Source organism: Aulostomus chinensis, chromosome 3, assembly GCF_037954235.1.
Source record: "Aulostomus chinensis isolate RoL2024-O1b breed Wild chromosome 3, RoL_Achi_v1.0, whole genome shotgun sequence".
Classification (NCBI taxonomy): Eukaryota; Metazoa; Chordata; class Actinopteri; order Syngnathiformes; family Aulostomidae; genus Aulostomus; species Aulostomus chinensis.
This window is the reverse complement of record NC_141322.1, coordinates 23,640,223-23,765,222: the sequence shown is the minus strand read 5'-3', so window position 1 is coordinate 23,765,222 and position 125,000 is coordinate 23,640,223. Positions and strand designations below refer to the sequence as shown.

Sequence of the window (125,000 nt, the reverse complement as noted above, 5' to 3'; positions counted from 1 at the left end):
AGATATGAAGCTGCACCGAAATAGAAATCAAACGTGAGATGAATATTTGCGTGGGTCACAGAGCTCTTTTAAACCTGACGGTGAGAGACGCAGTCCAAGAAGACGAATCACGCAGATGTTTGATCACTGTTTGTAAAGACTAGAACATTATTTTCACTTAGGGACAGAGCAGGAGAGAAAGAGGCTTCAAATCAGCAGTTGCTCCAAATGTGCCCCCTGTTGGCATCATCCTCCTGTGTTAGAGAGTTCAGTGAGTGATGAATGTGTGTGTCTAACTGCCACTGTGTGCGTGTGAGCACGTGTGTGTGTGTGTGTGTGATCGCTCAGTATCAGTGGACACCAGACAACAAAACATAAAATCCTGTTCTAATGACACACAAACTGTCTCAATGTCAGACTCCTGGGTTCTCCTAATACACTCCTTAATAGACAATCTATGTCCCAGACGCTGCATGGGCCCATTTATACGCGTGTGTGTGTGTGTGTGTGTGTGCGTGCGCGTGTTTGTGTGTGTGTGTGTGTATGTGTGCGCTTCCGCTCCCATTAAATAGCAATATGCCTCCAGCAACTTCTGGTGACCTGCCCAGTGGGTATTGGCTGTTGTTGGGTGGTGATTGTGTGTGTGTGTCAGTTGCAACCTGCTGACAGGTAATCAGCCGAGTCAAAGCATCACACTGGGGCCTAATCACAAGGTCACACACACACACACACACACACACACACACACACACACACACACACACACACAAACACACGCACGCACGCGCGCGTGAAGGGGTTGCAGGTATTATCCAACCTGAACAACTTCATAGGTCATGATTGTATTGTTGTCTCAGTGTGTCTCAAGAGGTATAAAACTTCAAGGCAGAGGAACACACACCAGCAGCTCGCCGTCAAGTCACTTCAGTTAGGATGAGAGTGCGTGGAATACGGTGAGGTTTCCGTTTTTTTTAACCCCAGCGAGATGGTCACGTGATCACGAACTCTGTCTTTTTAGCAGCGTGACTCAACAAAGAATGACAGAACATGAAGGACCAGTGGATTAGATGTTGCAGTTATTGGAGCCAGATGACTTCATATCACTTTGACGTGTGTTTACACGACATTCCACCAAATTTGTTCACGTTGTTGTTGTTGTGTTTTTTTAGGATAAGTTTAGTATCGATGAAGTCACTCAACCAACCCCCCAACTGAAGAGACTGAATTCACACAACAGTGCTTTCCTCTGTTCATGTGCAATCACTCACCTGCAATAGAGTGCAATGACTAATAATATCTTTTATTTTATTATTCATTTATGCACATTTCTTATTCTATTTCCTCTCCTCTTCTACTATGTCTATATTGTATTTGATACGTGCATGTGACGTATTGCCCTCACGCTTCAAGTATGAGGCCCATATCTTGATATCTTGAGATAGGAGGATATATATTCTATGACATCATCGTCTTGTTGTTTTTGTTACATATCACTGTACAATGTCTGTATTTTTACAAATGTCTATTTTACTACACTATCATAAGTGTTTCTCATGCTTATTTCTTTTCTTGAATGGGAGCAACATAAAGAATATTTCTGATTCTCAGCAAATGATAAACATTCTCTCTTGTGTCAAATAAACTTATGTCATATCTACACTTGTGCAATTTAATGTTTGTTCTGTCTATTTCTCTTCAAACTATTCCATTTAATATTATCCAATGTCACTTCTTCATCTAAAATCTTAATTTCAGCTCATTTTTATTTTCGGACTCATTCATCCCGTAAAATAGGACTCTGAAACTAAATCACAACGTTCATGGGTTCAACAGTGACGCAGAAATCAAGGTGGACATGAAATCCCAAACAGGTGCTACAGCACGCAAAACAAGCGAGTGACTAAACTTCAGTTTCACAAAGTTTCTCGTGTTTCTACAACAGAAGTTGAAATGAAAGCCGATAGTAAAGTTTTTCTCGGGCAAGCAGAGACCGTCTCCTCCTTGATTGCATCCTCTCTGATGAGCAAGAGTAGATATTTTTAGATGAGGATTAATTTTATTGGGTGAGATAAGATGTGAATCGTGGGTGGAGGAGGGATGGATAAATAAGTAAATAGGACATGCCGCAAAACAGGAGGCAATGGTGGCAGTGTTGGGGTAGTTTGGCCCTGGGCAGATCCACTGATCCAGAGGAGATAGTGAGGCCTTTCATCCTGGAATGTTTTCTCCCTGAGCTGGCATAGAAAAATCAAAGAGCACCAGAATGTTTGTCCCTAACTCCAAACAGGGTGACCTTTGGGTTCGGTGCAGCGTCGCCCGGCTACTTCTGTTAGCTTATCATCTCCAACCAAATCATGGATCCAAGAAGACGAGGGCTGCTCACAGAAGAACTGTGGACACATTCACCAAAACATTTGGGGTTTTTTTTGGGTGAAATTAACATTTACATGTTTTATGTTCCCAGATTAAAGTTACAATAAAAGTTTCTCTGGATTTAAAAAGGATGTTTCAACCTTTGTTTGATAAAGTTGAAGGAAATGACGAGGTCAAAATCACAAGAAAAGCCTTCCTTGATTTCACAAGAATGTTTTTACGCTCACTCGAGGTGGTTTTTGACAAACGGTAACTGTGCAAAAACATGAGATGGGTGAACTAAATCAACTGAGGTGGCGAATCTTTCAGCTGTTTGTGCTCTCGTTGTCTTCACTGAATTTGCTGCCGCGAAGGAGCACGGGGTTAAATGGTAATAGACGGAATTAAATAGATGAAAACACATCAGCAAACATTATCTAGAACATTGGTGTTGATCATTAAAATCAGACGCTGGCGCTGATGATTTCCTGGGCTGACCAACACAAACCTGAGAGCCTCTTGTGAACACAGCTGCAAAGAGAAAACAAACCGCAGCACATCCTACTAAAAATATAACAAGGTGCGATGTTACATCCTGCCCATATGAATTCCTTAATATGCCAGCGGCATGTTTGCAATATACAGTGTGAGAATAGTTCGCACCGTGTGAAAAACAGGACAAAGAATTATGCTGCCTTGGCAGTTCAGTTCTTAAAAATCCCTCGTCGCTTCAGGAGAGTTTCCATTCGAAGAAGAAGAAAAAAGAAGGTTTCAGTTATCGGCTCCCTGCTGCAGGTTTGACACGGGTGTGAAAAAAATACTGTTTACTCAAGGCACACGAAGAAGAGGAGAGTGTGTGAATATAATGTGTGTAATATCTGACACATACTTCTTTACTTTGACATGATGCACCGATGGCTGCAGCACAAAAGAAAGACCATCCAAATTCTACTTACACTTTTCCCCCAAAATGTCTTATCTCTGTCTGATCCTCACAGAGATATCACACACACACACACACACACACACACACACACACACACACACACACACACACACACACACACACACACACACACACACACACACACACACACACGCTGTGCTTCCTGGAGAGTGGCGATTGTCAGATCTGGTTTCCTCTCCCAAATCTAGGACACTCTTCAACAATTAATTGATGAGGCAAAGACTTCCTCTTCCTCCTGAGGTTGGTTTAATGACATCTGATAAGTTCACATGATTAAGTTGACAAAAGGAAAGATATTTTTATTTTGGCTTCCCGTAAAATGAAAACTTTCAGGACTGAAGGGCACTGTCACCGAGGTGTCTCGTCCGCTCACATCCAATGAAATTAGTACTTTTTTTGTAAAAAGGATTTGTTGTATAAAAGCTTATGAGCTGCAGGGACAAATGTTGAGTAACTACGGCAAACCAAATTACCGGGGAGACCCTGTTTGATGTGTTTTGAAACCAGTTTTGTGGTAAAAATATAGAACTGAATTGAAATATAGAATAACTAGGATCAAATGACCTAGACTTGAGGCACAATTATGCAACTTAAAACGAGTTTTGGGGACACTAGAAGAACAAAGGCAAACTTGAAGCGCTTTAATTGCGGCACTTCTGAACGGCGACATTCACGGTTGCTTGTTCAGGGTGATATTCTTCCTCTTTCTGAGTACAACCAGCTCTTGTTCTACAGAGATTTTGACACTGCATCAAAAATGTTGGCGTGTTCCTGTTCAGATTGTGCATAAAGGCCCGTAGTAAACCAACAAACTAGCCTGAGGGGACCGTCCACACTATGAGCTCAAGAACTGAGCCCTCCAGCTTTAACAGATTAGAAGGTAACTGACCAATCACAACTGTTTTCTAACTAGTCTTCCACCACCAACAGTAGGTAGCGTATAGTTTCTGATGGTTCTAGTAGTTGATGATGCTGCCAACAAAACAGAGTAGTAGGAAATGGCGGTCCTTGATCCAACAAGTGGTCATTGAAGAAGCTTCTCTTTCAAGGCAAGCGCTCGGCCTTCTCATTGCGGGTTTAGACACAGACGCAACTGCTCAGCTTTTGAGGTTGTGTGCGTACGATTGAAGACTATAACGTAGAACACAATTAAAACAGCAAAAGCTATGTTGTAAAATACCCTTTGATGATGAGAGCAGGCTGTCATGGCAACGGTCACTCCTTCATCACTCATTAGAACATGCTAGTGTATCGCTATTCTTCCTTCCACTCCTCCTCCCTTTGAGTTAGGACTCCATTCCCTGAGTTCTTTCAAAGTTCAAATAAAATGCGTCTTCCTTTTAAATACTGAGTCTTTTTATCCAACCGAGACCGAAGCGAATGAGACAAGTGACGTGTGTGTGTGTGTATATATATATATATATATATATATATATATATATATATATATATATGCTAAAAAAAAAAACAGCAGTGAGTGAGAGGAGGTGGGGCCATGTGGACTGGTGGCATGTGTGTCTTCTTGCTGTCAGAGGAAAGAGAGACCGTACCGCTGCACCTTTAATTTTGACAGCACTTGCAGCAGCTGCAGTAGTGTGGAAGTATTAGCATGAGGATTAGGATTATTGTGTACACACATGTGAGCGCTCCTGGCGCGCACACACACGCGCGCTGAAGTGAAGCCTCTTACACTATGAGTGTGACATGACATGTGTCATTATGAGATAATTACAGCGTATTAGTGTGGCTTGGATGTCTAAATATGGAACATCATTACACCAGACGGACAGCTCCCCCGCTCTATATTTAGATTTTTTTTTATTGTATCAACTTCTGCAAGGTTTAATTATGACAAGTACTGTAGTGACAGAGGTACATTCATGCTGTAAGCACGCACACGCGCGCACATGCGCACGCACGCACGCACGCACGCACGCACGCACGCACGCACGCACACACACACACACACAGACACACACACACACACACACACACACACACACAGCAGATACATTTCTTATTAATTGCTGACACTGTCATTTATCCCTCCCCTCATTAAACAGACATGATTTATTGCCAGATCGCCCACCACGGGAATTGAATTTCATCATCTTTTCATTTGTGTCTCTTTGTGTTTGTACATGCCAGCATGTGTGTGCGCGTGCGCGCGCGTTTCCACAACAGCAGAGGGCAGATCAGAGGGGAGTTTTTTTAAAGCTTTGATATACGACCAACATTATGACAAAATGTTCCAGATGGCTAATACCGTGTACAATTGTGACAATTACAACACAAGAGTACTTTTTCATCGCACTCCGTCTTGCTTATGGCCTCATTCATTTCACAGAGTGATTTTACAGTCTGTTGCGCTGCTAAAACTTATCGCTCATCTGTGTTTCTTCAATGCGATGAAAAAACTCTTACCTTTAATTTAATGATGTTGCTTTTTTATTGCATGGTATTTAAAAAAAAAAAAAAACAGAAAAAGAAAATTTTTGGTTTTATCAGATACCATTAGAAGAAAACCTGTAAAATACATATCACGGGTACTTAGTGCTGAGACAACTGAGTGATTTATCAGTTATTCAACTTGGCTGATTCACGAGCGTCACTCCAGTGAGAGAATTCCCTGCTCTCTTCATCATATCAGAGCAAAAAAGAGGATTACCACACTGCTGGTCACACACTTGAAGCACCTCTGGAAATTATGAGCAACTTTTACAATTTTTGTTGCCTTCACTCACACACACTCTCACAGTACCAGCTCAACCAGCACTCCAGGTATTGAAATATCATTTGTAGCGCCATCTAGGGAGGAAATTTTACGAAACTAAGTAATGTTCAAGGATGTGTTATGTTTTTTTTTTTTCCTCCTGCTCGGACATGAAACTATTTATTAGATGTATTTTTAAAGCCCAAGTCCCAATGTGCCTCGTGTGTCATTACAACCTTGTGTGATATCGTCCGTCCCCAGGTCCTCAACCAAGGTGAGGAAAAACTTTTTTTTTTTGTTGATGCATGTTTGAGGTCATGAAAAGTGCGCGTACCAAGTTTGTACATGAGTGGCAGAACACAATTGTTTTTGAATCACTGGATTTTTATTAAGACTTCATAAAAGCACGAAATGGCCTGTGACAGGAAGTTAGTGGCAACGTACAACAGATCAGATGACAACAGACAACAGAATATATGAATGCTGTACTAAAATACTTATTGGTATATTTTGGCAAAGTGTGGTGTCTTGCCTGTCAAAAAAACAAAACGACCTCAGTTCAAACCTCAAGACGCTGTGCAAAGAAAGAACCACATTTGCGCTGTAAGACAATTTCACAAACAGAAATCTCACTTCTTCACTGATGCAGTGACTATTGACAACAGTTCCAATTTGTGAACCAGATAAACAATGTACACTGAAATCGTGGCATCAAATCAAGCTGCCTCACACCTTCCATCATTGAGCACCACAGAGACGAAAATGACAGTTCAATCAAGCAGGACGCACAACACAATCTCTTCTCGAGCACGTCAGCTCAGCTGGTATTGGAAACCTTAACGATGTCTGTAGCGATGGCTGTTACACAGTAAAACATTCTTAAATAATACGTAGAAAAGTACATATATATATATTCTTTTGTCAACAGTCTTGGAAAGTTTGAACTAATCCAAAGTGACATTTCTGTTTTTCTATTTGGTTATTTATCCGTCATAACAAAATACAGAGCAAGTAAAATCTGACATTTGTGATATGCTGGAAGAAAGAAGTCAGCAGTGAAAGGAAAAAAAATAGCATCCTCACTTACATATGGAGGAGGAAGAACTGTTTCATTGTTGTGCGATCCCATTCAAACTCCTGTAAGATTTTACTTTTCGTAGTTTATTTTTCTGTCGACTACGTGTATTTTAGACAACAGCGAACCTAGTCTGTACTCACGCTTTATTAAATCACATATTAAATGAAGTTAAAAGCATATTTCTTGCATCATCTACCATTAAAAAGTCAAGGGTAAACAACATCATTTGGCAGATCAGCCCCCCCCCCCTCACCTCAGCAAACCTCCTCCTGTACCTGGTTGAGTACACAGAAAATGACAGTCAAGGCAAATATGCACACATCTCTATGTAAAAACTGTATCTTCAAATATGTTAGTCCCATTTGTAAAGATGATTTACAGCATTAAGACTCTTCCGTGTACAATAACAATTACACACTTATCAAGTGTCATAGTTTGTGAGATCGAGAACTGCTGGTTGTTTGATTTGTCACATTTCCTCCCACGCTTCCACATAAAAGAAATCTTGTGAAGACAACTGAGAAAAATCTTTGAACATACAATAGAAAATAGGCTCTCAAGCTCTACAAAATCTGTCAAATTTTTATTTTTTACCTCGATACAGAGGGCATGTTTTTACAAGAATAGACTGATGGATGACTGCAGAAAAAGAGCACTCCCTTCCTCGCTCTGACTCCCTGTCAGCCACACTAACGGTTGCTGAAGCCTGGCATGGGGAAAGGTCTGGCGAACTCTTCGACACGGTGGCGCAGGTTGGCGATACGAGCCACAGTCTCAGGGTCTTCAAGCAGGAAGTTCTTGAAGTCCTGGAGCTTTCCTACATTACACAAAAGGGAAAAAAAGATGAAAAGGGCTTTTCATTTTTAGCTTCCTTTGAATTACAATCATTGGGCCTGATGTTTCCTCCTAAAAACATATAGTTTTGTCAATTTTGTTTGAGAAAAATTTAACATAGATTTGTATTTAGATGATTTGTGGACAGCCCCAGATCTGCTTATCGTTTCCATGCTCACCTGTTTTTTTCTTCACATCCAAGGCGATCTGGAAGCCCTCATCCATGAACTCCACAACTTGTATAAAATCAGCTTCTTTGAACTGCCTGGACGTCAGCGCTGGAGCACCTGGGACACGGAGGAACACAAAGTCTGAGGCTTCAAATACAAAGTCCTGGCCAGGAATCATTCTCTATTCAGGGGGCATGTTAAAAGTATGTTTCACACCAACATGGACCGCCGTATCCAATGAGTCGCGACAGTAAAAAACTCAACTTATGAAACAAATACGAAGGTTAAGAAGTGAAGAGAATTGCAGTGTAATTGAAATCTCTCTCTTTCAGATATTAGTAAAACGGGGCAGTGTAGATATGGAGCTCTTGAACTTCCTGGAAGATGATTAAAAAGCCAAACATGCTTAATTAATCATGATGTGCTCAGTGCTTGTGGCTTTATTGGTGGCTGACTCATTTCCATATGCACAGCTACTCTTTTACACTTGAAGTACAATACTGAGTGAAGACGACGTGAAGTGAAAAGTGAAGCTGACTAAAGAGGAAATTATTAAAAGGTGACGTTTTAGAGCTCTTACAACAAAATTAAACATGGCTCCTTACAGTAATGCTAGCTGGTACCTAGCTAGCATAGCAGACTATTAACATGGGTTTCCTTCGCCTTCTTTACATGGATAATCCTACACTTACTTTGATGAGATGACATGTACAGAACAAAGAGGGTAATGACATTTTAAAGGATAAAGTAACTTACATTTAAGATGTTTCCTTTAAAAAAATCCAATCCTAATATCTTGGAGGGAACGGACCAATTAAGGGCCCTTTTGCAGAGTAAAACCCGCCTCCAGGAGGAAGAAAACAATGGTGCACGTGGAAATCCTCCCATCTTTGTATAACATGGGGTCTTCCACAAGCATGTCCTGGCATATTGCTATGAATTAACCTGTGTTTCATGATGTGCAATACTTGACTATTTGTCATTTCATGCTTTAGTGTGAGAAATGACCTGATATGAAGAGTCACTTGTGCAAACTAAGAACAGTTTTCTAAAGAGATGAGATTCTCCTTCTGTACTGAATTGAGATATTAGCAGTTTAAGTCAGGGGGCAAACACTAAATCAATAAATAACACTACCGCTGCTGGCTGGATGCAGGTTACCCGGGTAACGCATAACATTTAGGGAGCAGCTTCTGATGTTTGGTGGCAGATTTTTCTATGATGCTGGTTCTGTTGTAAGTTAGTTCATAACTCGTCTGAGTTAAGCCGAATGCAGTGTCCTTACCTAGCCTGAGGCCACCGGGAGTCAGGGCACTCTTGTCCCCAGGGCAGGTATTCTTATTTGCTGTGACTGACACCAGCTCCAGCACCCTTTCAGCTCGAGCCCCATCAATGCCCTTAGGTCGCAGATCCACCAGGACCAGGTGGTTGTCAGTCCCATCTGAAATATTTAGCATTGTTAGTAAAATGTTCTGAGGAGTAGCAAAGTTCGAGGACTTGTAGACACAAATTTTTTTTTCTGTCGAAACTATCACTTCACCTGCACTAATTACCCGAGGCTGCGAGAGCAGGGCATTCAGACAGGACATTTGTTGCAGCAGAGTTTTCATTTGAATACATTTCATAAATGTTTAGTGCAGTCACTGGAAATACCCGAATCCTCCCGTTTAATAGGCGAGTGGCTTTCAGAGTTGATAGTGTGACCAAATAGCTTGAATAAGAAACAAAATCCTACTCTTAATCTTTCATAAAAACACGTACCAGGAAAACAGGATGTAAGCTTACATTGTACACATGAAACAAGTCTGCATTTTTGAAGGTTTTACTTTATACATCAATAAAAGAGTGAACGTAGATTCCAGCGTTGGCTCACTGCCAGGAGGGGACCACTTTCATCTGGTTTTATTTTCTTGACTGACATTGCTGCCACACATAAATTAGCCTATTTGCGCATCATGACTTGAAATGCATATCTGTTTTTCTACCCAATCATTTTCAGTCAGTCACAAGACGTTTCTCTTTACTGATGTGCGGTCCCACTGATTCCCTGTGTCAACGTGGAAATTGAAAGAAAAAGCATATTCAAATACAAGTAAGCTTACCTGAGACCAGGGTGTAGCCTTTGCTGCGTAGAGCTGCAGCCATAGCCTTGGCGTTCTTTAGGACCTGGGCAATGTAGTCCTTGAACATAGGGGACTGAGCCTGGAAGCAAATAAAAATATAGGAAAGGCTTACTTGGAAACTAATACTGCCCACTAATATTCATGGTACCTTTAACATCTCGTTTGGTATCAAGAAATTAGTCATTAGATATTTTCTAAAGCATACATTTACCATAAGTTATTCATTTTCTCTGACGAAGAACGACAAGAGCCTTTTCTTATATAAACTGTTGAACACAGATAGAGAGTGGTGAGAACCCACGACTTAATTTCAGTGTTAAAAAAAGAAGACTAACTGAGAACGTGAGGAGAAACTTCCCTGATAAGGTAAAAGTGAGAGGCAAATAACAGAGCTTGAATCCTCTTGATCTGATTAAATTTCAATTGCTGTCTAGCAGAGCATAAAAATCCAGACAGTTCATGCTTGGGAAGCAGCATAAAAGGCATCTCAGTGTAAGATTTAGTTTCACTGGAAAATCAGATAAACCAGTTATCAACTTATCAGGAAATAGCAGAGAAGGATAATAAGGCATTGCATCAATAGACATTAAGACCTTTTTCTATTAAAAAACATGTTTGTTTTGCTGACCTGTCTGAGTGCCACAGCCACACCAGCAATGGCGTGATTATGAGGCCCACCCTGCAGGGAGGGGAAGACAGAGAAGTTGACCTTGTCCTCAAGGTCGTACATGATCTCCTTCCCCTTCTTGTCCACAGAGCGAACACCTTTACGATAGAAAATGAGGCCTGCCCTGGGGGGGGAGAAAAAAAAAAAAAAAAGAATTTGTCAAGTATTTGACCAGTTTTCACCCAAAAGTTTTCATCGGGAAATTCCTCTTCCACCACTTAGGATCAGGGCATCACTCTTGGTGGAAAACCTTGTACCTTATCACGGGACAGACCCATTATGAGGAAAGTATTCCCCACTGCTTTCCCACTTTGGTTTAACAAAAATAGAGATTTGTGAGGTCTCAGGCTGACTGGTGTGACTGGTAAAGTGATCTGGGCTATAAGTTGCCTCAGACTGTTAAAGTCCATGTCACCAGCCTCGACTCCGCTGATGGATGACCTCAGAAAACAACTTTTCATTGCTAAGTTCCTGTCAAAATGTGACAGTAGGTGGAGGAGAATAGTCATTCCATTAAACTACAGCTGTAAAAAGTGACAATCGAACAGTTGTGAGGTCTTTGCCCAACAGCAACAACATGATGATGTAACAGAGATAAACAATCACATATGAATGAACTTTGGTCAAAGTCCTGCATGATGTAACGGCCGGGTTCATGACTGAGCGACTCAACACCTCTGTTGGACTTTGTACCTGGTTCCTCGGAGGGATTTGTGCGTGGTAGATGTGACCAGGTCAGCGTGCTCGAAGGGAGAGGGGATGGCTTTGGCGGCCACCAGGCCGCTGATATGAGCCATGTCAGCCAGCATGTAGGCCTTGATATCCGTACACAGCTGAGTAAGAAGAGACAACAAAATTAAAATACACTGGAACAGAACACATATTTTTTATAGCGTGGGTCTTTTACTCAAGCACCTCAGTCAAAAAAAAACACCAGGATAAATATGATTTTCTTCACCTATATTGAAAACTGTTTAGTTATAAAGCTAAATTTTGACAGCTGTTATAATTACGACTAAAATCAACAAATTGCTTGAACTTGCCTCAGTCTGTGTAACCAAAGACCTTATAATTCAATGAACTGCAGCTTGAATTTAAGATTAAAAATAATGTGATGAACAATCTAGGCTCAATATAAATGCAATTTTCACCCCAAGGTTCAGATTTGATAATTAAATTGTACATCTGTTTGCTGTATCTTTCTTTTTAAAAGAGCAGATATTTCAAATTGAGCTGGAGTAATTACACTCTTCGACAGAGCCCCGAAATATTTGAGCATAATTCAATAAATCCTTGTCTGCTCCTGCCAGCATTTGTAGAAAAAGGCAAAAACAATAAACAGCTCGCTAACATGCAAATGACTCGCTGGCGAATGATCAGAGCACTAAACAATCTTTTTAGTGCTCCAATTAATATGCTCTATCATGAAAATCTCCCTTCCTCTCATATCTTAACTGGATCAGCACATGTTTATTACTGGCTTACTGGGGTGGGGGTGGGCACACACAAGAGAGTGATGTGTGTTAGCTGATGAACACTGATGAGCTGTTGCTCCAATCTAGGTAGCACAACACTGAGGATCTGGAGAGGAGCCTGGCTGAGCAGATTCTGCCATAAAACAATGGACAGTTCCACAGAGACATGCCAGGAGGAAAATATGGCCCCACTTCAGGCTTAGTGGCAGTTACTGGCGCTTAAAAAAACCCACATAGCTCTGTAATGACGGGACACTCCATCTGATGGTACTAGTTAAAGTGGAGCTCTGCAACAAAGAGAACCAGTCATAGAGTGAATGGAGTGAAATTAGTGGGTGGGTACAACAAAACAGATAAAAGGGGACTCTTGTGCAATGTCAGAGTGAGTGAAGTGTGTGGTTAAAAGTTGCTGCTGTGTATGTGCGAGTCCATGTTCATTCCGGTCAGGTAGGCGATCGAAAAAACTCCATTCGACTTTAGCTTCAAAAATGCTCTGTATTTAAAGAAGACAGAAACGAGTGTGATCCTAGTGAGCAAGGTAGTTCTGCTCCAGGTCGATCCAAATGGTAAGGGAAGCAAATACGTGTGACTGTTCAAAGGAAGTGGCAGTCTGGGTTAAAAAAGTAATACAACCCCTCAAGCACAGAAAGGATGTGCCAACTTTTGGGGAATCTCTTTTTCCATCATTTTTCCAGTTAGAGAAGCAGACAGATACCCTTCTCTCCTCACTGTGTGCATTACGGAGCTCAAGACGCCAACCACATAGCTGAGTGCTAGTGAGAATAACTACAATAAGCGTTAACAGTGGTCCATGCTGTTTCAAAGGCAGTCTGGATTATGTATCTGACTATAACATCTCATTATTTTTAACAATTTTCACAGTGAATTTTCAGCACAAAACTCACATTTTAGGTGTCAACAGTGTGTTTGATGACTTGAGATGGCTTCCTGTTGCATTCATTCTGCTAAGCTAACTGGCAGTCAGCTGTTCTGTGTGTGTCTGGTGCAGAGAGAAGGGTATCGATCTGCTGGTCTGGCACTAAAAATGATGGACAGTAAGTGTATTTCCTGAAAAGTTAGTGTGTTTCTTTAGAAGTATGAGGAGTAAAACAGGCAGAGCGAGACAGAGGGTGTGATGACTGGGTAATTTTTGAATAGAGAGAGTTCTCTATGCACCTTCTTGATGCGGGCGTAGTCAATGAGGCGGGCATAGGCACTGGTGCCAGCAATGATGAGCTTGGGTCTGAACAGCTTGGCCGTCATCTCCATCTGGTCGTAGTCTATGAGTCCTGTTGCAGGCTGGAGAGGGAGATAGATTTGAGGAGGGAGAGAGAGAGACAGAGAGAGAGACAAGAGGAGGAGGAAAGACGAAACAAGAAAGAAGAAGTGGAGGAGAAATAACACAGGAGAGAAAGGGTCAGGAGAAAAAAATGAACATGAGAGGACAAAAAAAAGTGAGGATCAAGAGCAAACACAACACAGAGGAGAATTTTTTTTCTTCCTTTTTGAAGCTCATTTTAAGCAGCTGTATTTCAAGTACTTTGGCTAGCTTAAATGAGGAAGGAATTTATCTAAAAGAAGACATTTCAACCTATCACATCAAGGAAGAAGATGGAGCAATTGCAGTAACGTTCCTCTCCTAACCTCAATCTTCCAGGTACCTACTCAACTGGTGTCACGAAGCTGAACAGATCAGAGGCTGGTTTGGAGACATTTTGTGACCCTTTTTACAGAAATAAGTAATTTCAGAGACATGCTCGACTATCTACTGTTCAGTGAGTGTAGTTCACAAATACATTAGGGGGAGTTGGACCAAAGACTGATATGTCTTGTGCCAAAATCCCAAGCTCTATCCTTCTCCCCCTCCCTCAAAGTGGGCAGGATGGAAAAAAACAAAGTGAGAGACAGAAAGGATGGAGAATGAGGGGGACAAAGACAAGGAAACGAAGAGAGAAAAGTAGGAGGGGAAGCTTTATTTAGACAACCTGATAATCTCCCATCTCTAGAGCACATCTATGAATGCCCCCTCACTCCATCAAGCTGCTCATTGTGAAGACAGAGGCAGTGTTGCTGGCCAGCCTGTCGATTTCCCATTATCTCTCTCGCAAAGGGGTCCTGGCTGCCCATATATCAGCAGGCCTGGACATGCAGACTCTCATGGCCATCCATCAGCCACGACCAGCACTACCACACAACTGTGTCCCCAGGAAAAAAAACAAAACTTTACACTATTATATGATGCAATGATTGTATCTTTATGTTAACGCAAAGAAGTACCTGTCTATACTAATATAATAGGGCTGCGTGGGTGAAAAGATCATATGTGAACCAACAGCACATGTGCCTTGAGTTGTATTCTGAATGCCTTCCAGCACCACCTTACCTGTCTGCCCTGTCAAGGCACGGAAGCAAACAGTGTTTCCTCAAAGGAGATCCCAACATTTTTACATTTATTTTTCTACATTTATTTTGCACAAAAATCCTTTAGTTAAATGATTTACCTTGAAATATTTTCAGATAAACTAATACGTCAAGGTTACTCGTCATTCAAATGAAACCCTTTATTCTTACTGTAGCATGTCATGAAGCTTTCATCAAGGATACAAACAGTCATGTGACTGTTGGCAGTGTCTTTTCCTGTTCCAGAAGTTCAATTCTGACCATTATTAATGAAGAGTCGTACCACCACAAGTATTACTCCCAATCAACATTACATATGCGCTTTGGAAGGATGGCAATATCTTTTAGTGAAACTGCTGCTAAGTTTGACTGTTTACGATGGTAAACCAGCAGTCAGTTGGTGTCAGTGGCAGGGGTGTATACTCACGTTCAGTTTGTAGGGCATGGACTCAAAATAGATTGAGGTTGCTGAGATCCTCTTCACATCGGACATATAGCCATGAGTCAGACTGGGGAAACAAAAAATGAAAATGTAGAGAGCTGGAAGAACCCACCAGTACAGCGGACCACTGCAAACAGACTGATTTGAAATATTATACATTACACAAAAAAATGACTGACAAAATAGTAATAACGATGATCTGACCCACCATATAGAGCACATGTGCTCCTAGACATGTCATGTAATATTTTATTACTGGGGAACAGGCTGAAAGGTCATCTTACATGATCACTAAAATGATAGTCTTGGTGAAATTCCTATGTGCTGCTAATACGAGTGTGTGTACTTGTGGTAGGAGTGATTGAACGGTAAGTGAAATGTTTGTGTCAATGAATAAAAAAAAAAAAAAGGAGAATAAAAATACATATACTCTTATCGATACAGGTTAATGCTTCAGCACCAACACAAATATATTGGTTGTTTGGTTCTTGTGTCCCTGTGTGTGTGTGTGTTTGGGGGGCTGCGCTAGTCCATCTTAGATAAAAGCTGCAAAATATGAAAACTTGTTTCGTAATTTAGCCCCTGGGCTGAGTGTAAGGTAAGTGATATGGTGAAGATGAAGAACAAGAGTAACGCAGAAGTGACTACTGACTGTCCTCCATCAGGAAGATCGAGGCCCATGATGCGGTCGTGTGGGTTGAGCACTGCAGTGTAGACAGCAAAGTTAGCAGGGGAGCCAGAATATGGCTGGACGTTCACACCCCACTGAGCTGGGTCCAGGTCAAAGGCCTCCAAGGCTCGCTTCTGACACAAAAGCTCAATTTGGTCGACCACTTCTGCTCCACCATAATACCTGCATATGGAAATCAGCCACAGAGGAAAGATAAAAACACAAATTTCTATGAACAACAACAACAACAAAAAAACACACCCCTGAAATCATTTGACAGGTGCAGCATTCATGCAAATAATCCACTGGATTAAGCCGGCATTGTTTCAGTTTAACTCAATATCAATAATGTATTTCTCCTCTCGTGTATTTGAACCAACTGCAGTGTTGGTCACAAAAATTGAAAACAATCTGTCCTCTGTATCACAGCAGCTCAGGAACATCTCAGACCAAATGGTTCATCAAACCTTTTCAGTGGAATTACAGATGAGTGAGCAACAGATGGCTACTGTACAAACCACTCATTCGATGGGATCACCATTTGGTTTCATTTTATTAAAGTGTACAAAGGCAGATGAATACGATGCAGGAAACAGAAATAAAACACACATTCAGTTTGATTGATTCCAGGACTCAAAAGGCAACAAATGAGCAGAATCGCAAAACACGATTGCTTTCTGTCTGCTCCAGATAAGTGATTTATGTGAGAGAAATGATAGAAACATGGGAAAACTTAAATTATACAGCAGGAAACTATCAGTACATTCCTCCACTGTATCCCCTCAGGAATATACTTTGGCATGAGGCTGTGGAATATTTGTTGGACGGGTGACACCATGTACTATGAAAGAGTAAGCTGGCAAACACTGCTTGTATCTATATGTGTTTATGAAGTGCAAAATCCTCAAGTGCAGAATATCAACATCGATATTAATAAATAAAAAGGGGTGTGGCTAAACAAACACACTCACCTTCTGCCTGGGTAGCCTTCTGAGTATTTGTTGTTCAGACAGGAGCCCTGAGCTTCAAGAGCTGCTCGGCTGCAAAAATTCTGCGGTGAGAACACGGACCGATCAATGGCATGAGTGGACAAAAGGGACAAGGACGGCAAATTAAAGTCTGTTAAGTGAAAGTGAGAAATCCCCCTCCAGCTAAAGGCAATCGTTATAGTATTGAACCTCTTGACTTTCATGGACTAACATGCTGCACTCCACAATGCTTATCACCACGATCCTCCAGGATACAAGACAATGTAATAAACTTTTCTGCACATGTTGATATACATTTGAGTGGCCTTTCTATAATGTATTTTCCAAGAAAAGTAAATTCTAGATGGGTAGGAGTTGCAGCAAAGGAGAATTACTTCCCCCACCCCTTGTGTTTTCCTTTACATCTTTGTCCATGTACTAATAACTTTGTGAATGTTTCCATTATCAGTTATTGTGTATTACACACAAGCATTTCATTGCACTCAGAACTCTGTCCTGCGTATGTACAGTATTATCCTGTTACCTTCTTAACATCAGTTCTAGACCAATTACAATCTTATTGCTGAATCATAAACCCATTTTTGCCATTTTCTACTAACCATTACGGCTTTCTATTTATCGTAGTAATTGCCATATCACCATCTAGTACACCCTCTGCCCTCTTAGAGGAGGACACCTATCTTTAAAATCACTCCTGATGTTTCTTCAATTTCGTTCTCGGGGATTAATGTGTTGTTGCTGATTGAAAACTTGAACTTTTCCCTCCCTGTGGATATTACGCAACCAACTTAACAAAAAAAATAAATAGCACAGGAAAGGCCATCTTGACACAGACCCATTCATATTCAAGCTTTTTAACTAATTTAAAAGCAGGCCTTCTGCAGGCCGAGTGTGTAGCTTTAGTATGACAGAACTCTGCTTAGAGGATCAAGTTAACATATAATTTCAGTGTTTCAACTCTTTAGTATGAACAGACTGAAAAAAATTCTGCAAAGAGCTGGATGGAAATGCATGTACTGATGTATGTTCAAACTTTATAGTGATGTAGGTGACATCTTGTGTCCAGCTGTTAAATATGAGAAATGAAAAATATATGCATATTTATAACTGTGGAATTTTAAAATTAGGTGCTATTATGGGGTTTAATTGTAGTCATCATCCTTTTTTTAACAACAGAATAAACCCAGTCTTACACACTTATGGAGTAGAGTATATTTGTATTCTATCACATGTGCAAAGGGATCATTAAGGAAACTTGCAACTATCTGAAATGTTTTTAAACAAATCTTAAAGGGGGTTAGAGGCGCATTCACCCTTCTCCTGCAACTATGGTTATTATATCTGCCTTTTAACAAACTCTACCAGTCATCCCTAGACTGGAAATCCCAAGTGTAGTTTGGACTGTCATGGCCTCTCGACATACCACATCTAGTATCAACACATTGGCCAGTAATAAGGCTGTGAAGCAAAATCTGCATAAACATACACTCTCCCCTCTGCCACTTTAGTGGCTGTTGTGTTGTGTGTGGTTATGCTAATAATCCACCTGGGAGCTAGGGGGAGATCAAGGGCGATAACTGCTCCGGTAAAGCTGTTGCTGAGCCCGCCTATCATAGTGTAAGTTTCTCTCGCTCCCTCTTATTTATAGAGGAAAATGTCTTTCATTCAAGGAACGCTTGCTTGAGCCGTACTGAGATGTGTATTGCAGAGTGAGGTGGGGTGGAGGCAGAACGAAGATATCAGCTTTATCTCAGGCTTTGTGTTGAGAGGGGGCTGATATACTTCACTGAACAACTACTTTGGCAATGAAGAAACAGGAGGAAGGAGAAAGAACAATGTAGATAAAACTCTGTCTGCTCTTTTGAATTGTAAAAAAAATTCCATTTCACACCATCCAGCCTCGGAATGAAAACAATAAGTTATCCAAATGTTCCTGTAACAACTGAACGGTCCTTGCTTACAGCTACTACAGCACGCAACATGAGTGGTACTGTATCAGTACTGGAGATTAAAAAAAAAAATTAAAAAAATCAATGATTTAACAAGTCAAGTCAATATTTTCTTTTACAAAAATTCAGATTTTTAAGGTGACTGTGTCACTATTTGTACCTTATATCCATCAAACAGTACTATCAATCTTTGTGTTCCAGTACACCAAGGCTTTGGTCACCCCCCCCCCCCCCAAATACTTCTTGGACCCTTCTTTCTCTTTTAAAGTAATCTGAGGAGTACGCTCCACAGATATTCTACAAGTCAAGTCATTTATAGGTCTGTTTCCTCTCTGTCACAACCCATATTTACATTTCTTTTGAATTTGATCTGATCAACTAATGCCAGAAAAAATATTTTTGAAAGCTTTCGTACCTCAGATGCAATAAGCTCCAAGCCGCGGCACTGCCTGTCCTTCTCCCTTTGCAGTAGATCCCACATCTCCGGGTCGTCCTGAGCCAGACTCTCTTGGCCTGTCCATGGACGATCTTCCTCCACTATACGGGTTTTGGCGTGGGATTGCTGTCCACGTACACTGAGATGGACTGCAGCTCGATGGCACAGCGGCTGTGGGCAGAGAATTTAGGGAGTTGTAGGTATGATGGGGAAATGGAATGATTGAAAGTATGCTATCACACAAACACACGATTATGGGAGAAAACTTTATTTGCCATAGTTTGAAGTAGGTTTTTGATGACTGTTTCATATGTGGGGCAAACTGTTAAACAAACAACAATTGCTCACCAATATAAAATAGTAAAACAGCAGTATAGGTTGAAGCTGCAAGATACTGTATGTTGGAACTTTTAGCAGTAAAGAATTTTAAGGTGAGGCTCCACAGGGGAGTGTATGGCTCTGAAATTATATATTCCATTTTTTTTTCAATTTTAACATGTATCTTGGTATAATTGGAGTTGAGTGTTTGCATGATATCAATAATCAGCATGGTTGTTCAATTATGCCTCTATCAGCACTTCTACAAAAACGGAGAGACTTGAGTTTTACAGCCTCAGTGTACCGAAGCAGGCATGAAGAGAACCAATTCAGCACTTCCTGCTTATCTAATCTTGACAGGGGCTGGAGAGATCCTCTACTCCAACGTCTGATCATGTGAGGGTGCAGAGTCCATACAATTTCCCTGGCCCCCTCTTTTCTTGTACTACATACAGTAGATAATGTGCATAGATAATCCTAAAAACCTTTGTTCACACAAAAAAAGTCATGTGTTAACTGTCCTTCAGTGGAAAAGTTCCCTGAATATGTCTCAATCAACACAAGAGCACCGGGTAGAAGAACATTCAGAGGTTAAAAAATGGTTGACAGGTTGATTGCACTCAGAACAAATTAGCTTCCTCCAGTCATTTAATCAACAATTTAATGATGACACTGTGTTGAGATCAGTCCCACCACCGCCAGCCTATAGTTATCATCTGTACAGGTGTGCTGGGGTGTGAGGGACAGCCTCCCTTTAATAGCACCATTAAAAAGCAATTAACACAATACTTACGACTGGTTGAGATGCCCATATGAATAAAAACACAATTACACTGGGTGTGCAAATAAATCTTAATTTCATCAAACTGTAAATCAAACACATTCACTAAAGATGGTAAAAAAAAAAAATGCTATAAAACATTTTAATAATTGTATTTGTGAATGTTCTCAGTTATCCAGGTCATCGTAATCCTCAAAAAATGATCAAACTAGTCAACTGGACTCAATCCTCGAAGAGGATAGTTGTTGAGGATTTTAATAATTCAACATTGCTATTTTGTAACACTGACTTTTGCTACACATGCTCACAGGCAACCTGCTTCTGCTCCACCTCTTCTGCGTCTGCAGGTGGAAGACTGGACAACGGTGACACAACAGGGGAGGTGACTGGCATGTTAATGGCGGATTTCTAACGGTTCTACTCTGGCCTTCTGTCACTGGTGACAGTGGCGAAGGTGGAAAAGGGGATCTGGAAGAGATGAGGGCCTGGGTAGACAGGTTGGGCTGCCTCTCGCTGGGAAATCACATGGGTCATTAAATCTTGACGGAAACTGTCCTTCACTGTCTGCGTTTCTTCTGGGACACACCAGGGCCAGGAAAAGCAGTGGCACAGAAACTCAGCACAAGCCAAAGCTGCCATGGTTATATTGCTAGTGACAACTGACTTCGGTGCCTCTTCCTCCGCCTCCTTCTCTTTACCTTCATCCCTGCTTTCCTTTTTCTGCCCTCCTCCTGTCACCCTATGCTGCTAAGCCTACTGAGCCAAGTAGCACTCTTGGGGTGTTTTTATTAGCTCCTCTTGTCATCACTATCAGTTCCATGGCATCAAACGGGACAGCTCTGGGCTTAAACGCACCACCACCATCACAACAACAATAACAACAACAAAAACAACACCACCACCACCACAGTCCCTGTGGTCTACCTCTATGCATTCCTGCCTCATTTCCCAGCCCTGATCATTACAGAAGATTAATTAATAAACACAATATAAACTGATCCAAGAGAAGCAAGAGCTAAGACACAAGAACCAAATATGTCACGGTTGGACTATATTTAGGCAACAGATTAAGCTGTCGTTTGAAGGTGAACTTGATGAAAACTCTTGAGAGGAAAAAAGGGGCAAGCTAGGCCACATCAACCTGTGCTTGTACAGTAGAGAATAATGGAAGAGTCACAGATGCACCACGTCTGACTGTGTGACAATGATAAGGTAATTGCTGGCAGTTTGCTTTTCCTGTCAAACAACTGTACCCAAAGAACAAGAGCAGAAAGCTAGAAAAGAGAAGAAAGAAAAACACATTTCATTATTATCTTTGCCCATTTCCTGAAGCAGCTTGCGTCAATTTTACGATGACTGCTGTCCGTCACTGGTTACTGCAAACAACAATCCTCCCGGTTAAAAAAAAAAAAAAAAAGGCTAGAGGAGAAACAAGAGGAAGAAAAAAGAAGATATGTAAGGTAGCAGAAGAGTGTCAACAGGGCAGCATCCGTCAGTCTGACACCAAGTTGCCTCTTTTCCTGTCACTGACTAATAGTAGGGCTGTCTGTTACAAATTGCCCTGTGATTCAGTCTGGATGACACTAGACTGAGAAATCTGGATGGGGTGAAGAGGCGTGAAGGGAAGGAAGCACAGTCCAGGGCAACTTCACTCTATCCGGGTCTAAGGGTTGTCAGGGTAACAATCAGAGTTTAATGATGCTGGCAGCAAAGCCAATCTTCAGGAGGTTTATGCTCTAGACAGATACATTTACACTTCTTTGGTGAAGAGAAGGGTGAGAGAGCTCAACAATAAGCTTTGTTTGTAAACATGTCTTTTTTTTGTATTGCTCCTCTGTCTAGATAAAAACAGCAATTTCACAAAACGAGCAACAAATTTTAAAATATCACCTGCCACCAGCTTAATGTGGGGGATTATAGCCAGTGGCAGGTGAATTTTGGTTAACAACTGACCCATTCTGTGAGTCCGCTCTGGCTCTGCTGTCAGGTAAAAACTCTATTCAGAACACAACCTGTTGAGGGTGGTAATGTGTGTGTGCTACACCCAGTCTGCAGCCAGCAAATATCGCCAGAAGACAGCTAAGAAGTCAGCAAGAATGAAACACACTTCAAGGAGGTTTTTTTTTTTTTAGCAATGGGCCGTTACTTCGGGGGTGTAAAGACAGTGGCAAGGGGCAACACACCCAGCAGCTTTAGTTCAGGGAGTGCTGCCTCTCTCCCCAACAGACATGTATGTGCTTGCACCCATTCCCTCTATCCTACAACACAGTTGCCTTGCAACATTTATCCTGTAGTCACTTCAGCTACATTTCAGGCGCAGGCTTGCCATCACCGCTTACAAACTGAAACACGTAACTGTTGAAGTTCATCACTACCAGGCTTTGTAAAGTGATGACCACCAACTAAATTAAGGGACTACAGTATGTGGTGAATCGTGCATGAATCATTGACTTGCTTGGACAAAGAGGGGGGCCTTAATGATGCCTTAAGATCAAAATGGCCATAAATGTCATTTAATATAGGAAAACTAGGATGCTTTTATCTTCCTGCTGATATTTTTTCCGAAGCAGGGTGGCACAGCTCGTACTGTAGGTAGCGTGGCTGTCTAGCAACTGAAAGATTGCTGGTTTGATCCTCGCTTCCCCCAGTGACCATGTCGAAGTATCCTTGAGCAAGACATTGAGCCCCTAATTACTCCTGTTGGCCCTGAGACAGACCGGCAACGTGTTCAGGGTGAACCCCACCCCTCACCCAATGTCAGCTGGGGTAGGCTCCAGCCCCCCCCACGACCCTTAACAGATAAGCAGTATAGAAAATGGATGGACGGGTGGGTTTTTTTTCCCCTCTAAAGCAAGGAACATACTAAATTAAGGATACTAAATTAAGTTGAGTAATACACAAAGCAGAGGTTTTAAAATGTTGCCTGGTGAACATATGAGAGGCTGATAATATTTAGAAAACTTAAGAAAAATATTAAAACACTCGAAAAAATTACAGTTGCTCAGTGAATTTATGAGGCAGTAAACTTCATATTATTTGTCAAGTACAGCCTCCAACTTTCTCTCTCATCAATCTATTTAAATGGCAATATATCAGGGTTGGAAATTGTTTGAATTTTATTGATTCCAATAGTTTAGTGTTCTATGATAAACACATGCTTCTCTGTCCTTTACAAGTCAAGGACATCACAAACATTTCCAATCAAAAATCTTAAAAAATAAACAAACAACTCACCCAGATGTCATTTTAACCATCAAAACAGGCAAACTCAAGTGAATTATTAAGTCAAAATACATTTATTGAATCACAGGTAAACCGATGTAAACCTGCTGAGCTTTATATTATACTGTGATAGCAGTAAGTGACACCAAGAACTGTACAGATTGTAATGCTTTGGTGCCTTTGATAGTTGTTCAGACCAGACATGTAGCTGATAGCTTTGCATGCACCTTCCCTTGTTGTTTCCTGTACAAAGTAAGTTTGGACCATAAGCCATGCTATCTTTTATCAGTGCTGATGGCGCCGCTAGTACATAAACACATTGATTATGCTGTTATGTTGAGAGGTGACATGGTAGCATAACAGACAGACTTGTAGGAATTGATAACCAATCCCATCTCCATTTTTTTTTTTTAAATGGTTACCCCATAAGAGGCATTTCGGAGCTGGTTCTATGTGGAGGGTGAGTTTTGATTTGTAAGATGCTACGATACGTGTTGCTTGCATGGTGCACACAAACAGTATAAACACACCTTTCACCTGCCCGGCATGGGGCTGGTAAACAAAGCAAACTGCCCGTATACAACCTACACACAGCGGGATTATGTAAACAATGGATGCTAACAAGCTGCTAGCTGCAGGCCAGCTGCCTCTGGGCTGCAAGAGTGGGTGCAATCTTGAAGTAGGTTTTAAAAATGCACTTTCTCATATGGCGACTGAGAAACAGAGTAGTACTGAGGGAAAAATACAGTCCACGACATGTTGAACCTGTCACACTTGGTTTAAACACAACTGAAAATGAATCTACTGTATCAGCTGGTTTTAGCAGGTTTAATGCACGTTATAAAAAGCATACACACACTTTTCGGTGTAAAATTGTAGAAGCGCGACTCCACCGTGTCCTGCTACTTTCCAGACATTGGCTGTGATGCTCAGATTTACTGTTTACTAATGAAAAACAAGTTCTTGAGGGGAAACGCCATGTTAGGTCACTCAAGAAAGTTGGGGTGTTGACCCCTACTGATTTGGAGAGAAGAATAAGAATGACTAACTTCTTCATATCAGCTAGAGGTTGTGTCTTTAGGGTGGAGCAGAAAGGCCATTCTCATTGTGGTGACAACTACGCCGAAAATAATGGAACTCCAAACTACTTAGGACTATAAACATGCAAACACACTATTCTTCAGCATACTTTAATGTGAATTTCAACTGTTCAGATCATAATGCTGACATCTCCAGATTACAAAACACACTCCAGTTGTTTTCACACTCACTCTATTAATATTGGGCTGCAGCACATTGGGTGTTGATGCAACTTTTTTGGTGATATGCTAATAATATAATTTTATAAGGAACACTGAAATGCTACAGAAGTGCTAACTTGCAAATTTCCAGTTAGTTTACATTCCCACACTCAGCCATGGTCTCAAGCATTTGCTAGTTACTAAAAGAAACATGTCACTGCAGGAAAAATGACTTTTTCCTTCAGGCTGGCATGTTCGGATGACAGCTATTTCGCACTGTTAAAAGTATAAAAAAGCGTAGCAGCTTGTGTATCATCTTGTTTACCTGCTGCAGCTGGGGGACACAGTCTGGAGAGAGACAGTCAACTCCATGAGTATAGCCACGGATCCAAAAATTATAGTTTAGCTGCCATTTTTAGAGAGCAAATCTAAAACTTTGAATAGAGGTCGACTCTCACGTGCATCAATCCTGTGAGACACTCACATGCTTTTACCAAACGCCATCACATGAGTAACTAGGAAAAATGAGATCAGGATGCTTGTACAACCAATTAGCAGCAATAAGACCAATGCAAGCATGTGAATCTATTTAATGGAATACGATGGAAAAACTGAGGGACACATGAAACTACATCCTAAAAATATGCTGCATAATTTCAGCAACAAAGTCTAACAGTCACCAATATCTTTGAAATAGACTCCTTCATTAATTTTGTACAGTACACTTAAGTTCCCCTTTGACAGAATTCTCAAGAGCCCATGATACACCAACTTGGACTAAAACCTGTTTTACAGGAAGGTGAAAGTTTTCTGATTTTTATTATTACTTTTTTTTTTTACTGACTTTTTACTTAGAACTTTAAAAAAACGAGGGTAGTTCAATATTAGAGATTATTAGAGTTATTACAATAATTTCTTCGTGGCTTTGATGGAATTGTGTTACTTTTTGTTTCGTCTTTCATATATGCACATTAAAGATATTGCTCTGTAAACATCTGTTGGCTGTTGGAGGAACTGCAGTGCAGGAATGACAGTATGAGATCAAATAAGGACAAAGTCATCATTAATTAGATGATCTATGGAAGAGTTGCTGCCACGTCTTAATCAAACAATGGATGACGATACTTTTAAAGTATATTCAGCCTTATCTACTTACATAATTATCAATATGGCTGGTTAATATTTACTTGGTTAACCCAAGTACAATAGAGGATCATTTTGCACTTCGAGCCCTGTAGGGAACACAACACCACCGTTTATTGTTAATATATCTCTGTACTATGCCCTAACATAATCTGCATGTAGTTATTAACGTCACCCCTTAAGTTTGAATTCATCTAAACAATCAGTGTGCGTGGCATGATAGTACTGATTCACTGCACACTAAGTTCACCAGATGCATTTTTACAGAGAGGCACTGCGCAGTTTCATTAGTAGACAAACACAAAAAATGAACAAGTGGTGTTTCTGTGGTCCAACAAAGCACGGTGCCTCTATGTTTCCATCAGTTTCAACGTCAACTTACCTTCTGATGAAACTGAGCAGTCAGTGTTGCATCATTACGTGGCACCCGTGCACTGACAGGCAGTTAGCATGCTAGCTTATAAACCAGTTAGAAGACGATTCAAAAGTGCAAAGCTAGCGGGACGGCTGCGGGTTATTCTGGAAAAATTATCCGCTCAGAGAAAAACAGCACATGTTGCGTAAACTGGGGTAACGTTAGGTAATTCAAGCTCAGCTAGGACAGCTTCCATTGCCCAACACAGACGTTAAGCTAGCTGGCACTTCAATCATGCAGACAAGCTACCCAAATAAACAGCGTAACTCAGATACACAGGTCAGGGAGACCGTGACATAAAGCATGTACTCAGTGATATACTCACCCGTGTGAGTTGTCTCAGAGCCAACAAGGACAACATGTTTGCAGTTTTCAGGCCAGAGAGAGAGGGAGAGAGGCAGCACACGGACAGGAGGTACACAGCACCACTGACACACTCCGAGAGGCTGATAAAGTTCTTGGCAACGGCTGGTTACGCTCGTCTAGCCGAAGGGACTGACGGGAATTGAAGGCCATGTGAAGAGATTACGCAAACCTGCTTGTGCAGCTATTAATGTGAAGCCCATTTCATTTTCTTATCCATCAGTTTTTTTCATCCATGAATTCTCATATCAGCCTCACATCTGGATTATTTAAATCTATGAAAGCAGCTTTTAGAGAACCATTATTTTCTATGAAACACATACACAGTAGGGTAAGCCTTTTGTTTTGCTTTTTAGGAGTTGTCTCACGATACATGTTGATATCATGATATTATGAAGATATGGCTTAGCAAATGGAGGTATAATTAATTATTCATAATACATTGTACAAAGATGTGGGGTCAATTAAGTCAGTCACTTTAGAATCTGTCGTGTGTGTAAATGTTAGTGTGGCTTTTCTAGATAAACACGTTTGTCACTTCATCTTGAAACTAGATGAGCAGGACGTTGGTGACATTTTTGGTGTCCTGGTTCCTGTTGGAGCCCCTTTCTGTGTGGAGTTTGTATGTTCTCTTAGTATCTGCTGGGCAAGAGTAAATTCCTCTGTAAATTAAATTTTTGTACTCTTTAACCCATCTTTCACCACAAGGATAAGCGTTTTAATAATGTATTATTATTAATATTGCTATTATTTCCTTGGATTTGTTAGCAATTGTAAACAGTTTATGATCCATCCATCCATATTCTTTTGCTTATCCTGTTAAGGGTTGCGGGGGGGGGGGGGGGGGTGCTGGAGCCTATCCCAGCAGCCTTCGGGTGAGAGGCAGGGTTCATCCTGCATGGGTCACTAGTCCATCACAGGGCCAACACATGTAGACAGACAACCATTCACACTCACAGTCACACCTACGGTCAATTTAGAGTATCAATCACCCTCGTCCCCTCTTGATGTCTTTGGACTGTGGGAGGAAGCTGGAGTACCAGAGAGAACCCACACAGGAACAGGGAGAACATGCAGACTCCACACAGAAAGATCCTGTGCCCGAGCTGGAGCTCAAACCCGGAACCTTCTTGCTGTGAGGGGACAGTACCGGCCGCTGCACTACCGTGCTGCCCCATGTAAATCAATGTAATACTTTATAATATGTGCAAATGTAATATTATTTATGTGCATCCATGTGTTGTCACAGTCCTTCACAAATAAGCCAAATCATTACTTGCTTCTAAATGAAAATCCCAAAGATTAAAAAAAGCCTGCGTACAAAAATGAATTCTATACTGATGTAATTTCTACATGCTTCTTGCCAAAGCTTTCTGAAAACGTGCTACTGCTATAATATTTCTCCACAGTAGCTTTTGGGCCTATTTTCTATACATGAGGAGTACAGTATATCCAAATACTGCTCTTAGTACAAGACTAAAAAGGATATTCTCCATAAACTGTTGCATACAGTGTAACATTTGATCAAAACGGTGTGATTAGGTATGACAACTTTATTACACGTTTTTATTGAAACATATCTTTCAAACACACACAGGCATACATAAATATAATCAAAATCAGACACACTCACCCAATCACTCAGACAAGCATGCAATCCCGTGGACATTGACACACAGCAGAAAACCAGAGTAAAACAAGGCAAGTCCAGGGGATCTGAGTCGCGCTGAGTCCATCGATCCATCATCCATGTCAAGGTTTGTCCGCAGCAAATTCTGTGAAACACATGATCTTCCAGGGACCTTCATGTCATTTACCGAGACCATGATGGGAGGCAGAGTGACATGAAGATTTAATTTACATTTCGTGTGTGTATTTTTAAGTAATTCTGAGCAGAGCAAATGTTTGCAATAAGAGAAAAAAGTATGAAGGACTTTCATGAACACATCTGGAAACATTATTACAAATTGTTTTATTTTAACCCCCTCAAGATGATACATTGAATGCTATGACCAAGGTAATATTATTAGGTCACTGAGATTATAACGCTGCCACCAATAATACAGCAACCAAACTGGGCCAGGAAGCTACTCAAAAGTGTTTGCTCAGGTGCTGGAGAAGACTGTCTTTGACTGAATGATCAAACAAACAGAAATCTGTCAGTCACATTTCCCCTTCAATATAATAGTTATTTTCCTTTTCAGTTTTAGGGTGTATAGAATTTAATTCTACATGAGATACTTCCCTTGTGTTCTATTTCCGTATGTAGCAACACCCTCAGAGTCAAACATTATCATCTTTAGAGTGTTTCAGGGTCGGTTTTCATTTCAAATTCCTTACATAACAAACTTTATTTCAATATGTTTTAGAAAATTAAAATTACATATCTTCACAGAAAGCTCGGGCATGAATCCCTAATCAGACAGAAATGTAACGTAATTCATAATACTGTTAGATAACATAAATATGCTGCTCAGCGTGTCGCCTGTAATTCTGCTTCCAGCTCCAAAAGAACACATTTACTAAGTAAAAGACAGACAGTTTAAAAGATTTTAATGTGCTTTTTCTTACAGCATATTGTATGCATATCCAGCGTAGCATTTCTCATACATATAACTCTCTTATATCCAGGGACTGAAATGTAGAGCTGAGAGGATGATTAACAGTCAGTCTACCATAACATTACGGCTGCCAGACAGGGATGGCACAGCTCGCTTTGTACTTGGAGGGCATACTGATTCCAGCTGTTTTCAGCAGAAGTCTCCAACTGCAAAAAGTAATAACACTGAGAAAGAAATATCTAAAAACAATAAGCGTGCTGAGGGTGAGTACATTATTTACAGAAAAAAAATCAAATAAAAACAGAAGTTAACAGATACGACGCGGGGGGGGGGGGGGGCGTTGGGGGAGTCGGAGAAATCGTCCACGTCCTAACCATCCATGATAACTCTGATTATACTTGATTTAAATCCACAATTCACAGCAGTTTATAGGCAAAAAAGGTCCCCTGCCTCTTCAGCCTAGTCATTCTTTTCTGTCGTCATCGTTAACATTATTTTTGTCATCATCGTCTTTTTTTTGTTTGTTTGTTTGTTTGTTTCTTTTTTCTCCTCATTTCAGTTCATTCTCACTTATCCAAAGTAAGGGTGCTCACTTTGGAAGTTGTAGTCTGGACACACTTTTTGAACCAGCTTGTAATCAATGCTAAAGAAAGAGATGAAGATGCAGATGACTTTGAAGGGTTTGGCACACAGCCAGGCAGCATGGGACTGAGTGTGCTCCGTGAAGCAGGTCTGAGACGGATCGTACAGGCAAGGTTTGGGCTTCTTGGATCTGTTGGTTTTCTCATACTCCACCCGACAGTTAAAGGTCTTTACCTCTTTGGGGTCGATGGTGGATTGCTGGGTCTCCTGGAGCTGAACGTCTGGGTTGTGAGGGTGCAGCTGCTGCTGGTGAAGAACCTCAAACTCCACAACTTTTGTAGGTGGCACGATACTGACCGACACGTTCCCCAGGCTGGATGAATTATGGCGGAAGTAAACAGTGAATGTCCCATTGATGTGGTCCACGATCTTCCCTGTTACCAACAAACTGAACTTCATTGTCTGGACGTTGAAGTAGAAATCTCCCCAGCCAAAGATCTTCTTGGTCTTCATGGCAGTCTTTAGTGAGGGCTTGCGCTTTGAGCGGTAGCCTGTCTGGTCCAGGAGCAGGGACTGGTTCCGGGCTGAGTCATACGGGTTAAAGAAACTGTAGGTGGGTGGCTTAGATTTCATGGGCGTCTGATCAATGGAGGTTGAGAAGATGCGTGTCTGGTATGGAGGCTTAACCACTCCTCCTGTTGTGCCTCCACCCATGCCGTATGGAAGAGACTTCATCGCCGACCCCACCGGGCCGAGGTCTGACAAGTCCACTTGTTTCTCCAAACCTTGGACCTGGAGAAATAGAAACAGATTGAAAAGATGAGGAAAATTCTAATGACTATCTGCCAACATTGTATGGTAATTGCAACAACGACAAAAAAGCTGCCTTTTTGGATTCAAGTCACATTAAAAATCTAAAAAAATACCTCCACCTTAAATATATTGTAGAAACAATAAAAATAATAAATCAGAATATTCAAATATAATTGTTTCCTTAAAATATTACTGATAGGAAAACAGTGTTGATACAGGATGCTTTACCAAAGTGAAGGAAATTCAGTTTAAATAAAAAAGAAGTTTAATTTAAGCATGTGCCCATCATCAGCCACACACATCACCTCTGGAGGGGTTGTTAGGGCCTTACCCGCCGGCACCTAACACAAATAGTGTGCACCACACAGGGATCCCAGTGCTGGCTTATAGCTGGAGGACAGACAACTGTCAGTGGAGGGACTTGAACCAGCAACCCAAAACAGGTTTCTGATCGGCTCTTTCTTTCTTTCTTTGTAAGAAACCATGTGAAGAAATCAGACAGGCTAAATCATCCAGAATTAAAGTCCAGTCCAATCTAGCAGCTGAAATATTAAATATATATATATGTATATAATAAATAATAATTATGATTTTAAATGATATAAACGTAATTCCAGAAGTCATTTTTTTATCTGACATGACCCCCCCCCCTTTGCATCCAAGTTAGAAGCTGCTTGCTTTATCTCCAGAATTCAAGGGGAAAAAAATCATCTATTTTTGTTAACACACTTTAATTTTGTTGTCAGACTTGCTCCAGAGAGCAAAACAACTCTGCATGTAACGTAATGGATGTGAGCCTTTGTTTGTTCAGACAGTTTTCTGCCTTTAATCCACAGTCTAGGTGGTTATTTCACCGGGCTGATTGAGTAGAAATCTTCTTCTACTTTCTTTCATGTCTCATCAATCACATCACAGTCATGCTGCCACCCATATGCATATATGTACACACACGCTTTAAAACACACTCAAGCACAAACACACACACATGCACACACACACACGCACACGCACGCAAAGCCTTCAAGCTTGAAGCTGTCACGAAGTGACAGTGAGATGTATTGCAATTATTCGAAGGGGTTACAAGTGCTTCCCCAGAGAATGCATTTGGATGGAATTTAAAATTCTGCAAGTGGGTAAACAAACAAACAAAACAAAACAAAATTTCAAAGTACAACTGCACGATCAGATCTTTGTATCCACTCATACAAGGACAGCTTCTGTCTCTCTTCAGTCCTATCTGGGGCAGTAGAACCGACAGGTTTGTGCCAAAGCTCTCCTCCTCTTTCATCAGTCACAGAACCTAATAACAACTCCATATTGCTATTTGTACTGGCAATGCTGCATCAATCAGCACAGCTAATGTATTCAGTCATTCAATTAATGTATCCACTCCTGTTGGTCATTCATTCATGTGCCTGCAGAGCTGATTTCTACCAACTGATTGAGGGGAAAATAAGTCGAAGCTTATTGACCACTGGAGGAATTAATTACCAAAAAATAAATAAATAAAAAAGGGTGGTGTTGATAAATGACCATTGACAGGGATAATGTCCAACAAAAGAATTTTAAAGGACCCATCTCACTTTCGTGCCATGGCAGGAGGCCTGTAAAGTGGTCTTGCACTTTGAAGTTTGTGAATTGTGAGTTGATTTAATTGTTGACAAGTAGAAAGAAGCCACTGTTGATGGTAGGAAAAACATGAAAATAAAACCAGCAAAAAAAAAAAAAAAGCATGCAAGATGGGGACTCACTGTGAATGCGCTGTCAGCATTGCTGTCAGCTAGCTCCATGTGTAGCCATCTGTCAGTTTAACACTCTGCTGGTGCAGTCCTAATCATTTCTCTCGCTGATGGCACAGAGCTAAAACTAGCACCATCATCATAATCCTTAACTATTTTCAGCAGAAACGCCATGCTATGAACCTCAACCTCACCTTCAGGGTCAACTGTATCAGGCCCATCTGCCCAACAGTGAGTTTGTGTTGGGGTTTGAGCTCCTTGCAAGTCTTTCTGAAGGGGAAAAGCAACTGTACACAGTCAGCAACTTTAACAAATCACATTGATTGAATGGGAAAAGAAGTACGGAGAGAGGGGTTCTTTTTCTGTGGCAAGAAAGTAATAAAATGCCAACAGAAACCAATAAATAGATGCACTTTCTATTAGCATAAATATGACATTTTTTGTGCTTGACAGTAAATCCATTCAAAGGGTGAGGATTTCTAAGAAGAAATATCAGATATTTTCTCTTGACATGAAATCCATAGGCTATAGACTTTTTGCAAAACAGAGGATGTTTGCTATAAGGTCACATCAGGCTGCCGCAACCAACAAGAGATTGACGGTTAGAAAAATACAGCTTTATTCCACTCAGCCTCTATTCAGTTAGCTTACAAAAAGAGAGAAGTTACTTTCGCAGGAGTTGCTAGAGGGAGGTTGTTCCAGTGATGAAGAGTTGATAAAGGCAGGTACACACTGGTGCACACACAGAAGGCATTCACATGCTGAGCGGTGTAACTAGAACGGCTTCTAGGCTGCAGCTGAAGGGAAACTACGATGCAAAAAGGGTAATAATTCAAGATTAGACACATAATTTTGTCAGATACATCCCTCAAAATAAAACCCACACATGAATGTTACCTTAGTATAATCTTGATTTACCGGTGTGCTGTATGTTGTGCAGGACTGAATCTAATTAATAGAACAAGTAATCTTCATCAGTCTGTTTGACTGCATGTTTGTACAGCGTGGTGATCAATCAAAGCGGTGAGGGATTCAATTCAGAACCCAAAGATCAAAGTTGTAGATCAAAATGAGATTAGAGACAGATCAAAATGTTAAAGGACCAAAAACAGACATTTGTCAGAGAGGTTTTATGATGTCATACAACCCATAGCCCCGCCCTTAAAATTATGGGCACAGGGCTAACAAACTCAAATCCCAAACTAATTCTGATAAAAGCATAGATTAGCAGGTAAATCAGTTGAGCTGTAAAATTTAAAATATAATGTGTGCATTTCATCCTCTATATTCATTCACATAAATAAATGTAGTGTGTTGGGGGATCAGTGTGGTATATGACCTCCTTCATGTTTAATAGGTAATGCATAAAAATAAGCCCATCGCATCTACATTGCATAAAACAGAAATTGTATGTATGAATATTAGCATACAGTGTTATTGTAGCTGTGACAACATGCAATTCTTGGTGAAAAATGAGTTTAAAGGAAACATGGATCACTTGTTGCTAAACCAAAATGGCTAAACAACATCAAGGATTTAGCATTCTAACATCTCCTCTCTATCTATAAAAATATAAAACCGCTCTTTCAATCTTTCTTAACTTGCTGGATGTGACTCTCAGTACCTGACCTGGGGAGGATGAGTTCCCTCTTGTGGCCATTTAGGGCTAGCCACACAGTGAGACTACACATGTCAACGTTAGCATTTCCCCCATTTGGGATTGAGATTCCAGTTTGGTAGGATGCTGGGGGAAACTGTAACTGAAGATGGAATGTGTATGATGGCGGACTTATACATATGTATGATACAGGCAACTCAATAACAGAACAATCGTGGAAAAAAAAACAATCAAATTATAGAGCTTGGGAGATAGAAGGAGATGGTGAGGAAAATGTTATTAGTGGAGAAGTGAGATGAGGAGAGGACTGAGTAAGGAGATCTTGTACATTTTCTTGGAATGGAGAACATTAATCATCTTTAATTTCATTTGGTGGTTCATATGAGCAAAAAGCATCTTTAGTTTCTTAGATGAGGGCCTGTAAGTACATTCAAGAATGAAATGTAAGGATTGTTCAATGAGGAGATTATGAGAGTAGCTCAGACAGGGAGAGAGAAGGAGGAGTGACAGAAAAAGACGTTGAGACACAGGCAGATAGAGGGTTTAGAGGAAGACAGACGGTGTAGTGAGAAGCTTCACACTAACTTATTAAATTGGAAAAGTTCAGACAAGCTCTGGAATTGACTGTTGAAACCTCATATATCACATGCAACCACATTTAAGATCTCTCTTCATCATTAAGGAAGCTTTGGATCAATTTTAGCACCTGTGTCTTTGCTCTCGCTGTCTATCGGGTATCTGATCCTCTGTCTGCAGTTCGCTCACTCTCGCATTCATCTTTAACATCCACACCTCCTTGATAGCAAGAGTATTCAGTAGATATGGACCTCGATCACTGGCGCCCCATCCAACTCCCTCCCCTGCCTCCTACCCTTCCCTGAGGACTGTTGAGAAGATGAGAGCACGTTGTCAAGGAGCTCTCTCACAGGCTTGTTCCTTTGTTTAATTGGAGTTTTATTGGTGACAATCAATTCATTTCTATCTGTGCTCCTGGCTACATTGATCTGCTGTCACAGACAGGAGTCAAATGTACAGTGTCACACCCACCACACCACACACTCAGGCTGGCTACTTCTTCTACTGCTTCAGCACTGTAGTAAAGAAAGTATCACATAGAACCTCCAGGTCAAGCGTTGTCTTGTGATATCAGACATCAAAGCCCTAAGCCTACTGAAGTCTGGGGATTTCAGTTTTGCCAGGTTGTTGCTTGAACGGCAGCTAGCAAACCCACACATTTATATTTTGTTAACTTAATGGAAATGATGTTCGCATCCGAAAATTGTATCCAATCTGAAAATCTAGCTAATACCTATTATAGCCAGATAAATTAATTGTGTTTTGATAAATGATTTCTTTCATTTTTGGCTAATGAAATTAATAAAAATATCTACATTATTGTTTCCAGGACCAGAAATGCAAAAGAGTCACATAATTTAGGGCTGCATGATAATATGGTATCAGCAAATACTGATAATGCAAATGTCAAATGGACATGTGTTAAAACAGATAATACTGACATCAGTAAATCAGCTTTCAACTAAGATCAGTTGTAAAATATAGGCATACCTGATAGCAGCAAATGATCCAATCTTGTGCATCTCGAATGTAAACTAAAGTCAAGCTAACAAGGCAAAGTAGCTAGCTTGGCTAAATGATTGCTGAAAATCTGACCAATACATTTAGCAACACATTTATATGCTACTACATCATCGTAATAGTTCTTACACGTTTATACTTTATTGATGCAAAATGGTGGATTTGTTAGTTTTAAAGGAGAAAAGTGTTTCACCACAAACATCAGGCTCTTACGAGCAAGTTATCGGTAGGACAGAATTTTCAGGTGCAAGAATTCTGCTCCAACTTGAAGGGATAGACTTGTCCTGCAATGTAGTTGTTTTTTTTTTAAACCCTCTAATTATTTCCACTCAGATGTAGAAACAAAAGCTGCAATTGTCTTCAGCCTCTAGAAGAGAAATGTTTAGACTGACCAAAGGAAACGAGGAGGAGACGGTGGAGGCGCCTCCATGTTTTACTGGCAGTGACTCTATTCTGTTTTGACAACAATCATGTCCCGAAGAGAAAAAAAAAAAAAAAACCCTCTTTGCCCTCTCTCCAAAAAACTGTGAGAACTGGAAATGACATTTAATTACATAAAGCAAAAATAAAACCAGAAGGGAAAAAGATAAACCAGTAGGGGGGGAAAGGAGAGAGAGAGAGAGAGAGAGAGAGACAGAGAGAGAGAGAGAGAGAGAGAGAGAGAGAGAGAGAGAGAGAGAGAGAGAGAGAGAGAGGAGGCAGTCAAAGTGATTTCGCAGTCCAGTGGTGTGGCTGGATTATCATTAAAATGAAAGCTTCTGAGTCAGGGAGTATCAGGGAGCAAGGAAATGGAGCCCAGACAGATAACACAGTAAGGGAGAAGAAAACGAATAAGAGAACGAGTGTAGAGAAAGCAGAGAGGTCTGTAAGACAATATGAGGGGAAAGTGCAAAGAAAGAAAGAAAAGGTAAGGAGACAATATATATACAATACACACTGAGATTATGAGTGCAATAAGACAAAAATGAGAATCACTTCACCCCATAGAGAATAATCAGAGGATTCTTCAGAAGTAATATCGATAATATTGTTTCAAAAGGACCAGCTCAGCTCTGAAATTATTTTTACTTAAAGAAGGGATGGAGACTTTTTCTCATGCATCATGCAACATTTTTGAAAGTATTCTGGTTGATCATGTGAAAAAGTTTCATTTAACTTTTTTTGTCTGCCAACCTATATCAAAGCTGGATCCAGAAAGAAAGAAAAAGAAAGAAAGAAAGAAAGAAAGAATGACAGTAAGAGAGAGATGAAAGACAATACTTGCTGCCACCTGACTACATAAGAGGATTTATCACAATATTGGGTGCTGGCTTAAGTGTAATATGCTGACAATATTGCAAAATATTGCAGATGCCATAAGATGGAACTGAAGGGGAAAAGTAGAAATCCCTTGTTGTTGAATGGGATGCACACACGTGCAGTAAGAAATCCTGATGCACCACAGACACTTCTATTTTACTTTTATTCATCTGAGTTTTATGCTTTGTTATGCTTTATTGCTTTTAATGTTTCATCAACTTTGCATAAATTAAAGCAATACCTGACTCGAAAAATGAATTTTGCCTTTCAAGTACTCACAAATGGGTGTCCTGAGCTCATGAAGACATCTTTTTTCTTACTCCTGCATCACTTCTTTATGTCTCCAAAGTGAAGAAAATAACAGCCAGGTATATTTAGCTTGAAGCTAATGGTGACTAACTAGGAACAGTAAAACCGTTACAAAATCTCAGTCAACAAACTCTGAAGCACATTGTGACGCGTACTCCACATCTTTTTTGCTCATCAACCACAAACACTTTGATTGGAGCTCAAAAACAACAAACTAACACTTCATATTCCAGTAAATCATACGGTCACTAATTCATATTCACCAAGAAGTGTGGAACTTCTCAATTCAATTGGATTTCTAGACTAACATGCCCCTGGAAACAACTGGACTGCCCTACAGCCAATCAGAGGAATGGAGGCAGGGCCAGACACAGCATGCAGATTGTTCTGGTTTCTAGCCCAGATATCCGCATACAATTGAAGAGACACTGTGATTCCAGGTCCTGATACCCATGTTAAATGTCTAGCTTGGCTGTTAACACTGGAACACACATACAGACAAATTATAATTGTTGAAAGTGAGGACACAATGATTATTTCTACGCTGCAAAGAATATGAATGATGCAGGTGAAAGTGAACCTAATTTGTTTCACTTCCTCGGTCATAGGAACAAGTATAACTAAAGAAAGAACACTCTTCCTTTATATGATAATTGAAAAGCAATTATGTGAATTCCTAATGACAAAACAGTAACAGCATTTAAATTGTGGTTTTGAGAGTGTTTGTTTACAAAAGCAGAGGAATGTGCATTTATGCACCATGACACCTCTCACATGTCTTGGTGCAGCTTGCCCACCGGTAGACAAGTTAATACACACTGCAGTTTGCTTTATCTATGAAGCCATTAGAAGGTTTTGCTCTCAGGAGGCTGACTTCAGTGGCCATAGATCAAGTGTGTGCAGTAGTCCTCCCTTGTTCCTCCTATCTCACTGATTACATCAGATCAGCATGCTGGTGTGTCTTCGCCTGGGTGGCTGGGTCGGCAGGTTTCCTACAGTACATGTCTCCACTGATGCCACGGCACCTGATCAATCACACAAGGAAACTCTTGTGGGACCCGTCTGGGAGAAACGGAGGGAAAGTTGGGTGGCATCCGTGGAGTGAGCATGCCTTGTTTGCATGCAGGATGGCAGGCAATGCATCAAAAGATGACAGCTCTCCCATTCCTCCTTAAATAAGAGTGGTGAGACTCCTGCTGGCTGCACCTTAACTTTAATCATTCATCTAAATAACAGTTGCAGCAGTCTTCTATCGGAGGGGCCCACAGAGCCAGCCAGGCTGCTATGAGCGTGGGGAATATGAGAAGTGACATTACGCTGTTGGGTTTCTCATTTGTAAACGTGTAAACATATATTTGAGTCAGATTGCAAAAGCACAAAAACACTTCTCCTCATCACCCTCAACCCCCCCCCCCCCCCCACACACACACACACACCTCTTCTGTCTCTAGATTTATGTATTGGAGGAGTTTGAAATTCATCGAGGTAAGACTAAGCAAGGAAGGATCTGAGGTGGTGCAGGGCACTCAAACTGGCAGTATGAATGACATGTTGAGCAACTAAGTGACAGTGATTGATGCCCTCTGTGTTTTGCAACTTATCAAGTGCATATACACACTCTGCAAACAGATAAACAGCCAAAACATTTGAGACAAATAAAGAATAAAATAAACACAAGACACTGGGGTGGAAGACAGGAAAAAAACAAAAAAAACAACAACCCATCAACATAATGAATAGATGAGATGGAGAACAGGAGGGAGAAGAGAAGCAATGATTCCCAGTGGGTGAAACGGAGCCTCAGAGGCGTCAGCTGGGGAGGGATACAGGGACACATGGGCTTGTGACGACTCCGACAAGTCACCCAGGCGGCAAAATACAGCCCGGCTTTCTCAGATTTGTTTCCAGTGCTCATCAGTAGGAGAGCTGGATGACGGATGGACTGGCACTGGGCGCAATGTGAGCGTGTCAAAGTTACTCACCATAATAAAGACCTGCTCTTTTTCCTTCTATTCGCTTCCTTTCTTTCCAGCCACCTGCGGTTGCTCTGCTTGCAGCCCATTTCATTTCATTTCAAATGCTTTTGTTTGTGTCTTGTGCTTTCTGCTTTTCCCAACACTGGATTTATGTATGCATATTTGGTTATTGTGGCTTGTGGATTTTCATGTTTGCCTTGAAAAACATGGCAGTAAAATTTTCATCCTTTAGTTCTGTTAATGCTTTTCTTCTTTCTTCTTCCATCATCATTTTTCTTTACATTCTTCCTTAAATGTCTCCATCTTTCCAAAAGTAATGGCAATACGAAATACAATATATACAATATATACTCCCAACACTTCCCTCCATCTCTCTTCTATCCTTCATCCCCCATTGCTTCCTCTCCCTTTCTTCCATTTGTCTGTGCTTCCATCCATGACCGTGGGATGACTAGAACTGTGACCAGTTCCTGACACTTCTATCCTTCCTTAACAACTTCCTTCTCTACTTCACCTCCCTTTCCCTAAATTCTGTCTTCTTTGACCTTTCTTCCTTTCTATGACACAATGAAAATTAAAACCTTCTAGTGAAGGTTCCTATCCTTTCTCCTCCATATTTGTTTCCTTGCTTTCTTTTTTTAAGCATCCTTTCACTTCTCTAGCTGCCCAAATTTCTTCCATTTGTCCTCCACCCATTTCTCAATTTGTCTTTCCTTTTATGTCTTCCTTAGGTGTATCCCACACAAAGATACTTATTCTTTCCTTTACAACAGACCATGCTAACTTTATGGGAAATAGACTTATTTACAATCCTTTCTAGGGCCAGACAAGAAGATACCCTTGTTTTCCTCTGTGCATGCATCAGCATTGGCATTGCGTTAACCGCTAGTTGGCTGAGCGCAATGAATGGTAGCAGATGGTAAGTGTTAGCATACTTCAGCGGTACCTGTTCAGCTTCTAAAACCTGTAGGTCCTCCTCTGTGTATATTCTGGTTCAGAAAGATAAGATTCAGAGTCTTGGTTCATCCAGAAGCCATGCTATCATTCACTGTGCTAAGCTAACTAGCAGTCAGCTGGTTTCTGGAGGCCTCAGTTCCCTAATGAAGTACAGAGGAGGGAAGGGCGTCGTTTTGTCTGGCTCTGGGAGAATTGCCAATCCAAACAAAAAAGTTGCTTTGCTCCTTTAATTAGTCTGCAGCCCCCTACACCTTTCCTGCCTTTCTATTCTTTTCTCCATTCGTCCACTCACCCACCCATGACTGTTTGACCAGAGTTATGAGTAGTTTTAAGATTCCTTCCTCCTCTCATGCTTATATGTGTTCCATATTTCATCCTTGAATCCATTTGTCAATAATTTTCTCATAATTTCTTCCTTCATGGCCTCCTGTCTTCCATCATTCCACAACTCCTTTCTTTCTTTCCTCTGTTTCTTTATCTCACCATTCATCCACCCACTCATCTATAACTGCATGACTGAAAAGCTCCTGATACTTCTTTCCTGTGTTTCTTTTTGCTTGTTTCTATCCATCCTTTCTCAGCGTCCTTAAACTTATAATTTCCTGATCTTCATTTTTTCTTTATTATTTCTTTCCATGTCTCCTTCTCAGCCATCTATGTCAATGGAATGAGAAGAATATACTATTGTTAACTCCCTCCATCCCCTTATTCCTTTGTCTAACAATATTGTAACCTCATAGTTCCTCACTTTAACAAACTAACTGTTTAACTAACTGACCAACCAACCCCTAATTCTACACATGTATTGGTTCCTCCTCTCATTTTCCTTTTGCCCATCTGCCAGACACCCAACCCCAAAGTTTTCTCCGTGGATTGAGTGTCAGACGGCTTTCGCAAAGTAATAGGATGATTAGACAAAGATGAAAAGACAAAGCATTTCCATGTCTGCACCTTCCCTGCTGTGAGGGATGCTCTCTATGTGTTCCTGGCTTATTGCTGCGTGGGGCCAAGACAGGGTGAAGTTCGAACCCGTGAGGGGATAACACGGCTGTCCGGCTTAGGGCAGACTGTCTTCACCAGAGCTGATTGCAGAGTTAATTGGAGAGAAAACAGTGGGAGGTGCCATTGAATAAAACCCCTCAGAGATGCTGGCAGCAGGGCACAGCGACATCCCCCTGTTCACTTCAAGGTTATGCACACACTCAAATAAACACACACTTGCTTTGGAGGTTGAAACGACAATGTTCCTGTAGTTTTATTTGCATAGAAAGCACATTATTTGCTCTAGTATGCTGTTGTTTGGATTGCATTCATTTTTCTTTTTAGAAAAAACACATGATTGCAAGAGACAAAGATGAAGGCAGGCAATAACTAAACTTATACATCAGAGTACACAATGTATGGCAAGTTTCCTCCTCTCCTGTCTTTTGGATGCCTTTGCTCGTGTATAAATAACCCCGCTTCAAGGACACAGCACTGGGACCCCTAACTGGGATCTTTCACATCTACCATCTGGACTAAGAAAACCAGAGTGCTGACCAGCGGCCCTGCTCTCATTCTGTTCATCAGGACGAGCCGCCAGATGAGCGTGGGTATATACTGCAGATAGAAACTTAATTCCAACAACTGCTTTATGTGTATCGAGTTCATAGACAATCCTCTCTGGAGATGAAGAGCAATAATGGTATTTTGAAATGGGGGGGGGGGGGGGGGTCAGGATAGACAGAGAGAAACTGTCAGCGTGTCTACTCATCCAGAACTGTTCAAAGAGTTAATTCACACACTCCCTCTCTCTCTCTTTCCTCTTACTCACCCTACTCCAGAAACCGTGGTCTTTCATCACTCAACTTGGTTTCACACTCCAAGACCCTATATCAACTCAATATGAACAGAAATGAGAAACACAGGATTGTCTTTCCACACACAATTGTGTCCACTGTGGTTATTTGTGTCATGTTATCCTCTGGTGTAAGTAGGCCCATATCTCTCTGAGCTGCCTGTCTGAGTGAGCCTGCTATCTTTCCGTCAGCCTGAAAATATGACCGAGGACAGCACTATTCCTCTTTTTTTTCTTTCTAGCTGCACCAGATAGCATACTAGCTTTGTTTCAGCCTAGGTCACCTCACCTGCAGGGTGCTGCCCAGCGGCTGATCACTTGGTCACTGTCAACACCCAGATGTGCACAGACACACCCACGCATGGCAATTGATTGACAACCTCCTTGACTGCAGATGCCCACGAGTAAAATGATCACCTTACCAAGTTGCAGTTACATCCATACATACCCAGAGTTTATAATACACGAATTAGGAGAGAGTTAATAAAATGCATATTTTTGAGAAATGTAGATGATCAAAAGTTCACATTTATTTGACAAGCAAATTCTAAGAAAAAAATTGGAAATGTTGCAAAAAAATAAATCAGGTGCAATTCCAATCACACTAATATGGAATGAAAACCCACTCGGAGAAATACCAGTACATACTTTTGTACATATTAGTTTGTAGATGGCAATGTATGTGACATGCATGGCAGGAACAGAGAAGGACAAGAGGTTTCGGGTGTCCTTTGACCTGGTGCATTATGAGGTTCATTTGTCCAGATGAGAAATGCTAGCTTCTCCCCAGTTGAAATGCGTGTGCCACTGAAATAGCAGCACACCAAGTCCTGGCACAACCTGAGCTATAAAGGAAATGACACATAGCACTCGATTTGTTTGAGAAATGTCAAATTGGAAACACACTTCTGAATAATCAGGTGTCGACTGACCACTTTTTTGCGCTGCGTGGCATGGTTTGCACTCTGATTATGCATCCCCTAAATGTCAAAACGAGGCTGAACACGTCTTGAATGCACTGTGCACACCACCAACCGCCTGGCGCCAAATCGCTTAAATTGGGCCCGATGTTTTTAAGAGGAGAACAGAGGGCTGACAGAGAGCTCTGGCACACAGTGCAACAATAACCACCTGAAGCTCAACATCAGCAACACCCTGAGCTTGTGGTAGAGAGGAAATGACAACAGTGGCGTCTTTATGGTCCAAACTGAGCCGAACTCACAACATGAGGGCTCTCTTTAAGAAGGGACAAATGCAGACTCAGATCCGTCTTTCAGATGACTTTGCCCAAAAAGCTGATTTCGATAAAACACAAAGATGCAGCCATTATTTTTAGACAGTGCTTCACATAGACGTTGCTGGAAAGATGCTACAAATTCTAAATTGCGGATGCCTCACACACAAAAGATCTATTCAACTACTACATTTTCAAGGTGAGAGCACAAGATTAGTGTCACCATTTCTGTATCCAACCAAATGTGAAATATGGTCACACTCTCTTCCCGTCTGTTCCTGAGGTACAGCGCTGAATAATGACCAGAAATGTATTTTTGTAGTGCATTATCAAGTCAGTAAAGTTGACCTTGAACTTTTTGGATACAAAATGGTGTTGCTTCATCATGAGACAACAGTGTGAAATTTTGTCCTCATCGGGGAATGAATTCTTGAATTATTTTCAGAAACATCATTTGTGATGTCACATTGACCTTGATCTTTAACCGGCAATATGTAACCAGGTCATCCAAATGGATGTTTGTGCCAGAAGTAATGAAACTCCCTCTGGTCATTCTTGAGATATTGCCTTCATGACAATGGGACGTACTTATGAACAACCAGGAAACATATTACTTCAGACCACAGCTGTCACTGGTGCTGAGGCATGAAAAATCAACTCTACACTGCACACACACACACACACACACACACACACACACACACACACACACACACACACACACACACACACACACACACACACACGCACACACACACACACGCACACACAAGTGCGCACGCACCATCAGCTACACACATTAACACTTTGGAAAATAAAAGGGAAATAAACAAGCTGTGATAAGTTGGTTAATCAATTATTGGATAAGCAGAAAGTAATTGAAAGCAATTGTGATAAGTGATACTTGCTGAGGTTGTGCATCAACAATGATATCCTCGGTGAAGCGCTCAACCCAAAGTATTGTGTTTCAAAACATGGAAAATTATAATTTCCACATAAAGAGGACAGGATTTTCACATTTCAACAGCTTTCAGTTCTTTTCACAGTGTTGGTTCCTTCAAGTTGATACATGTAAATGTAGAAAATCTCTTGTGTTCAATATTTCTCTAAACTATGCCACCAGTTTCTCTAATAAACTATTAAAATACAATTTCTTCTACATTTTTCCTCCTTCCTCTATTGAGGAAGACTCAGTACTTTATTAGATATGGAATTGAGTAAAACTATTACAAAATTTGGAGGCTGCACTTGCCCCTCCCTTATGACCACCTCTGAGGTGCCCCTGAGCAAAGCCCTGAACCCCAACTGCTCCAGTGGAGCTGCTCAGTGGCCACTAGATCAGGCTGTGGTTGTACCTCCAGCTGTGATACTGATCAGGGGGTTCCTGTAAAACAACAGTATTATTCCCAGTGAGACACCCCCCCCCTGGAATAAATAAAGGTTAAACATTTTTCTTTGTCACTTCTGATGTCCTAGTCTGAAACAAGAGTTCATTCATGGTTTGATCTCGTTCGGCGTAGCCTCAGAGTTCGATTCATTTATTGGTTGTACCACTCATGTATGCAGCACATGCAGCTGTCATGGTACTGTAGTTTGTCCATACGGTATAAACTAAAATAGCAGCCTGTAAATTGAATGAGCACTGAGGCAGTCCCTCTGACTTATTTTCAACACTGGCTATGATGGCCAACAAGGGCAGATAAACAAAAACAGAAGTAGGATTAAAAAAATAATAGCAATATTATCTCTGTTTATTGGAGCTTCAGACTTTTTGTTGACTACTACTTCCATCAGTTCGATCAGTTAGTTAATTAAACTTTAAAAATAGATTTTTTTTTGGAAAATTAAAATTTATTTCAATAACACACCTAAATATACCTCGGCCGACACACAGTATAAAATGATACAAATGCAGGTCTGGAACACGACTGGAATACATACATGAGCAGTCTGATCATTAGGGAAGTAACACACACAGTTTAAACAGATTATGTTCTGAAATCTTTGAAATAATCCTTAATCCTTCATTGTGGGAAAACTGTGTACCAACTCAACTGTGGCAAATACGAGAAGTCTAGAAAGGTCTTTCAACTGTGATGAATGGAAGAGTTTGTGGAATATTTTCACTTCACTTTCTGCATCCTCCTCATTTGAAAAGGAATAAACATGGATTGCCTAACTCTTTGTTTCTTGTCTTGTCTCAAGTCTCTACAAAGCTGTACAGAGATCCAAAGTACTGCAATTAAAGTCTTGCCGAAATATCTTCTCGGTAACTGGCAAACTGTTATAACCAGACATGTTTGCAGGTGAAACAGAGAGAAAGACAGGAAATAATTCTGATGAGAATGTGATTGGAAAGCTGAAAAGTGGGTTAATATACTTAATAACAGGTGAGGTCCTGAATGTGAATACACTGATGGGATGAAGCTCATCTTGTGCTCCGTGTAGTTGTTAAAGCAGTTCTCTATAAAATGCCTCACACATAATCTGGAGCTGTCACAAATCACGCTTTCCTCAGAATTATTAAATTCGAGCCAGCGGGTGTGTAGCCTTGGTGTTTTTGGCAAGAGAAAGAAGGTATTGGAGGTGAGCAAACATTTTTTGCCTTAAAGGGAAGAATAAAAATATAATATCCAGAGAAAAAAATTCTGGTTGTTTTTGCATAAAATGAGTGAAATTTTTTAATTTTAATTGCAGCTAAACTTTTAAGTCAAATAAAATGAGTCAAAAATGAAAGCAGAACAATCGTACCAACAGTTTTATTTCTCAGAAACTATATAGCAAAAGATTTATGGAAAAGTAAAGTGCGACTGTGCTACAGTACGCTAGCTACATTCATATCACTGACCTGCTCTCATTCACACTGCTTGTGTTGATTTAACAGCAATAAAAAGCTCTGGACAGACCGAGACTTGTGAGTAATAGTGCAGCAGGATCTGTGGTTCAATTACCGTATGGGGCAGTTCTCCGCTGTCCCTGGGCTAGACGCTTTACTGGAATAGCTTCAGTGCACACACACACACACACACGCGCGCACAAACACACCCTTTATAAATGTGATGTCACTGATCAAAGGATATCAACACTGATATATTTCTCTCTTCTTTTCCTTTAAGATATGTCCAGCAGAAACATACTGGAAGATTGGATATTGGCACTATCTAAATGAATGTTTTCAGCCCTGGGGAGGCAAAGGCTCACTGAACCGTCTGGGTCTTTAAAAATCAAGGGACAGCTGATGAAATGCTGGGCTCAAGCAGTTTATCCACATTGAGCACAAAAACACAGGAAATGAACAGTGACCTATGAAGTCAATTCCGTCTCTTTCACAGATGTGTTTTGACGGTTAGCGAGTGAATTCATAGTTTCACTCACTCGGCAAGTCTGGATCGAAGGACCATCTCGACAAAAGATTGTTTGGCAAACAAACTTGATTTACTGAACAATGGCAGTATATTCTGTGCAGTGAAGACACAGACTGGACATGTGCTTAACGGGCAGAACGCCAATGAATCAACTTTACCCTAAATATAGTGTGGACATGTGACATGTCCAGACAAACACATTGTAGTGGGAGTCCTCTAACAGCATTTAATGGATTCACAAAGTGATATTTGTGCTTGCAAAATCCAAATATGATTTGCTTTCACCTCCTGCTGGCTCTATAGAACAGTCACACTCACATATACGTGTGCAGGGGTGCAAGGGCCTGCTCATCGTTGCTCACAGTTTTAATTCAGGCCTTAGCATGATTGCGCCGGGGGCTGAAAGTTCACCTTGATGGAGGTACGCCATCTCTGGGTTGATGTGTTTTTAAGCCGACTATGCTGGTTTGTGACACAGTTCTGTGTAGTTGCTGTCACTTTTTAACGCCTGGAGGGCCACTTTGTCACACATAGAGAAAAACAAATAAGCCAGCGATGCAAAAATAGAGATCTGTCGTGTGAGTCTGGGCTGCTTCTAGTGCAGCAGCGTCAACGCTTATATTGAAAGTCCTGTAGTTGTCCAAGCTGTTCTCATTCGTACCCAGGAAGAAACGATGCATCATATTTCCTATGTTACCAACATAATGGTTCCAGAAGCAAGACATTGGGACATTTTCAGCTGCTTTTCTGCAAAAAAACATTTTATTTATGTATCTAAATGTAGTTTTGCCTACACGATAATCTTTCCCCAAGCAAGAGGTTGTTATGCTTCAACCTACCCACATTGTTTAACTAAGGAGTTTGCACAATCAAATATGGGATAATGCATGAAAAATTGAGAATATTTTTTTTGTAAGTTATCACAAATGTTTTATGAGAATGCATTGACTAATCTGGTTTGCTTCCACTGTTAGCATTCACACAGGCTGTATAAAGTCAGTGGATCTACGTAACCCATTGGTAATGGACTCCATGTCAGAAGCCTCAAGTTTTGCATTTTTGCCATCTTCATTTTTCACAACCCGACATGAATAAATATGGATGAGAGGGTGGGGCTGAGGCAGCAGCTCACCAGAGGGGTAACCTCACAATCTCATGGCAGCCGTGTCCGTGCAAATACCTGAGTAGCTGGCCATTTTACTGTATACGGGACTTGAATAATCAGGCAAAGACAATGTTTTCAAAGGTGAAAAAAAAATGCTCATTTGGTCACGTATTTCTTGGAGCTACTGATCTAGTCGCCCCCCGCAGGCCATTAGAAACAACACAGCTTTCAAACACATCAACTTTGGTTTCGCTTGTCAGACTTGGATGGTACGTGGGTATTTCTACCCAGTTTATGCATTCACAGTAACAAAAATTATAGCTGCAACAAAAACACGAGGCCCCCCCTCCACTCGTCAAACCAACTCTGCAATGACAAAACAGAACAGACTGTCAAGCGCACACACAAACACCCACATGATGTACACACAAGATGAGTCTAAAGAGCTGGCATGTTTGCGTAGCAGATGGGTGGGTTAGGTAGGGGACTGGGGTGGGACTGGTGGGTGGGGGTGCAGGAGAGCATCAATCTGTTATTCCTAACAAGCCAGGAGACTTCGAGCCAGGGCAGGTCACAGACACAGGACATACACACACATACACACACACACGCTCATCGTCCTTAAGCATGCATCACATTCCAACTGTGGCATTCCTGCTAATTAGAACACAAATTAATGATCCAAGCTAGGGAGACAGGCTGACTCTTCCTCCCTCTAGTCAACATTTAGCCTCCCAATTGCATCTTCCTCTGCACTGGCATCTCTTTCATTTTTCCACTTTTGTCTTCTTTCCCTCTTTTGTCTCCCCTCCCCCATCCTTAATCCATACTGTCCCCTCTGAGACAGGTGAGGAAAACCACTTTGTAATAAACCAATTATGGTAAAGCTCGTCAGGTGGTTCAACCACAACAACCTCTGTTTCACTCTCAATCATTCGTCTGCCTGACATTATTATTCCGTTTGTGTTATTTTGTATTGCAGGGAAGTGAAAGTGTTTGTAAATGGTAGAACAACAGCTGGTCGTCCCCCAGACCTGCACCACTGAATGAATTGCATGTTGTATGATAGATATAGTGATAAATTTTAGGGCAAAGTCACCGAAAACAACAAAAACTCAGTGCTCCTCTGCAGTCCAGGACACCTTGGCCACAATGCATCAGTAGATGGCCGACCTTGAGTGTTAGGCACTGAGGTTAGGAGGCATCATTAGTCCCGCTTCCCGCTGCAAGGCCAAGAAAAGACATAAAGAACAATCACTCACCCGTCATCTCTATACATCTTTGCTGTCAACCCTTTTTTCTCTTTCTCCAACATTAAATTCTGTTATTTTGGGTGCTGTCAGAGAATACGTTGGATTGAATAAAAAAAAAAAGAAGAATTAGGTTTTATCTAAACTACACTCTATTTAACATATTTCTATATTTCTTTTCTTAAAAACTCAAATCAATTTAAATAATATTTCTTGCTGCTTTCTTGCACTAACTCGGGTGACTTTTTTTTTTTTTTAGTTTTATTTTTAGCATTTGGTCATCTTGCAACATGAGCATACAGAGGTACACATTATACACACCCAAAGTAGCTGTTAGATTGTTTCTACGCACCACAAGGTGAAAGAATCTGTAAGAATCTGAAGTGGAAGTATTTTGAATTACTCCAATAAATAAATGCATCCTACGTTTCTAAGGACATGATGGTTTAATACCATGTTTTTTCCTTTACAAAACCTGTGTAAAAACTCCTCCACCAGTAGCAGACACCACATTCTGTCTGTTTCTTTCTCTTCAACCCCAGATGGGGCTCACAATCAATACCTTTCACAGCTAAGCAAATCTGCAATAATAAAGGCATTACAGACAGGGAAAAATAACACCAAATCTTATTAAGTATGGGAGATGTTCTCTTCCCTTCTATGTCATCCTGACTGTTGTTGCCTAGGTGAGCAGGAAACAGCTTCATTGGTCAGATCACAGCTGCTGATTTGATCCCCAAATGTTCAGAGATGATCACCAGGCTCAGAATCAGGGTCTGTATTGTGTGTTACAGGTGGAGTTTGGAGCTTAGCATTCTGCACAACCCTCCAACCAGCCATGTATATTTCACAGGATTGTCTTTTATATTCAGTCTGCGGCTCAGTGGAGCACTCATCTTTATTTCATTTTGTGGCATTTTTAATTTTAGTGGATGTTCTTTATTTTATTTTGCAACCTCCTCCCTCTCTAATCCATCTGACCTCCTCTGCTGACTGAATCAGTAATGACATTATACACCTCGTACTCTCTCACGATTCAAACCTTAACTTCCTACTATCTGATTTCTGTCCCTACTGCACAAAGCCTAGAAAGTACAAGACAGGGAATGACTGTATGGAAACCCCCCCATGTCCATGAAAGCCATATTTTGTATTTGCTGAGGTTTGTAGATTTCTTCTGAAGAGATGTCTCCCACAACAGCAATGTAATTGAGCTAAATGGAATTTAGTTTAAAACAACCTTCATAAGTGTTCTTTCCCGGAACAAATTTTTGATCTCTATTTTACTTTTACTTAGAAACAGTCCTGACTATTATAACAAAAACTACTTGTTCCCATACATCCATTGGGGTTATAGGCAGTGTTGGGATTGTAATTCCAAAAAGTAAAGTACCTTTTTAAAAAAAAAAAAAAAAAAGGTAAAGTCTCACTTTTCTTCAATTTCCTTCCTGCTAATGCATTAAACTACTCATTATCTTGCATTTCTCTGCAAAAATTGGCTGCTGCATAAGCGGCGGTCAACAATATAAAGTAACATTATACCATTATACCTTACAAATTACAACAGTACATATCAGAACCTTCTACTTTTGAACCACTCTGCAGTATTTGTCTGCCTATCTCCTGCACCAACTCCAGCCAAGTCACATCAAGAGGTCCAGCATTGTGCACAATGTCTATGACCAGTAATGACGTAGTTCTAAGAGTCGCTGATGACTATTGATTTACAGAGTTTGTGCAATATTATTTTTTACAGGCAAAAGTAATGTGAACAAATTAATTTGTTACAGTGTCCGGGGATAACTCCAAAGGGTTTGGAGGGATTATACATTTTGTGAACCCCCTTAAAGAGAAAATCTTGAGTATGAAGACAAATGCTGGAAAATTGATACAGAGACTTTATGTAATAGCATACAACTCTGTAAAAAGACAATTTAAAGTAAAAATCCTGCCTTTAAACTGTTCCAAAGTAAAAATGCAAGTATGATCAAATTGTACTATGTGCTTAATGGAAGTATAAGTTCAGGCAAAGTGGTCCCTGTAAGAGTCCTATTAGCATATGTTATATGCCAGTACGCTTGTTCTGCATTGATATGGGTTTTCCTCTGCCTTTGAGCTCTGTTTCTTAAAAAAGCTGCGTGGGCTTTGTTGATATGTGATGATAAAACTAAATGTATGACAGAAGCAGCGGCTCAGCTCATTGAGCCTGTCCATCCTCCTCCTGCTCTCCTCTGTTCCTTCTTATGGCTACAACTTCACTGCAGACACAAATGTCTGACCTACTCCTACTTTAACTCAACAATGCTCTCCATGCACGAGGAAATCAGTCAGTAAGGAGGCTCAAGACACAGTTGCACAGCTGGAGTAAAATGTGCACAACATTGTTGATAAAAGAAGAAAGCATGTTGTAACGTCCTATGAACCCTATAACACATCTTCGTGTCTTCAGATGTCTTCTCAACGGCGAGTTTCTCGCACAAGCCTTAAGAGCAACCTCGCACCAGCCGGACGACAACAAACCACATCACATCATCTCAGTTGGTTTTAGTCTCAAGGGGACAATTGACCCAACAACACAATCTAAAAACACTCAGTAAGCTTTGCCAAAACACCCTAAAGTCAATACAGCCAGCAGCCAACTCTTTATTTACAGATTTGCTTGTGGTATTTGGTGAAGCTGTTCACAAGCCCCCAGGCCTGTCTCCATTAAGCTGGTAATTGAAAAAAGAATTGATACTGAGCAGTGTTGAAAGCGCCAGAATTCTTTACTAATCCATCAATAACCCAGCATTGACACTTTATTTTGAGTATTTGAAGAATTTTGCAAATCAATATGAATAAAATATGGTGGATCTGACTCATATGGTGTGAGATAAGATAAGATAAGATCAACTTGATTCATCCCGTACTCTGGAAATTCTGTTGTTACAGCAGCATGAGGGGAAAAAGACAGAAAATAGTGCAAGGACCCTAAATAAGATAAATAGACAAATTTTAAAAAAGAAAAAAAAATATACATACAAAGAGTACAACAATAATGAACAGGATAAGTATATACACAACGGCTAGTTTTGTATTGCACATATCTGGATGACGGAGTAACGAGAGAGTATCTGTGTTAGTTTTAAATCATCCACTGATACTTGTCAATACTTGGTTCAGTTTTTATCCACTGATGGCCTCAGCATGGCCAATAATTTCCCCTGCTTTTTCCTTACGGTACACTTACTCTTACAAATCCTCTACTGAATATGAATATAACACAGCATCTGTGTCTCACAAGGACTGACATCTCCTGATCTGGCATGACATTCACTATGATCTATAAAAAAGGGTTGAAATTATTTAGAAACAGAATGTAATCTCTACAGCACTGGAAACATGAATGAAAAAGAGACTCTGGGGTTGGATATCTCAATGAAGAACACAAATGAAAACATTAACAAAACCATTCGGCAACAGAATCTCATCTTTGCTACGAACAAAAACGGGAAATGAAAACGGGATGATATGTTCAACAGGGAACATTTGTTATCACGGATGAAAATCAATTCCTCATCCAAAACAGAAATCATTTGGAAGGGAAATGTGCATAAAGATGTTTAGGTGCAGCAGAGTGGGAGGAACACATTATTTAAACATATCAGAATTTAAAGCTTTTCATAGTCCATGTCATTTAGTTAATAGTTTAAGTGCTGTATTGATATAATATCTGATATAAAAGGCTTAAAAAAAAGATTAGGGAGAGATCTGAATTACGGAATTGAAACAAAGGGGGCTTGTGGGAAGCACTGACCTTGTGGATTAGATGTCAGAGAAAATTACCAAAAAAAAACAACCAAAAACCAAAAAACAAAACCATTTGCCATCAAAAATCATCTGCACTCTAAATCTCATTTTAATCTGTATGTAGTAGACGTGGCAATCTCCAAATAATGCACAACCAGTAACATATTGATTTGCTTGAGAAGATTCAAGAAGCTTTATTGTCACACTAGCACACGTTTACACATGGGGAGCATGAAATTTCACCCTCAAGGTCCTGTTTTTAAGCCCGATAAATATCTAAGAAAAACAATATATGAAATAAAAATAAAAGGAGGAGATCGTATGTGCAAGTAGAAACATAAACATTTGAATAAATAAAAAAAATATTAAAAAAAAAGATTTGGCAAGATGTGATAAACCTTGAGAAGATAATGAAGGAGCAAAATTTGTGGACGTGTCATTTTTGATGATACTATGAGGCGAAGTCCTTAAGTTGATCACTGGAATGACTAACCATAAATTTTGGGTGTGTGTCACTCTTGAAGGAGGATTTACTCATTCAAGGTCTACACTCAAGTCTTTTTTTATACCTATATACACCAAGGTACTGCATGAGTACATATACAGTACCGGTAGGGTTTTTTTTAATTTTTTTTTATTTTTTAAAAACCTTTTGGCATTTTACAAGGCAACAGGACAGTCAATCTCTCACAGATATCTTTTTAATCTCTATCTTTCTGTCCTTGTGTGTGCATGTGTTTGATTTATGTGGCGCAGCAGGCCATCAAGACACGATGCTGGCCCCTCAATACTCTGCTGTCTGATGTACAAAGACACAAGATCAAACTGGCCTCCTTATCTCAACTGCGAGTAAACATCCAAACACACAAAGAGAAAAAAAATTGTGAAGGAAATGAGTACATAGCAAACGAGGTGGCGCACAGAACTCCACCGAGAGCCATCTAATATTTCCTTAGAAATTAATAAAAATATCTAGACACGAGTCATAACGTTTCTAATATCTTTTATAATTAAAATAAAGATATTATGACCCACTGACTGACTATCTGGGTTTGAGTGGAGCAGTAGTCATGTCGGATCCCATCATTCAGATAGACATGAGAGGCAGGACTTGAACTAAATGGGCTCGTCTGTGGGCCTGCTGGAGGTTCCCTCTTTCACTTAAGGCCCATGGAGAAAAATACCAGTCTGTTTGCTAAGATACTTAGATTGCATGAAATAAAATTTGCCAACCGTCTGGCAGAAAAATGTCTGAAAAGTGACATTTGTGGCTGTGAAGACAAGTTAAAGAGATTTTTTGAGAACAGCTTAACACCCTCTTCCACACTCTGTGCGATGTCACCCACCCAAACCTCTGAACATTCCATTAATTAAAAGCCTCATTTTGCAGTTTTAATGAAAATAAACAGTACTTGATATAGGTTATCTGTCCCGTGATTCAGGTCTACTCCAGAGCTGCAGGTTCCTCAGTGTAAGTTGAGCTGAGCAGGCAAGAAACCTGGCCTAGCTTGTCGTGCTGCTATTGGCTTCTAAAATCTAGCTGGAATTCTCAGAAGCTGCAGATATCACAGGTAAAGTAGGAGGGGGAAAAAAGACCATTACCTAGATACCAGACTCCCAGGTAGTACAATACTGGCCACAATGAGTCCAGATCAACGAACAAAACAACTAACAAAATAAATAAATCGATTTAAATCATAAACATGCTCCATGTTACAAGAACAACCAAATATTTATACCTTGGTTTCTCACTTTGCCTTTGTAGGGAAAGAGTATTGATTTTTTTTTTTCCTTCGTGGTCCTGGACAGTTCAAATGTAAAATTGGAATAACGATTTGAAGAAAGTTACGAGTCTATTCCTTGGTGGGAAAACGGACGACATCAGCGGACAGAAGATCAAGAGATAAACGGTCATAGTTTAAAAGGCTAATTTCACAATGTTTCTCTCCAGGGTACGTTGATCTACATATGGTGAAAGGCAACAAGTGAGGTTCCTTCGATGGGACTTAGAGGCTTGTTTGAACAAATCTTTTGTGCATTGAAAAGACTGAAGCGCTACCATGTCTAAGCTGTATGCCTGCAACCAATTAGAGCTTATAACTGCTATTCTCTAAGACTCAGTGAATGACTGGTTGTCTCTTGTAATATTTAAATAGACACTAAGGACCATCTGGTCTGTTGACATCATCCATAGTTCATCAACTTTATATTGTGCTGGCTAATATAATGATTCTGCCTCTAAATTGTTAATCTTTTAACTCAGCCTGCCTGCGGTGTTGTTGTTGTTTTATTTTGGTAAATGGATGATTATTTGGTCTCTATAGGTTTGGGTTTTGTGAGTGTTTGTATAAACAACATATATGAAGGGTTATTTTTGTGAATTTCTGACAGGAGTCAGTCGAGTGAAACATTGCTAATAGAGTGACGGAGCAGAATAACAACACCGCTACTTCTACCGGACAGACAAGGGACCAATTATGAAACCAAAATATGAAATATAAATGATTCTTTTTAAAAAAAAAAAAGCAGATTGGTATTCAGTTGCAGAAAAACCCACACAGTACAATTTCAGGTGGACTTCTAAGTCAGTAAACACAAAAAATAACCATCTGTTGCAATAAAAGGAAAATGGAAAGATTTAGTTTGAAGCGAAGGGGGGGTCATCTGACTCGATCACAGAGTATCAAGCAATCACGGCCACCTCACCGCCTGAGCTGGAGTCAGTTAAACATGGATTTGCTCATACAACACATTTCACCACAGCGGACACTGCACCAACACTGCCAACACCTCTGCCCAAAGTCACGAGAAGAGGGAGAAGAGTACGATCAGCGTTCCCCCGTCGATCCTTTAGGGATTCAACTGCTCTGCTTTTGCCCTTGTTTTGTGCTGCGTTACATAGTTTGCGCTCCTCTCAGCTGAGCGTAGAAACATTCCGTTCACTGAAGTGAGATGTCCAGTATCACACTGGCGGGACGCATGGCTCTGGGTCTCCGTCTGCCTCCCCTCTGTCTGTCACCTCCAACCCCTCATTTTCTCTTCGTCTGCTTCTCTAGGTGCCACATTATGTCACTGTCACTGAATGGGCATGTTACTACATGCAGGATGGGGTTCAGTCCAAGTGTTTGTTGAGAGGAGGGTGACATCTGCTGAGCAAATCAAATGGAGGATTTTGGAAACTGGGACGTTTTTTGACTACTGCGCAAGGAGAGAAAGCAATTTTTTTGCGAGGAGATCCAGCTGTGATGACAGCTGCTGTTGCACAGATCGAATCTGAGGAGTTTCATCTACTGGCAAAATACACTGATTCATTGTTTGTTGTTAGCTAACTATAGTTCCCATGTTAAATGAAGGTTGACAAGGAAATGTTATTTTAAGCTACAGTGACACGATGCCATTGCGATTTTAAATAACATCAATCAAGACATCTCTGAATTAAGATCCTGTTTTAAATATCAGCAGGACTCTCAAGTTTCATTTTTACCATTAAATGATCTTGATTCTTGGAAACATTCACTGAGAATCCAACTTAATTTGATTTTGAATTTCATCTAAATAGGGCAGCACTGTGGTGCAGTGGTTATTACTGTCGACTCAAAGCAAGAAGGTTCTGGGTCCGAACCCCGGCTCAGGCACAGTGTCTTTCTGTGTGGAGTCTCCATGTTCTCCCTGTTCCTGTGTGGGTTCTCTCTGGTACTCCAGCTTCCTCCCACAGTCCAAAGACATCAAGAGGGGACGAGGCTGATTGATACTCTAAATTGATCGTAGGTGTGACTGTGAGTGTGAATGGTTGTCTGTCTCTATGTGTGTTGGCCCTGTGATGGACTGGTGACCCGTCCAGGGTGAACTCCGCCTCTCGCCAGAAGGCAGCTGGGATAGACTCCAATACAACACTGCGGATCTAAAGTTGATGCCAATTTAGCAAATTTATTACCATTTGAATCATCCAAGATCCGTTCAAATTACTTTAAGTGCAGTGAGTAGTAATGTGAGGAACAAGGTCCTCCATTCAGAACATGACTTTTGTTATTCATTGATTAAATGTGAAGCCAAAACAAAGCCATTTTGGTCCATAACTGCTGATGATGCCCCTCACAAACACCAGCCTTATCAGATCAGCCACTGGATTTCTATCAGTGTATTTTGATGCACATTAGAAAATGGTGATGAAACTGCACAACTTGAAAAAAAATGACACAATAAAAAGAAGAAATAATCTTTTTTGGATACATTTCGTTGCGGCAAATCTTTAAATAAAGACTGACCACGTGCTTCAACTGACAAACTTTGTCAATGTGCCTCGACAGTGTGGAACATAAATGAACATAATTCATTAAGACTTCTCTCCATATTTTTTTAATGTAATTATTCTACATATTTTTCTCACAGCCGTGCGTAATCTTACAGATGCTGTTAACTTCTGATGAAAACGCACATTGCATCGCCAAGTTTGTAAGCGCCAAGATCCAGATGAGCTGGACTCACATTTCAAATGTTCCTCTAAAATTCACTGCACGGAAACACGATGAGAGCGAACAAAACTTGTGGTCTGGCTGAGGTTATAAATAAATTAATTCCCTACCACAGCTATCAGTGGATAACTGCATGCCATTTGATAGATGATTCCCTCATTCAGAATCTGTAAAGACATCAAATGCATTAAGTGGTAAAATGCATGTTAGGGTCCTCTCACACATGCTGACATTTAAGCTCTGATGAAATTTGCCGGTGAGAAGATTTTCTGGTCTTCCCCTCGAACTGAGTTTGCTCTGCACTCGTCTCCTTCCTCTGCCCTGACCTAGACTCCCTCCCAAGCATCCTCATTTGGGCCAACTTGGACCACGTTAAAGGAGAGAAGGTAACCTCACTGCCTCTCACACACACACACACACACACACACACACACACACACACACACACACACACACACACACACACACACACACACACACACACACACACACACACCACTCCTTCTTGCTGTCAGTCTCCCCATTCCACTGCTTCTTCATTGCATGGTCTAATTAACCAAAAACCAAGCAGAGATTTTATATAATTCAGCAGTGAGAACTGCCATGTCTTGATCCAGAAATGTCCAGAGAGACACGTGATGATCAGAGCCAGAACCCACCACCAGAGGAAAAAGGAAAATATTGCAACCACCAGCATGGTCACAAGCAACCAGAGCAAGAGGAGCTGGAAGCTGAAACAAGGGAATTCTCCTCACACATTTTACATCTTCAGGGCCTACAATTTAATCAGACACACTGGCAAAGTTGTTGCGGGTCGGGCATGACCAGCATCGGAGCTGGGGATGAGGAAGCGAGAAGAGCATACGAGGGGAGAAATGGGGAGACGGAGTGAAAGATAGAAGCTCAATTGTGAAGGTTTTGACAGGCAGGTGGCAGGTGAGAGAGGTGTAAGATGAAAGACAGTGCATGAGGAAGGACAGAGAAATAGACTGGGAGATGTGCAAGGGATCCGTGACGGTTCTGCGGGGTGCTCGCTTGTATTCTCTTGAGCACTCTCCATTAAGCTTGGCTTCAGGGGAACAATCCATAGAGAAAGTTTTGACATTAGAAATCAGTCCACAGGAAACAAATTTGAACAAATAACAGCCTGTGTTGTACATGCTTTGCTTTCATCTCAGTAATGCATCTCATGTAGCTCCTGAAAGAACAAACCAAGAATGCAAACAAAGACTCCATCACTGGACATTTTGAAAACAACATCTAATCCCTGAGATTCTTGTAGATGCAGCAGATCTCTGCACAACCTTTAATTTATTATTAAGATATTGTGATTACTGATGTTCAGTTTACTTAAAGGGTCACCATTCTCGTGGATTACCTAGGTTTTTTTTTTCCTCCTCTCTGACACGGCCTCCGATAAATCCAATGTATGTAAGAATTAATGCATTACAAGCCATGGTGGAGATATTAAAAAAAATGATAAAAACTAATCCCTCCTCCACAGTCCCATCTGAGGCAGGGTCTCACGCCGACCTGACCCTGAGCGTTCTCTGCCGCCTGCGTCATGAGTTATGATATTTGGTGTCTCTCGGATTACACTTTAATATTTCATTACATGCACAAAATCCTTTTCTATATCTCCTCTAGGTGTGTCATTATTAATCACAAGAAGCTGTGAACACTCAAGGCTGCTGCTCCCCCAAGCCACACACAGACACACACACAGACACACACACACACACACACACACACACACACACACACACACACACACACACACACACACACACACGCACGCGCTCCATCAGCTACACACATTAACATTTGGGCTAAATAAAGGGAAATAAACAAGCTGAAGTGATAAGTTGGTTAATCAATTATTGGATAAGCGGAAAGTAATTGAAAGCAATTGGGATAACTGATACTTGCTGAGGTTGTGCATCAACAATGACTGGCTGAAATGCTCTGTATCAGACGGTAAAAAGATTCCTTCATAATGTTTGGATCTTTCATTTTTGCCCAATGCTATTTCACTTGTCTTTTAACTCATATCATCATGAAGAATGGGGCTGGAAACAGTATTACGTTAAGCTTTTTTTTTCTGTTATAGGTGCCAGAAATTCGAATCATGACAGGGGGAATGTAATTTATTCTTTATTCAAATAGCCAAATTTCAGATGTAGCGCCCTCATCGGAACATTCATCTGAGATCCACATGTTACAATTAGTTAATATACACAAGAGTGGATATTCACAGCAGGTCTGAATAAACAATAAAGGTTATCTGATGAGATATATGAAAGATTATGGCTGAACATTTTTAACTTTTTTTGATTAAGTGGTCAATGTAAGTTAAAGTGTTAATTTGCAGACGGATGACAATAATAAAAGGGAGCCTTAAAAAACCATTCACAGATTATTACCCGGTGCAAATAAACAGCCACACATGAACGTCGTACTTTAACAACATGCCGTATTCTTAAGAATCTGCATAAATTCAGCCCCCAGTGTGAGCTTGTGTTCATTTCAGTTCACATGCTTGTTCCTCACACCAGTCAACACACGTGAACACCAGAATACACACTGCTATATCAAATAGCAAAAGCATGTGGCACAGCGTGTGCTTTCTCCCAGGGGAGGCTGAGACGAGGCAACACGTTGACCACGGGCAGCGGCGTGATGCCAAAACTGGTGGCCCCCGCCGAGAGCTGCGCTACTCATCATGCATGTATGAAACAAACACGGTGCCCATCATCAGGAGCCAAGCATCCCTTCTGATGTGATCTATTTCCAAAGCTCGACTCTGCTCCTCGGAGCCAGGAAACAGAGAGAGAGAGAGAGAGAGACATTAACACACTGCTCACATCACAAAGATGACTGGGGACCCCTCAAAGTGGAGCAACACCAGTAGAGCAATCCAAAGTAGGGCTGACCACTTCACACCCACAATCTCCCTCTGCAGCTTTATTTATGAAGTCATGCAAAAGAGGACAACAACAAAACCCCTGAAGAGATTCAGGCAAACCAACCACTGAATGCATAACAAGATAATGATAAAATCTGCCATTTTCATTGAACAGAAGCCACAGTAAGAAAGTAAAGACTTTAGATGTTGTTTAATGACACAAATATATGCATATATCTGCATATATAAATATAATATTTACGGTCGTGCTCATTCAATCTCAACAGCTGAACATGCTCACAGGGGGGATGTCAACATGTTTAGCAGGTACTAACGTTTGCTACTTAGCACAAACAGTAAAGTACACACACATTTGGGCTAAATGTAATTTGTTTTGCATTGTATTTTGTTATTAATTCAAACTAAAAGGCACTCGAGAGCATAAAAGTATGACTAATTGAAATTAAACCTGGAGTCTGTTTAACAGAGAGTTTTCAGTGCTAGACTAATTTCGGTTTCAGATAAAGACTTGTAAGAGTTATATTGTTTTAATCCTTAAATGTTAGCCATCCTGTCCCCATGCTAACTCAGGTTTGAGAGAACGCGTATTCAGGTTTAACATCGACTGACATGATGCTTTAACTTGGGGTTGAGCATTCCTCCTGCTGCTATTCCAGAGCAGCTGGCTTAATTTAATCAAATTTGAGAACATTTACTCTGGGTTCAGCTCCAGCACAATGGAAGAAAAAAAATAAATTAAAAAACAATCATCAATCAGCTTTGAATTCACAATTCACCATGACAACAGGTAAATAAAAGGAACAGTATCCAAATGAATCCAGGTGACGTACTATGGTATGGTGATATTTATGTAAGTGAATGCACATTTATCTTCCTGACAGAGAAACAGAGAGAGAGCGAGAGAGAGAAAAAGGTTTGAATAACTTAACACAATATAGAGTCGTCTATTAATTCAACATTTATCAGAAATACATTTCCTAATGAATGACAACGTGTTTGAGTCTGACTATGGAGGCTAAAGCCTACATGCCATTTTTTCACCTTCTGAAGAGGGTCAACATGCAGTACAGGCTTGTAACTGAAGATGCACCCTTTTTTTTTGTTAGAAATATATAAAGATCAACTGACACAATTATGTGCACTTGAATACACACTGAGGATTATTACATTAAATTTCAGATATCTACTGAGACCTTAGCTCAACAGCATTCACTGCCTTAATTTCAACTACTTCAGTAAAGTTATACGCTGGCACTGAAATGCTTTTTTTTTTTTTTTAACACATTAGGACTGTGCGGACTATTTAGATAAATATATTCAAACTTTATTCTGTAGCTGAACCCAAAATCATGCTCCCTCAGAAGGACATGCAGAGATTTTATTTTGAACCGGGGGTGACTTGACGCTGTATCACATTTAAAAATGAGGGCAAAAGAACGATGACTGGCAAGCCTGACAGGCATAAGAGCGGTAGCTGTGGGTAGTCCTTGAGTGAGGAAGAAACCAGGAGTTTGATTCCGTCAGTAAAACTCTGCTAATTAATAGACCTTGATAAGGACTGAAAGAATAAAGAAATGTCTGGTTCAGTCAGAGGGAGGAGAGAAACCCTTTAGTCGCCACTAAGCGGGTTACGTCACCATGGAAACTGACCAAGAGTTAAGTTACTTCATTGGGGCTTTACACCAAGTTTCTCTTATATCTGGTTTAAAAAAAACAACCTCAGAGCTTTCACTCAACACAACTTCAGGTAGATTTCTTCAAACTTAACTCATGTGTGTTTGCAGAAGCAGGGAGCCACAGCAGGTCAGCCAATACTGACCGGCATGCTGGTTGGAAAATATATTAGCAAAATGTGACTTCACAATAAATAAAGCTTCATTCCGCTCAAGCTGCTGAGAAAATGTAGCACGCTATGGTAAAATGGCAGTAGCTCTATTTTTTTTTTTTGTGGAAAATTTAACCAAATTCATTTCAAGTCAGTGCTGCTAAATAATCAGAGAAGTCAATAGACCTGTCAGTCAAACAGGCAATAAATGTTCATTTCACCAGTTTATTTAATAACAAAAATAAACAAAAATCTAATATGAGCACTGATTGCTGCGTGCCTCTACTGCTGTGTGTATTTATGTTCTCCCCATGTGTGTGTGTGTGTGTGTGTGTGTGTGTGTGTGTTTTACACACATTTGCAGGACAAACGAAGTTAACTCAACTCTAACTGCAGAATAAAGTCCAGCTCTAAACAGTAACATGCAGAAAATAACAAACATTTGGTGTTTGTGAGTGAGTGTGAAATAGATCTGTCTCTCTCCATGGAAACAAGTTTCTGCCACTGCATATCAAAGTTTCCTCATCACTCGAGGATGAGGTGAGCAGGCGGCAACATAGACAGTCAATGTCAATGGGCTGGACCTTGATCTTTCTTGCTCAAGGGGTATTTGCTTTTTAGGACACAAGAGAAACACACTCCGCCAGACAAGTCCAGGGATCAGCCCAGGGAGCATTGGTACGTGATGTCATACTGACGTGCTTCTGTCAGTCACATGTACAGTACAGGTCTGAGTATGGGAGTGGCACAACACCGCCCGCCTCAGCTCTTTCATCCCAGTTACAGCAGAAACTACAAGTGTTTCTTTTCTTGGTCATCTATACACTTTGCGTGAGCGTCACTGTCTGAAGCATTTGGGGAATTGTAGCTTGTGTTGATGCTAATGCACACTAAAAGCTATTTCATTCAGAAAACAGCTGTGCTTCCACCACCACGCTACTGAAAAATGTAGTTCAACCAGCCACTGCCTGACACTGACCCTACGCCACTTGCAATGTTTTCGAACTGCTTCTTAATGGTTGTTGTAAAAAACCCTTGCATGGTCAGCGATGTTTTTACACACGTGGAATTTAAACAGTGGATTTGGACATTCATCTAAAATGTGACTAGCTAGTTCTAAGCAGTCAAATCAATCTCTTCAAAGCCTCTGCGTGATGAAAATTCAAACAATGTCAAGTCTAGACATTCAATAGGTTTTTTGAGGATTTAATTTCTAAACCAGACAGAGCATACCTCCAAGGCAATGTGATGTTATACGGTCCGGATCAAGTCTAAAGTCTGATCAATTGTTCCAACTTCTAACATTCTGCCAAATTTCCTCAAAATCTATGTGCAACTTTTTGAATTACCTTTCTAACTGACAGAGAGACTAATCAAAGCCAGGGATCCCAGCACCTCCTCAGTGGAGAATACAATGAAGAGGAACAAATCAGGAGTATTGATCCTTTACTCCATGGTTTCACCAAATCTCAAGACTTAAAAATAAGGATAAAACTACAGCCTAAAACACCTAAGATATGACATTCAGCAATTCCATTAGATTTTAGTCTGCGCTGCAGAAGGATTCAGATTCAGCCTCATTCCCTGCAATAACAACGTCCTCCACACAGTACAAAGGACCTAAAAATGCTTTAAAAAAAACACTCAAATTTGGGTGTGATGATGGATGAAGTTGTGACGCTCGCTTGCTCGCTCCCCTCCCCTCCCCCCCGCCCCTCTCCTCTGATCAGGACAGGGTGCAGTGATGGATGTCTGCCCTGTTGCCTGAGAACATTAATGACACGACACACCCAGTTGTAATGTCCCTTTATCGGATTCGGCTAAGTGTTCATTTTCTCCTCTTTGACATTAGGGCTGTACTACCTCTGTGGTGATTGCTGTGTAATAAATACACTCTTTGTCTATCCTGCCTCGGTCATGACAGCACAGAACAATCAGCTCTTGCGTGCTCTGCATTCCTTAATTTTACCTCTTTGTTGTATAAGTGTGCGTATGTGTATGCTTGAATATCCTGATGGCACCGTTCTCCTTGTGCCCGTCTCTGTCACATATCCCTACAGCAAACAGATTACCAGTAATATTTTCAATTTGATTTCTTTTCAGGCCTTATCGTCTCCTCTGACATTCCCTTCTCTTGCCCCCCAACTCCTCTCACAGAGCAATTTTCCACAGTCGCTCCATAAGACTTGGTGAGTCATACATAGTACTATTGCATTAATGGTAGCACATCCATTGAGGTAGGTGGGGATGCATTAAAATGCTATGTGAGTTCTGCAGTGTGCAAAGAGCTCAGTTCAAGACAGATCAGGTGTGGTTATCTTGACCTGGACCTGTATATGTGCTTCGCCTGCTCTGCCCTCGTTCTCCTTCCCTTCTCTGGGGTCGAGGAGAGACAGAGAGCACAAAGATGACACAGAAGCAACACAAAAGTGAGTCATGTGAAGAGGGAAAATGTTCCAAAGATTTGAAAAATGAAAAACATGGCATTTCAGACTACTTCCTATTTGTTTTCTATCATTGTAACCAAACACAATGATCTGCAACACCACCATCAACACGTTCTCTTCAAGCTCTGTGCTGGCAGTTACACAGAGAGCTCTGTCGGAGGCTGGACGGCGGCTCAGGCCGGGGAGCGCGAGACCCTCTCGGGGCCGAGGCAACAGCTGTGCACAGGCCTTCTTCTCCAGATCACCCTGGCAGTGAAAGCCAGGTTGCATGGTGTGATGTGGAGCCCAGTGTTGGGCTTCTCTTTGACTGGCTCTGAATGTTCACTGCAGCTTAAGAACTCATTAATACAGCAAGTCAGGGATCGTTGGTGTTTATGTTAAAGCTTATAAGGGATTCTTAAATCGTCCTTTACTGAAGTTTGGCATTTACCTGTTGAAGGCCTCCAGGGACCATGCATTTCAGTGCAGATGTATTCACTTTAGTTCTCCTTTTCCTGTGAAAGTTTTATTTAATGATGGTAAATGCAGACTTCAATCAGTGTGATTTGGTAAACTGCCTGAACAACTAAACTGTTCCAACCCAGTGTTTGGTCTTTCTCCTCATATAATGTTATTGTACAAAATATGGCAATGCGAATGAAACTAGTAAAGCATGAAGGACTCCAGTTGAACAACAAGGTGGGACATCCATGTTCAACGAGGGCTGAAAGACTAAAATCATCAGTTTGCGGTAAAACAAAGAAGTTTGGGTAAATAACTGCAATAACATAAAAAAAAAAAAATCCCACCTACAGCAAGTCAGAATCGCTTTTTGTCTTCCTAATTGTTGGCGGCTTGTGAGTAAAGCTAACGCAGAACTGGATTCTTATCGTTTTGAAGTAAGTGACAAAAACATTCCATGCTCAAGGGCAACAACAACGGAGCAGCTGCCTGAGTCAAGTTCATTGAATCAGAAATTAATTAAAGCACCTTAACAAACAAAAACCAAACAAAATAAAAGTAAAGAATAGAGGAAGATTTACTATTGTGTTTGGTGCAATTTTAACATCTTCCTAGTAACTTTGCTCTTTTAAGTTGAGTTACCATTGATTCACCATGTTAGCTGCACTATCATTATTATCAATATTATTACTATTACCATTATTCTTTTTTTAAAGTGGCCATAATTGATTTGCTAAATCATTTTAACAATGACAAACAGGTATTTGGATATTACAGTGCGGCTCTACAGCTCTCAATTATGCAGATAGGATGTTTTTCATTGATTAATGCTTCAAATTTGAGTGTGAATATAATTAATTGTTGAACTCTAACATTTTCTCTCCATCGTGTGAAATGACCAGGTTAATGTGCGCACCCTGATTTTCTCTTTTCTACACAGATGCCTAATTCAGTTCTGCCAGTAAAGGTAGAAAATCGCTCAACAAGGAACCAGGGAAACAATATTTAGCGTCTGCCGTCATGCGATAAACTGTTACTTTATGAAGGAAATTCTGTTTACAATTTTACATTAACTTATGCTCGACGGTGGAGGAGGGGGTGTATTCAAGCCGTCCGCCTCTCTGATTTCCATGTTTATCTTTCCAATATAAAAACTTCAGCCAAATGCCAATTTTATTTTGGAATTCACAACCCAGTCAAACCAAACCAAAACCAGACTCCTCTCTTAAAGCTGGGGAGGAATGTATTAAAAAAAAGAAAAGAAAAAAAAACCTTGTTATTTATTTATTTTTTACAAAATGAATGTTTCAAGAACATTCTTATATGAGTACAGCCTGTAAAAGAAGTACAAGGATGAAGGATGGATGATACTAAATACACTGAAACCCTTGCATGATTTACTCACATCAATTAGGCCGTATAACAGTTACTGACAGGCTGAATGGAGAATAAATTATGTTAATGCACTGCCTGTGCACACAGACAAAGCACTATATGTTTAATGAGTTACAGTCATTCGATTAAGAGTCACAGGCCAGATGATGTAAATATTAATTTGATGACTGAGCCTGAAAGATCAGACGAGAAGATGACATCTGAAGACACTCCAACTGAGTGGCTTTGTCTGGCTGATCCAGCATGACGAGGACTGACGCTCCTTCTAGCGCCACCATGAGGTGGTAGGTTTTTACTGCCATGTTGTCCATTGGACACAATACCATGGACATTTTTACAAGACATTCATTCATCAGTCCATCTCTTTCCTTATTGAATTTATATGATTGAGAATCAAAATGTGGAAGTTGATTTAAAATTTCACCAGATTCAATTCGAGCCTCATTCTTTTTTTTTTTTTCAAATCTCAACATTTCTTTCTTTACTTTATTAGAAAAAAAATATGCTTGAAATATGACAAAATTAAGCTGACTGGAACTTGGTCACCACATTGCTGCTCACAGCTACTCATCACAGTGCAGATTATTTCTACAATTACTTGCCAAATGGCTCAAACGAGTTTCATGATGTTTAATCGCAACATTTCTACACATATTTAATTGAGTTATGTCTAAAAAAAGAAAAAAAATTGGGTAAAATGGGACCATCTCAAATTTTGGTCCGCGTCTTTAAATAGAGCACATCTCTGTTTTGGTGTCATTTGTTTTAGCTCTTCTGAGTTCAAGACATTTAGAGCTCATCCCTTCAATTAAAGCCAAACACACTCGGCGGTGACAACATGGCGCCCTATATTTCCAGCTGTTTCCTGTCTGCCTGCAGAAGTGTGATGTGCTCCGGTATTTTGAAATGAAGGCACATCTGCTCTGCTCCAGACCGGCTAGAATGGTTAAAGTTATGTGGAGGGCGGCTGTGCTGTGATAAATGATGCGACGCGTTTGACAAATTTCTTCTATATTCTCACAAATCTGTTCCACATACATTTCTGGGCAACTTGTGATTTTTTTCGGTCTTATAAGAGCACTTGGAGGCAAATGAATTAAAAAAAAAAAAAAAAAATCACCCAAACCTTCTCTTGCTTCTCCTTGCAACGACCTCGACCTCACATAATCTGATGGTTCTTTTGACCAGAACATTCTAAAGAATAAGATGCCAAAATACATATGACCTGCCTTTCATATGGAAAAACGTATGGTTTGCTCTGCGATCAATGTGACAGATATGATAAAACCTTGATATTAATGAAGTATGGGAGCTGATGCATTACCCCTGCTGTGACGAGAGCTTCAGATGAAACACAAAGCAAAGAATGTCTAAGAGCCAAAGTGCTGCAGGCTGCATCGCTATAAAACACAGCACATTATCGGTGGCATCAACCTCAAAGTGATGATTCGCAAATTTAGAAAAAAAAAAAAAAAAAAGGAGTGTGACTATGCATTACTATGCATGAACACTTTTTATTCATGGTTGAATCTATGACCCGGGAACACCTTTGACATCCACATATCAAACATGAACAGGTGGTTCCAACAGGCTGAGAACCAAACGCCTGCAACAGGCCTCAGCAGCAGCAGCAGCAGCAGCAGCAGCAGCAGCAAACGTTTGTCCCTCTTTAAAAAGAATACATTACTCTTGCTCTGTCAACCGGACACAAGCATTGATTCAAATTGAATTTGGCAACATAATATTTCATTCGTGTGCTTGCATTCTTTACAGATTACCAGCGGGAATAGTAATACCTTATTACTTTTATTTATTAAAATGTGAAAGTGTTTTATTTAAATTGCTAAAAAATGCAAAGTTTATGGCAGAGAGCCCTCTCAAAAACGATGACAGATGCTACCTATGATACAATATACATTCTTATGAATTATATGACAGCTTGACACATTTTAATTACATGCGTCTCTCCTTAAGGCTAATGATACAATGCCTGAGGTGAAACTATTCACTGCACCGAGCAAGCGATGACTCATTTTTGAAGTAATGGCTTGCCAAAAAAGGGGTAGAGCGGGCTGTGAAAGGGTGAAAAACAAATTAAATAAAAATGGATTGTTGCTTAACCTTAAGCAAACCATGTAAAAATCCATTAAAATACTGTACGAATCCATGCCATTCTTCTTCTTCTTTTTTTTTTTAGGTTAAAGAATGCTTTGATCTCTGGGAACAATTTCAGAGGCAATAGATAGCAGTAATGTGATTGCTTCTGTCATCATGATTCAACAGATTACATGTCAAATCGGTTAGTGAATACAGAATATAATTTGCACAGATTACAGGCCAGTGCTGCTCGTTGAAACTGGGCCATTAGACCGTTAGATGGTCCACACGTGGACAGATGGATCCAGTGGGAGGAAAAAAAAAACAAACCACGAACCACCTGGTTTAATCCAAGAGGAAAACATCTGATCCTGCTCCTCTGATGGCTCTGATGTTTTTTTTTTTTTTTCCCCACAATAGTGTGAAGAAGTGCGCATTTTGGCAGGAGCGTGAGTCATGGAAACACACGAAATTACATTTTTCATTTGTAGGGAGAGAGAGGTTTGTACTGAAGTGCATGAAATATACAGTACGAGAGATGATTGCAAAGGAATATTGTATATGTATGTATGTATAATGAAATTAAGAGACTCAGTTGTTGCAATATCCCTGGGGTATATAGCTAGTTGTTTTATGGGGGGAGATAAGAGGATTTTGTCAGGTTGAGATGCCGGCTAATGCTATTGTTCCTACTGGGAGCACAAAACAGCAAAGAAGCTTTTCACACATCTTTTCTTCTTTTGTAGTGCTGTTACTGTAGATATCGTTTCAAAGTACAAGGTGGGAAAATTATAATATTGCAGCTTTCATATGCAAGGAAAGCAATTTTTTTTTTTTTATGAATGTGAAAACCCACCTACAGAAGAAGTGTTTTAAAACAGGTTCGTTTTATACATGCCATATTGGAAATAATCTGGAAAATACTTTTCATATTTCTAATACAGCCTTCAAAATAGAATTTCCTTCCTTTTTCACTTCCCATCCTCTCACCTACACTCACAATTCACACCTAATTCATTTACACGTGTACTTTAACAGGCCTCTGACAGACAGTAAATGGCTTCTACCGGTGGGTTTTACTATAAGAGCCAACCGGATTAAGATAGAGAGATGGTTAATGTTATCGTCTCCTCCTTCCAGTGACTTGTCTTTGCTTTTCTCTGCTTCCCTCCTCCTCCTTGTTTACTCAAGTTTCCTCCTGCCCTCACTTATTCACTCTCTCTTCACTTCTTAATCCCTCACGGTGCACAGGCAGCTACCGAGAATGTAACTCGTCACATAATGTCAGCCAAATTACTGCGTCATCTCTACCGCTGAATTGTTTAGAAACAAACAAGGTTCATAGCCACATTTACTCCACAACGACAACAAAATATATTAAAAAAAAAAAATCTGCAAAGGCACATTTACTGAAAAGCGTATCTGAGATAATCTAAAACCTCAATAATCCTAATATTTGAACCCGGGCTGCACTCTCATGCCAATGAGACAAAGCAGTTTCACTTTGTAGGAGAAATGATTTGCATTCAATCTTCAAAAAGAAGCGTATGTGTTATAACCTGCCAGAATCCAACCTAACCCCAATCTGCCAGCAGCCAACAGTGTTTTTAAGGATCCCACGCTAAACTACCCACCATCACCATTTGTTTTGTTTGCAAAAAAGGAAAGCCGGCTCCAGCGGACCACCAAGCAAATCTCATACCCCCCTAGCCACCCCCTCAAATCTTCACTTTTTTTTTTCCCTTGGTTTGTCTCTAAAATAACAAAGTGATGCTCCTTTGCTAATAAGATGTGCTTAACATGTCAAGGTTGGATTTTGAAAGTTGTTCAAAATAAAATAAAACAAAAAACAAACCTCAACAGGATTTGACTTGACTTTGTAAGTGGTTTGAAATCGGAGCAAATATTTCATAATGAAAAAGGGAAGACGGAGGCGAGAGGAGAGGAAGAGGAAGGGTGAGGGAAGTGAAGGAAGTCAAGAGGTGAGGAAGGGGGATGTGGTGAAAAAGTGATGTTTTTATTCTCTTTCATTTCCAGCTGAGGCCAAAGGCATACTGATGGTGTCTATCTGCTGGGACAGACAACCTACTATTGTATTCTCTGGAATTGTTTTCCACTCTATCATGTGTGGAGGTCTAGATATACATTATTACCACTATTATAAACCCACTGGGAAAACAGAGTCATGCACAAACAGCCAAGGATGATACAGCACACGCAACCATCAGCTGCTGCAGCTGAGCCGAACTGAGCGTACAAACTCTTTGCCACAGCGTTGCTGAGATAATAAAACAAGCCACAGGCGCGTTTAACTTCTGAAGAAAAATTAGAGGAAGTTGCTGGGAGCGCAAATAGATAAATAGATAAGGAGGGCTGCTTAACTGGAAGTACAGAGGAAAGACAGCAGAGTCTGCGCATTTTCAGATCGGCCAAAAGTGGAGCTGGCGGTTGTTGTTTTTTTAATATATATATAAATATGTGTAATTTATTTTTTATTTACACAAATTGAACAAATTGGCTTGCTTGTTACGACTTAAAACTTTAAATCAAGTTCCATGTTCCGCAGTTCATGGAGTCTACACACCTGCCGGAGATAGAGAGTTTAATGAAGTAGAATATCAGCAGTTGTTCTGGAGTTTATCTCATGCGAATTCTTTCAGCGCCCATTTAAACGTGTTTATTCTGCTTTCTTGGAAACTGAATGGAAAGGCAAGCGTTTCTTCCCAAACGCAGAACTCGTGATCTGTAACATCATAGAAACGTTACTTGAAATATTTTCTGGCTGATTAAAACTCACCTTCCGTAGGATCCACTGGCAGAGGACAACTACGGTCCAACCGAGAACCTGCATGTCGTCTTCCTCACAGCGGACCAGCCCGAAAAACTAAACGTGTCCTCGGCTAAACATATAAAGACGCACCGCGGACTCCAAGCAATCCCAGCTGACAAGGAAAAAAGTATCAGAAAAGCCGTTAAAAGTTGCGTGTTAGCTCGGTCAGTATCTCGGCGGTTTCAGAGGGCAAACTTTGCACGGCGGGTTCAGTTTCTCCGGTCCGCCTCATGTGGCGTATCCGCACTGCTCGCCTGCGCTCATGCTGCACGTTCGCTGGAAGTTTTGCGCGGAGATGAAGTCAGTTTGGGAGGTGGAGGCGAAGAGAGGGTCTCGGTGAGGATCACCAGCGCTTCTTGTATTTTAGGATGCTGACTGGTTGATTTAGAAGGATGAGATATCTCGCCTCTCTCTCTCTCTCTCTCTCTCTCTCTCTCTCTCTCTCTCTCTCTCTCTCTCTCTCTCCGCGTCCTTGTGCGTGCGGCGCGCAGCAGCTTGACAGTGACCACAAGCGCGTATGGAATATTTGGTCCTCTCGGTGTAGAGCTGCTGAGCTGATACTTCCCAAATAGGCTGGCAACAGGAGAGGCTGCTGCTTCTGGTTCAAGTGTGCTGAAGTCGGTCGGTGCAAACTAGTAAAGTATGCAGCTGACTACAAATATGAGTTTTGGCTGATAGATTCCATACAATCGTTGTTTCAGGCTCCTGAAACGGATTCATCTCGATGGTAAAATCTTCCTCATCATATGTCCAGATTTTCAATTGTTCCTCGTGTTCATGGAAAAGCTGGACCGAAGCCATTGTAAGGTCTCAATGTGCATCCAAAACCTGTGATGAGCATGAAAGAAAGTCTGTAATTGGACAGACAACTGATGAAGAAAATAACAAGTTCAATCATTTCAAATGTGTTTGATGTCTTTATCATTAGCAACTATTTGCCCACTACAAGCCCCGCCCCTTTTATCTACCTGGAGAGAAAGGTGAAAAAAGCAAAATGTAGCAAATTTTAGCCAAAATAAATCAATTGCTTATCAAAAATGCCTTCAATTTTTATGTAACTTGACACATACAGTACACACACATGCACACACACGCACGCGCACGTGTCATGTTATGGAAAGCAGTGAATTAGAGCATACACATTCATACACATGAGGAAATCCATAAAACTAAATCCTCATTTGTCAAATTTATTTCCAACCTTCATTTTGTCCGCAGTGGAGTACAATTTAAATCCCTCTGGACGTTGTGAGATCATCACAATCTGACACATAACTGTGTGTCTCTCACGCCACCAACACTCTCCGGTCTTAACCACCTTTATCTAAAACATTCCCAGGAAAAGCCCTGTCTAATCTTGGTGCGATCGGAGCAGACAGCCTGAGCTGGCCACATTATAAATCCTAAGAAAAACAATTTTGAAATATTAATGTTGCGTGGATATATTGGGGCAGTATGGCCCACATCTCTCCCTGATGACTGGCCCCAGCTGCTGCCTTCCTGACTGTGCCACCTTCAAAATCAACTGATCTGGGATGCACAGCGTTTGCTTGCCTGTCCAGTGGCTTCATCTGTGTGTTGATCAATGTTTGTCTGCTTGATTGTTGGCGTGTCTGTATAATGCTGTCAATCACTCACACGTATCTGACTGAATGAATGACTGATGCACGTCTTTGCTGGAATGACTGTTTGTGTATGATGAACACTGAAGTCTTCCCTCCTGGACAGGTGACTCGGTGACTAACTGACCAGTTACCAGTTTACGTTTGCTTCTCTCTTTTCTCTAACTGTGCATAAGCCATGTGTCTATTACGCTTTTATTTTTCAGATCTCCTTCAATCTAAGAGGTTTAGGAGCATGAATGCACAGATCTCTCTCCTGTGTCTATAAATCTGCCATAGTAGATTGCATCTGTCTTTTTTTTTTTTTTTTGCCCCTGAACTCAAAAATAGATCTGAGGATCCAACGCAGACAATAAAGTGCTTTTTGTCCTCCAGATCTGGGACATTCTAGCTCACCTGTAGCGCGTCGTCACAGTCAGCCTTGCAGGGACGAGACCAAATAGTGGGACTGCCAGCCAAAGTGCACATCACGCTGATGGGCTCAGAGGTAGTGAGGTGGGTCAGGCCTGTTCTGTCACAGTATTTCACAGATGGAGAGGAGTGTCTGTATAAAATGAACTGCTTTGTGGTTATGTATGACTATTCCTATCGGATATTAGCAATCTGTTATCACTCTTTCAAATGCATCTTTTTTTTGTTGCAGTCTGTCTCTTCTCAGCAGAGTGAGGATGACACAGCACTGCCTCCCCGTGAGCTAGAGAGTCACTGCACACACAGACCAAACTTCCTACGACTCAGGTTTAAACGCTGAGCACCGTTTTACCGAGGAGGAGCAGGAGTAGCCAGCTGATGAATGGACAGATGAAGAGAACAGATACTGATAACTCTTGTCACTTGTCTTGTGCACCACAATACAGTGCAGACAGGTTGTTGCCTCACTCACTTGCTTTGCTTATCTTCGTGAAACTGTTGGTACATTTGACTATTCTGATGACAGCTATATATGGAGTTACTGTCATCTGCAAATATCTAGAGGGTAAGAAAAGAGCTCTAATAACATGAAAGAAACAGATATAAGTATCGTCATGTGATCATTTTCCTAATCTGGCAAGACAACAGCTCAGACCCACAGCTCTGTTCAGGGGGGGCTCACTTTATTGCGCTACAGAAGAGACATTAATATGACGTTAAAAATATAGCTCTGGTGATATTCCATTTTTTTTCTTTAATGTAAACAAATTTAATTAAAGATCTAAACCAGAATAACTTGATAAAGCCCGATATAGCCTGGAGCACTGTTAATGAAACTGCTGTACTGTGTAAAATACTTGTGTAATGTAATCGATGAACTTGAGGTTTCTAAAGCAGCAGATATCATAGTTGCTGAATGTTCACCTGTGGTGAGTAAACCTTGGACGGTAACAACATTTGGGCTCCCGAGGATAAAACCTGGAACGGGAGGGCTGAGGCGAGAGTTTGAAGTCTGCGACTTCACAGCTAGGTGTCACTAGACCCTCCACACTGGTCCTTCAAAACTCATTTAATGAAACTAAGCTAGCAATTCATGGGTCAAGTAAATGTAACATTCAACACTACAGAACATTTGTTTACAAATTTCAGTCGAAAGGAGGAGCTGCATTCAGTCTTGGAGGTGACAGAGTCGTCTCTGGCAGTATCCACACACACACACACACACACACACACACACACACACACACACACACACACACACACACACACACACACACACACACACACACACACACACACACACAAGCAATTTATGGGCCGATTTCCTGTGCTTCTATGATGCAATCAATTATATATTGCATCATAGAAGCAAAGGAAGGCCAGGGTTTAGACAGCATTACAATAGCAATCAGCCTCTGTTTAAAAGAAGTGCGTCAGTCACGTACTGTATAATGTTTGCTTATAAACCTTCAATGGTTTGCTCTTTTGTTTTCATTTTTTAAGGGTATATATATATATATATATATATATATATATATATATATATATATATATATATATATATTCATGATTTATTTTGAGTAGCTGGAGATAAGCTGGGGACATACTATATAAAAACCTTTTCATTAAACATATTAGATACAGAATCTGCTCAATTTTTTTTAGTGAATGAAAAAGCAGGGCAAAAGAACGAACTTTTCCTGTATTATAGGGGTTAAAACATTTTATTGTGGGTATCAGAGATCATAAGAGTGAGTTACTCTTTTTTTGTTTCTGTCAATCTTATGGCTGCTGGAAATCGGAGTGTTACACCCATTGCTTCATCTTCAGTGGACCATGAAACCCTGTCTATCAAACACAGCAGGTCTCAAAGAATGTAACCATTTCCCTTTTCCATCACTGCCCTCCATTAAATCTACTGCCTGTGATTTATAGGACCACAGCACGCTCCGTCTTCCTGTTTCCCCCTTTTCTTTTCCCCTTTTTTTTTGTTCCCACTGTTGGGAGGGGTAGGTTGGTCTGAGTGCAATTTCTGATCCACATTGGAAGTGGCAGGTGAATTTCGCCCAGCTGCTCCCCTTCTCTGTTCCACTTAGCAGCGACGCTCCTGTTCCGAGTCACTCGCTTGCTGAATGGTTATAGTAAATGAATGAACATGCTCTGAGCAGGAGCAGAGTGCATCTACTTTCACAAATATCATCCTCACATCATGATTCCACTTTTTCATCCCGGATGTCAGAAGAGACTTTTCCCTTTCTGAAAACGTTCCTCGTGTTTGCAAATAAATAACAATTAGGAAGCGTAAGAAAATAGAGTGCCGTGAAAGCACATATTAGAAGCCCACACACATTTAAACATTAAGTAGCCTGAACAGACTCTTATGTTCATGCTTTTAATGAAAATAGCAAAAGAAGGAAGCGTAGGTGGAGAAGTTGTATAGACATAAATACTTTACTTCAGATAGGAGGATGATTATGTTTTTACAAAAAAAAATCCTTGCTAATATGAAACTAGGAAGTGAAAGATGTCTTTCTGAAATCTTTTAGTGTTGTGTCCTTCTTCAGCTTCTTAACATCGTCCTCTCCGTCAACAACCTCCACCACGTACGCAGTCAAAGCTGCGGCTCTTGCTGCGTCATCACTACATGTAAATACATGTTTGAGGAGGCACGCGTCAGCTACGACGATGGCCTTGAGCATCCTAATGCACGAGTGTTAACCCAACTTGAGGAAGAGTCGGACGATTGAAGCAGGGGAAGATGAGGGGTAAAATATGGAGGGACAGGGGGAGATGGAGTTGCTGATGGCTGAGGAGGATGAGGCACTACTGGGCCCAATTAGCCTATAAACTTGCTTTCAGTTTTTCACCTCAAATGTCACCTGTAAAGTATTAAGGTACCATAAAAACATCCACAAAAACATATTAATATTGTAAATGTGTGGGTGTCTGATGATACACGATTTTAAAAGAAAAACACTTGGGTGGTTAAGTACAATTGAAGAACCATTTGTTCAGAGTTGCATTTTACTATCTCAAATGTATCGACTGAATAAGGTGAAGAATTTATTGATGGGTAATACGGTGTCTGCCTTTCCAACTAAAATGAAGATATATAAAAGTAAGTGAGTGAAATGTTTCCATTAAGGTGTCGCAGGAGGAATCATGACCAGAGCGAAGACAGTTATCAGATGGTGTCTGTATGTAGAGAGAAGTCTATGAATCCAGGCAGTTGGAAGCATGGATGATGTTCAGTTCCTATTTCTAGATCCAAATTTTCAACTGTAAGTTAAAACAGTTTTCCAGCAGAACCAAAAATGTCATGTTAAGTCAAGGGTCAAAGTGGGAAACAATCTAGAAGACATTTTAGTAGCCCATTCAATGAATAAATAATATCCAACAATATCAACCGTGCATTTTTCTTCCCAGCTGGATTTTCTAACGCTGAATCCAGAATGCAACGCAGTCACTGAAACATGACAACAAACATTGAGAGGGAAAAAGTTATCCTCAATGATAGATAGATTCTTTGCCACTGCATGAGGACGTCTGCTACATATGCAATTACACTGCTCACACAGCATGCACACACAAATATATACACACACCTGCCAACACATACATTGAGGCATGGATCCTGGGGTTTCTAACTCGGAGGTTAAAGAAGACAATGACAAGAGGTCACCTGGCAGTAATGGAGCCTTTTGTGTGTGGAAATACTCATTTCCCTGTGTAGTCTCAGGGTATCACAGCAGTGATATGAAACCTAGTCATTTTGTTTTCCTTTCTATCATTTTCAGAAAGGAGAATGCGGAGAAAGGAGCCAGGGTGAGAGAGGCATCAGAGGAGAGCACGAGCATCGTGCCTGTTGCGGGTGCTAGGACTGTGCCATTGTCATTCAAATGTTTTGTTGCAGGAAGGGAATTTGAGTGGAGAATGGGAGATGAGCGCTAATGGGGAGCAAAGGGAGAAGTGGTATAATTGGATTTGATTACGTCTGTCTGCCAGTGCAGGACAGGACATAATAAGCAGCTGGAATTATTTTGACAGTGTCACAATGTGGGTGACTCTTTGTGAAGTTGTTGTGATGTGAAGAACTTTTGGGATGAGCATTGTCTCGAGTAAGATTTTATTTAGAGTGAAATGTCTGAGCCGTGTATGGAGAGGCCATAGAGACGGAAAACAGAAATCTTGTGGCCATCAGATGACAAGTCTGCTCTCTTGATTGATCTGTTGCCATGTGATGTCACTTGTTCCCTCACTAATGAGTCATTTGTGATCATTGCTTGATTCCTGATCATTAGATGTATCATCCATCCATCCATCCATCCATCCATCCACTTTCTTCCGCTCGTTCCCATTAAGGGTCGCGGGGGGTGGGGGGGTTGGGGGGTGGGGGATGGGCTGGAGCCTATCCCAGCAGCCTTCGGGCGAGAGGCGGGGTTCACCCTGGACGGGTCACCAGTCCATCGCAGGGCCAACACATAGAGACAGACAACCATTCACACTCACAGTCACACCTACGGTCAATTTAGAGTATCAATCAGCCTCGTCCCCTCTTAATGTCTTTGGACTGTGGGAGGAAGCTGGAGTACCAGAGAGAACCCACACAGGGAGAACATGGAGACTCCACACAGAAAGATCCCGTGCCCGAGCCGGGACTCAAACCCGGAACCTTCTTGCTGTGAGGCCACAGTGCTAACAACTGCACCACCGTGCAGCCTAGATGTATCTTGTTCCTACAATTTGATTTATTTGTGACCACAAGATAACTAATACATTTAGATTGATTCACGGTCACAAGATATAACTTGTTCCTGGACCTCATGGTCTTGCCCTCGACCCAAACTTTGATTGATTTATGACCACAAAAAAACTTGTTATCACATTGTGATTGAGTTGCGGTCACAAGACACAAGTTGCTTCTAAGCTGTTCTTCCTTGGGATGAAATTTGATCCCATTGTTTGATTAACTAGTAGTCACATGAACGGCTCTTATGCTTTGATTGATTCCCAGCTCTGAGATGTAACTTGTTCCCATGCGTTGATTGATTAGTGGCCGCACTTTGATTGGTTTGTGTTCCCGGTTTGTGTAATGCACGCTCTGATTAATCAGTAAATTGATCAAACAAATTGAGAATGACTTTTATCTAATGGCCACACAGAAAAGGCCACTCTGGGGCTCTGTAGTCTTTATTGTTTTGTTTTTCTTTCAAGAATTATCCTGTGGTCCTCATATTTTCTCCCAACGTAGGGGCAAGAAAGTTGACCCCAATATTCACCTGTATGTTGTTCTAGTAGGTGATTAAAAAAAAGCCCCAAGATGAATATGAATCATGAGGCCTGAACTACAGGAAAGACTTGAATACAAGCTGGGAGCTGATCGATTCTAGCCTGCAGGCATGGGTGTGTGTGTGTGTGTGGGGGGTCTCTCATGTTGAGAGGTCCTAAACACTCCGTGACCTCAGGTTACATCGCTGATGTGTCCAAATCAGATGATGCACAACATCAAACTTACCTTACAACATGCAATAATCCATCACTCCAGCCACATCAAGGTTATGGACCTGACATATAATATGTGTAAATAAATCTAAAAATCTCTTTGAAGACATAATCAAATTCCCCTGTGTGGTTACACACACACACAGACACACAGACACAGACACACACACACACACACACTCAGCCCTGTGTGTGTGTGTGTGGTGTGTGTGTGTGTGTGTGTGTGTGTGTGTGTGTGTGTGTGTGTGTGTGTGTGTGTGTGTAAGTCGCTATAGATTTCAGATTTGATTTTAACGCTTTTAGGTGACTCACAGAACACATAGGTTTTTGTTTGATGCTGCAGATGCTCCCAGGAACCTCCAGAAGCACTTACCCCACATTCACACATACAGTCACACTTGTATCATTACATTCTCAAAAAACATAATCAACTCTCCCTAGAAAGTTTCAAATAATACAATGAAAGTGGATGATATTCATTCTGGTAGAAATGCTCCCCCCAAAAATTGCCCACTTCATATTTCTTGCCTCTTTTCATCAGAGATAATCTGTTCTTCAAGCATCCCACCCAAGAGCTCAATCAGTGTACATCAGGCCAATTTCACTCGATCACTTGTGTGTGATCACAACACACAAAATATTTGGTGGGCATTAGATGTGGAACACAATATAGATACTTTATTATATTGCAATACTTCCTCTTGTGATACATTATCAATATAGAATCGATATTTGTGTCAAGGCATTCCCTCTGTCTTGATTTGGAGCGAGCAAATTGACCAGTGTGCAGTATGTGTGGGTGTGTGTCCTTAGAACCGACACCACAATACAGTGAATAAATGCAAAATTATGGCTTTTTGGAATATTAGGTGTATTTTTTTTCTTCTTCTGCCACACAGATATTTTGGTGAATCATAGAAGTAATAGTTTTTTTCAACATACCAATTTTTACATAATTACTGTAGCAAGGTAGTATCGTTGTTGTAGGCGAGTATAATTGTAACTTTAGTGCTAAACAACAAGGGTCAAAAACTGTAGTGTTTGTGTTATTTTGACACGTTTTCATTACATGGTCAAATGCAGTATGAGGCGTTTTAATCTCCTTTGTTCAGCTCCGCGTCCTGATGGAACGATTCACAGTAAGAGAACCTCTATCCTCGGAGCAGTACCGTGCACACATTCACAAAACACAGCAGGCAAAAAACACAAGTAACAGCAGTTGCAGTCTTCTGAATCCTTTTGCATATCTGTTGTTCAGGTGTTGTTATATTGGTAACCACTGGCAATAAAAGCAACTTTAAGCAACAACGGTTAAAAATTTCCAAAAATAATCTGGCAGCCAGGAAGCAGAGAGGGCCTGTCGGCACTCCGCAACTCCCCATCTGTCACAGTCACACGCACACAAACACACACACACACACTGTAACATCTGCTCCCATCTCCTCCACCCCGCCTTATTAAGATTCATATCCCTGAAAGGTGACTTCTTAGTCGGGCACAGTGACAAGCCCCCACCCCTCGCCACCCTGCCACATAAACTGCCTGAAGGTAAAGGCACAGTGACAGGTAGCTCTTCACTCCCGAGGGACCTGGGCAGGGGTGCAGTGTGTGTGCATGCATGCATTCGTGCGTGTGTGTGTGTGTGTGTGTGTGTGTCAAGTTCAGGGTGGTATAGGTGATGAGGAGCAGGATTATCAAGTCAAAGATGCCCCCTGTAGATAAGAAGTCTCTTGGGAAGAGTGCCTGTCTAGAAGCGCTGGGGACTGAAGCCTCTCCTCCCTTCTCTCATCCTCTGCCTGTGTGGCTCCAGCTCTCCTTTCCTCTTCTCTCCAGGTTTATCTACCTCTCACCTACTATGGCCTGTCATTCTTTATCCTCTGACACTCATTTTCGTGGTGGTCCTCCTAATTCCAAGAATTCCCTCTACTGTATATTCCAACAAATAAATCCAGCCACATGAACCACCATCCTGTACTACTTCCTGTTCTACTTAAGTTGCACCATTTTGTAAGAGGTGAAAAAGTTTTTTCTTTGGTTTTTGCTGCAGGAGTTGACCGCTGTTGTGTTTGCTTGATTCTATATCAGATATATTTACATTAAATCCTTTATCACATAACTTTCCATGATTATCAGATTAGAGGCAACAATGGCGTATGTTGCCTTTGGCCTGTACATGGAGTATACTCGGTCTCCTCATATCATATACAAGTGGTATTATAGTAGTGACTGAACCAAAGAACTGCCTGAAAACATCACTGTCTACAGAAATCAGGCGTGGGCTCATTCGATCTCACTAGATCTCAAAAGACTCGGAGCCGGCCCACCATACACACACACACACACACACACATACAGCCACATGTCCTTACATAACCAGAGCTGCTATCAGAATGGTTCAGATGTGACTTAAATCTGCTATTTATTCACGTTTTTTTTAATTCCTTATTTTTCCTTTTTTGGATGCTATAACTATTTGTGCAAGTGTATGTGTGTATATAGTGCTTATTTATATGAATTTATTATTTCAGTAGTAGTAGTAGTCGTAACAGCGTTAGTAATAAATGTCCTAGTATACTGTAATATATATGTATTCTTTTGTCATCCAGCTTTGAGAAAAGAGGAACAATAATGAGAAAATGGGTTTGAGAGATTACTTGTGTGTTTTCAAATATGGAAAAGTGTACACTTATTCGTTCAGTTTTCTTTTACAAAGAAAGCAAGTATTGAGAATAAATTGGTCAGTTAACTGTGGTACTCCAGTTGTTTACAACAGTCATAATTCATGTTCATTTCTCATAGTTTTTTTTCTCTTTAAAACATTTGACAAAACCAAGCCTGGACAGTCCATTGGGTGCCAGACTAAGAAAAACTATTAAATAAAATAGAATAAAATAAAAACGGAGTGGTGTTATTTAGATAATAAAATTCTCCATTCAGATTCATTGCTGCATCTTTGTTAAAGCTAAACTTACAAACAGATTTTGTGTGTGTGTGTGTGTGTGTGTGTGGGGGGGGGGGACTAAATACAGGACCAACCTGAGCTATATAACAAGATTACTTTGGAGGAATATAACCCACCATTGCAGGAACCAATTCCCCATTTCCTGGGGACCTTAGAACAAGTGAAAGGTGCCCAGGGAGCTGATGTTGTAGGGGACATTGAGAGAACAGGATGGACAAGCGAAAGGACTTAAGCTAAGGTTCTGGTTGGTGGCACCCATCAGGTGAGGTGTTTAATAAGGCAGCCCAAGCAGGCAAGCAAGGCTAATACCTTCACACCAGGATGATTAGTGTGAACTTCCCCTAGGCTGCTGGCTCCAGGCAGGTCTTGTGGAACTTATGACTCTTCAAACAGGAAGTTACTCAAAGACACTCTTTTAGTGTTTTATTTTAATGTTTTTAATAAATATATTTCTTATACACTTCATCTTTTTTATTTAATTTTGATGCGGTTGAATGGATGCTGGATTTTTCCCCCCCAAAATACAAAAACAAAGATAAATGCATTAATTATAGCAGCATAGAAACTTTAACTGGTATATTATGCTTGCGAGCCTTGCAGAAGCACACCTTTCTAAGTCAACAGGAAAGGCAAAGACAGTGAAAGCTTGCTCACAATATAGTAATAGTTCTTTGATTCTTTTTTTTTTTGCTGCAAGAAAATATAAGACACTTCATGGCCAGATGAAGAAGTGATTACGAGGCAACTCATGAACAGCTGCAGAGGATCCACTGTTGTTGATGGAATAGTTGGTTTTACTACTACTTGGTTGTACCTCTGCATCTGTTCAGAAAAAATACAAACTGCCCATAGCAACTAACTGTGCTTTGAGGATAACTGGTTACACACACACACACACACAAACGCACGCACGCACGCACGCACACACACACACACACACACACACGCGCACACACACACACACATTTAAAAGAGGAGACAGGAAGAGCTCGTAAAGACGCAGTCAATCAGAAATCACTGAATGGACATTGATGTTTAAAGGCACAAAGTAAAACATTAGGTGCGCTGCCTTATTTGCTCTGATGTCAGCTGGGTGAGCTTGGGCTTGACTCCTGTCTAATTTACCAGGCAGGGATTCAGAATTGAATTCTATTGCGCTTTCACATGTTAAAAGTCAGTTTATTAAAAACTGGTTATGTGTAGAAGTGAAGGTAGGTTTCTTAAACCATTACACAACTGGGAAAAATTACCTCAGACACAGAAATATTCATTGGGACAATAATTGAAGATGGAACTCTAACTCAGAAACTCGGGGCGGAATCGTCCAACTCAACTTCCTCTGACGTGACAACAAACATAACAGCTCACACAACGAGTATTTATCAAAAGAGTTCAAAGGTAAGACCTTGAGCATGCAACTGTTATTTCAATGAGTAAATGAGCAACAAAGTAGTTTCTCTCCACTAATTACACTCTTGTAATTGGTATTGGTCCTCAATAGACGCTTTGGGAGCTCAGAGACTTAAACAAACAAACATCAGTTTGCTGCAGACTTCAATGTTCTCCCAAGAAGATGCACTGGATTGCATATTGATCAGAGATCGGAAAAACCAACGCAGGACTATCAACTTCCGCCTTGTAATAGAATTTTGCATCCAAGACCAGAGGTAGTACACTAATAACAGGTGAGCTGATGCCTGAAAGCAGGCCAACTGTTCTGGTCAGTCAAGAGAGGAAGCGCCACATTCTAACCACAGACATGAATACAGAGAATACAGATGCCGCCTTCTAATGGGGTTGTGTTTACCATGTTCACAAGAAGAGTCCACACGAAGCGGGAGTTCAAGAGTTCTACTTGAAAGCAGCATTCGACATGAAGACAGCAGGGAGAACATGAATATCACAGGTAAACAGGAGAAAAACTGGCATCACAGATAGAGGCGTGACTGTTAGATCTAATCAACAGTTTCGGAACAGCTGCTTTGACCTCTCCTCAGTCTACTGGCTGAAAGGGTCATTTCATAACAACTTCTATGTTAAGGCCTGTTGAAACATGATGTATTGTGGTTAAGAGGGAAAAACATCCACATGTAGTAGAAAAAAAAATCCACTAATGATGTTGCACTGGTTTTCTCTTCACAAATTGCAAAAAAGTCATATAGCACAAGCAATTAAATGTGTTTGTAAGCTACACATGTGAAAAGGAGCCTTTGACATTTTTTAAGCCATGAATTGTAAACCATACAAAGCCACCAAAGAAAGAAAGAAAGAAGGAAAAATTCTGCAGTCCTTTTTCTTTCTTTTAAAGTTGATGACTACAAGCAGCTGTCAGCGTTTGTGTTATCTATTTATGGTAATAAAACCTGATGTTAAAATTTTGTAAATTATTTGTAAAAGGCACGTACAAAATATTAAACCAAAATAGCTCCAAATAGCAACCATGCTTTGTGGTTGAGTGCACTCATGTATTTAAAGCAGAACCCAAATTTTGGTGCTGAATACCAAGAGTGCGGCCACCCAAACATCTCCCAACAACACGTATACAGTTCATTAGCATGCACCGCTTAGAGCTGGTTGCAATGCTCAGGTCCTGAGCTTCACTGCGAGATGTAACTGGAGCAGCGTAGGGCAGGAGATGGCAGGTTAACACCGATGGTCAGTGGCTCTTAATGAGCTCCTCTGTGCCTCCCCACCTGTGCAGGCTGGGTTACCCGTGCATTGCATCCTGGGAGCTTGTTAAGAGGCATTCCATTTAAAACAATCATCTACCTGCAATCGGCTCCTCTTTTCTTTTTGTGTCAATATTTCTAAAGTCATTATATGTCATCCTCTCTTTGCCCTCTCCTCTGGTTTCTCTCATCACTCCCTCACTCTGACTCTACATCCACGTTATTCAAGCATTTTGCTCACAATTCAGGTCCCCCTACAGCAGAGTTAGACCGTGGTACTGGTGGCTACCCTGGGGAGGAGATTCAGAGTTTGACATATTTGAGAGGGATCAAAATGACAGCAAGTGGTGATAGGAGGAGCTGAGAGTGAAATGCAGCTGTGTACAGTATACGTCTGTATGGAGAGACAGTGAGAGAGGGAGGAAGGAGAAGTTAACTGTGATTTTTTTTGAGAAAAAATCTATGACCACAGTGGATGTAAGTGTGAAAAAAAAATATATATATATATACATTTATGTGTGTGCATATATACATATATGTGTGTATAAATACAAATGTGCAAATAAAAATTTACATCCATATCTATCTGTCTGTACATATATATATATATATATATATATATATATATATATATATATTATATTATATTTTCTATGTGTGTATATATTGAGCTTGCAACTGTGAACTTGTCTCTTCCGCTGCTTCTGTTAGCTACCAGGCTACCCCGCAAGGCCGCAATGTAGTGGTAGAACTGATGGTTAAAAAAGGTGATATCTGAAATTAATGTACAGTTTGAGTTCAGTAAAATTTAATTTGCACACAGATGGTTGCACGCTGTTAGGATTAGAAAACAGACGCATACTCACTGACATGCAGACAGGATCAATTCAGATATCCTTGATTCTGTCTCAAAACAAATTCATATGCACATTTAAAGACATTTACCTTGTTCACATGAAATGATTTCTACCTCATAGTTGTAACTACGTAGGCTTGATTGCTACGTTAAAATTTACAAAAACGTACAGTTATCAACACAGGGAAGGATCCGTTTGTTAAACCATCTCTTTCATCAGTATCAATCAAATTACAAAAAAATAATTTTCCAGTCAGTTAATCAGGAGCACGACAACCTCTTTCATAGTACAAATGTACATGCGAGTATTTTATTAAGACCTTATTGAATATTATGCCTCCCTCCAAGTATTCGCGGGGGAAGGGTGCACTCTACAGTACGTGTGTGCGTGTTGACAGACACCCCGTGTCAGTGGTCGTGCCCTAGGTCAGTACACACTTTCTCTCTTTTACCCAGCACACAGCCATGCGACTGTCTGCAGCCTCACAAAGCAATGGAGTAATGAGTCCCATGACGGCCCGCTGGAATAGGTTCTGAATAGGTAATGATGGAGTCTGAGGGTGTTGGAAATACTGGCTGCGTCTGATCGAGGGTTATAATGTAGTCTCGGAGCATTCTTCTCTAGGCTTGTCAGGGAGAGTTGCGCCAACACAATAGCTGCTATTTAAAATGTACTGAATAACGCTGCATGCCTGTGTAGGAGTCGTGTTTCCCACACAGTGACCATCAAATCATATTCTCATCCCTGTCCCTGGTTAATGGTCTGTACATACAGTACCTCCCTTATAAGTATGCTATACATGGTGCATGGCTCATATTAGAAAGGCGAATGGTGCTATGATGCTTTATATTCAGGGGCAGTTGAGCCCAGACAACGACTAACTGACTGGCTGGATCCAGGAACCTTGGGAGCTCAGCTGACAGTTCCTGTGTTCCATTTAAATGACTTTTGTTAATCTGCTATTCTTTGCTCCTCCAATTATGCTCCTTCGTGTGTGTGTGTGTATGTGTATGTGTATGTGTATGTGTATGTGTATGTGTATGTGTATTTGTGTGTGACATGACATCGCAAGTCTTCCTGTCCACCCCTCTATATGTTGCTGTGTCTCTTCCCACGTATTGATGTATTTGTGCTGGAAAAGGAGCTGGCTAGTATCGCCCGAGGCACGATTAAACCCCGGGAGTGGAAGCAGAGGAAAAGTTTAGGGTGGTGAAAGAGGAACAGCAGCAACTGGCACTACGTTGACAGACAAGGCTGGACAGTCGTCTCTTTACCTCCCAGCTCCGGGGGGTCTGAACCCATAATTCCTCCATCTCATTTGCGTCAGCAGAGAGGAAGATAGGCCACATATTCATTCTTATCTCATCATCTTCATTCGTCTGTCTTGTATTACTGCCCTTGAGATGTTACCCTTGTCATCCAACTGGTAATCAGAGTTTGGAGAGTTATATTTATGACTGTACGTCTGTGATTAGCTGCTCACTGTAACTGCTATGATAACTCAATGGCTCTCTGTCTCTCACATTAGGTAGTCTACTCTTCGCCTCCAAAATCTATAAGCAATTCCCGTACCCATCGATTAAGTGAAAGTAACAATGTACTTCATTATTTTATGAAATCCTAAGCAAAATGTCACCTTGGTGATACACTCAGAGAAGTGGTGTGGAAAGAAAACACATATATTGAATACCATTTTTCCCAACTCATAAAGTCTAACTCAAGTCATGTACACTCAAGCAACACATAAACGCAACACTAGGACTTCCTAAAGGTGCAAAAAATGTTACAACTTCATAAATTTTGTTCAAAAATCTGTTCAAAACCCTGTAAGTGAGTTCTTCACCTTTGCCATGAAAATCCATCCATCAGACCTGTGGCATGGTGACAGGTTCACTGCACAGGTGAACCTCAGAATGGACGCAACATGAGACAACTCAATAATGTCCAGTTCTATCTCACAATATGACGCCTCTGATGTCACAGGTTTTAAGGGAGCGTGCTGACTGTAGGAGTGTTCACCACGACTGTCACCCATCAACTGAATATTCATTTTCCAACAGAAAGCTGTATCCAAGTGCGAGTACGCTGGCGTCCGGCTTCTTCACCTGCGAGATCTGGTTTGCACCATCAAATTATTTCTCGACATGCTGTCCTTAATCATCTCAGGGAAGCTGACCTGACACTTCGACCCTGACCTCGACTTCACCATCTGAACTGACTCAAGGGCACATATTCTCCATTTTGCATCTTCTTCTTTTAATTAAACCGGTGAAATACGGAAGTAAAAAAACATGTTTCTTTTTTAAAAGCAGCATATTTTTTCGAGAAAAACAAAACTGTTAACATTTGAAAAAGCAATTTGAAAAGAAACCCAAGATGTTCCTCTTTTTTCTTCCTCCAACCACACATAGCAACCCGCTGACCACCTTATTCCCCACCAACTGAATCATGATCTGACATCTGTATACTGTAGATGTTTTCCTTTTCTTCGTGAGCCATATTTCTCTCACAAAGTACCACACTGTCATCAAGCTCATCAAGCATGTGAACGGCTTTTGTAGCTGGTAATTCTGAGCAGAGGTGCTGGAACACTGAACAACGCTTGCTCACCATGTGGAAAGAATATGCTTCCTAATCTCTTTTTTTTATTTCCACTTATATTACTAAAAAAAAAATTTTAAATTCCACTGATCTTCTAATATTTGCTTCTCACAAGCTTCTCATCAGGGGAGTTTAATCAGGATACAATCATGGACCAGTGAGAAACCTGAACACTAAAATAAGATTTTTCAGCTTACGACAGCATGATCAAACACGTGTGTGTGCAACAAGGAAAAGAGAAAAATGCTAAAGGAATGCATAAAAAAACCCTACTACGAGCCTGTCAGCCATAAATCGTGTGAGTCCTTTCCCAATCAGGCCGCTGCAGAATTGTTGCAAAGGGCTTTAACCCTTCCTCCCCATCTGTTAACACCCTGCTTGGTATGGAGAAATAGGTGCTGGTGGCAATTTTGTGAGTGTGTTCATGGGTAAGTGCATGTGTTGGGTGGAGTTGAGAGAGCCAGCTGGAAGGGGGATGAAGATTGTCCCCCTAACACTGTGTGCAGGGACCCATCTTGTTACTCTCATGCTATTGATCATGGATAACAGACAGGGAGCTCACTAACAGGGTAGCTTCACTGTGCAAGGTCTTTCCACCAGAGTAGCGGTGGTATACACTTTATCCAACTGGTTTCTAAGCTCTTGCACACACACTGATGCTCTATATCCACCACCCCCCCCCCCCCCCCCCGCCTCTGAAACTGTCCCCAGCTCTTTTCCTCTCATACATCTACACACAAACACACACTAGTTCACATTCACAGCCCCAGTCTGAACTTGAGAACAGGGACATTTTTCATTGTCAGGAACCTGCTTGAGGAAAAACACCAATGGTAAGCTCTGCTGATTTCAGCAAGATAGGGATTTAAACATCATATACCTGCATGGCATTGTTAGTGCGGGAGCCTTTTTACTCTCCTCGATAAAGTCATCCATAAAAATGTAATTATTCTTTTTCTTGGATGTGGCAGCAGATGATAGGCTCTAGTGGTGGAGACATCAGAAGGGCAGTGGAGCTAAAATCCTCAGTGTCTATTAACCTACTGAGAATAAAGTACACTGACCCTGGTAGGCTTGTGTTAAAGACCTGGTCAAACACAAGCCGAATCAACCACGGTTGAGTGGCGGAGTTGCTGAGAACACACATTAAGACAAACTTACTCTCTGGCTGCTTGGTGCTACTTTGAACAAAATGTAGCCTTTTATCTTTTGAGATAACTCCAAAATATGTGGCTTTAGTCATCTCAGATTTTTCTGACAACCCAAATTAAGGGTGGGATAAAAAGAAAAGAAGTAGCAAGAATGGATTATTTTATTCCCAAATAGATATCGAGATGATAAAATTAAGAATATACTCAATTGTAACATATTGGTCTCAGAATTCTAGATGAGGGGTTTTTTTCAGAAACAAGGCTGTTAATAGCCAATACCATTATCAACCTCAAAAATCAGGCTTTTAACTCGTGTACATTTTATGCACACCCAAAAACATAAATGGACACAATTGTAGTCTTAGGATATGTATGATTCATTTTTGTCTAATATTTAGAAGAGCACACAAAATGGTATTCAGTCATAATATTGAAAATAATACTGCTTTTGCAATATAATTAAATTGGCATTCAAGTATTCAATTGGTAGATAAGTGTATCATAGTGACCCGAGGCAAAATATGACTGAAAACCTCAAATTGTTTTTTCAAACGTTTTTTTTCCCCCCAAATTTCCATGGCTTCTGTACTTTTGTAATAAAAATCAGAATATTTTTAATTCAATCTGAAGTCGCTTTCCAAAAAATACCGAAAACACAAACTCTTTATGTCATTGTAATTTTCCGAATAGTCATTAATTCTTTCTGGCGCTCCTCTTATTTAGTAGCATTCTGAAGAGCGAACTCAATGTTACTGTTGCCGTCCTCGAGCCCCTCTCGCCCTCCTCTCCTCCTCCTGCACCGATCCCACAGCACCATTCTTGTTAGTCAAAACTTTATGCATGAGTGCTGACCCTCCTGTGAGGGTCCAGAGAAATTATCCAAATATCACCTCTGCATTTTCAATCCTGATGTGTCTTAATCAACTCGTTCATCTCAAGACAGAACAGTTCTATTTCCTCAGTGGGCTCTCCTGCTCCGCCACTTCTGAATACAAGATTTGTTTAATGTGAGAAAAAGACAGAGAGACGAAAAGAAAACCCTTCACAATTACTTACATGTGCCCTTTGCTGGGTCCATTGTCTGAGGAGAGTTCTGTTCCTTAACCTTTATCCAGTGATGTATGAGCTTAGAGGAAATGGCTGCAGGCCTGTGCATCCATTATGTCAGAGAGGAGTCCAATGAGGCACAGGAGGAGGGAAACAGCCATAAACAGCACTGTCATCATTTTAATTGGATTTTAATTATTAATAAATATTATTAGATGGGTAGTATTTTGTATTCTTGCAACACATGTTTCTGACTTTAAAACATTCCCATATAGCTTACAACAAAGGATTAAAAAAACACTGCTGGTGTAAAACCCTGCAAATGTCCCGCAATAAGCACGCTAACCCTGCAGTGACAGCATCAGTCAACAGGCTGTACATTCTTTCCATTCTACAGAGGAAAGGAAGAATGTGCAGAGTTTTGTGGGTTTGGGTTAATATAAAAATAATAACTACACAGCAATGGCTGCAAATGGCATGACTTCCTAATTTTTTTTTGCGAAAAGCACACAATTTTAGTGACGGAAAAACGACTGCAAATGTTGCACTGCATCATTTAAAACACCTGGTTTTAGCGCTAGAAATACGTGACGAATGTTGTACATTTTTAATAGAAACAATGGAATTTTTCATCACTGCAATGGCTGCAAATATCCTTCGCTACAGGCTGCTTTGGACTCACAATTTAGTGGGACAAACACACAAAAACACACATATACATACATAAATATGTATGTATACACACACATATATATACATATATACATACATATATATATATATACACACACACACACATATATATATATATATATATATATATATATATATATATATATATACACACATATAGGTTGATTGGCAAATATCCATGATTTTAGGCTAACTAAATAACGACAACTCAAGTGTTCCATGTCTATTCTGTTTGTTTTGCCATAATCACAAAGATGCATTCACAGATACCATCTTGAAATGTGTGTGTGTGTGTGTTTTCTTACAATACATAACTACTGGCCTACCAGGCAAATATACAACCACTGCTATAATAGAGGCTTATCATTTGGAGGCAATTTCACACCATTCCGCCCCTAATTGAACAGTCTGTTTGTTACACTTCCATTTTCCCCTGTCCGCCCTCTCGGCAAGCCTGTGGGACAGGCCTGAGAAATGACACTCTTTGCGTCTCATTGAGCATCCTCGAACTCAAACAAAGCTCACAGATCTGCACACGGGAGCCACACATGGCCGCCTTGACTCATTGCTTCTACTTTGTCTTGCCTGTGAAGGAACACAGCAGGGAAAAAAATGGAGGGAAGTGAAGAGGGAGACTGGCTTGAGTTTGCCTTCAGCTGTGAGAGTCCGTTTTGCTACATGGTTGCTTTGTAATTCAAAAATAAAAGATGCCAAATAATGTAAAATATGACATATGTACAATCTGTAATCCCTCTGTTGCCAAAGGTCACTACCAGGATTTCATATGAAAGGTGCACCCCTTATTTGTTGACCCTAATTTACGTTGCTTTAATTGGGAGAGGGTTGGATGTTCATCAGCTTGAGAGGAGAGCGGCAGAATGTTACAAAAATACTTAATTGGGCTACTGATTGGCCAGTGTTAATTGAAGGCAAGCACACAGTGAAAAAGTGGGAAAAAAGCGAGTGTAGGGAGGCAGAAAGGGAAACAGCGGGCTGTTGCTGATGGGAACGCTACGACACTTCTGTACAGTTTGAGAAGTTGTTCCAATTAAAGCCACGGAGGATCTGTCTTTCCATTCGCCTCTCGCTCCCTCCATGTCTCTCTGCTTGTTAATTACTAGTGGGAGTTTTACACAATCTGCTTCTGAAAACAAACTGTCTGCTATTTTCTTTTTTGTAAAAACAACAGATTTATTAGAGATATTTTGGCGGCTGCAGACAGCAAAAGAGGGAGATAAAAATGTACAGATGTTGCTCAATGATTCTCTCTCACCCTGTAAAGGGGGGCAGAAAGGAGAGGTGATAGTGCTGATTATGACAATGACGATAAGAAGCAGGTTGCTCAGGACGATGACAGGGACAATATTAATCCGATTGCTCTGTGTTTGTTCATGACTGCAACAAACTGTCTCTGTAAAGATTACTCACCACTGAAAGTCACACTTCCTCACACTACAGCCTTTCTGAACTTCTACTGCAAAAAAAAGTTAAAATTAGCAAAAGACGACTCAGACTGTAATTATAGGTTTAAAAGGTGCACTTGTATTTCTCTGGTTGACATGTTGAGATCCAGACTAAGTTAATTAGCGGTCTATGGGTTGCTTGAAATTCAAAGAGCTAAAAAAACATGTAGAGTAAAATGCAACTGTGCGGAGTTTAGCTTTGACTATTTGATGGTTCACTTATTTATTATAAGGAGAATGAAGCTCTTTCATTCTTTCGCTGGACTCCAAAATCTACAGAAGTTGATCCTGCATTAAACTCCTGCAAGCTTATAGTGCTGCTTTCAGGAACTAGACACCATCATGGAATTTCCACCAAATGGTGACAGGTTAAAAAAGAGGTAGGAGACATTTACGGATGAAACCAAGAAGAGAACAAGAAAACCAAGACCTTTACCTACTGCTAGACAGTCAATCAGAGCAATGCCAGTAGGTAGCAACTGCACTGTAACGCTTCTGGTAACAACATCATTAAGCATGAAGGATGCCATGACTTTGAACATGTCTTTATCCATCAAAACTTGTGCTTCAATTGATATCATGTTTCAGTAGTGAGGTATTCCATCAGGTATTCTGTCGGTGCTGAAATTAACCGGTCGGAATGAAACGGCGTCCTTATCAGCAGAAGCTCCTGCTGCTCAGCTAAACAACACAATACCGCTTTAAAGGCTTTTTCCAAATGTTAACCACTGAACAACTCCTATGATAAGTGGCCGTGAATCAACATCAACTGAAGCGTAAAATGAAATGAAGAAAGGATGAACTTTAGTTGCAGGTTGTAAATTGAATTCTATCCAAATGGTTAGTTACACAAATCAAAAGGTCTCTTGCGGCACTCTTGATTTAAAGGTTCATCTCACTAAGTTTAGCTGGTGAGACTGCTCATTGATGACATATTGTATTATAGCTAGATCATGTCAATATTGAGATGTTTGCGCCGTGTTTTGGATCGCTCTCCGCTTGATAATATCACTTCAGATGTAATCCGCATAAATGCTCATAGACATGGACACTGATGTCACAAGACTGTGACCACAAGACGATGTTGACTACTTAAGGTTCTGTGTCAGTTAATGAAAAAACACACCACAGATGATACACAGTCGATTTAATACTGCAATGGTGTATGACTGCACTGTACTAGCATGCCCCTCATGTCACAACAAGTAACAGCATTTTATAAGTGGTGGTCTATTTTTAAGCCTGTAAGCCGAACAACATTATGAATCTTTACCACCATCTGTTAACAGTCACTGGCTAATGTCACTTTAGATGACGAGGATTTAAATTACAGGTTAAATCCTGATAATTAAAAACTGTTTGGATGAAAACATACAGTAAAACATATTTCATCCCCTGAACTTGTTTCTTTTCCTTTCCTTTCTTTTTTTTCCCTACCATTGTACATCTACATTACTGTATGTTCTCCGTTAACCCTCTGAAACTTGCCAACTAAGAATGGTCCGGTTCCAGCGGTTCTGGGTCTCTTGACAAACATATCTCACAACTTCCAATAATAATTCTGTCAGCTTCTTTATCAACTTCTCCCACTCTCCTCGAAGTGAACTTACCCACATTTTAACCTCATCCCTTTCCAATTTCTGTCCTTTCATCCTCCAGCCTCCTTTCTCGCTCTCTTCTTTCCTCCCAAAACCTTCCAGTCCCCCCCCCCTTGTTTCAGAGGCTGTCGGACATATGATGAAGTGCACATATTGAGAGACTCTGGTTCCCATCTTCATTTCCCTTTATCTCCCACGTTTGGAGTGTCAGCGTTATTAATGCAGGGCCAGGGTCCACAAAGGAGAGACACACAGATACAGTGGGAGAGAGAGAGAGAAGAAGGACTAGAGAGAGACAGGGAGGTGGCACATGGACTCCCAGCAGCAGTAAATACACAAGTAGAGAGAGGGGAGAGGTGTGTCACATGTGATTTATTACATTGGTTTCATTAGGCAGCAAACAAACAGTCAGAGAACCCTGAGGTGGTCCTTGGCCAAAGATGGAAAACAGTCCTAAGTATTCTTAGATACAATTAACCTTTTACTTCTCTTAGTGCTCTTTTTTTCACCCTCTTTTTCTCACTTGGCAGCCTGATGCTACAGGTCTCACTGAGTGGGGGTGTCAGCAGTTGCTGTTCCCTGACAATTATTAGCCTATTATAGTATAGTACTTGATTCCTCTATGCTTCTTTTTTCATCTCTCTCTCTCTCTCTCTCTCTCTCTCTCTCTCTCTCTCTCTCTCTCTCTCTCTCTCTCTCTCTCACAAGGCTTGGCACTGTACAGTAAAAGTTTTTTTTTTCCTCGTGCTAATTTGCAGACTAATGAGAATGACAACCACAAAGGTCTCTTATAAAATACAACTTATACAATAGCAATTGACTGTTCTATTGTGGGTTTGCATTTCCATTGGAATGATACTTAAGGACACTGATTTACAGCCACAGTACTGCACTTTTGTCTCCATCTTGTACCAGCAACAATTATCACCAAAAACTCTCGCCACGTGTGTGCATCATCAGTTCCGCTGATAAGCTTGTGGCGGTAAAATAGTGGATACATTTTTACCGTTCTCACACAACCGCTACGAAATGATCTGATTCACGATCAGAATTGAATCCGTTTGGTAAAGATTAAAATAATCATTCATTTGTAAGTTAGCAGGAGGCTAACCAGAAGAAGCTGACAAGAAGAAGCTAGCAGAATTCTGGTGCATGGGAGTTTCGCACCACTCTGTCTTCTGTGTACTGCAGAGGTATAAGAGGTATCGTGAGTTTAATCAGTGTTGCATGAACTTGATTAGAGAGGATTTGCCTGAACAGACATTAATTTAAAACTGCTTTAATTCTGAGATTACTTGGAAGGAAGATTACTTTTAATGTACTGGATGCTTAAAGTATATCAGTTTGCGCTATTATTCTATTGTTTTGGTTCTAAATGTTTGATTATGGAAATCAGTCCAATGTTCGTATCATATAGAGTGCAGCAATGGCTGCAAATAAGCATCAGTATAAAAAGTGCTGACTGACAGGCTCAGATTGGTCTCAGAGATACAGTAGACATGTGTCTCACGTGTAATAGAAGTCTTGCTCTGACATCTAGTGGGATGTGAGTTGCTCTCTGAAATTTTCTTTGGGCTTTTCTTGCTGCAATTTAAAAGGGAGATTTCACCCCAATATGTTTCTAAATAATAATTTCCTCTTTTATCCTCTTGGCTGTAGTGCAAGAGGGCACAGAGATGCCTACCCTTCTCTGGAGTACAATCGAACTGGACGGACAAAAACCAGATTTATTTGAATAACTCAACAGCAACGTCTCATCCCAGAGATCACGACCCTGCTACTCAAGGTAATACACAAAGAGACGAACCATTGCTTCGTTTTCATAGCGTCTTTCCTTGATGAGGTTCAAAGTGTCAGTGACAACAGGTTATTGCTTGGAAACTGGAGGAAAGAGTGACAGGCTAAAGTCTGGCAGAACCAGAGCAGCGACAGTTTTACGTTTCTGAGAGTCAACTGCTGCGTGCCAGGATAACACAACAACCCCGAGCAGATGCAAAGAAAAATCAAAGAAAAAAAAAAAGCTTAATGTGATGGCTGTGAAAAAATAGGACACTAATTGACGTAAAAATTCTTTACTAAAATAACCGGCAGCTGAGAGGGTTTCACGTGTGAAGCTAACACCTGTCTTATCACCCTCACTAACGGTTTCGACCGAAGGAATGACAACGTTAAAGTCAATTCCGGCTGTGCTATAAATTTCCACAAGGCATGCCTTTTGTAACAGTGACTTATTGGTTGCCATGGAAACCCTTGTCTAATTAGGGAGCAAATACATGCGTGTTTTCCAAGCTCACATTCTTGTCAAAAAAAAAATCCTGTTGCAGAAAATTTATAATGCTATTTGTGGATAATTGTGATGCTGATGTGAATGGAGTGCATTTGTTGATAACCAACAGAAGTGCATTATGAAATATTACCAGAGAGGTATGTTTGGAATCTATGTAGAGAAATGGGACTATTTTTGATGGCACTATGTCAATGTTCTGTTGTCACAGCAACAACATCACTTATGATCTTCCTTTCATCACCAGCTTCAAGTAACAATCAACACAACTCCACTTAAAATACATTTTTTTGATCAAAGATATATTCAGAATTAAGAAGAGTTCATCAAAGGTTCATACAGTATTTTACTTTAATAAGAGCAAGCTGTCCTTCATTAGAACATACGTTTTTGCTAGATTTTTTGGGGGGGAAAATATCTCATATCATACTCTTAAATTTATAAAGCAACATGTCATTAAAATCATTTCCCACTAAAACACAACCTCAGCTTTATCTCCTAGGGACTCTTCTCACTAAAACTTTGTGTATGTTTTTATTCTCCAAAAAAGATCAAACGAGGCAACTGGACTCACCTCTTGTAAGTGAAGACTCTTCGCCTCTCATCCATCCAGTATGTTTTTAGTTGCTATAAAATGGATTGAATTGATGAGTGATGATGCTTGGAGTAAATCTGCAACAACAACAACTACAAAAAGGACACAATTTAATATTTGACAGCCAGACTTAGATTTCCCATCATTCAGGACAAGATTCTCTGGTAAAATACAGGTTTGTCTCGCTGGTCCTGTCTGTTGAACTCCTCACTGGAGAGAGCCTGCAGGATTATTGATGATCTTAAATGTCTTGCCGTGAGGATCTCCTCTGCAAGCAGATGCTGCGCTACCTGCTAACTGGCCGCTTAGATGAACATTTGCACTGGGCAGCCTCTGAAGCAGGGTGCTGATATCATAACACCACCTGTTCTCGCCAGATCCAGAAGCAAAGGGAGCGTGTCTGTCGTAGCTACTATCTCTCACCTCTCTGACTCAGTCCTTCACTCTTCCTACACCACATCTCTCTCAGTCCCTGCTGTGTCATCTCTCCTACAGAATATCTACAAACAAATAATGATGATGCCTGAAATGATAGAAATAAAGAGGGAGCATCTCACCATTCGTACAATTTAAGTATCTAAAAATGATTGCAGTGGTCTCTAATCTGAAGGTGATGGAAGGTAGTTTGGTGTCTGCACTGGTATAATGATTGGCAGCCTCCACAATCATACTCAGAAACACACAGACACACACACACATAAACATGCTATGGGGGCTAGAAGGACACATCAAAATATCACACACATGTTCTATGTGTACTTTCATTACATGTGAGTCTTCACATGCCCGTGCTTATGTATCTTGAAACAGCTGTACATCAAGCTTGCCTGATCATCTGCCTCTGACCCTTCAGGCTTTTAGCCACCTAATGTCACCAGAGAAGTTTGAAAACTTGATGGAGAAGAAGATGTCTTTTATGTGGAGTATGAAAGTTTGATGTCGATGAAACATGTGAGATGACAACACCTGATGTCCATCTGTCAAAATTGCCAACCAGATCCACAAAAGCAAATGGGCCACATTCATGAAATGCTCTTAGGCGCAAGTTTGTGTTTATGAGCAGGAAGAAAGCGCTTTGCTTACTGCCCGTAAGACTAAATTGAGAGCTAAAAAAATCTGATGATGATAAGACCAAATTTATGCACAAGAGCATTTTGTGAATGAGACCGACTGTCAATTAAAGCCAATTTAGGATCCTTTCATGGTGGAGACGTGAAATCCCTGGTTCAACAATGTAGCCTTCTTGTTGGCAGTAACTGGTGTTCGTCCCATATGAAACTTTATTTTATCATCAAACACATACAACGATTGCTTAAAATGACATCCACGCTCATTAAATAAGGTCTTGTGATGCGTTCGTCGGCTAGGTACACCCACCTCCGGGGTTTGTTGGTTCGAACCACTACGTCAACCTTCCTTCTAACATGGATTTCCTCTTGTTAGAACACCGCCCATCACATGACTTTGTTGAACCAGAGAATTTGCGTCACCACCACAAAAACGGTACTAATTTGCTGAAATCTCGATTGTTTCCATGCTGCAACCACATAAACAAAGGATGTATTACAGAGTGACTGTTTTAGTGCGTCAGTGAAAAACAGCTAAATGGCAGATGGATGTGGATGCAGTAGGAATGCACAGGACAGGAACACACACACACACACACACACACACAGTCTCTCTCTCTCTTTTAAAACATTGCACGGGCACATGTAACACCTGCCACAGCATTGAAAACTTCCACTACGGTTGTCTCTGCTCCAGTCAGTTTCTCCAGGACATTTGCTATAATAACAGACTCACACACACACACACACACACACAGAAAACATTAACAGCCTGTCCTCCACACCTGTGATGCATCAACTTATCAACCAAGTACTCCAACTCATCCTCTACATACAGTAATGCCAGATTGTTGAGCTTTACCAAATGGTAGCACGCTTTCGGCAACTCTTATCAACCAAGTTAATTTCTGAGACTCGTTATGTGCATTGTTCTTCTGTGCCCAGGAGACGCCACACCTCGACCTGGTCATGTGTCCCCACGCTTGCCCCGCTCACCTCCAACCAGCAAACTCTTCTTCTCTGCTGAAGCTGCATCAAGATTTTTTTTAAAAAACAAACAAACAACTAAATCCCTCTTTATCTGTTCATACCTGCGACTCTCTTTTGTGTCCCAAATCATCTCCTGCCATAAACAAAGCGGCTACCATGTAATTTACACCTCTTTCTTTAAAACTGCACAGCCTGTACTTTTGTTAGCAGATACATTAATGGACAGCAAGACAAGTGTTTACTTTATGTGTCTGCTTCAGTTTGGTGTGATAGGAAGGTGTGAATTATCCAAACTTATTAAAGTTAGCAATACACACTTTAGCCTGGCAGTGCACACACATATTGATCCATCTTCGCTTAAATGCAATTGTGATAATTTGTGCATGACAGCTCTGATATACATGTAGATTCCTCTGAATTATAATCTGGGCTCAAGTATCGTGGTGCAAAATCTGGCTTCGTGTTTATTATCACCAACACTCACGAGTACAATTATTACTTAGATTATAAGATTTCTACGCCTCAAATATGGAGTAAAACGGCACACAATACCAACCTATCAACTTCCTGTTTTTTGTTTTGTTTAGTGGAATGTGTTCATCTTCCTGCACATACAGGAGGTGTGTGCATATCTCTGCTCATTTGTGTCAGTGTGACAGCAACAGTAAATACCAGCGATAGGGCGACAGATGGGAGTGTGTCCATCTGTGTTCTTGTAAATGTACAAGCGAGTGTGTGTATTTGTGTCTGAAGTGGTGCTGTGAAGTACTGGGTGACCTTTCAGGTGGCGTAGAGGTGGCGTCTCAGTGACAGTGTGACAGAGCGGGCCTTAGCCTTTTTGTAATGGATGGGCACTCTCAAGGTGAACACCTCGCCTTCCTCTCTTTTGTCTTCCCCCCCTTCGTCCCACGTGTCCTCTTTCCCACCGAGACTGAGGCTGGGTGGCCTGTCTCCTTTTTAAGTGAATATAAGCGATCGTCCCTGTTCTTTAGTATTCGCTGTATCTCCACACTGCCGTTGGAGCGTCGCTTGAATCAAAAATCAACTGGTAAAAAGAAACAGTTCTGACAGAATCATGATTCATTAGAGAGAGAAAAAAGATGACTCAGTCCGATCAGGTAACCACTTCATTACCAGTTACGCTCAACTATCCCGAAATATCTTACTGAACTAATCCAGTCAATTGGATTTCTGTAATGTTACAAGAGTCTCGCTGACACCGCCTTTTCAAAAAGGGGATATATGATAATGATGCTGCAAAGGCACACACTAATCCCTGGGAGAATGGAGGTGGGAATGGGGGTTTGCGGGGTGTACAATCTGCTCATGTTATTGATCTGAGCAGAGGGGACACGCATGGCAGGTCACGGCAACATACTTGCATGATATTGATGAGTGGGCGAGCAGCCGGCCACCCGCATCCCTGAGAAATGGACCCTGCTGTTCGTCCTTTAGATCAAGTGAAGTATGGGAAACACTGTTCTTCTAGCATGGAGACACAGGCACAGGGAGCACGGAGGTGTAAACATGGACCAAGTTGTGATGCCAATGCCAGTATTCCAACAAAATATCATTAAAGCTATTCGACACCAACGTAATTAGCCAATGTTCAACTGTGTTATAGTGTAGTTAAAGGATTTTAGTGAGCTCAGTTGGAACTGTGTGTGCAAAAAGTTTTAATTAACTAATAGAATCATGGAATATCAGTTTTTCCACAAGTTTTATTCTGATGGCACAATAATCCATGTCGTGGCATTTGCTAGGTTACAGTGTTTCAGCAAATAGCAATGTTGCACTCATCATGAAATCATTTTGATATGAAGTTCAAAGTTTGCAACATTTACCCCAAATAATAAGTGAAGTGAGTGAATTTTTTAAATGACACTGGAGGAAAAAAAAATTCTAGACCCTCTCCACTTCACATGCTCAGAACAGGCACCAATGCTTGCACAAACGGGATCAGTGCATCATTTGTTTGAAGGCATGAATGATGTGTCTGGTGTAGATGCTGTGCATATTCCAATATTTGACATGGGAATTCAAATCTAAACGCCTAACTCTTCATTTTTCTCAAAGCTAAAAACTTTGTTACACCCCTCATGTCCCAGAGCCTATCAGGAGTGTAACAAATAAGGTTTGAGGTTTGTTTTTTTTTTAAGAATAAAACTCATCCTTATTCCCTCAAGCCATTTGCAAAAATGGCTTTGAATAATGGTTCCAAAAGTGTTTTTGCAGAATATTAGAATATTAAGATGTCACACTGAAACTGAGGACCTTTTGGAAATAAATGTTAATGAAATTAGTGTGTGTGCGTTTGTGAGTTATTGCCAAAAACCTGTTTTGTGCCATCATGGTAAAACACTGAAACCAACCATCCATCCATCCATCACTTTCTCCCACTTATCCTGTTAAGGGTCGTGGGGGGGCTGGAGCCTATCCCAGCAGCCTTCGAGCGAGAGGCGGGGTTCACCCTGGACAGGTCACCAGTCCATCACATGTAGACAGACAACCAGTCACACTCACAGTCACACCTACGGTCAATTTAGAGTATCAATCAGCCTCGTCCCCTCTTGATGTCTTTGGACTGTGGAGGAAGCTGGAGTACCAGAGAGAACCCACACAGGAACAGGGAGAACATGCTGACTCCACACAGAAAGATCCTGTGCCCGAGCTGGGACTCGAACCTTGAACCTTCTTGCTGTGAGGCAACAGTGGTAACCACTGCACCACCGTGCCACCCATGCTTATGTTCCTCACACACACAAACACACACACACACACACACACACACACACACACACACACACACACACACACACACACACACACAAGCCCATCAGGGATTTTTTTGATTGAACTGATCTAGTTACTCACTAACACAGTGAGCTCCTGCAGTCAAGCTGTGACGTCCAGCACAGAATGACCGTTACATCAAGCTTTATGTCACTTCAGCTACGACACATCATTCAAAGGTAATTGAATATGTCGCTGCTTTGACTTAATTGTCCAATATATTTCTGTAAACTAGTCAAAAGAGATTAACATTTACACACACACTAATATGAGAAATTTGTTATACATATGTGCTCTGTAGATAATTGTCGGATCATTAAATGTTAATGACATGATTAGGGCGACGCTGGAGCTGGTTCAGCACAGCTACACAAAGACTTGCCCTGAACTGGGAAACAGCAGAGCGATTCAAAGAAGATTGCATTTGTGACAAACACTATTCCCGACTCATCCATCATGCTTGCCAAACTTAGACATTCATTATAAAGTTTGCCGATGGATGCAGCCCCGTTCTGCTCGGCCCTTCATTTTTAAACCCCTCCCCCACCTCTCTTACGCTCTCTCTCTCTTTTTCCGTTCTTCCCCTCTTTCCATCTGCATCTTTTTACCTTCCTCTCTCTCTCTCTTTTGCGGTTTCTGTGCTTGTGTGTGTACAGCGCGGTGTGAATTAGTCTCTCCTGTTCCTTCTCTCCTACAGTGGACTGAAAGATGCTGAGCATCGGTGTAACAAAGGAGGCAGTGCATTAATTAAATACTGCAATTTGCTTTCCTCTCTTTTTTGTTGTAGCCGCGGTGCTGCTAAGATTGATGAGCTACTGTTTGATACACAAGAAGCCCACTACATCTACATCTGAGGTTGATTGTGATGGAACACCCATTAAGTGGCCAGTATGTATTAAGATGTCAAGTATTATATCATAAACTGCACCGTCTGTTTATTCATATTTTATTTTACTATTAATTTTTTTACACTTGTGCATGTAAGCACATTTGTTCTCCAAGCAGCCATGCTAACTCTTAGCACGTACGTGTGAAGCTTGATTTCTTACGTGAGTATAGCTGATATACAGGTATTCTGAGAGTTTTCGGAGGAGCCTGTGTTCAGTATTTCAACCAAAATATGTAAAATGTGAGTTAGTATTCTTTCAAGCTCATGATCTGATAAATAAAAGTGATGCCTGGAACATTTATAGGCCTAAAAGTGTGCCACACTTCTAACCTGAATTTGTCCCTATGATGTCAACTGCTCAGATATTCCAGTATAAGCCACGAGGAAACTGTAGAAAATGAGCAGAGCAGGAGTAAAATAAAGGGAAGAGGAAATGGTGTTCAACTATCATTGAAGAGCAAAAGGAGCCCTTAAGGGTCTTCTCATTATCATACAACCCTGTATGGATTTCACATTGCAGGGCTGTAATGCCATTTTAATGATGGTTTCCATCAGCCAAATCCACATCAATTACAGCGTAATGCTAAATGTTTCAGTTTGGGTGGATGAGGTCTACAGGCAGCAGGACGATGCCCCGAGTCAAGAGGGTTCACTTTGGTGTTTAGTGCTGCACCAGGGACTGGTTTTAAAGGCTGTTACCATTACAGCTATAGAGAATTTAAGTCCAGCTGAAACAGCATAAGAGTGTCTGACCGCTGTATCGTCATGTATTTTTAAATGAAACAGAGACAGGCAGTAAATAACGTGAGGGATCTGACTGGAGCACAGAAAATATGTTTACTCAAAGCGAATATGTCCGAGCAAAGACCGTAAACATGGGATTTGAGGGAAAGAAAACGTAGGTGTGAGGTGGAGCTAGATTAAGGCACGGATGCCTGTGAGAGCTCACTATCTTAGCTTAAAGACATATACCAAAATATACCAGAATCAATATATAAAATCAATAGCGCATTTCAATGTGGTATGTCAGGAGTAAATCAGGTGTGATAGACATTTATGTTGTAAAACTGCTTTGAGAGGAAAAAACGCAACATGAACTGAAACACAGAATTAAAGAGCTGAAAGAGAAAAAGCGAGCATAACCACATGTTTTATATTTTCATGAAGTGAAACTGTTTTGAATCTGTGTAAATGCAGAGGAGCGTGTTTTGGTTACCAAAGTACTTCAAACACATCTTTGTCGTTTCTCTCACATAATTATGAAATTGTATTTATTGCCTTCCTTTTTTTTTATCATACATTTGATCATGAATTGAATCAGAAGATACAAAAGAGAATGTGAGGATGTTTGTTCACATAAAGATGAAATGTGTAAACTGTTAGCCATATATACAAAGTTAAAAAAAGACCTGAAATCCTGAAATTGTCCACTTTATAGCTGACATACTGCATACACTATGCTGATAGATATATCAGCTATTTTTCAGATTCATAATAATATTCAAAAGTAAATGTGGATACAGTATCATTGTTATTTGTGTAGTCCTTAGTGTCAGCAAAGTTGCTTTACCTCAGTTCCAACACAGTTGGCTATAAGAGCTGTGACCTCCTCCTACTCAGCAGTGCCGTGCCCCTTCGTTCCTCAGCTGTATTTCTCTTCTGTCCCCCCCCCCCCCCTCACCTCTGGCCTCCCGTTGGTGCCACGGCTTCTTTCCTCTTCACTCTAATTGATAGGAGCAGACTTAGTTAAGATGTCACCTGAACACGTCCACAAGCCTCAGACATGGCGACAGCTCACCATCGACAACGCGCTCCGTGCCACACATGGACTAAGCGATACTTAAATTGGAGTTGTAGGAAGGTCAGGAGTGCCTGCAGCCCTCAGGGAACATTTGACCCTTCCTGTCACACACTCAAACTCGTACACACTCGCCACACTTGAGCCGGTGAAACCAAAGCCCTGTGATCCATTTACTCCCACAGTAGCTCAATTAACACATACTTGTCTGATACTTTCAAGTACACACATAATTACACACATGCACATGGCTCACTAGCAGCACGCATTGTGATTGGTAATTGCTTGGCTAGTTCTGACCCAGCTGTCACGATCGATGGGTGTGACCAGGTGATTAGACAAGACAAGCACCCATAGCCATTGATTAGAGACATCCATTCTGTAGGATATAGATTTATGAGCCCCTCCGCTGCACAGTGAGTCAACCCAATAGAATTTCTTGTGTAAAGGTTACAAAAGGGTAAAGAATTTTCTCCTAAAGGATTTTCATTTCTAACAGGGTAGAAGTGACCTTTTCAAGAAACTTTGTCAGAATTGTGACGGATGGATTAATTGCAGAGAATGCATCCTTTAAATTCAAGGTATGGATTCCTCCCGTTGGACTAAAGGGATGGCACACACATTTTCTCCTGATTGAAAATGAATCAGTTATTCCATTTTGTCTCATAAGGAATGGTTCTGATTTACAGCACTGACCACCGGAACAAAAAAAAAAAGTCATTGCGACAGTAAATGTTAAACGTTAAACATCTTCTGACTTAATTAAGTTTCAAAAACGCTACAAACATCTCTGGAATAAGCAAACTCACCTATCCGGAAAAGATAAGTTCGAAGCACTTTCTTGTAATCCATTTCAAATAATCTGTAGCTGAATTAAATGAGATCAATATTCTGCAATTGCTATTGCTGCAAGAGGTAAATCAATAGACTAATAAAATTGTGTTTTTGTGTGTGTGTGTGTGTGTGTGTGTGTGTGTGTATGTGTGTGTGATAATACCAAAGCAGGATGATCATTTAACTGTGTGTACACACACACACACACATATATATTTATGTATCTATACACACATACAATATGTGCAGTGCAAAAGTGGGGGGAAAAAAATGAGTGGATGCACTTTATTACTTTTTCAGAAGCAAGAGGACACATTTCATAACAATGTTGTGTTGTAAGAGGATAATTTGAGTGTTTCTGGATCTCTTCACCCAACGATGGTGACACACCGTAGCAGCGGCCCAGGCCAGCCACCCGGAGGAAACTCATTTCAGCCGCTTGTATCATTGATTTAATTCTTTGTCGCTACTCAAAGCTCTTGACCGGAACGTAAATCGACCGGTAAATTGAGAGTTGCACATCCTAAAGAAGTTCAAATTGTTTTTTACTATAAGAGTGGACACTACAAATCAATAGAGGGCAGCGAATTACCAGCGAGCTGAAGTAGTTTGGGTCAATTACAGTAACGGCATTTTTAGATGATCTTACAGGCTGATGGTTGTGTTCATGAGGCAGATTATTTTTCTCGTGTATGCTGCAGATGAATGCAAATAAGTTCAGAGAACAAAGCTCAGCACTGTAATGAAAAAGCATGTTCCAACTTCAATGTTTTCCTTCTGTCAGTTTACCTGCTGGTTTGATAGCGCTTCTGCATCCTTCTCCTGCTTCCTGAGTCCTTGTTTGTTTCGTTTTTTGTCTTCTTTTTTGGTTTTCCAAAGTATTCTTTATACCACCGCTCATGCTCATACTGTACGGATCCAAAAAAAAAATCTGTTTTTTGGAGAAAAAGGTATTCTTTGATGAAAGAATGGGAAAGAAAAGTAGCAAACAGGAAGAAAAACATGATTTTAACTGGAAAAGAACTTTAAGTTACAAAATGTTGAGCATTCAAGGCCACTGTACCTTTATTATCGCCGAAATATAACCTGATAGCATTGTTGTAGCAGACATCTGCTGCCAATTCTCTACAGTTTCCTCCACTGGCCATCGGAATCCTACATGTGTGTCTGTCAGCCACTAATGTGTGTTTAAACAATGAAGTACTAACATGTAGAGAAGCTGTAAAAACTGCACATTTAATAATCATAATACTTAAAATGCACATATCTAAATGCACAACACTCAGAACACACTCCAAACCTCAAAATTATTATTTTCTAAACACAAACTTATTGAATGTATTTGTAACTGTCTGCATTAACAAGGAAGCCTAAAAGGTACAATGCACAGAGCTGCATATTTATTCAAATGACATGCACTAGTTTGACAACAGCATCTTATTTTCTGTCCTGAAAAGGATGGAATTATTTATTTACAGTGCAGCCTCGGCTGAGATTTCAGTTGCTGTATCAGGAGTTGATGTGCCAAGTAGAGATAAATTATATTTCACAGTTGAAAACAACTCTCAGTGGAGGACCCTCAGCTTACACCTTGGAAAAAAAGAGAATTGCTCCCTCTGCACCTTATACACCCTGAAGCATCACAATTATGAAAGAGCCTTGATGAGACATGAAGATTCAACATTATTCCCAAGGAGGAAAAGAAGTATTAAAATCAATTTTATAGTTCAGGGGGAAAAGGTGGGTGGTGTGTGGATATGAAGATACATTCCCACAATATTTCTGTGAATGAGCTTAAGCTTGATATATGCTGCTACCTGCATTCAAGTCCGACCTGAAAACTCCCCTCTTTAATGCTAACTGAGCTTTTGCATTTTCATTCGGAGTTATTCTGAGGGACTGGTTTTATCTTGCTTGTTTTAATTGTGTTGTCATTCCTTCCTCTGCAAAGCATTTTGGAATACCTCGGCTTTTTAAATGTGCTAAATAAATAAATTTCATTTGCCTCCAATAAAGTCTGGCCACAAGCCTGGCCTGTTGTGCACGTGTAAACAAAAACAACAAAAAAAAGCAAGACTGGGCATCTTCTCCACTGCTGTTCATCTGGTGATCAGCAAAAGTGTATCTCTTGAAACTTGCTGTCAGGCAGAATAGATTGTACTTAATTTCCAATAAGGTGCTTAAGAGCGATCCCTAATCATGCCTTTAATTAGAATCCCTTGGTCATTAGGAGGAGATAATTCAGAGAAAAATACCTCTGCTCTCTGTGGGAGTAGAAAAGCGGCAGACGGTGAGCGGTCTGCTCTGTACACAGGCCAATTCCTCTCCTCTGTGCAGAGACGGTCGCAGAGGTCCAATCAACAGACGTTAAAAATCAGGCGTCATGTGCATTTCACGAGACAAGCAGCCAAAAGCAGAATTATACTGTTTATTTAAACAGAATTACCTTTAAAACCAGCTGTTTCTTTCTCCTATGTGAATTACCAACAAAAATCATTTAGTTCTTGAATTTCCTCCTTGATTTAAAACGGCCTTGTAGTGCTGAATGGCGCGGTAACTCGACGGGCTGCCCAGCTGCCTCGGAGCAGCCTTCAGACCACATTTCTGTTGTTTCAAAGTCAGTTGTTTTACTGGATGTTTTTTTGTTTTTGGTTTCCATTAAAGGCCTGAAATAATATCTGTGGTTAACGTAAGATTCAATTTAAAATTTTGCTCTACGGCCCAAACCACGGCAGTTGGCCGGCCCACAGAAACGTCACCTACGAGATTATCTAGTGGTTTTGTAACGGGGCTTGGTGTGACCACAGTCTCTCACCACTGCGCTGTGACATGTAGTGAGTAGGTGATTATTCATATTGATGTGGCGGCTGGCAACAATAAACACCACACTTGACAGCAGCAGATGGATGTTTGAGTCCCATTTCAGTCACGTTTCACAACTTTATTCCACTTTAAAAACTGTAAGACCTGAACTGTAGTGAAAGAACCCCCTTCTCCTCCGGCCTCAGGTTGACGCTGCTGAACCAGGGATTCTGACAGACTTTGGATTTGAACAGACCACCAAGGTGTTGTGGTCTCCTCACATACCAGACGTGAGACAAAACAAATATCAACTGATAATAAAGTCCCGTGAAGAATATTTTCCTGAGTGTTACCAAAAACACCTCTTTGTGTTATCAAGTCTTAGCATTCAGGCTGGAGGAGGGTTGGGAGCAGTTCAGGGGCGTCGTGGCATGCGCTGTTATTTTTCTCTTTATTATCTCTATCACTCATAAGTCACTTGTTTTCTCTGTATCATTGCGTTGTGTTTGTCTTGTTTGCTGTTTGTATGTGTGTGTGTGTGTGTGTGTGTGTGCGTGTCTGAGATTCAATCTGACCAGTGTGTGTGTGTGTGTGTGCGTGCGCATGTGTGGACATATAGTGGCGTTTGGTTAATAATCTCTTGACCATTTCATTACAGTAATCAGGACTGGGATCGGCAGTAGTGGCAGGATGACTTAGAGCTCGGGGCCTCGCCTCATTAACTCTCTGTGACCAACGAGCAACACCCTCACGACACGCTGGAATTGCCTCAGCGGCCGACTCACACTCTTTAGGCTCTTTCACACTGAAAGTAAAGATTATGTCCCTTCCCTTCTAATCTTCTCTCATACGATCATACCAGCAGTCACGTCCAAAAAAGCTTAGAACTGCTTGTCATTCAATCGCTGTTCTGCTGAGGGTAGATGAAACAATTTCTACCTGCTGAAGACATCCACATTTAACAATAAAGATACATTAATAGCAGTCAATTTGTTTTCCGTTAACTAATGATTACTTTCTAGTACACATTTACAAATTGTGATGTTACAATCTGGAGCAAAGACGGATGGAAGAAGTGGGTAAATCCTTATTGAACAGATAGATGCTCCCAAGTAAGGGTCACAAAGGCATGAACGCATTATTGATTGTGTTTATGTAAATGCTTTTTCAGCACACTTATGTGTAACTAAGCCTTAACTCACCATCGTTACAGTAAAGTGTTACTAAAACACCTACAGTAAGCATACATGATGTGAAGCCGTCTCTCGAAAACTGCCCTTCCTACTCGCTCACCTCGTTACATTTTTATCCCAAAACATGAACCGCTCCTAAATGAGTTAGTTAATATATTCTAAATAGATGATCACCATATGTGGTGAAAAAAAAAAAAAACCTTTAGACAATTTAAGGATGGTTGTGTTGGAAATTGTGTTTCTAAACTCAAGAGCTCCCACTGGTTCATCAAAAGTGAGCAGCATTTTTTTTGAAAGCTCAACAAACATTAATTACAAACTGAAAGAGTGAACTTAGAGAAAGATGTCTGCTCCTTTACTGTATTTTTAATCAACGGGAGATACTTGAAGCCATGTGCTGTCTATTAGTGTGCCATTTCTGTGTGTGTGTGTGTGTGTGTGTGTGTGTGTGTGTGTGTGAGAGAGAGAGAGAGAGAGAGAGAGAGAGAGAGAGAGAGAAAGAGTGTGGTTTCTGATTTGCAAATTGTAAGATATCTAGAGAGTGTACGGCTTAAATAATGACCTGCTGTCAACACCTTGCCCTCTGAAACCCCCTCCTAATCAGCCCCCTCCATGTGCACTCATACAATTTAATTAGCTGCCCACCAATGTTATTATTAAAACTAATCACAAACATTCCCTACCAGACTTTGATCAGATCCCCATGTTCTTTTTATTGTGCGGTAGTGAAACTGGGATGTTTTTTTTTTTGTTTTGTTTTTTACTGCCTGTGTATGGACAGTATATCTCTCACTGTTATATAAAGCAAAGAAATACAAAAAGCAGATTTCGATGTCATTTCAGAGTTGAATTATCATCATCAAAGCTGTAAACCTGGAGTACCCATAGTCGACAAAGCAGGGAGCCTCTAAAGCACCGGTTTCAGTGTTAAGATCCTGGCTCTTCATATTCCCCCGTGCGGCCGACACTAATGGGAACCACGCTGCGCCGCACAACTCTCTGCCCTGCCTGCATGCATTCGCTCACTGGTGCTCAACCTATTGATTGGGTTGGTGACTGAAGTCATCCTTTTCTCTGCTGACCACAAGTTGTGAAGCTAAACTTCAGAAGCCCGCTGGGCTAACGCAATTAGCATCCAACAACCATATCGCTTACACAAGCAAAGACTGCTGTGTCGAGGGAGTGGAGGCTGTGTGTGATCGCCTTTATCATGAAGGGGAAGAAAAGTGTGGACATGATGATGCAACCTCGATGTTATCATGTCATCAGTGAGAGCGTGGGGCGAGAGAGGAAGGTGAACAGCGTAGCGACGAACATGCTATCGGATGCTATATCTCTGGATGCTTTGCTCTCACTTTCAGTATAGGATTAACACTGCATAGATATGGCACCTATAAAAGTGGTTTTAATCCCACACCAGCATAACAATTTAAAACAAGAGCACAGAAATCTTAAAATCTAGAGAAAATTCAGCCTCTTTATGTGTATTATTTTACATATTTAATTCCATAAGACATTATATTCACATTAAGCTATACATTTACACAGTTTGGAATATAACTCTTTATAATATTTATGTGCATCTTGAAATGCTGAGCTAGTTGACTGATCATCAGATATTAAAAGTGAAATATATCCAAAGCAAATGTTGGAATTTGCTGTCGATGTAAAATCCATATTATTATAATTATCACAATTATTATGGGAAGGCATCCACTTTTTTGAAAGCCTCATCTGGAATATATGTTGTGTCTTCCTTTGCCTCTCGACCTTCAACCTGATTACACCCAACAACTAATGTAATTAATGAGGTGATTAATTGCTGGATTGATCCACTGATCAATCAAAAGACCCTCTGGTAGAAAGTGGACTCTTAAGCTAAGTGTAATTACTGAGAAAATAAAGCGTTTAATTGGATTTCAGGGTCAGATTTGGTTAAATGGGGTTTTTAATTTACGGTAAATGTTCGAGCATTTGACGTATTTTCACAGTGAAGTCAAAATAATTAGAGTTCATAGAGAGTGACAAACATTTGATTTCATGTTTTGTATTCTTATAGAAACGAGGGGTTCACTAACACCAGATTATTTCACTCACAGTGATGGGGGGTGAAGGGAGGTGGTGCTGGTGGATGCGTGTAGCTGAGGAAGGTGACCCTGAGATGTGGGCAGGGTTGTTCATTTAGACAGGAACGGAGCGCAGCAGTGACAGCCAGCACCACAGTAGTGCCGGCCCCCTGGAGAGAGGCTCTGCAGCAGATGGAATAAGAGGATGTAGATTAACAATCCCACAACACACAATGTCACCATGTGGATGCTCTTATTAGAGGGGATGACGACGTCGCACCTGAAGGGTTTGTTCAAGTAATTAGTTTTATGTTCTACCTTTAAATGAGTACACATAGAAATGGCCAAAAACTATAAAATAGAACACTAGATGAACTGCTGAAAAATAATATTGTGCACGTGGCTGGTTTTGGTCCTACTCCTGGAACATAGTAATGTGATGGTGGAAATTAGCACTGACAACAGGATCAGTTCCTTTTAGATTTTATTTTTTGTTTGTGTGCATGAGTGGTTCTGACTATTACATATACAATATATATATATATATATGATTTTATCATGGAGTATATTCCACGTTTTTGGAGCTCTTAACCAGAATGACAGTAGTGAGACTGAACCCAAATGGAAAAGTCATATCATACAAGAAAGACTCGGGCACGCTGGCCTATCATTGCTCTGAAGGTGCTACTGCCCTGAGAACACGCTCCTCCTCCTCAGGAGACTGGGGCAACACTGAAATGCGTGTAACAGCGAGCAGAACAACGCTGAACTCTGCACAGACGTGTGATAACTTTGAGGTAGAATACTCAAGATACTGTGTGAGAGGAATCAGATTGAGAATGGACAGGCTTGGCTAAACTCATCACTTTTGGGTACTGGGCTTCTAATTTTTCCACTTCAGTCTCATTCCCTGTTTCACATTGGCTGCTCAGAGTGATGTGAGCAGTGATGCTCTCACCATTGTGGTCGGCCAACCAGCTGCCTGATGTAATATACTGTATCTTCTGATTACCATCAACCACACGTACTGATAGCTGATACTACAGCTGGAGCAGCGGGGCCGAGGCCCATGCCAGTCGTCTCTTCAGCACATGAATATAACCCTTGGTGTATTTTGTTGGCCTACTCAAACATCACGCATGCATATTGCAGTGAGGACCATCGCATGTCAGCATTTTACGTTCCGGATGTGAGAAAAAAAAACACCTCTCTCACGCACACAAGCGCAGCTCAATGTTTTCTCTAAATGGAAAATACAATCTTTTGTGATAGTTGTATCAACTATTGTGGCTGCACAGCTCAGAGGTGGAGTTGCCTAAAGACCACGGGTTCAGTTCTCACTTGCCATAGTGTCGAAGTGCCCTCGAGCAAGACACTGAACCCCTAATTGATCCTGATGAGCAGGATGGCTCATCACATAGTGGCCTCCCTCCACTATCGGTGTGTGAGTGAATGAGGCAACACTGCAAAGTGATTTGAGTAACACTAATTTAGAACGGCACTAAACAGAGTCCATTGACAACACTGTGTTCAGGTCCGATTAAAACACAGTTTTCTCACCACAAACATGACTTCAAATGACATTTTAGCCTCAGAACAAGTCCATCCATCCATCCATCCATCCATCCATCCATCCATCCATCCATCCATTTCACAGCATTCGGGCGAGAGGCAGGGTTCACCCTGGATGGGTCATCAGTCCATCACAGGGCCAAATCATATAGACAGACAATTATTCACACTCAGTCAGTTTAGAGTATCAATCAGCCTCGTCCCCTCTTGATGTCTTTGGACTGTGGGAGGAAGCTGGAGAACCAGAGAGAACCCACACAGGAACAGGGAGAACATGGAGACTCACACAGAAAGATCCTGTGCTGAAGCCGGGACTCGAACCTGGAACCTTCTTGCTGTGAGAACAAGTCTTTATCCTAAAATTATTTAACTATTCACATCAAGGAGGCTTGGGTTGTTTTGTTTTTTTCCCAAAAGGAGACCTTACACACACACACACACACACGCACCAACATGCACATCTTACACACAATATACATGGCATTTAGAAGATTTTTGGACCCAAATCAACTGCTGTAACCCAGACCAATCCTGATTTCTGACCAGTAAGAGCATAGTTACTTTGACTGGTGTTGAATGTTGCTGCGTGCGCAGAAATGAGCCGATGGACGAATGCAAGAACTGAATGATAAATTGTAAAAAGCAAACAAGCATGTGGGAATATGTGAGTGAATGGTTGATATTATGGAAATGTGAACACAAAGGTAATATGAACCTTCCATCACTTCAAGTGCAGCTACAAAAGTGGGTTATTTCAACTGTCACAACACTGTGAAATGGTAAAAATATGAACTTCATCATACACAAAGGGAGAATTTGGAGCTTCACTAGCCAGTTAGCAGTAACCAGATGGCCTGTGTGTATTCACAGTATTTGCCATTGCGATTATTGTGACTACCCAAGCTGCTAAGATTATTTTGTTTTATTATTGTCATCCTTGCACCTTCTCTTTATGACAGCACCATTTCTCATCAAGACACACTCCTCGAACAAATTCATTCTCCTGAAACTGAATTTATCTTCCATTATTATGCAGAAAAAGAAACACAATCATGTTTTTCTTTATTGAGGAGGAGTAATAAGGTGCCTTTGTCACCAGAAAATGCTTCATCTTTTTTTTTTTTTTTTGATAGCCGGTTCCTGATGATCACCTCAGTATTTAAGCTGTCTGAATTCATAACTTTGCACTGACAAAATGCATTAAAATAATTCCACATCATGTATTTATATGAAGGAACTGACGCCTGTAGCATTTCAAAGAATTACCGTGCAAAACTTAAATTAAAAAAATGTTCAAATTACTGCTTCCTTCTTTCAGGTTCCTCCCCGCAGTCTGTTGTTGTGACAGTCGTCTGTCACCTCATGGTATTCTGCTGGTTTCCCTCGGGAACAAAGGCAGCTTGCCACTGATAATGTACACAAAGCTCGCTTGACAGGTGGAACACACGCTTGCATTTGTATATATTAATTCAAAAGCCAAAGAAGCATTGAAACACACACAACCACGTCGCACGTGTACAATGCAGTCCTCTCACCTTTCTCTCTCCTTTTCTTCTCAGTCCATCTTCCCCCTCATCTCCTGAACCTCCAGAGGGTTCCTGCTGATTCATTATTTCCTGTCAACACCTCACCCGAGGCCTCGCACGCACTAGAGCCCGTTCTCTTTAGCTATCAAACAACTACATATCCCCTCTTCGCAGAACTGAGCTGAACCCCATGAGTTCTGAACTTAAAACAGATTCACCGCTGCTTTTTAGTGAAGGTGCGAAGGCCGGAGGTGGCAGTGATTTCACTCCATCACTTCCACTACCGTGTTCAGTTAATTTGCCCTGTTGCTGTTCTTTCTAGTTTAGAGTTTAATATATTTATTTTAAATGTTGTCATGTTTCTAGGCTCTTAATTCATTTCTCTTTGTTTTGAGTAACATGGCTGTGTTTCCTTCCTGGTTTGCCAGCAGGTGGGACTGTGGGCGGAGCTTGTTTTTGTGCAGAGGCCTAAGCAAAGGACTGAACCATCTGCTCTGATTGCTGGGGGGGGGGGGGTGATATGTCAAATTTTAAACAAGAGTTATCCACAGATTTGATTGTTTTCTCTGAAGTTAACATCTTCTTTTGTTGGCTAGATTTGTCAGTTTTGTTTTGTTTTGTTGAGTTGTTACGTTCTTTTAAAGGTCCTGTAAGTCTCTTAAATTCCCTTCAGGTATTTTCTTCTTAATTACTAGAATTGAAAGTAAAAAAAATAAAGTTTGCGCACCCAAAAACTAACTCCAACTGATTTTATTCAAGTGGAACAACAATAACAGGACTAAGGAATTAAGCTTCAAATAGTATAAAACAGTAAACAGTAGTATATCAAGTACCATTTACTCTGGCTCAGCTGAAGTCATGATTTTTAATTTTTTATCGAGCAAAATATACATATATATAGTATAGTATAGTGGCCTAATCGTAATTTATTCACTCAACTACTCAAGAATGGCAACCTACAAAACCACACTGGGTCAAAACAAGAGGGTCTACCAAGAAGTCTCAGAACTGTTGTGTTGTATGTGGATAGTGATGAGGACGAGTTACACTGAGGGTGCAGTAAACTTTACCCTGGTTCCAAGAGCACAGTTGAGTTTATCTCAGTGGAGGAGCAGCTTTAGCGTTACTGAAAATCCCGTGGTATGGACTCCACTGTCACCGGATCTCAGCTCAGCACCAATGGGAGACTTTAACATTGCAGTCTCCACCACCACCCTCAAAACATCAAATGAGAGAAAATCATGAAGAATCTTTTCATTCCCCCGGTAAACAATTGCAGAAATATGTCAAAGAGCAGTGAGGCTGTTCTTGAGGCACCAACACAAATAAACACCATCTACTGTGCTTCTTGTTTTTTGCTCCTCCTGCTGGTAGCACCCACCACTTCTGTCAAGCCATCAGTCCGACATGTCTGTCACCGGTATATCTGCATGTCTTCTCCTGGACACAAGGGAGAGAGAGAGAGAGAAAGAGAGACAGAGAGAGAGAGACAGACAGAGAGAGAGAAAACACATCAAATGGGATTATTTCGGTGATGGACAACCAGTCGGTTGGACAGTAAACTATACAAGCTGAGAAGGATCAAAGGGTTATAGAGGGGAAGGTCAGAACTGTATAAATAGTGACGTGGCAGTCCCTCACATGATTGGTGTGAGAAGAACGGAAGATGTGAAGAACGGAAGATGTGAGATATGGAAGAGGACAGTTTTTAAAATAGGGTGTTTAATGTTGTCATGTCTTATTAGACAGTACAGTTTATACCCAGACTGGGATAAGATGCTAATCTGAGGGACTATTACCATATCAGCACCAGAGGTTTCCTGTGTGAACTAAGGCGGTGTTACGGTCAGCTCTGTGAGTTATGGGCAGTTGTGAAGCAATCAGGCACCAGATTGTCAGGGTTACACGGTTATGATCTGACCTGTGACCTTGTGATGGGCTGGACGCCTTCAGGAAATGATGCTATTTGATTAATGTAATTACTTTGGACGTGACCTTTCTGTCTATCAATGGTGTCGTATTCACTGAGAATTTCAATTATCGATTCAGAATACATCAGGGTTTATCATATGCAAATCTCGAGAGTTAACCGAAATGTATTACATCTAGAAAGATATGGAAAATTACATATTGGACTACAAGTATAAGACATTTGCCACTATCAGAAACTTCCAATGACATGGCAAGTATTGAGTTCTGTTTTTTTGATTTAACACCAGTATTAAGAGTTTGTATAAGAAAAATAAAGTTTAGGTTTGAGGTAATGCTGTCACATACAAGGAAACCAGGGGTTTGACTCGTGGCAGGGATTAGTAGAGACAGAGACCGTGACGAAGTTCCCAAAAATGTCTTCAATAAAGATTATGATGGCATGTACAAGTGGTCAAGAAGCAAAGCGACAAATCCAACAACAGGAAGACAAAGGTGGGAATGCAAATACAGTCCAAGAAAACTTTCACAGACAACCAAGGGAAGAGAGGATATGGGAACAAAGCGTTAATCAATGAAAACATCTACGTCTCGTTGTCCCTGCAGAATGTTTGGAATGTTGTTGTCCCCCAAACTTTGAGACTTCTTTTCAACAACTTTAGCCATCACACGACTGTCTGAACCGAGTTGATATCAGAATACTGCAGTGGGATCGTCATGTTGTTCTGGTCTCAGGAGACTCATCGATCACTGATATCAAGTAAAGAAACGTAGTGAGTGAATTGTCAACAGAAGGAAGCTGACATTAGCGGACAGTCCATCGCACTGACAAATGTGTAGTGAGTTACTCCACTTAGGCGGAGGTTCAGTCCATGAGTGCAACAGCTGTTAAAACCTCGCGAGCACATCACAAATAGAACACCCCAAACCGGTTTGAGCAGGCAGGTTGTGTAAGCGTCGATCTCAGTGGCACTAGTCATTAAATTTGCACTACACAGCTGAACTGTTGATTGACACGCACCCTTCCTGTGCTCCTTCCTGCTACACCGCAGTCACATTTGTGGAGAGAGACTCCAATATCAAACAAGTTCAGGTGAGAAAAAAAGGAAGCTGTGGCAAACAATGCCACCATGCAGTCAGTGGTGTTAATAAACTCATGCAATTTGTTTGCAATGAATGTAGCTGGAATGATACAACCTTCCATCCATCCATCCATCTTCTGCATCGCTTACCCATTAAGGGTCGCCCTGGAGCTTATCCCAGCTGACACTGGGCGTGAGGCGGGGTTCACCCTGGACTTGTGGCCAATACAACCTATCATATCAGGGACTTAATTCCTCAGTGTTGGAAAAACACCAGCAGTAAAATGAAGGAAATTAGAATTGTACAGGAGCTTTGACAGTGAGAATTGTCACCTCCCAGTTGTATTGTATGCCTCCAATTAGCAGTCAATGTCAGTGTTTGTCAGAGCTGATCATATACAGGACATGTAGCACAGACTTTAATTTACAGGTATGAAAAAAAATGTTGTTTTGGGTTGAATGATGTCATAATTAGTACCTGTGGTACTGAGATGATGTAGAATAACGATCTTGTTGACTTGCTAACTTCCTTTCAGCATGCCCTACCTGTTTGCGTGGTCCAGGTTTAGTCTTACTTTTTGGGTCAAAGGTTATTTGCTGAACTACACTGTACTCACTTAAATCTCTGACACTTGATGATCCCCCAACATTTATCCGCAGAATTTGCAACTACGAGTAACCTCCATAAATAAATACGTAAATAAATCTCTCCTCAGGTTTGATTTGACAGTTCATCTCTCAATATTTCTCTGGAAAGATCCAGTTTATTCTCTGGAGGGTATTTGTTGATCACCAGCACCATTCTGTCATTCAGCACCACCAGTGATTTACCTGAGGACAAAGACTTGAAACAACACAGTCAGTGTCTATCAGTCTTTTGCTGTCATCCCACTGTTCTTTCAAAGAATTCTTGTCAGACCAACCCTTAAAATATTACAATATTAAAAAGGCCTAATTGACAGGGTTTGTGAAGAAACTCTCCTAATATAGTGAATGTTTCTTCAAAAAATCTACATAGAACAAAATAGACGATTGCTCCCATTAATATTTTTTGAGTTTGCCGCGAATGGAAAAAAAACAAAACAATTGCAATTGCAAAAATGGTGTAGTATACTTCAGAGATTGAACTGATCTGTGCGTCTTACTGCTTATCTCTGGTTGGAAGGAGTGTGTACTGCAAGAGGACAACATGGTGGATTTCCTGAACTTTTCTCAAGAGGGTGAAAACTGCTTACTTTCTATCGATTTCTCTTTTTTATTTCCCTTTCAGATTCTGCAAGCTCCTCACTTTTTTCTGCCCATCGGTATTTCCTGCCTTTCCCTGCCTGTAGATAACAGTTATCTGCAAAATTATTCGCAGCAAAGCGATGATCAATACAGCTAATATAAAATGGTTAAAGAACAAGCGGTCTGATACAGCAACACACACATTAGCATAACTGTGTTTGGAAGCAGAATCCACCAGGATGTCTATTAAATGAAATGGGGAGTTGGAGACGTGGAAATGTATTCTGAGTGTGTGGTTGATGGAAATACCACCCCCACTGCCACCTGTCAGCACGCAGTATCGGCACACACTCGAACATCACTAGATCAGTTCAGGAAAAAAAAACACTTGGCCTCACAGAAAATACACACACACACACTGCCTCACTAACATTACTTTACACTCTAAGCCACCAAAGTGTGTCCGGTCCATCTGCTGATGGAGGACACAAAATGAGAACATGCTGGACAACTGAGAGAGGAGAGTTTTGTACACACAAACACACACACACACACACACACACACACACACACACACACAGTCGATAAAAAAATAATACGTGTGCAGTTAGAACACAGGCGTTTCAAAACAGGTGTGGTGCAACAAATTCTCAACCAAATAGATAAATTTGAGAGTAAAGTTTTCAGGTCGTGTGTCCAATCCTTGTTCCCCCGAGAGAGAAAATCTAAAGGCATAAAATGATGTAGTGTTGACATTTTACATCTAAAAGGTCAAAGGTCAATGTGGCATCATAACATTAAATAAAAACAGGTTTCTGACTGTATTTATTATCATCTCAGTGACATGTTAATTGTTTTTTCCCATATTCCCTAAAGTCTGAAATACACAAATGATATTATGAGTTCATGGAGAAACAAAAATGTCAATTTAAGATTTTAATTTGCTGTCATTTCAAGATATATTTTCATCAGATAAAAAAATATAATGCTGTACCTGGATTAGTTGATGGAGCCATTCATGCAACTGTTAAGTGATAACTCCTGTTTATTTAAAAAAAAAAAAAAAAACAGGGCAGCACGGTGGTGCAGTTGTTAGCACTGTTGCCTCACAGCAAGAAGGTTCCGGGTTTGAGTCCCGGCTCGGGCACGGGATCTTTCTGTGTGAGTCTGCATGTTCTCCCTGTGCCTGCGTGGGTTCTCTCTGGTACTCCAGCTTCCTCCCACAGTCCAAAGACATCAAGAGGGGACGAGGCTGATAGGACACTCTAAATTGACCGTAGGTATGAATGTGAGTGGGAATGATTGTCTGTCTCTCTATGTTGGCCCTGTGATGGACTGGCGACCTGTCCAGGGTGAACCCCGCCTCTTGCCTGTAGATGCTGGGATAGGCTCCAGCCCCCTCTCGACCCTTAATAGAAAGGAATAAACAGAAGACAATGAATGAATAAAAAAAAAAAAAAAAGTAAAAATATTGTAGCTGCATTGATGCTAGGATGGAACACATATTACTACAGTAATAGTTATCTTTATGGAGCTTTTTTTAATATTATTCTTTCCATTTCCTGTATGTGTAGCCCCCCCCCAAAAAAATACCCAAATGGATTGCCAGGTACATGGGAGATGCTGGTGCTCAGAGTGTGAGAGGGAGTGAGGGTATGTTGAGAGGATGGAGGCGAGAAAAAAATACAGAAATAGAGTTATTTGCGAGTTTATTTTGAGCCCCATTACCCCTATTATAGATGAGTATCTGCTCTCCAGCCACTTCTAAGTGTTGAGGATGCAGGTGGCACACTGAGGAAAGCATCTATCAATCTCTCCCTGGTCATCTACCTATCTGTCTGCCCATTTATTCATCAGCTCATCTGATGACAATCCACCCATTCCATTCTTCTATTCGTCTGACTCTCCTCCATCTTTCAGATAATCAGTCCATCAACACATCCATCTGTGCACCCATCCAGCAATTCATCTACCCACCCATTTATATCCCCATCATTCAGCTATTTGTCTATCATCTATCCATCCATCCATCCATCCCCACACACACATGCTTCAGTGTTTCCAGCAGCTCCATCTCAGTTGTTTAAAGAGCCTCACATGAACTGGCCGCGTGTTAGACTTCAAACACAGATAAAGGAAAAACAAAGCCTTCTGATCGATAGACGAGTCTGACTGTAATCGCTCCCGTAGCTCAATGATGCTGGGAAAATGCAAAGTACAGCAAGGGGTGGGGTTGGGGGGGTTGGAGGGGTGGGTGGGCAGAACAATTAAAAACACAGATAAAAACAAACAACGTAGCGATGCTGTTTGAAACCAGAGTTGATAGCCTTGATTTCCAAGAGGGACTCTTGTCTTTGGAGTCAATTACCAGTTAGATAAATGCTGTAATTGAAATGGATTATTCTCCTCTGCCATCAACACTAAAACCAGGGATTTTTTGTAAAACTGTCTCACACGGAACTTTTCAATGCAGTAAAGCCCCCCCCCCCCAACTCAGATGATTCAAATGATCACTTGGGAAGCCCCCTACGTCACCTTGCGCCCGGTCAGATGACTCACCGGGGGTTTTTAGTCCAGTTTGACACAACATGACATTACAGGGTTTTTAAAGCATTGTTTTTGTGAAAGGTAAAGTGAGGTACCTCCTGAGGGCTTGTCTGGTGCAGGTTTCTACACAAGTACACAGCTCCTTGTGTCCGGTGACCAGGAGGCTGCGTGTTTCTCCTGCTTCATCCACATTAACCTGCGTGCATCCATCCATGTTGTCCCTCTCTGAGCAGTGAAGAGCGAGGTGGGCAGCTCTTTTTCCTTTTCCTTTTGTTTTTTGAGTGTAAACCAGATTAGTGGACATGAATCAAGGCAGGATAGGAGTAATGATTGTGTAACATCTTTAAAAAATAACCTCTGCAAAAAAAAAAAAGAAAAAAAAGTAGAAGCATTGTTGGAAGGTGTGCTTACATTTTAAAATGAACTGACCTCTCCAAGCTGCTCATCAGCTTCCCCTTTCCAAAGACATGCTGAGGTTTTCTGTTGGGCTCATATTTTCTGCAGGAGTATAATCAGCATGGTCAGACATTTTGATTTTTTTAAGTGTCTGTTATTGGGAGCACATGCTGACTACTCCACTACTCTACAATACAGGCAATACAATACATTGTCAGAGATCAGTAATCATGATGCCAAATTCAAGTTTGAAAAACTCAACATTTGTCTACCACTCAGACTGTGTTTGTTTTGTTTTTTTCAGTTGCTGCCGTGTCATGTGACCTGTGAGGAATGGAAATCACTACCAGAAAGTAGTAATAGGCTGAAAATATAAGACGCACCTTTTTGATTTGAATTTTAAATACATTGTTGTTGTTGTTTTTTCATTTGCTGTAAAAGTTCTGCTTTTTCTTGTATTTTCTACGTCATGTGACCAAAGGACTCAAAATCGGTTCCAAAAATAGGAAACATCTCTTTTTATCACGTTTCATTTACTCCTGTTCAGTAAATACAAAATCCGCTCACATGGTTTTTTTTTTGTTTGTTTTTCGAAGCTCAAAGTAATAATTATGGCATTCCAGTTACTCACCTGCATCAAATCCATTATTTGATGTTAACTGTCTTGGAATAACATGTAATAATTATGTAGGAGAGACAACCATGGGGGAGGGGAGGAGACACAGGATGCATGGGGGCACTGGCATGGGGGGCGGGGAGGCTCTGGGGATGCAAACTGAAGCTGGAACTTCCTTTACTTGTGTGATGAGGTAAGTTGTATTCCTGTATGACATCACGACACAAAGTGTTTGTTATCTGCGTGGCCTGCTACTTCTGATGATTTATGAATGATTGAGTCATTATTGATTCATCCTCTGTTCTCTCAGCGAGTGAAGGTGAAGCTCAATGGTAAAATTACGCAGAAGAGAAACAAATTCAGAGCGCAGAGTGGCGCTGTACACGCCCTCCAGGCTAACCATTAGCAAGCAAGAGGCAATCACCATTTGATCAACGTCTACTGCATGCACACACACACACACACACACACACACACACACACACACACACACACACACACACACACACACACACACACACACACACACACACACACACACACACACACACACACACACATGCACACAAAGTTTTATTCATGTCTCTTTGTTTTTGTTTTGATTTTTCTCCTCAATTTCTCATTTTCATTCCATTTCCATCACTCTCCTGCCTCTCTGAGCTCCTCTCTCTCCTTCCCTCGGTCCACGGGGCTGGTGGATACATCCATTCATCCACCTCTGGATGCGCTGATGAATGTTGATTTGAGAGAAGAATACAACCCTGGAATGAGAGATTCTGCATGTACGTGTGACTAATACAGCCGAGTGTGTGTCTGTCAGTGTGTTCTCGATGCACATGTATGTGGGGGCCACGGTCACCTGACGCACCTTGATGGCAGCAGGGGAGAGTGTGGCACCCAGCAGAGTCCCTGCTATGGGATAATGGAGTATAGGACTCGTTTCCCTCATTATAATGTAGGTTTCTATCTCTTTCTTTCTAAAACATACACACCTCTATCTGACAGCTTTCCTCACAAACAAGCGCACTCACACCCATATACTTCTCTCTCTCTCTGTCGCTCTCTCCCTCTCTCTCTCTCTCTGAGAGGCTTCACTCACTACCTTATCGGCTTAAACCAGCTCTGACAGTACTGGCCCCTCTCACACACACCTTGTCTCGGGGGCACACCACATTATGAAACAATTACTCCCTTAATTGACAGTTAATTAATCTAAAGTCAATTTGACCTTGCCAGGCCGACCTTGAGACAGAGCGTGGTGGTTGTCGTGACACCGAGGCGAAGAACTGGGGCTCGTGGTGGGATGGAGGGAAGTGATAGACTGATGTTGACTTATCTCTGCATCAGTGATAAAATCTCCCACTGTATCTCCAGGTCTGAGTGAAGACAGTTTGGTGTGTGTGTGTGTGTGTGTGTGTGTGTGTGTGTGTGTGTGTGTGTGTGTGTGTGTGTGTGTGTGTGTGTGTGTGTGTGTGAGAGAGAGAGAGAGAGAGAGAGAGAGAGAGAGAGACTAAATGTCTTCTTGGTTAAACATGCAGTTACCTTGTTCATTTCAGTGTCCCTTTTCCCCCCTTCAGTCTTGGTTGGTTTATTTTTTCATCAAAAAATTCAAGAGTTTTAAAAAACACCAAATATTCACAGTATATTTTTATTTTATTTTATATGGATTATAATGAGTCGGGGCATAATTTCCTCACAGCCTAAATGTCAGCGATGCAAAACATTGTGTGCTTGTTGGTGTGTGTGTGTGTGTGTGTGTGTGTGTGTTCTTACCTAAAATTACCATAATACCACATCTGTATTATACATACTCTGATGTCAAACATCCTCAAGATCACGACATGGCCAATTGTTTATTCTGCTACACACAACTTTACATCGCCGTAGCTGTCAAATCAAAAGTTTGACTTCCCGCCAAGCCAGCAAAAAAAAGTCGACACTAATCAAAACAATATCAGCCGGCATCCAACAGCAAGAAGCCCGTTCACATTTAGCCTCCTTTCTCCACAAATGCCTCCACGTTTTCTGTATCAAAATCTATGGCGTGCTGGATAAATTTGTCTCCACTTTGTGTTGCTATGACAAGACAGAGCTCCAGCTTCATGGCCGACTGAATTTGTGTGATTAAAGAGACGACAAGCAAAACCATCTGCTTGTCACATCCATCTGTCATCGCCCAGCATTCGCCATCAGCCGCACATCACTCAAAAAAAAGAACGAAAGAAAAGAAAGGGTGGGGTGAAAGAGAGGAGGGAGTGAGACACGGAGGGTGAGTGAAAGTAAATGAGGGAATGAGAGTGAAAAAAGCAGTGTGCTGTGTCGACGGAGAGATGGAGAACACAAAGGAAGAAGGAAGAGAATTAACATCTTTCTTTTTTTTGCCAACCAGTTGGTGTCTCCCCTCTAATGCTGGAAAGCACCTTCCAAGCGTTGTTAAGGAGGAAATCAGCCCAACCCAACACACCACTGACAAAAGCAGCTAAGTGTCAGTTTGGGTTCCTCTTAAAATGACACCCGCACGCTGAGCTGCTGACCTGGTCCAGACTGACTTTGTCACCTCCACATTCACAGTTGAAAACAGTCTCCAACAAATACCTGACTGAAAGGAGTTTGAACTCCATTAGAGGAAATTATAATTTACACACGCTTCTAAAAACTATTTGACCATTTATGAGTAATTAGAAATGGGAAAGTTCTGACACCGGAGCTCAGATATCCTGCAAGGAAAGCTTTTGTGAGCTCAGAGGAGTTGATGTCACTCAAAATGGCAACTGGCAGCCAGCCCTTGAGTGGCCCTTACAGTCCGGTTCACGTCGCAGTGTGCTGCTGTCAAGCACAAGAGAGGTGAAACTTGATCACGTATGGATTTTGCATGAAGGAGCAGACTGATGCGTTCACCTCAATGCAAGCATCACTTCCTGTTTCCACTAGGTGGTGCTGGAGAACACACAGTACATGTTATATAACTGTACATCAGATAAAGGCAGGGCCGCACGGTGCTGCAGTGGTGAGCACTGTCGCCTCACAG

General features: G+C 40.9%; 3 protein-coding genes and 1 long non-coding RNA gene across 5 annotated transcripts in view; 2 read left to right on the top strand and 2 right to left on the bottom strand.

Annotated features, from left to right (window-relative positions):
- Window positions 1-1,581, top strand: part of LOC147268334 (cytochrome c oxidase subunit FA4) — an 11,151-nt gene extending 9,570 nt beyond the window's left edge. Inside the window, exon 5 of the mRNA XM_086200834.1 lies at window positions 1-1,581. This exon is cut by the window's left edge and continues 435 nt beyond it. The gene's annotated coding sequence lies outside the window, so the exon portion shown is untranslated.
- A 4,802-nt stretch (window positions 1,582-6,383) lies between these two features.
- LOC147268333 (serine hydroxymethyltransferase, mitochondrial-like) lies at window positions 6,384-26,845 on the bottom strand. 2 transcript variants are annotated; one of them, XM_086199839.1, is made up of 12 exons: window positions 26,690-26,845; window positions 19,224-19,415; window positions 16,842-16,921; window positions 15,853-16,053; window positions 15,186-15,267; window positions 13,535-13,657; window positions 11,577-11,716; window positions 10,845-11,007; window positions 10,196-10,295; window positions 9,379-9,534; window positions 8,103-8,210; window positions 6,384-7,906 (listed from the first exon to the last, which is right to left on the bottom strand). In XM_086199839.1, exons 1-12 carry the CDS (start codon window positions 26,723-26,725, stop codon window positions 7,779-7,781), a joined length of 1,509 nt encoding a protein of 502 aa, XP_086055965.1. In that variant the 5' UTR covers window positions 26,726-26,845; the 3' UTR covers window positions 6,384-7,778. The 2 variants fall into 2 exon arrangements, with proteins under 2 accessions (XP_086055965.1, XP_086055966.1); XM_086199840.1 differs by lacking the exon at window positions 26,690-26,845 and adding an exon at window positions 26,332-26,466.
- A 1,485-nt stretch (window positions 26,846-28,330) lies between these two features.
- On the bottom strand, window positions 28,331-71,611 carry nxph4 (neurexophilin 4). Its single transcript, XM_086200832.1, has 2 exons — window positions 71,158-71,611; window positions 28,331-30,662 (listed from the first exon to the last, which is right to left on the bottom strand). Exons 1-2 carry the CDS (start codon window positions 71,209-71,211, stop codon window positions 29,859-29,861), a joined length of 858 nt encoding a protein of 285 aa, XP_086056958.1. The 5' UTR covers window positions 71,212-71,611; the 3' UTR covers window positions 28,331-29,858.
- A 23,405-nt stretch (window positions 71,612-95,016) lies between these two features.
- On the top strand, window positions 95,017-96,681 carry LOC147268331 (uncharacterized). The gene is made up of 3 exons (XR_015112312.1): window positions 95,017-95,312; window positions 95,426-95,552; window positions 96,601-96,681. It is a non-coding gene; the product is annotated as an uncharacterized LOC147268331 (long non-coding RNA).
- Window positions 96,682-125,000: the final 28,319 nt, after the last annotated feature.

What these genes read in the sequence shown, in the direction of transcription:
- LOC147268333 (XM_086199839.1), bottom strand. Translation starts at nt 26,725, where the DNA reads ATGTTGTCCTTGTTGGCTCTGAGACAACTCACACGG. An exon ending in GAAGGCTACCCAGGCAGAAG is followed by an intron (nt 16,054 to 16,841) that starts GTGAGTGTGTTT and finishes TTCCATATGCAG; the next exon opens with GTATTATGGTGGAGCAGAAG. An exon ending in AGGCTACACCCTGGTCTCAG is followed by an intron (nt 9,535 to 10,195) that starts GTAAGCTTACTT and finishes TAAATATTTCAG; the next exon opens with ATGGGACTGACAACCACCTG.
- nxph4 (XM_086200832.1), bottom strand. Translation starts at nt 71,211, where the DNA reads ATGCAGGTTCTCGGTTGGACCGTAGTTGTCCTCTGCCAGTGGATCCTA. An exon ending in GCCAGTGGATCCTACGGAAG is followed by an intron (nt 30,663 to 71,157) that starts GTGAGTTTTAAT and finishes CTATTTCTCCAG; the next exon opens with GTCCAAGGTTTGGAGAAACA.